Source organism: Sorex araneus, chromosome X (genome assembly GCF_027595985.1).
Source record: "Sorex araneus isolate mSorAra2 chromosome X, mSorAra2.pri, whole genome shotgun sequence".
Lineage (NCBI taxonomy): Eukaryota > Metazoa > Chordata > Mammalia > Eulipotyphla > Soricidae > Sorex > Sorex araneus.
In genome coordinates this window covers 56,995,141-57,139,319 of record NC_073313.1, presented here as the reverse complement: position 1 = coordinate 57,139,319, position 144,179 = coordinate 56,995,141, and the positions used below count along the sequence as shown (strand labels likewise).

Sequence of the window (144,179 nt, the reverse complement as noted above, 5' to 3'; positions counted from 1 at the left end):
CCAAACTGTGTGCTCGGAGCTACTGGCCGAGGCGCCGCCAGCGAGTGATGCAATTACCAAAAGATTTTTCCCTGGACTTCATATAGAAATCCAAAACCGTGCGGCTGCTATCGTAGCCGCGCGACCTAAAATCTCTTGATTGTCAGCAACGTGTAAATGTTCCTTTTTAGCAGGGCTTACCGTGCGGGGAAACTCCAAACAATAATACTGAGTTTTTTGTTGAAGGGTAAAAGATTGTAGCGATAGAATTTTAGGCAGAATTTTCCCTGGACTTTATATAGAAACCCAAAACTGCGCAGCCGCTGCCGCAGCCATGCGACCTAATGTCATCTAATCATCAGCAATATGAAATGGTTCCTTTGTAACGGGTTGGACTTTGGGGGTACCATAATAGGGTTAAAGTTTGTAGAGACGTGTAATTTCTGGCTGTACTTTCCCTGGACTTTATACAGAAATTCAAAGTCGCGAGGCCGCTGCCATGGCCGCACGACCTAATGTTATTTAATCATCACCAATATGAAATGGTTCCTTTTTAACGGGTCGGACTTTGGTGGGAAATCCTAACAAGAATAGTAAGTCTTTTGCTGAAATATTGAAGGCAATCAAAGTGGTAGCCATCTCTATAGACTGAACTAAGCCATATCCCCACGCCAGCTGAGAAGAAATATCCTTCTTTCTCGGGAAGAAATGCGGCGTGGCGTTAACCATAGTATGATGTCCACTAAGCTGACACGGACCTGGTGGCGTGGGAATGGGATACAAGGGAATAAATTATTATGTACTTGGAACAGCGGGACGCTGTTGGAATCTCGAGCCGGGGCTGATACCAGCGTATTACTTTTGGTTCCAGAAACTGCTTGCAGACATTCTACCAGACTATCAACTAAGCCAGAGCCTCAAGCCGGCTGATGACGGGAAATAACCATCTTTTTCGGGTTTTTTTCCCTTTGTCAGGCAGCGTGGTGATTACTAAACAGGCGTGAACTCGGTGGCGCAGGACGAGGGGGGAAAAATAGAAAAGTTATGTAACAGACAGCGGGACTTAATATCTCTATATTCTCAGCAATGGAGAGCTATCAAATGCTTCCTTGACAGTAGGACTGTCTTTTCTTTTTTGGGGGGAAACCCTAGCAACAATAGTGAGTTATGTGTTGAAACATGGAATGTAACCAAGATAAAGCGTAAACGAAGTGAAACTTATCACTTACAAGGGCGGGGACTGGGGGGGCGGGAGGGGGCGGGAGGTATAATGGGGTGGTTGGTGATGGAATATGGGCACGGGTGAAGGGAAGGGTGTTTGAGTATTGTATAACTGACATAATCCTGAGAACTATGTAACCCTCCACATGGTGATTCAATAAAATTTAAATAAAAAAAAAAGAAAGAATCAAACCCGGGTTGGCCGCATGCAAAGCAAACACCCTACCCACTGTGCTATCACTCCAGCCCATATATGTATATATATATATGTACCTGCATCTTATATATATATACATATATATCACTGTATCACTGTCATCCTGTTGTTCATTGATTTGCTCGAGTGGGTGCCAGTAACATCACCATTTGTCCCTGTCACATGCTACTGTAGCCCAATGGTATATTGGGGGCTCTTTTAGGATCAGGGGAATGAGGACCGTTGTTGTTAGTGTTTTAGGCTTATCAAGTACACCACAGGTAGCTTGGCAGGCTTTGCCGTGTGGGCGGGATACTCTCTGTAGCTTATATATAAGCATATGTATGTGATCATATATTTGAGGATCGGTGTATATAAGCACCAAGGCTCGACCTTTAACATCATGTTAGTGATCTCTTATAGAAAGGCTTAATGGCCCCTGAGTGAAATACGACAATCTTCACACTCTTTCCTCTAAGGAAACTTTTTTTGAAGCATTTTCAGCTGGTTTTTATAACAAACAATAAAAAATAAATTATTTAAGTTCTGCTTTGGGGCAGGAATTGGTGTTCGGGATGGAAACATCCGAAATATGGTGGTGGAAAGGTGTAATGGTGGTGGGATTGGTGTTCAAATATTAAATGTAATTAAATATTGTGAACTACTTACTTTATAAAATAAAAATGCATCTTGTTCTCACATATATATAGGTTTACTTCTCTGGGATCAATATTTCATACCAGAGAGGTACTTTTGTTATAATTAATAAACCTACAATGCACCAACGTTAGCTTGCATTATTTTGCATTTGGGCTCACTTTTAGTTTTGATTTTCTTGCACATGGCCAACCTGGGTTCAATCACCAGTATTCCATTTGGTCCCTGGAACATCTTTAGGCACAATTTCTGAGTGCAGAGTCAGGAGTAACCCCTGAGTATTGGTGAGTGTGGCCCAAAAAATAAAAAAAGAGAATTATGCGTGCTCTGTCTATTCACCTCCAGTTCTCCTTTAACTCTGGGCAAGCAACCATTGGTGATAATTTACTGTCTCTATAGTTTTGCCTTTTTGGAAAATCATAGAGCTTATAGCCTTTAAAGATAACCCTGTTGCACTTAAAAATATGCATTTTTTGTAATTTTATTTTAGGTGCCAGAATGTGTGCTTGCTTTCCATGCAGTCGACCTGGGTTCTATCCCTGACACCCGATATAGTCACCTGAGACACCTTCCAGGAGTGATTACTGATCACAGAACCAGAAGTAAGTCCTGAACACTCCTAGGTGTGACCCAAAACCAAAAGTAAATTAATTAAAAATTATTTTAGGTGCTCCTTTCAGCAGCATATATACTAAAATTGGAACATACAGCGATTACCATGGCTCCTGCACAAGGATAACACGCAAATTCATGAAAAGTTCCATATTTTTGAAGATGGGATGCATCATCTTCCCCAACTACAAAGAGGGAGTAATTAAAGCAGCATGTTATTGGAATAAAGACAGGCCCGCAGACCAATGGAACAGAGTCAAATATCCTAACACCGACCCTCAAATATATGATCACCTAATCTTTAATAAAGAAGCAAAAATATGAAGTGGAGCAAGGAAACCTCTTCAACAAGTGGTGCTGGAAAAACTAGGGAGCTACATGCAAAAAAAATCAACTCAGACCTCTTTCTAACACAAGGCACAAAAGATAGATCAAAATGGAATAATGAACTTGATATCAGATTTAAATCCTAAGATGCATGGAGGAAAACCTGTACAGAAGCCTCCATGACATTTAAGCTAAAGGAATCTTCAAATATGAAACACCACTCACCAAGGAAGTGTAAGCAAAGATAAAAAAAAATGGGACTACATTAAACTAAAAAGCTTCTTCACCTCAAATGAAACAGTGACCAAGATCCAAAGACAGCCCACAGATTGGGAAAAAATATTTACCAATACCCATCTGATAAAGGGCTAATATTCAAGAATAGGGACTGGTAGAACTTTACAAGAAAAAAATCATCCAACCCCATCAAAAAATGGGGAGAAGATATAAACAGAAACTTTCTCAAAGAAGAAATCTAAATGGCCAAAAGACACATGGGAAAATGCTCTATATCAATAATCATCAAGGAAAGGCAAATCAAAACAACAATGAGATATCATCTCACACCAAAGATACAGGCACGCATCAAAAAGATCAAGACCGGGGCTGGAGCAATAGGACAGCGGGTAGGGCGTTTGCCTTGCACGCGGCCGACCCGGGTTCGATTCCCAGCATCCCATATGGTCCCCTGAGCAGCGCCAGGTGTAATTCCTGAGTGCAGAGCCAGGAGTAACCCCTGTGCATTGCCGGGTGTGACCTAAAAAGCAAAAAATTAAAAAAAAAAAAGATCAAGACCAATCAATGCTGGCGTGGATTCGGGAGAAAGGGACTCTCCTTCATTGTTAGTGGGAATGCCAATTGGTCCAGCCTTTTTGGAAAACAATACGGGTGTTCCCAAAAATGCTAGAAATTGAGCTTCCATACCACCCAGCAACACTGTTTCTGGGAATATACCTGGGACCCAAAAACACGCCTCAGAAATGCTATCTGCACCTCTATGTTCATTGCAGCACTATTCACTATAGCCAGAATCTGGAAATAATGGTACATGTACACAATGGAATATTACGCAGCTATTAGGAAAAATGAGGTCATGAAATGTGCTTATAAATGGATGGACATTGAGAGTAACATACTGAGTGAGATGAGTCAGAAGGATAAGGACATATTTACAGTGGATGCATTCAATTTTGTGATATAATATATAATATATTATGAAACTAATATCCAAGACCAAGATAAATAGGGGCCAGGAGACCAGTCAATGGATGAAACTTGCTGAAAGAGTGTGTAGGGGTTGAAAAGAAGTTAGGATAGAGAAAGGACCAACATTACAATAAAATTTGGAAATGATCATTTTGAACAGGAACGGAGTAGGTAAGCGATATACCTAATAACCCTTCATTATCTGTATTGCAAACCATAAGGCTGAAAAGGAAGTAGAGAGGAGAAAGTGAGAGAGAAACAGAGAGAGAGAGAGAGAAGAAAGGTGCTCGCCATAGAGGCATAAGGTGGGGAGGAACCTGGGACCAATGGTGTTAGAAAATGTATACTGTTGAAGGGATGGGATGTTGGGACATTGCATGACTAAAACCCCATCATAAAAAACATTGTAATTGTGTATATCACTGTGATTCAATAACAAAATATAGAAAATAAAACGTGTCCATACTGACACATTGAACACCACCAAGAGAAAACCCTTATTTCAACTATGCATTTTGGGTGTCAATTATGTGCCAATGTATCAACTATAAATACGTCTCATTCTTTTTTTTTAATTTTTTTTATTGAGTCACCATGTGAAAAGTTACAAAGTTTTCAGGTTTAAGTCTCATTTATACAATGCTCGAACACCCATCCCTTCACCAGTGCACATATTCTACCACCAAGAATCACAGTATAGCTCCACCCCGTCCCCCCACACCCCTAGCAACCCCCACCACCCCTAGCCTGTGTAACTGATAAATCTCACTTTACTTTCACTTTGATTGCATTCAATATTTCAACAAAACTCACTATTATAGTTTGGAGAGTCTCCCCCCCTAAAGTCAGATCTGCTGAAAAGGAAGCATTTGGCAATTTGTTTTCCATTGCTGAGAATGGAGAGGTATGAGGTTGAGTGACCGCACCTAGTGGCCTCAAGTTTTGGGTTTTTGTATTTTAGTATTTTAGTAACTAAGTCCAGAGAAATATCTGCCAGAAGTTGCATCACTGCAAACTTGCACTTCTCAATTATATTATATTCCACATATGAGTGCAATCTTTCTATGTCTATCTCTTTCTTTCTGATTCATTTCACTCAACATGATACTTTACATGTTGATCCATTTATATGCAAATTTCATGACTTCGTGTTTTCTGACAGCTACATAGTATTCCATTGTGTATATGTACCAGAGTTTCTTTAACCAGTCATCTGTTTTGGGGCACTTTGGTTTCATTCTTGTGAGAGATATTGATAAAGCAGACAGAAGCATGGGGGGAATAACTTTGCCATGTATCCAAAGGTCCTCTATAAAATAAACTATTTTTGGAAAAAAAAACAATTATTTTAGGTACCATGATATACAATATTGAGAATGTCAGGGTTTTATGCATAAAACATTCTGACACAAAACTCTCCATCAAACTGTCAGCTTCCCTTCATCATTGTCCCAGTGTCTCATCCACCTCATCCTCCACTCTCCAGCTTCTCTACAGTGATATGCTTCCTACTGGAATGTGTTTTTCCTTCTATGTTTCTTTCCATACCACATTTGACAGACTCAGTCTGTATCTGTCCCTCTCCAAACTTCACTCAGCATAATGCTTTCCAGATACATCCATATATCAGCAAAGTGCATGATTTTGCCTTTTCTTATAGCCTAGTAGTATGACATTGTGTGTATGTACCATACATTTTTTTATCCAGTCATCTGTTCTTGAATTTTTTTATTAAATCACCATGGGATAGACCATTACAAAGCTATTCATGCTTGGGTTTCAATCATACAATATTCCAACACCCACTAGTGTACATTTTCCACCCCCAATGTCCTCAGTTTCCCTCTCACCACCTGTCTCTATGGCAGGTACTTTTTTTCTTTCTCTCTGTCCTTTTGTGCATTATGATTTGCAATACAACTACTAAGATGTCATTGTGTTTGTTAAGGGTATTCAGTATTTTTATCTGGAAGACACAGATAGAGTACGTTTTTTTTTATTTTTAACTCGGTGGTGGCTTTGGGGTGTGGATATGACTGCTGGGCTTCCGAAACTACAGGAAGGTCGGGGGAGGTAGCCCATCCTGACCCTGAGAAACCCTGGAGATTTCAGTCACAAAACCCGCATACCTAAATCTTCAATAGATTAATATTGCAGTGAAGTGCCTCAGAGAGAGTTCAGTGCAACTGGGGACATGTCATTGATTTTGGATTGTGGGAGCAAGTGGCTGCCAGAGTCTCTGTTTGGGTGGGCACAAATATAACCCATGCCCCTCTGATCTACCCTGTCTTTTCAGTCTTGTGAAGCCTGAGATTACCTATGGCTCTTGATCTCTTGAGATTTATTTATGAGTCTCTGAAGCAAGGCCTATAAGTCAGTTTGTTATGACTGAGCTGGAGGAGGTTTGTGGGTCCCAAATACCTAACTTTTGGAGGTTTGATTTCTCAGGAAACTCGATCCTTAGTTTTTGGAATCTGTCCAGAGGTGCAGCGGTGAATTTTGGGTATCAGGAAATCTCAAGGAACATAACTTCAGGCTGCTCACTTCACAGGTCCAGGTTGATGCTGGTGACATAGCACCCCCTGGGCCCCAGTGGCCACAGTAGCAGTGGCCCTGGCAAGGACTAAAACCAGAGCCAGGGTTGCTACCATTCCTATCTGGGCACTGTGGGCAGGCTGTAGTCACCAGTCCAGCAGAGTCAAACAAGGTCACACACGCCCCCATCATGGGTCTCTAGACAGTTGGTGCTCAGGGAGGTTTTCCTTCATAATACCTTCAGGGGGCACTTGCGGACTAGTGGCAATGAGGGGCTTGCCAATGAAATGGCAGGAGGGGCTTCCATGCGGGCAGCTGAGCTACAAGGGTGGCAGTATTTTTCAATGTAGTTGTAGCTTCTGGGCTCAGAGCAGACACCCCACTGGCCGCCAAGACATTCTGGAGTCACTCAGCCACCCAAGTCAGCTGTCATGTAGGGTACTTGTGGTCCCAGTGCAGCTTTCAGCCTTCATCCTTAACTACGTGGGTGGCAGGGGAGGATTTTTGGTCTTGGTGCAGCTTCTGGGCCCACAGCAGAGGCTGAGCTGTCCGCTGGTTCCTAGAGCCACTCAACCACCCAAGCCAGTCATTTGTGGAGGAAACCTGGGCTGCCACAGCAGTTCCAGGCACCATTCTGGCCTTTAAAAGTGTCTGTTTCAAAGAATTGACACTTATCTTCATTCCCGAGAAATTATGGAGAGCTTCTGTGCCATCGTGTTCTGCAATTCAGTGTTCCGAGAGCCATCATCATTCCACCAGTCTCGGCATCTGCATTCGGTTCACTGCCATCTTGGCTCTCCCCATAACAGCTTACATGTGTGAGGCTCCTCTTGTGTTGATACCCCCATGCATCAAAATAAATAAATAAAAGGAAATTTGTGAAACACAATATTCTCCAGTTACATCCAAATTGTAGTGAATTACATCATTTCATATTTTCTTTGACAGCATAGTATTCCATTGAGTATATTTACCACAACATTTTTATACATTCATATGTCTTTGAACACTTAGTTTCTTTTCCTATTTTGGCTGTACTCAGTGCAAACAATTGTACTAACAATCACGACGATGATGATGACTCCTGTTGTATATGCACTAAGTATGGGATCATCTCTCCACTTCGTACTTCAGACTATGAAAGAGCATCTTTGCTTCATGGAAGAATTGGTTTCAAGCTGCATTCTTTTTTCTCTTTTGTGTACTGGCGAGCTTTTCTTATGGAAATAAACTGGGCTGGCTATCCCTTCAATCCCTCTGTGCTATTTTATCTCATTTATCAAGCTTTGGCACCTGATACTTGTGCTTCCATTTGCTTGTGCTTCTGAATATAATTTAATATGTTTTCATTTGGTTTATAAAGTGTCCTTTTTAGCCTCTAGCTTTTACAAGACACCATCTGACTTATAAACCCTGAAACAATTCAAAAGAAACAACATAGATAGAATCTATGGCATTATTTTCTTACCATCCCTGTGAATCTCAGGTACATTTGTTGGGGCACTTTTTTAAAAAAAAAATTATTTTATTGAATCACCATGTGGAAAATTACAATGCTTTCAGGCTTAAGTATTAGTCATAAAATGCTGAAACAACCATCCCTTCACCAGTGCCCATATCCCACCACCGAAGACAAAAAAAAAAAAAAACACAGTACACCTCCCATCCCGCCCACCCTCGCACCCCCCCGCCTTGTAACTGATAAATTTCACTTTACTTTCTATTTACTTTGGTTACATTCAATATTTCAACACAAACCTCACCATTATTATTAGGAGCACCCCACTAGAGTCAGACCTGTTGTGAAGAGAAATGAGGTCGCGCGGTTTTGTATTTCTGTACTTTAACAACTAAGTCCAGGGAGATTTCTTCCGGATCATTGCAAGCTTGTAAACCCCATCTGTGGTCGTCATAATATGGTGGTCCCCACGCCCTTCATCCCCGGGAAGGGACAGGCGAGAGAGAGAAATACCTTTCCCGTCCTGGGCAGGCATGGGGCCGCGGCTGAGTTCTCTGGCTGGAGACAATCTGCAAGGAGCAGTCCATGTTGAAGTTGGTTCAGCTGGGTCTGGATTACACTCGTGCAGCTGTGGAGGAGCCGCACACACGTGCGGCCCCCGGGGTCACATCTCAGCAGCGGTGGGAGGGGCCGGTGCCTCCCACCTTCTGTTGGGGCACTTTTGATGGAATCCAGTCCAGAAGCAAGGAAGTTAACTGCATTGATGTCTTGTGGTTCCTTCCAGCTTGATGATTCTATACATCACTACATCTATACCCCATACATTTGGTAATCCATTCAAATAACCATCATTGTTAGAACCCATAATTTCTTCACAATTGATGGACTAGGGCCGCTGGAGCTCTGCACGTCTCAGAATGGATTACAGAAAGGTACAGAATCTGTTTTTACACTCTAGGTGCTGTCTAGTGGCCCATGTGGAATGACTTAATAGTCTGTTCTGTTCCATGTGAACAGTTGCCCACATCACCATGTTGTAATTTCGAATGAGAAGCCAAGGAGTCAATTGTTATAGAGTTCAATTCTCCTCACCCAGAGAGGTGGTGTCCTTCAGATCAGAGTGGAGGGCATTGAAAGCAGTATGTGAATTTGGCCCAATCTCCTTTATCATTTTCCCGGTCATCAATCCATCTTGCTTTGTAATCACCTTTGCTGTAGTTTTAACCATATGAACTATTGTTTCAAGAGTCTTCTTTTCTATAAAAGCTGGCTCATTATTATCTCAAATAGTCTTATTTAAAATGGCCTTATCATTAATTGTAAATGTCTGAGTCACAGTCCGGCAGTGATGGTGATCCACCGGTGCATTTGGGGTTGATACTGTTATTGGATATTTTGTTTCCAGATTTTGACTATTGTGAATAATGCTACAATTAACGTAAGAGTATCAGTTGTATCACTTGTCATCCGTTGATCTTCGATTTGCTCAAGCGGTTGCCAGTAAAGTCTCCATTCAACCCTGTCACGTGCTAGTGTAGCCCAATGATATCTGCTCGCTCCAGGAATACGAAGAGCCTCAAACCATTCGTTCAGGGTTTTGACGAAGTCTGACCATCTCGTTAGTGGGCAGCCACCTGGTCTTTTGACGGCCCGTGCAGTCCACTCGGTAACAGCTCTAGTCCAGCGGTCATCTCTAAATTGCATTACGTGTCTGGCCCATCTGATTTTTGAAGCCTTGGCAAATGAGACAGCGTCCCTGATTCTTGATCATTGATGGAGATAAGAACTCCGGATTCCTTCTCTCACCTGAGTGAAATGTGATATTCCAAGCATAGCTCTTTTGATTCCTCTTTGGGAAAACCGAATGGCATTCTCATCCTGTTTTCGTAGGGTCCATGTCTCTGAGCCATATGTTAGTGCAGGAAGAACGGTGAAGTCGAAAAGATGTGCCTGGAGTCAGAGGTTCTCTGTCCTCTTAACAACTTCTTCCACGTTTTTGAAGGCGTTCCATGCTGCTCTCTTCCTCCTGTGCAGTTCTGGCGCCAAGTCATTCCTCATGTTGAGATCCTGACCCAGGTACACATAACTGCTGCATTCAGAGATGTTCGTTCCGTGGAGAGCAAATGGAATGTCAGGGACTAGATTGTTTTTCATGAACATTGTCTTGGTGAGATTCAGCTGCAGTCCGAGCTTTCCACACTCACGGAGGAAGTCAGCTAGAATTTGTGCCACGTGGCTAACATTTGGTGTTATTAGAACAATGTCATCATGGAAGCGGAGGTGGTGTAGTTGCCGACCATCTATCTTCACTCCCATTCCTTCCCATTCCAGTCATTGCATGACGTTCTCAAGGGTGGTAATGAAGAGTTTCGGTGAAATGGTATCACCCTGACGAACCCTTCTCTTTACGTTGATGATCACTTCTTTGTAGAATGGTGAGATCCAGTGGTGAATCTGTGATACAGCTCACGAAGGATCCTGATATATTGAGTTTGATTGCTCTGTGTGGCTAGGGCTTGGTTGACTGCTTCAACTCAACAGAATCAAAGGCCTTCTTTAAATCGATGAACGTGAGACAGAGCGGCATCTTGAACTCTCACAAAACCTCAATGATCTTGGTCACCATGTGAAAATGGTCGATCATGCTGAATCCTTTTCGTAACCTGGCTTGCTCACATGGTTGTTCTTTGTCTAGTGTTCTGCCTATTCTATTCAGGATGACCCGAGTGAAAAACTTGTAGACAACAGGCAACAGGCAGATCGGGCGATAGTTGCCGTAGTTATGGATCTCTCCCTTCTTGTACAACAGAATGGTTTTCCATTAGGACGGAACCTTGCATTCGGACAGGTAGCGTGTGATGAACTGAGCCAGTGTATTGACGAGTACTGGCGGCAGATTCTTCCGGGGGTTCGGGTCTGACCTTTTCTGGACCGGGTGCTGTACACGTCTTTACCGATGAAATGGCATGTCGGATTTCAGAAGGGAGGACGTTTGAAAAGATATATCCATCCTGCAGAATTTGGTATGTGGGCAGGTGGACGTGGCTGTCGAAGAGATCAGAGTTAGAAGTCGTGAATAATCCTCTCCATTCCCCTTCTTGTAGATGTGATAGATCCATCAGGACGTCGGAGGGCAGTCATCTTGGTCTTGTAGTTGGCAAAGGACAGGCAAGCATTGCAAATATTTTTCTGGCTTCTGCCGCATTGGCCAACACTGCTGCTCTTCTCTCTTTGAAGTCTTTCTTTATCACTTCTCTGCTTAACTTTGTGACCTTGGATGTTAGCTTGTGATTGCCTGAGGCTCACACCAAACCACATTGGCGAATGAAATTGAGAGTTTCTGAAGACAGGTTTCTGTTTGTGGCTTTCCTACTCTAGGCATTCCTCGCGCAGTCATGGAGGTGCTGAATCAGTCAATAATATTCCTTGTCGATGTTGTCAAGGACAGCATATTCCCATGTTGCCATAATAGTGCCAAAGAGCTCCCAGTTGGTGGTCATTCTGGGAATTCTCTTCTTTTTTTATTTTTTTAAACTTTTTATTAAATCACCATGTGGAAAGTTACATAGTTCTCAGATTTATATGTCAGTTATACAATATTCAAACACCCATCCCTTCACCAGTGCCCATATTCCACCACCAGAAACCCCAGTATACCCCCCGCCCCCACCCCCTACCCCCTACTGTATAACTAATGAATTTCACTTCATTTTTTCTTTACCTTGATTACATTCCATAATTCAACACAAAACTCACTATAGTTGTTGGAGTTTCCAACCAAGAGAGACAGACCTACTACATTTGATAATTAGTTTTTCATTGCTGGAAATGGAGAGATATGTAGCCCCACTGCTACAAGTACATAACTCTCTCTCTTTTTTTTTTCCTTTTTCCTTTTCCCTTTTTTTTTCTTTTTCCCCCTCATCCCCCTTCCTGCGCCTCATATTATGGTGTACGCCACGCCACGTCGGCCAGCGTGGGGCTTTTGCTTAGTTCACAGTCCAGAGAGGTGGCTGCTACATTAAAAACCTTCAATATTTCAACAAAAACTTACTGTTATTATTTGGAGTTTCACCCCCAAGTCAGACCTGTTCAAATGGAACCGTTTCACATTGCTGACAATTATAAGTGTTAAGTCAGCGTGGTTTTGGATTTCTGTATAAAGTCTAAGGAAAATTCTGCCAGAAATTACATAGCCCAGCTCACAGTCCCAGTGCATTGCTGTAAGAAGTCTCTGAATTCAAAGTCTTTAGGCGCAGAGGGTCCGATTCGCGCTCAGCGGCTCCGGATTTATCTGGGCCGAGGGCATGCCGGTTACGCCCCCTTCCCATGAGTTCCTGGGAGCCCCAAAAGTAAAAACCGAATACCTGTGGGTTTGGAGTCACAGAAGATGGCGTCTGCCACGTGGGTGCCGCCAGCCCGCTGCTTTCCATGCAGGAAGACAGGGTGGGGAGGAAAAAAATCCACCCCCGGCAGCACAGAGTTGTAGCCCAGTTCAATGTCCCAGTGCATCGCTATCGAATGCTGCGCTGGATGCCCGAATGTGTTACATCTCTGGAATCAAAGTCTTTAGGCACAGAGGGTCCGAGGGAATTCTCTTCTTAAACTTAAACTTTGCAGCCCTTTCTCTCCGGTCTGTGAAGTAGAATTTTGCACGAAGGATATGGTGGTCTGATCCACTTTGGAATTTTGGGACATCAGCGACATCAGTCAGGCAAAACCTTCGATTGAATATGATGTGGTCAATTTTGTTGTGGAACTGTCCACCAGGAGACTCACATGTCCAAGTTTAGATTCGGCCTTCTTGGTCGACATGATGAACTCAGTCTCTCACCCTGATCATTCCATTCTAAGCCATGGGTCCCGATGTGCAGTTCTTTGGGCGACCTTCTCAGTTCTATGTTGGCATTAAAATCACCAACAATGATCTTGTAGAAAGTGTGGTCTTCTTTATAGAACTTCTCCAGCTCCATGTAGAACTTCTCAACTTCTTCTTCATTGCATTTGGATGTTGGAGCGTAGACAACGAAGATGGAAACTACTGGCAGTAAGCCACATCTATTCAAGCGTAATCATCTGATTTGGGTTGTTAGGCATTCGAGTGGATCAATGCTCATGGCCAAGTTCATGTTGACAAGAACACTGACACCACTGTCGCTTCTATTGTCGCATGTTCCGAGGAGCAGTTTGTCTCCAGTGTCGAAAATGGCGTGATGTGATCGATGCCTTCTCGTCTCGGTCAAACAAATGTCATACTTGAGCTTCTGTGCTTGCACTATCAGTTTCTCGATGGATGCTTTCGATGCCAGCGTATGTGCGTTGAAAGTACAGACAATCATTTTAGTCCTTCTTCAGTCTAGTTTATCCCTGAGATTTTATCAGCTTCTCCTTGCTCATCCTTCTTAACGCTGCCACATTGGGTGCTCGTTCAGTGTCAGGGGAATAAGGTCCATTGTTGTTACTGTTTTTGGCATATTGAATACACCATGGGTAGCTTGCCAGGCTCTGCCGTGTGGGTGGGATACTCTTGGTAGCTTGTCAGGCTCTTTGAGAGGGATAGAGGCTTTTAGGGTGACCTGTAATCACCCTTACAGGTGTTTCCACGGTTCACACCATATTTGAACGCCATCAAATACGATGCAGTAATTATGGAAAATGGGTATTAAGTGTCTTATGATTTGTCTAAGAGTACAAATGTCTTCTTTTTTTTTTAATTTTTATTAAATCACCATGTGGAAAGTTACAAAGTTCTCAGGTTTATATGTCAGTTATACAATATTCAAACACCCATCCCTTCACCAGTGCCCATATTCCACCACCAGAAACCCCAGTATACCCCCGTCCCCACCCCCTACCCCCTACTGTATAACTAATGAATTTCACTTCATTTTTTCTTTACCTTGATTACATTCCATAATTCAACACAAAACTCACTATAATTGACATAACTCTCTCTCTCTCTTTTTTTCTCTTTTTCCTTTTCCCTTTTTTTTTTCTTTTTCCCCCTCATCCCCCTTCCTGCGCCTCATAGTATGGTGTACGCCACGCCACGTCGGCCAGCGTGGGGCTTTTGCTTAGTTCACAGTCCAGAGGTGGCTGCTACATTAAAAACCTTCAATATTTTCAACAAAAACTTACTGTTATTATTTGGAGTTTCCCCCCCAAGTCAGACCTGTTCAAATGGAACCAATTCACATTGCTGAACAATTAGAAATGTTAAGTCGCGCGGACGCGGCAGCGTCTGCGCGGTTTTGGATTTCTGTATAAAGTCCAGGGAGAATTCTGCCAGAAATTACATAGCCCAGCTCACAGTCCCAGTGCATTGCTGTAAGAAGTCTCTGAATTCAAAGTCTTTAGGCGCAGAGGGTCCGATTCGCGCTCAGCGGCTCCGGGTTTATCTGGGCCGAGGGCGTGCCGGTTACGCCCCCTTCCCATGAGTTCCTGGGAGCCCCCAAAGTAAAATCCGAATACCTGTGGGTCTGGAATCAGAAGATGGCGCCTGCCACATGGTGCCGCCAGCCCGCCGCTTTCCATGCAGGAAGACAGGGTGGGGAGGAAAAAAAAAATCCACCCCCAGCAGCACCGAGTTGTAGCCCAGTTTGGTGTCCCAATGCATTGCTCTCGGGTGCTGCGCTGGATTCTTTTTTTCTTTAATATTCACTTAATTCATAATTTAGTTTAAGAACCTCTAATTTAAAAAAAATTATGGATCACCATGAGGTACACATTTACAAAGTTGTTCATAATTTGATTTCTGTCATACAATGTTCCAACACTCGTCCCATCTCCTCAGATTCCCTTCCACCTAGCCTGCCTCTATGGCAGGAAATTTTCTTCTTCCTCTCTCTCTTGCTTTCCTTTGGGCATTCTGGATTGCAATACAGGTACTGAAAGGTAATCATGTTTGCTTCCTTTCAGCACACCGTTCTTATCCAGAGTGATCATTTCCGACTATCATGGTCAAAGTGGTCCCTTCTCTCTGCTAACTGCTCTCTCCCCCATCACTTGTGGTAAGCTTCCAATCATGGACCAGTCCTCTTGGCCATTACTTCTATTCTCTTCGTATATTAGTCTCACACTTTTTTTCTTATATACCACAAATGAATGCAATCATTCTGTCTGTCCCTCTCCCTCGGATTCATTTCATTCAGCTTGATACTCTCCATTTCAATCCATTTAAACCAAACTTCATGACTTCATTTTTTTCTGATAGTTATGCATTTCATTGTGTAGATCTACCATAGTTTCTTAACCCATTTATTTGTTCTCAGGAACTCAGGTTATTTACATATTCTGGCTCTTGGGAACAATGCTCCAATTAACATAAAAGTACAGATTGCTTTTCTGCAGTGTGTTTTGACCCTCCAGGATATGTTCCCAGAAGTGGTATTGCTGGGTCAATTGCTAGCTCAATTTCTAGAATTTTTCTTTAGTGACTAATGCCCATATTATTTTCCAAAAAGGCTAGACCAGTTAGCGTTCCTACCCACAATCAATGAGTGTCCCTTTCTCCCTGCATCCGCGTCAGCACTGGTTGCTATTGTTCTTTTTTGATGTGTGCCAGACTCTGTGATGTGGGATGATATCTTATTGTTGTTTTGATTTGCATCTCCCTGATGATTAGTGATTTAAAGAATTTACGCCTTTTGTCCATTTGTATTTTTGTCTAGGAGTAAGTTTTGATTAATTTATTCTCCCAATTTTTTGATGGAATTGGATGTTTTTTCTTGTAAATTTCTACCAGTGCCTTATATTTCTTTGATATTAACTCTTTATAAGATGGGTATTGGGTAGATAATTTTTCCATTTTGTGGGCTGTCTTTGTATCTTGGTCACTGTTTCTTTTGAAGTGCAGAAGCTTCTTAGATTAATGTAGTCCCATTTGTTTATCTTTGCTTCCACTTGCTTGGTGTTTCATCTTTGAAGGTATCTTTAGCTTCAATGTCATGGAGGATTCTGCCTACCTTTTTCTTCATTTTCCTATGTTTTTTCCTTATGGTTTCAGGTCTGATATTGAGGTCTTCAATTCATTTTGATTTTACTTTTGAGCCTGGGGTTAGAAACAGGGGTTTTTTTTTCTAATTTTTTCCCTCCTGTACCACTCGTTGAAGAGGATTTCCTTGTTCTACATCATATATCTCACTCTTAAGTGATCATATATTTGAGAGCCCATGTCAGGATATTCAACTCTATTCCATTGATTTGCAGGTCTGTATTTATTTCAGTGTTATGCTGTTTTAATTACATGACACTTTGTAGTATAATTTGAAGTTGGGGATGATGATGCTTTTTCCCAAGGGTTTCTTTAGCTAGTAGTGGGGGGTTATTGTTCCAAACGATTTTCAGGAGTATTTGATATATATTTATTTTATTTTATTTTATTATTTTGTTTTTGCTTTTTTGGGTCACACCTGGCAATGCACAGGGGTTACTCCTGGCTCTGCACTCAGGAATTACCCCTGGCTGTGCTCAGGGGACCATATGGGATGCTGGGATTTGAACCCGGGTCGGCCGCGTGCAAGGCAAACGCCCTACCCGCTGTGCTATCTCTCCAGCCCTCAATTTTATTTTAAAACTGTCAGGGAGATCTCTGGGGACTGCATTGAATTTGTATGATGCTTTGGGGCATATTGCCATTTTGCAAATATTAATCCAATGACACTGAGTCATTAAACATGCCTCAAACTTCAATGTCATGCACGGTCTACCTATGTTTTCCTCATTACAACTTAAGCATTCCGATCCAATATCAAGCAAGCTTTTAATCCATTTCCTATTTAACTTTTGTGCATGATACTAGAGAGGAGTTTGTGTTCATATTTTAGCATGTCACCAACAAGTTTTCAGTGAACCATTTTTAGATTTTTTCCTTGTTTCTTCGTCAAAGGTTAAATATCCATAAATCTGAGCCTCTATCTCTGTACTTTTAATTCTATTAAATTTTAATTCTATTAAATTAAATTCTGTCCTTATTCCTGTTCCACACTATTTTTATTACTATAACTTTATAGTATAATTTTAATTGGGGAAGGAGAAATTTCCCATATATCTTCTTTGTCACTAAGATCGATTTGGATATTCTGAGAATTGAATTATTTAGATAAATTTCAAGAGTGCCTGATCTATATCTGTATGTCATTTTGTTATTTTTATTGGGACTGCTTTGAATCTGTATGATATTTGGGGGAAAACTGTCATTTTGACACTACTGATTCTTCAAATCTATGAACAATGGATGTGTTCCCATTTCCTTGTGTCCTCTGTTATTTCTTATAACAGTGATGTAAAGTTTTCTTTGCGTGTCTTTCACTTCCTTGATTAAACTTATTTCCAGATACTTGACTTTTGAACCATAGTATTGAGTTTTGAATTTATCTCTCTTTTATCTCAATATTTTTCGTGAACATATGTAGTAATTTAGGTCAGATGATCATTTTGACAATATTCTTCCAATCCAAGCACAAAAAATATTTTTCCATTTCCTATGGTCTTCTATTTCTTTTTTAAGTGTTTTGAAATTTTCATGGCTATAGATATTCATATCTTTTATTACATTGATTCCAGGTACTTGATATTTGGGGACACAACTTTGAATTGAATAGACTTTTTGATCTCTTTCTCTGATTAATTTTTTATATAGTAATGTGAGCAATTTATATGTATTGAATTTGTAGCGGGTCATTTTCTTTATTGTTTCTAGGAGCTTTCTTGTAGACCTTTTAGAGTCTTCTATATATATCTTCATGTCATCTGCAAATAGAAATCATTTTACTTCCTCTTTTCCAAAATGGACCCCTTTTTTGCCTGACTGCTGCTGCTAGGATTTCTAATACAATGTTGAATTAAGAGTTGTGAGAATCCTTGTACATAATATTAGTGGGAATGCTTTCAATTTTCCACCATTAAGAATAATATTGGGGAAAGTCAGCTTCATAAAGTGGGCTGGTCCTTCAAACATGCCCTGATACCGCCTGGAAGAATACCAGACAGGCCCACCAAACACCAAGCAGGTGTACTGCAAAACCTGGCTCTACCAAAGTTAAGCCAGCCCTGTGGTTTTCAGAATCACTAGCCTCTAACACAGCTGTGAGATAATATCCTTCCCTCAAGAGAGCTCCCCCAGAGATCTTCCTGGCAATGACGGGGATACTGAGAGTGAAATAGAAAAGATGCACTCTCAGACGACAAAAGCAACCATGGTAAAGCAGCGCAAACCTGCACAACTGGTAGTGGGTGGAGATTGTAATTCTAAGAACTCAATCTGTAATAAACCTCTAGATACTCTCTCTGAAAAGGAATTTAAACAGGAAATGCTTAGAATGTTTAACAAGATAAATGAAACAATGAAATGGACTAAAAACATGCAAAAGAGAATATTTAAGCAGAAATGAGAAAACTGCAAACAGAAATGACAGAACTGAAAAACTTCGTAGGTGAAACGATAAAAAGAACTGGAAGGCCTCACCAGCTGAGTAAGAGCTGCTAAGAACGAAATAAGCAAGCTCCAAAATAAGGTGCAGAAAACTTCCAGATGAGGACAGAGGATGGCAGAAAACTTCCAGATGACCACAGAGGATGGAGAAGGGCCTCAAAATAAACCAACAAATGACTAGAGAAAATTGGGATGAATTCAAGGGGAGCAACATAAGAATAATTGGGGTCCCAGAGCACCAGGATGGCAACTCTGATGAAGAAATCATTGCTAAGAAGTTCCCAGAACTGGGAATGGAGCAATACTACAGCAGGTAGGGTGTTTGCTTTGCACGTGGCCAATCCAGGTTCAATTCTCAGCATCCCATATGATTCCACAAACACTACCAGGAGTACTTCCTGAGAGCAGAGCCAGGAGTAACCCATAAGTATTGCCGGGTGTGATCCAAAAAGCCAAAAAAAAAAAAAAAGAAGAAGTTCCCAGAGCTATAGAGCACATGCACCGAGACCAGGCATAAAGGGTACCAGCTAAAAGAAATCTAAATAAAACTACTCCACGACACATTCTAATAAGAATGACGAAAACTGAACACAGAGGCAGAATAGAGAAAGCAGCATCTAAAGAAGTTCATGAAGAAGAAGAGGAAGAAGAGAAAAGAAGAAGAAGAAGAAGAAGAAGAAGAAGAAGAAGAAGAAGAAGAAGAAGAAGAAGAAGAAGAAGAAGAAGAAGAAGAAGAAGAAGAAGAAGAAGAAGAAGAAGAAGAAGAAGAAGAAGAAGAAGAAGAAGAAGAAGAAGAAGAAGAAGAAGAAGAAGAAGAAGAAGAAGAAGAAGAAGAAGAAGAAGAAGAAGAAGAATGAGGAGAGGAGGAAGAGGAGGAGGAGCAAGACGTTGCAGGAGGGAAATTGGGGACATTGGTGGTGGGAAATCCCTGGTGGACTGATGAGTGTTGGAAAATTATATGACTGATATCTGATCACGAACATCTTTGTAACTGTGAATCTCACGGTGTTTCAATTTTTTTTAAAAAATAAACACAAAAAAGAAAGTTCTACAATCAAATCTATCTATACAAGAATTCAAGGGGCAGGCTGGAGCTGTGGCACAGCGGGTAGAGCATTTGCCTTGCATGCGGCAGACCTGGGTTTGATTCCCAGCACCCCGTATGGTCTCCCGAGCACCGCCAGGAGTAATTCCTGAATGCAGAGCCAGGAGTAACCCCTGTGCCTCACAGGGTGTGACCCAAAAAGAAAAAAAAAGAATTCAAGGCTCTGCTCTAAGACAAGATGAATCCCAAAAACACATCAAACTCCTGCCAAAAGATGAAACGAAATTTTATGACTAGAATCTCTCTCAATGTCAACAAGATAATGCACTAATTAAGAGACACAGGGTGCAGGGTGGATTAGAAAATTGAACCCACCATTCTACTGCCTTCACATAATGAAATACCAGCAAAATACTTTAAAAAAAACTGCTAATAGACTTGAAGAAAGAAATTGTAGCAACAGAACAATAGTCAAAGTTTACAACACTGCTCCACCACTCTGTCACCTCTCAGCAGGTCAACTAGACTAAAGCTCAGTAAGGATATACTTACTTTGAAGGAAGAAATGGAAGAGGCTATTATATACATATATATGCATATACACATATATACATAATATATATAAGTTCAAGAGGATAGAGATTGTATCCACTATCTTCTCAGACCATAATGAACTGAAAATAGAAATGAATCAGAAAGAGAGAATGAACTCAAACAACTGAAAATTAACCAACTTGCTACTAAACAACCAGTGGGTCAGACAGGAAATCTAAAGATTCCTGGAAACAAATAAGAATGAGGACATGACCTACCGGAACTTGTGGGACACTGCAAATGTGGTGTTAAGAGGAAAGTTTTTAGCTATGGAATCATTCATCAGGAAGGAAGGACCCACATAAGTAACTTGACTGCACAACAAAAATAACTGGAAAATGATCAAAGAAGGCAGATGGGAGGAAATAATAAAGTTAGCGAAGAAATTAATGAAATAGAATTTGAAAAATTCAAAATATCAATGAAACCAAGCGCTGTTTCCTTCAAACAATAATAAGATTGATAAACTAATAGCAAGATTCACAAAGAAAGATATAGAAAACCCTAATAAACTGAATCAGAAATGAAAGGAGGGACATCATGACAGAACCTATAAAAATTGAAAGGATCATGAGAGAATACTTTGAGAATCTTCATGCCATAAGCGAATCTTGAAAAAATGGATAAATTCTTGGACTCCTATAACCTTCAAAAAATATGTGGAACACCTGAACAGACCTGTCACGTTCGAAGAAATCGAAACAATAATTAAAAGTCTACCCACATCACATTCAATCGAAGGTTTTGCCTAACTGATGTCACTGTTGTTCCAAAATTCCAAAAGGGATCGGACCACCGTCTCCTTCGTGCAAAATCCTACTTCACAGAGAGGGGAGAAAGGACTCCAAAGTTTAAGCTTAAGAAGAGAACTTCCAGAATGACCACCAACTGGGAGCTCTTTGGAACTATTGCGGCAACGTGGGAAGATGCCGTCGTTGACAACATTGACGAGGAATACAATCGACTGGTTCAGAAAGGTATAATACCGTTGAAATTCTATTTTATTAACAACTGATAATTTAAAATAACACAAAATAAAAATTTATACATTAAATATATCAACAGAATGAAAAGACACAGCAGAAAGGGAGAAAAAAATGCACATCATTTATCTCATAAAAGTTTAATACCCAGAATATATTAAAATAAACCTTTACAATTCAACAAAATAAGTTTTGTTTAGGGGGGTAAGGATTGGAGTAGGGGTTTGGGCCATACCTATGGTGTTTAGAGGCTATTCCTAGCTGTGCTCAGGAATGACCTCCGGTGGTGCTCAGGACTGTATGTGGTGCTGGGAATCAAGCGTTTGGCAGTATTGCAGGGCAAGCAACTTAACCTCTGTACTATCTTACTGGCCTAAACAAAGTAATTTTTTGTTTTTAAGCCAACACTGGCAGTGTTCGGTGCTTACTCCTAGCTTACTCCTTACTCAGGGCTCCTGGTGGGGCTTGGGGGACCATAAGGTATGCTGGGGTTCAATTCAAACCCCGGTTGGCCACATGCAAGACAAGCACCCTACCCATTGTACAAAATAACTGTAAATGGGCAAAGAAGACATTACTCAAGATATACAGATGGTCAATAAGTGCATGAAAATATGTCCAACATCACTAGTTACTAAGGAAGTATAAATTAAAATTATTATGAGTTATCACCTCACACCCATTCGGATGGCTATTATAAAAAAAAAGAAGGAGGGGCCGGAGTGATAGCACAGCGGGTAGGGCGGTTGCCTTGCACGCAGCCGACCTGGGTTCGATCCCCGGCATCCCATATGGTCCCCCAAGCACCGCCAGGAGTAATTCCTGAGTGCAAAGCCAGGAGTAACCCCTGAGCATCGCCAGGTGTGACCCAAAAAGCAAAAAAAAAAAAAAAAAAAAAAGAAGGAAAAAAACAAGTGTTGGCAAATATGTGGAGAAACAGGAAACCGTGCAACATTGGTGGAAACATAAAATGTTACATTTACTATAGCCAACAGTATTGTAATTCTGAAAAGTTAATAATGGAAGCTAAGGATTGTAGGATAACATTGGTTTGTCCTTCCTCCCTGGCAGCAGGGAACTAGGGTTTGTTGATCGGTCCCCCAACCTGTCAATTACCTTTGTCTTCTGATCAGACTCTGCTGACTTGTAAATAGTTTTTCTCTCCTCTTTAATGTCCTTTGCACGGTTAGCTACTTCAGAGCAATAACTTTTTGTATGACTCCGGAAGACAGTTAAAAAGACATGCTTTTGTAACTTGGGAGTAATTGACTCCAGATAATATTACCTCCTGGACATCTGATCTCTTGACTTAAGCCTCAGTTTCCCTTACTTCCTATATCCCCAAAAGCAGGGTCCGACGACGGACTGGATGGACCCAGGGCAAGCTGTGAGCTACCCTGGCATCAAAATGGGCCAGGCCAAAGTGCCATAATACTTAACTACAAGTTAAGAGCATGGTCATGGACAAATTCTGTCATGATCCAAAAAGTAGTAACTAGATTCGGACCCTGCTAGGGTTAGGAATGACTAATCTGGCCTGAGCACTGTAGTCTGAGCCTGTGGTGAGATGTCCCCAGGAAAGTCACCCTACAAGCCAAAATGTGTCTATTACTGTGTCCATACAGAATGGCAAATATTAAGAACTAGAATTAAGATGTTTATTGTTACTGGACTAAGGAAAGGAGAAACACATCATAAATAAGTGCTGTTTTGCCCTCTTGGGCTGCAGGTGGTCAGAAAGGCTTGAAAAACATGTTGATTGCGCTTGGGGTCGGGGGGGAGGTGTGGTCTGGGAGGCATGGTTAGAGAGTTGCTGCGAGGTGGTTGAGGTGGTTAAGGTGGTTAAGGTGGTGGTTGCGGAGAGTTGAGGAGTAGAGAGGCAGAGTGAGAGAGACATTTTATGAGAAAGAGAGAGTTGGAGAGAGAGACAGAGTTGCTGTGGAGAGTTGGGGAGATCTGAGAGAGAGAGCATTGTGGAGCGAGTTAGAGAGAAGTTTGGAGAGAGCTGGGTGAGAATTGGAGAGTTGGGGGCAAGTTGGGGACACAGTTTGGGAGAGACCAGGGATGGAATAAACGGCAACTGATCATCAACAAACTTGGCCCTCGTTCCTCCTTTGTCAGCCATGGGTGGGGAAGCAGTTTAAGAGTTGTGCGGAGAGCCCACGAACATCCTTACCGTGTGATCACTCAGCCTCACCCAAGCTAAAGGTGTTTACACAATAGATCAAAAGGCTGGACTGGGCTAGGCCTCAAGTTCAATCCCCTGTAACACATAACACTTCCAGGTATAGCCCTGATGGACACCATCACTTATGCTTTAGAAATGTAGTTCAGCAGCAAAGCACATCTTGTATGCTTTAGGTCTGATCTAGCACCACAGAAAAACAAAAGAATAAGGCTTACTTTGAGGGGTACCCATACCCAGTGGTACTCCAGGACCACTCCTCTTTGCTCAGGACCAGACCTGTCTCAGGCAACCATACGTGGCATTGGTGATTTGAATCAGATGCAGCCATTTGCTAAAGAAGCACCTAAACAATTGCACCTGGTACAGTCTCTCCAGCCCCACTCCATGTCATTTTTTGGGGGGGCCAAGAATATAGCTCAGTAGTAATTAATTTCCTTGCCTATGTAAAGTTCTAGGTTCAATACCTGACACCACAAAAAAAGTCTTATAATGCTAGCTCATTTTTGTGTACATTAGTCTAAACTCACTGAACTTTAAAAGGGTAAAATTTATTGTACATTAATTTAAAAATTTTCCTCTCTATACTCTTTAAAATTTATATTTGTAGAATTTACCAATTTCATGTAATTTTAAAAATACATATGAATTGGATTATTCACACAACTGTCACTGTCACTGTCATCCTGTTGCTCATCAATTTGCTCAAGCGGGCACCAGTAACATCTCCATTGTGACTTGTTACTGTTTTTGGCATATTGAATATGCCATGGGTAGCTTGCCAGGCTCTGCCGTATGGGCGAGATACTCTCGGTAACTTGCCAGGGTCTCTGAGAGGGGCGAAGGAATCGAACCCCAGTCAGTTGCATGCAAGGAAAATGCCCTACCGCTGTGCTCATTCCAGCCCATTCACACAACTAATTTCATAATTTATATACCTGTGAAACAAGAAATATATATTTTTGAAAATTACCAACTTATCAGTGATTTAAAATTTTTTGTAATCTCAAAGGCATTTAGCTTTATTCAATCTATAATGTACACATCAAAAAAGTCTCTAATATGTAGGATATAAAAAAAACATAAGGGACTAATAAATGGCCAAAGGCATCAGGACTGCAAATTTTGTCCATAAAACTGACATTACTTGGAGGGAAGGAGTTGGGAGGGACCCGTGAAACATGGCTGGAGGAAAGAGGGCACTCTGATGATGGGTTTGTTGTTGAAACAATCTGCTTATACAAGATAAGCATAATTGGCAGTATTGTAAATCAGGGTACCATAATAAAAATGGTAAAAAATAAAAAGGCAATATAGCTTTTTTGATTTTGTTATTTTGGGCCACACCCAGTGGTTCTAGGTCATTATTCCTAACGTTGTGCTCAGGGCTCCTCCTGGCATTGCTCTGAGACCACATGCTAATTCAGTCCTGTTTGGGTCAGGGTATATTCCAAGACTGCTTCTTATACATTGAGATATCTCTTATTTCTAGTACCTACTTAGTTAACAGTATCTCCTAAGAATCCTAGAAAACATTTTGCTCAGAGACCACATGCTAATTTAGACCTGTTTGGGTCAAGGTATACTCCAAGACTGCTTCTTATTCATTGAGATACCACTTATGTCTAGTATATCTACTTAGTTAACAATATCTCTTAAAAATCCTAAAAACATTTTAAATGTGAGATTATGAAATGCCATGACTTTTTAAAAAATTTTTATTAGTGAATCACCATGAAGTACAGTTACAAACTTATAAACTTCCATGTTTGCCTTTCGTTTACATCCCTCCACCAGTGCCCATTCTCCTCCACTAATGTCCCCAGTATCCCTCCCACCACCCCCACCCCAACCCCCACCACTCCACCCTGCCTCTGCAGCAGGGCATTCCCGTTTGTTCTCTCTCCTGTTGGATGTTGTAGTTTGCAATAGAGGTATTGAGTGGCCATCGTGTTTGGTCTATAGTCTACTTTCGGCACACAGCTTTCAACCTGAGCGGGTCCTCCCAACATTCTCTACTAGATGTTCCCTTCTCTGTCTCAGCTGCCTTTTCCCCCAGCATGTGAGGCCAGTTTCCAAGCTATGGGGCAGAGCTCCTGGTTCTTATCTCTATTACTCTTGGGTGTTAGTCTCCCATTCTGCTACTTTATATTCCACAGATGAGTGCAATCTTTCTATGTCTGTCTTTTTCTTTCTGACTCATTTCACTCAACATGATACTTTTCATGTTGATCCACTTATATGCAAATTTCATGACTTCATGTTTTCTAACAGTTGCATAGTATTCCATTGTGTAGATATACCAAAGTTTCTTTAACCATTCATCTGTTTTTGGGCACTCCGTTTTTTCCCAGATTTTGGCTATTGCAAATAGCGCTGCAATGAACATATACAAGTGCAGATGTCATTTCTACTATACCTTTTTGCCTCTCTGGTATATATTCCCAGGAGTGGTATTGCTAGGTCAAATGGGAGCTCAATTTCCAATTTTTTGAGAATCGTCCATATTGTTTTCCAAAAGGGCTGAACCAGTCGGCATTCCCACCAGCAGTGAAGGAGAGTCCCTTTCTCCCCACATTCGTGCCAACACCGGTTGCTTTTGTCAAAGGCACATTAGAAAATGCTCTACATCACTAATCATCAGGGAAATGCCATGACTTTTAACTGGCTTAGTTGCCTTGATAAGTTTTTCACTGTAACAATATTTTGATTTTGGAGTCACTCCTGGTGACACTCAGAGCTCACTCCTAAAGTTGTTCATGCACTATATGTGGTACCAGGATTCAAACCAAGATTGGCAGCATGTAAGGAAAGCAATTTATCCCCTGAACTATCTCTCTGGTCTTCATTCTAACACACTGCTTGGGCCTACTGTCTTTTTCAAATATTGAAGGTGCTCCCAGATAAGGTATCTAATTGCATTTTAATAGGGTATGTGGAGTATTGATACTGTAGAGGAGTTGGCATGTATGGTCTCTAATAAAACAGTGACTCATTAAAAAAAATAATAAAAAATAAAAATTTACCACTGAAAAAAATTTTAAAAATTAAAATTCAAGGATATTTCTAAAAGAAAAAATAAAACAGTTCTCGAGACATAGTTTGTAAATGAATAATACCAAAACCTTTCTAAATTATGAAATTCAAATACTGATACTGAAAGAGATCTGGTTACATAAGAGTGGAGCCCAAACAGAGCTCTTCAGTCAAAGGAATTGCCCCAAGTCAGGGTTTGGCCCTTACACATCTAACCACCCACTCCACTAAAAAGTGCCTTGTTTACATAAGAGCAAAATGCCTACACTACACAGCAGCAACCAGGCTTGAGTTCTCTTCTCTGTAAGACCTTTCCAGAAGGACAGAAGAGTGATCACTTTCCTGACTTATAGCCCTCTGCTGGAATGTCTTGCCTCTGGGTTATAATCCATCACCTCCCATGAATCTCAAGGTCCACCAACGGCCATGGTACTACATGCATGTTTAGCTCTCCAGGAGAGCTTTGTGAGGTCTGAAGCATTTCATTCAGCCTAATCCACAGAGTGGAGATAAATCACAAGTATCATGGATCTACTGATCATTTATTTCTCTGTTAGAGTAGAGCAAGGGTTAAATAAAGGGCATTGGGGTTGCCAATTACTACAAGTGGGACTCTCTTTAGACAATGGAGAAAAGCAGGAGGGTAGTTTTCTTTTAATATTTCTCAGGGAAAGGAATAAGCAAATAAGTTCCTTCAGGGAGATGCAAACCATTTAATTTCATCTGTATTTCCCCATCCTCTCTGGAACTGGTACTGAGAGTGGAGGAGTGAGACAGTCAATCAGTTGATCAGTCACCAGCACTGTCATCTGCGTTGCCAGAGAGGTCGAGAGCAGACATCATGGAATCCGACAGCTTGCTGGCGAGTTTATCTACAGATGGAGAAACAGGTAGTCATTTGGTGGCTGGCTTGTCAACAGAAAGACTGCAAAAGCTGGCTGACACCATTGGTTCACTCCATACTGACTCATTCAAACCCCAACACTAAAAACAACTGATGAGTTATTGGCAGACACTCTTCGTGAAATGATGACTTCAACATAGAGTCTATCTCAGTATCAAGCTTACTGGGCTCCAGGTATTTTTGTCACTTCCTACTATTAAAATAAAATACAATTTTCTTCTACTATGTGCAACTTATTAACATTACCCTCATGGGGCCGGAGCGATAGCACAGCGGGTAGGGCGTTTGCCTTGCACGCGGCCGACCCGGGTTCGATCCCCGGCATCCCATATGGTCCCCCAAGCACTGCCAGGAGCAATTCCTGAGTGCAGAGCCAGGAGTAACCCCTGAGCATCGCTGGGTGTGACTCAAAAAGAAAAAAAAAACAACATTACCCTAAAAGACTCATAGGGCTTTGTATCTGGAGGCAGCCACATCCTACCGATTTCAGGACTTCCTTGAGACATTGCCTCTTTCAAAAGACTTTCTCTGATCACCATTTCCTCCCTACCATATTCAGGCTTCTCTATGATTCCTCATTGTGCTTTCTATGTCTTCACAGTAATCAGTCTGTATCGCCAGTATCTATTTCTCATTTTCTCCCCACAGGAGTATAAGGGTAATTCAACTCTACATAATCAGGACTCAGTGTGGGGCCAGAACAAGAAGAATTGTTATGAATGTCACCAAATTCAAAGAACAAGGCTTCATGGAAAGTTTTTCACTTGGCCTGCATATAATACTAGTTGTCTTAAAAGTGTGTTGTAACGTTTCTTTTTTTTTTTTTTTTTTTTTTTTTTGCTTTTTGGGTCACACCCGGCGATGCACAGGAGTTACTCCTGGTTCTACACTCAGGAATTACTTCTGGCAGTGCTCAGGGGACCATATGGGATGCTGGGATTCGAACCCGGGTCGGCCGAGTGCGAGGCAAACGCCCTACCTGCTGTGCTATCACTCCAGCCCCTGTTGTAACGTTTCTGAGCCTCAGCTGCCTCAAATGAAAAAGACTTTTGCAATGAATTAATGAAGATCAATAGATCATGAACACCTAAATAAACCAGCCACAAAATTGTGAGCCAGAAAACTATTAAAATGAAGTAGTTTTACATATATGAGGTCCAGGATTTAATCTTGGCACCATCAAAAATTTTTAAGCTAAAAAAAATTTAATGAAGTGATTTTGTAAACTGATATGAAAATAGTTCCTAATGTATATTAAATAAGAAAATGATGTGGGCAGGGCTAGCATTTGTATTTAAAACTGACAAAACTGACAAAACGTATAGATATTTGCCAGTGTACCTCTTAGGTTTGAGAAGAAACTAATCATTTACCTGAAAAGCAGGGCTGGATGACTAGAGAATTGGAAGGAAAAAAACATTTTATGGTGTATCAATCTGTACCTTTTGGAGTACTGATCAAGTAGAGATTGCATATAGCCCGTAAATTTCCCAATACATAAACGACAGCTATTTGATATACAAGAACATGGTAGCTCACCAAGTTTGGTCCCCAGAGGATCAGCATCAGATGAAAACCAGTTGAAAAAAAAATTCTCACAGCTCACAAGTGACCCACAGTCACTGAGAAATTCTGAGGGTAGGTTCAAAAATCTCTATTTTAACAAGTCCTCTGAGTTATTCTAAAATACTGTTCTAACCCACCTTGGCCTGGAGCTGGACACATGGAGATACTCATTTAGGAAGCACTAAACAAGATCCAATGTAGGCCCAAGATCCCATTTTGAAGGCTTATAGGTCCCCACCTGAACGCTTTTGCATCTTCTTCTTATTCTTTAAAGCAGATGCCAGGGCCTGGCCCTGCTGCAGGGGATCTGTATCCATGATCCTCTGCAGCACTGGGCGGCGATCCACCGTGCAGACATTCACTGTGTCATTGTTCCCAGAGTAGTAGTCCACGTTGCGCTTAGGCCACCCCTTCTGATGATTCGAACTGGTACAATATCCAGTGAGCTCTCCAATCTGGATAGAAAGGAAGCAGTGAGCTACCTCCAAAGGAGGCATCATAGGAGGCAGGAACAGGCTTAGGTAAGAACAGAGCCTGACATCAGGCAGAATGGAACTCCAAATCTGGCTCTCCCATAGACTAGCAAATGATTAATAAACTTCTTAGCTTCAATTTATTTACCTCTCAAATGGGATGGATAATAAGTAGATTGCATAGGTTTTATAATAAAATTAAAACGTGGGGCAGGGGTACACATAGCAAACCTGAATTTGATACCTGGTACTACAAATGGTTCCCTGAGCCTGCAGGAATAATCCCTGAGCACCACTGAAATGGCCCAAAAACAAAGAATAAAATGAAAACCCAGATACTGCAGTCTTCACTCAAGTGACCTTTTAGGTCTTACTGAATTTAACAAATGTGTTTAGACATCTATTCTGTGCCCAGGTTTTGTGTAAAAATACTGGAAAAATAAATCAGATGCAGTCTTATTTCTGGAGGGATTAAAGCAAGAAGATACAATACAACCATCAAGAACTCAGAATGTGGTTAAGTGCCTGTCAAAGAGATGCAATGTAGGTGACAGCAGTTGAGAGTATGATATTGATTAACACAAATCTATTGACTGAGGGTTTATTCTGACTGAGACTACCTCAATAGTAAAAGGGTATCTATTTGGCTGGGACAGAAAACGTGTAGGGAATAAAAGGTAATACTCGCAGAAAGCTCACTATGTGCCAGGTACCATTCTGAGCATATATGTATGTGTATGTATATATATATATTTCTATATGTACACATGTATACACATATGTACTAGCACATTTAATCCTTTAAAATATTATTAAAAATCAAGCACCTAAGGTCACAAAGCTAATAAGCAGTACAGTAAATACAAACATACTTCAAAAATTATGTATATGACCAATTACCCAATATATTATAGTGAGGGTTTGCATACAATTCTGGGGGTACAGAGGCCATATTCACAATTTACATACCTAAATTACATTGTTTAGGAGTTACTACTAGAGTTAAAAAAATGGAGTGACCCTGCACAGGGTCCCTAACTTAAAGTCTAAAACTTGTGATATGGAGTAGAAAACTGGTCTAGAGAGACAGGGCATAGGTTAAAACACACCGCCTTGCATGCAGCCAACAATCCTGGTTCTCTACCAAGCACCACCAGGAGTGTTGCTGAGTAGAGACGAGTGTAGCTCCAAGCACCGCTGGGTATGACCCAAAACAACCCCCACCCCCGAAAAAATAGGACAGATGTCAGGAGAAAGAGAACTCAAAGCTTACACTAAGGTTATAGGAACAGCAGCATAGAGAGACTCCATAATCTTCTCCAGAGGTATAGGAGAAAAAAAGTCAGAGAACTTGACTGTTTGAGATTCCAGACAATATTTAAGGGGAAGAGTCAGATATCTAGGTTTATCATTTTAACAACAGGGTGATTAGACAGGAACACGAGTTCTCTAAGTCAGAGTCAAGGCTGATAAAGCTGCTTGGAAGAAAACACCTCTTCCTTGGACCTGCCATACTTTTGTCAAGGAACAAAGGAACCCAGGGGGAACAACCAACATCTCTAAGCCCTGACAATTACAGGAAGCCCTCACAGGAACCAGACAGAAAGACCGGACCAGATCACAGAATTCTAGATAAAGGAAGGGGTTGCTATCAAGAATGGGAACAAGTACCTTATACATGTTGGTTTTATTTTCTGCACCACCTGCCAGAGGCGAATGGAGCCACTTGATATCCATTTCGAGCGGGTCAATGTCATCCAACAGTTCATCAGACTCTCCAGTGGCTAAGCCTTTAATACAATCAATACCAAGGTTAGAGTACAGGCTCCTCCATGCTGCCAATCCCCTTGGTCAAGAATCAGTGGAAAAGATAAGTAAATACTACTCAGGAAAGTCCTAAAGGGTCAGAAGGAAGGGCTCTTTCATTACTGCTGAGACAGTCACATAAACGGTAAACAGCATGGGTTTTATATACAGGAAGGAACTCTGGAAAAGGGCCTCTTAGAGTATTCCTCATCTGCAAAATGAGAATGCCATAGCCCTATGACTATGTGTTCCTATGAGTCACACAGATGTCTATATTGCACTGGCCTGGGATACTAACCTATAAATGGCAAGACTCTGGGAGTCTCCACTCCAACTCTCAAGTCTCGAATTCAAGTCTCTTGGCTGGAGATGGGCTCCACTGCAAGCCACAAATGTGCCATTTACCAACTGTATGCCCATACTACTTTCCTCTCTGCTTTTAAACTTTTCCTCAATCGATCCCCTTCCCTAAACCTCTAATTTCATTTACTCTTCAAAATCTAGGGCTAACTCCCCTAAGAAACATTTACCATTGATATCTCCCTCACCCTACTCTCAAGTTCCCAGAACTTAATTAACTTTGCCAGAGGCATTCTCAATGATGGAGTCCCCTATTGTCCTCACAAGAAACCAGAATGAAGAATCATCATAAAAATATGAGCTTGAATTCCTTCCCAACTACCCATTTCATAAAGTTCAGAATGGGGCTATCTTTCCCCAAGACACATGCAGAAAAAAACTGAAAGCAGGTATGTATTGTTCTCATCTGTAATCCAATGATAGTAAAGGACTCAGAGAAGGAAAGCTATAGGCCCTCAAGAGAAATAAAGGAATTAGAAGTCAGTAAAAGCTTTCTTCACTATCCTATACAGTCTACAAACTAGCTCAGAGAGCACCAAGACAAGACATGCCTTTCTTGACTAGCATAAAGGAAAAAGAAGCCATAAGCCACACAGATAGCAACAGAAATGTTCCACTAAAGTTTTTGAAAGTCACATCTCAGTATCCCAGAAAAGAATCCTCTTAATATTCACTAATATTTATCAAGCATGTACTATATTTTTTTAATTTTATTGAATCACTGTGAGATAGTTACAAGCTTTCATGTTTGGGATACAATCTCACAATGATCAAGCACCCATCCCTCCACCAGTGCACATTCCCCACCACCAATATCCCGGGTATACCCCTCCCTTTCCCACCCTCCCCCTGCCTCTATGGCAGACAATATTCCCCATACTCTCTCTCCACTTTTGGGCTTTATAGTCAAGCGTGTACTATATATGCTAAATACTATTTTAGGTATTTTTACTTACTAAATAATAAAAGTGAATGACTATACATGCAAAGGCCTAAAGACATTATGAAGGAGTTTTTGTTAGGAATGTCTCAGTCCACTCCAAATCCCAACAAGTGGAAACCTTGCATTTCCTAAGCTACTCACCATGCAATCAGGATTTTGCTATATCTTTCTATATACAAAGAGCCCACAACTATACACCTTGGCTCAGGTTAGGGTTTTCAATCTTGAGGGAAAGATAATAAGCTTAGGGCTGGTTAAATAATTTTCCCAAAGCAAGAATAGTGCCAGAAATGGGAAGTCAAACACGGAAGCTGTTTTTTGGTCTGTGTGGTTCTACAAGTACTAAGCAAATTGGTCCTCTTGTACCACTTACATTCCATGGTGTCTTCATTGGCCTGTTCAGTATCCTCAATGTCAAAGACTTCAGTCATCTCCTTAACAATCTCAGCACTGAGATGGGAGGGCAGAGTGTGGGTGGCAGGTGGAGGTGTGTAGAAGCTGATCTTCCCACTGGGAGATGGAAGAAATTGGTGGTGATGTCATTAAGAGACCAAATGACCAAAAAGATGATCAGTTCCAAAGTCAGAAACAGCCAAGGAGATGTCTCAAAGGGTTGGAATGCATATGAGGATGCAGGTTCAATCTCTGGCACTGTATAGTTCCCCCAAGCACTACCAGGAGTGACCCCCAAGCATCACAAAATCAATAGCCCCTGAATATTGCCTGCTATTGCCCCATTCTCCAACCCCACATGAAAAAGCAGAAGGAAGGAAGGAAGGAAGGGAGGGAGGGAGGGAGGGAGGGAGGGAGGGAGGGAGGGAGGGAACAGGAGGGGAAAGGAGGGGAGGGAAAGAGAGGAGGAGAGGGACACAGTAAGGACAAGAAAACCCAGATAGTGGCTTGTGAATAAGAGGTTAAGTTGATAGATAATCATAGCATACATTTCCAAGCAGAATATGACCTGTTGCCTTCACCTTTTCCTATCCTGGGACCCAATAAATCAGGCTGCTCTGCCACTCAAACATAGATTATGGAGCCTGACTCCCTTTGTGGAGCCTGACTCCCAGAGGCCTCACCTCACCCAGTCAGCCAAAACAGCTTTGGCTGCCTGTTCCAAACTGTATATGCCTCCCTTCTTCTTCTTCCCCAAGCGGTGGGCCACTGCAGTCAGAAAGTGCTCAGTGGTGTGGAACCCAGAGATGCCATAGTAGTTGGAAATCTAAAGATAGGAGGAAGAAAGACATAATCAGGAATAATGAAGGATCCATGAGACAGGGTAGGTAGCAAAAGTCTGTGTACCTCCTCCAGGTTGCAGCGCTGCAAGATGGTCTCTACTGGGGTCACAGGGTCTGCAAGATTCTGCACTTGGACGCAATTGCGCAGGATCGTGCCCACCTCTGAACTGGGTCCTGGAACAATGCCTGGGGCATCTAGTAGCCTGATGAACTTGTCCAGATAGACCTCCTGCATAAACCTGAGGTGGGAGGGAGGAGAAAGTACAGAGGAAAAAGCCCAAATGTGTCTAGCATCCTTTTGGCCTAGCACACAACTGACAGAAGTCAGGAATACATAGTGTGCAGACGAAGGTGGAGATGTGGGGCTAGGGACTCTAGGTCTATAGACCTGGGAGGCTACAGTCTAGCCTCTTTGATTATAGTCTGAGCCGTAGTACTCTGGGCCAGCTTCTTATTCTGAGTCTCACTTGCTTTGTCTGCTTATTTGTAGCCCAACCTTACATGGCAGTTAGGAAGCTTTAAGGAATTAACAGGGGAAGGAAGCACCCAGCCTGGGACCTGGCCCACATCTAGGGGAGGCCAGGTAAACATAGGCTGTAACTGACCAGAGAAGAATCAAAGGATGACTTAAAAGAACTCAAGGAACAGAGCCTAAAGGTGCGGGATTAATGGGTATGGTAGGGCCAAACTGTGGAGTTAGGGAACAAGCAGGTACTTACTTGGTAACCCCAGGAACAGCTCCCACGCTGCATGCACGACTGCGTTTCAAACTATTGATCAGGCTACTCTTCCCAACATTGGGAAGCCCTACAAGGAAGCAAACAGTATTTCAGGGCAGCAGAGGTCCTCAAGAACATTTGGCAAAGAATAGGAATGGATCTGGCAATGTAAGGGAAGGGAGGTCAAGGCAGAGGTAGTGACCAGGTCAGGAGAAGCCAAAAACAGAGTCTGTCTCCTGGTCTTGGCCTCCCAACACCAGACACTGACTGAACCCTTACATGTACTTTCTACCCCACTCTCCTTTTTCACTTGTGAGGTATCAGGGTAGATGTGTTCCTCTCTTTAGATGTAACACTTACCTCCCATCTACAAGCAGTTTAGGAAAGGTTCTCAGTGTAAGGCCTCTGTGACAAAATCCAACAGCAGGTAGACATAAGGAAGTGCCCATAACACAAAAACCTGTTTTTCGCAGAGTATAATTCCCTTAGCAGAGAAGGGACTCATCCCTGAGCAGCTGTTGGCCTGGTGTGGTTTTTCATTTGGGCAGTTGCCAAGACGCTCTTGGCCTATGGCTGTCTTTGTGGACTTCTTGAACCTCACCAAGCCTCTTATTCCCATTCTCACCATTCTTCTTTCAAATACTAAAATTTACCCATGAACTGCTCTCACAAATGTTTGTGCTATGTATATCACTTGTGAGTGGAAACTATACATCTTTCTATGTCTCTGATCTTTTGATTCTCCTTCTACTAAAAGTCACTGCTATTCATTCCATTTGTTTGCTTCTCTCACACTCAGTCCTTTGCTCCACATACTATTCTGGGTGTCTCCCTATACTTAAGCAGTCATGCCCTCTAAATTTGTCTAAAGGTCTCTTGTCTAAAGAAAGGTCTGCATTGGGAGTGCCTACCTTGCTGCACCATGCCCCAAGTTCGATTCCCAGCACCACATGAGTCCCCATAACTCTGCCCCCACCCAAATAAATAAATAAATAAAGGTCTGCATTGTCCTTTCTCTCTGATTCTGTCCACCTCAACTGTTCTGCTTCTCTAAGTTATCCTCTCTATGCCAACTCCAATAAGTTCCTTCTACATCTGTTCCTCCTCTTTCTCCTCTCTCCCTCCAATCTCTCTCCTTCTCTCTCTGTGTCTCTATCTCTCCCCCCTCCATCCCCCACCCTGTCCCTCTTTATATAATTCAGTCTCATTTTTTTCTCTCCATCTGTGTCCCCCTAACCCTCTTTCTTTGTATCTCCATTTCTCCTTCTACATGTGTGTCTCAACACAGCCACATATGTGTATTTGGTTCTCTCTGTGGTCCTGAGGGTGAAGTGAATCTGGGCACATTTGTATCTCACTGTGGCTAGAATTACTTAGGAAAAGCAAAGCTGGGGTGTACAGGAATGGTTTGGTCTGCACGTGTTTTGCCTTGGAGTCTCCTGTATGTGCCTCCTCTGGATCTAGACAGGACTTTACATGTGCACACAGATACATGTCTATAGATCTGTATGTACACATAGATGTCTAAGTTTCTGTATCTCTACACCTCATTCCTGCCTGTTTCTATAATCCTTTCTCTCTGGAATGTCTGTTTGTTTATATTTTTTCCTTTGTTCTTTGGGTATGTATACCTATCTGCATACATATCTAGAGGCATCTCTAGCCCTGTAATGAACCTCTCTGAAGATTTCTGTGAACTATGTCTATCTCTAGGTCTCTTTTGATGGAATCTCACTCACTCCACATGCCTCTATTACCTTCCATTTCTACTCCTTACCATACCATTTGGCATCCCAGTTCTTTTTCTATACATATACAGATATGTACATCTCTCCTTTCTCTCAGTATCCCACCTTCTCTTCAAAGTCTTTCTCCCTTGGCTTCGTTTTTTCTCTCTCCTGTTCTAATTCTGCCATTCCAAATCCTCTATTCTTTCTGTGCTGGCCTTCTCACAGTGCTCTGGGATGTAGACAGGCCCAGCTTTGAGCCTCTTTTCTGCCTTGTCTTTCCCAGGAAAACTCCTTATGTCCTTTTCCCCCTCTTTGGATTGCAGTATTCTTAACTCTGAAAGAAAGTTACTCCTCCCTCCTATAACAAAATGAGATGGCTTCAGCTTCAAGACCAGTCCCAAGCATTTGATCCATAGTTGTAACACTCAAAGCACAGGGCGATTCTGGTACTCAACATGCCCACCTAGTGAGATAAATCACAAACTTTTCCTGAAGGACTCCTCTCTGCCCCACAAAGGAAATATAAGGTTCAAAGGATCCTTTCCCTTAATGAAGCCCTGCTCAATGAAGAAACCTGGGTCCCATGACCTCCCCCACAGGTCTTACCAACAACACCCACACGGATATGGGTGCGCACTTCCCCAAGACGGCAATAGTTCCCCAGGACCCTCATGAGATTTTCAGCTCCAAAGCAAGCTTTGCTTTTCAGCAGTGACTCGGAGGCCTGCTCCACAGGTACACTGCAACGATTCTGAAAAATGAAGGGTATCACAGAAAAGGCGTCAAGTGGGAAGAGGTGGTCTGAGTCTAGCTTTCAAACTTTCAAGAAAACTTTCAGGGCTTCCCTGTGATCATCAATACCTCAACCTAAAGTGGAGAGCTTCTCACATAAGCCCTGAAAACCTCCACTTCCCTGATCCCCTCAAAAAACCATATTGCCTTTACATCTTCAGTCCTCTTTGTACCTCTGACTAGCAACACATCCCCTACCTCCAGTGGAAGGGAAAGGACGCCATTCTAGTCTCCACAGAGATTGTTGTTGAGTACTGGCTCTGTCTTTCATAGATATGTGCCAGTCAATTCTTATTTCCCTTCTCTCCACTTTGGCGTCCACATATGCACACTGGAGACATAATAACATTCCTACCAGTGGAGGGACTAGATGGTGTCTGGCCCTGAGTCTTCTTTTTCTTGATTCCTCATGCCCATTCTACTATTCCTCTTTCCTTACCCACCAACACAATGCAAATAGAATATAACTTAAATATTTAACAGTAAGAATCAGAGTAGAGAGAGATAGCCTTAAAGTGGAATACAAATGAGAGATAGCTATTCAGAAAGAACACTTAACACATTTTTGTCACCAAAAGGATAATACACTATAAATGAGATATCATGTGTCATTTGATAGTATCAAAAGATATAGGGGAAAAGTCCTCCCCATACATTCATTTACCCCACCAATGAGAATATAAAACAGATACATTGACTGGGGAGGAGGTAGTAATTTGTCAATGTATACAAAAAATGTAGAATCTATGACTTCTTGGTACCCAATTTACACAAACACTTACCAACTGGACAAGAAGACATATGCAAGGATACGTGGTGAAATACTGTTTATGTTTTTTTAGTGGAAACTAATTTTTAGCATAAGAAGGTAAACATAGAAAGACGTCCAAGGAAATTAACAAGATATAAGATGACACATAATACCCCCAAGCAGCATCTATTCTTTATATACACCCATAAATTTATAAAGCACAGAAAAATACTAACAATGGTGTCTACCTCCGAGTATGGATAAAGGAGACTAGAGTTAAAGTTACTGGTATAGAGGAATTTAAGCCTTATCTATTATAGCTTTTGCTTTTCCTACTTTATTGTTTAATAAGTACTAAATTTTATACATGATACAATTTTTTTAAATGGCCCTCAAAACCAATGTCTCGAGGAGAAGATGGCGGTCTCCACAGGAGTTAAGGTTCCTTGTAATTTTCGCTTGTTGGAAGAAATTGAAGAAGGACAAAAAGGAGTAGGCAATTACGGTTAGTTGGGGAAGATATGACACTTACAAGGTGGACAGGCATGATTACTGGGCCACCAAGGACGAATTATGAAAACAGAATATATAGCCTGGAAGTAGAATGTGGACCTAAATACCCAGAAGCTTCTCCATCAGTAAGATTTGTAATCAAAATTAATATGAATGGAATAAATAATTCCAGTGGAATGGTGGATGCACGGAGCATACCAGTGTTAGCGAAATGGCAAAATTCATATAGCATTAAAGTTGTACTTCAAGAGCTAAGACGTCTAATGATGTCCAAAGAAAATATGAAGCTTCCACAGCCACCAGAAGGACAAACATACAACAATTAATTTTAATGGATCTCAAATGTCTTAAATCAACAACCTTCTACTCATGTTAATGTCTTGATTAAATATCATGATGCAAAATACCCACACATTAAGTAAAAGAATTCCAGCTGACAAAACAAGACCTGGACATTTATAAGAATGTATGTACACCCATTATGTTTTCAGGCAACAGGAGGAAAGATGCAGCACAATCTTTTTCTCTTGTTAAGGCACTGTCAGTACTGGAGTACTCAAAATAGAATCCAGGTTTGCATGGTGAGAAGGGTCAGGTGGCTGTGGCAGCATGTATGTTTCTGAAATGCTGGTCTCGCCAGAAGGAAAACCAGAAATGGCAGGCTTTATCCATCCTAGTGAAGCCTACCGTTCCAATTGTCAAAAGTAGCAGGTAAAATGAATATTGTCACAAATTGTGTTAAGTGTTAAAGCAATGTGGGTGCTGATTAGTAGTAGTATCAAAAGTAAGTTCAGGATTGTTTCGATACCTGTATTTATAATTAAAAAAAAATGTCGTGGGGAGGTCAATGAATTTCTGTTAAAAGCCGTTCCTGTGTGTTACATGTAACAGACATGGTAAATATTACAGTCTTTGACAAACCATGCTATAAGTTTAAGTAAAATCAACAAAAAGGAAATAGGTGTATGGCTATGTGATTTTGAGATTAAAGTTAGTCTTGAAATGTAAATAAAATGTGAAATATGTCCTCAAAAAAACAATGTCTCTGTGTGCTTTAATATTTTACAATGAAGGCTAGAGAGACAGTACAGGGGTTAAGGCACTTGCCTTGCATGCAGCCAGTCTTGGTAAGATTCCCAGAACCAAATGATCCCCTGTTGGGAGATCCCACACCAGCACAAGCCTGGTGTAGCCCCCAAGCACCAACAAATATGGCCCAAAAACTCCTCCCCAAACTCTTCCTAACTCAGGAATCATTCCTAGCAGATCTCAGGGGGCAATTTGGGGGTGTCATGGATCGAACCTGGGCCTGCCATACACAAGGCAAATGTCCTACCCATTGTACTATCACTTGGGACCCCAAAGCATCTATTTTTAAATTAACAAAAGGGTAATTATATCTTCCAACTTGTCTGTAGACAGCATTTATTTCTCTGACATCTGAAAACTGTTCCCTGAAAGCAAAAATGCAGGAACAAATGAGGTGAAATAGCAAGAAGTCATCCAGTGAAGCAAAAAGCTCAAAATTGAAGCTAAAAAACCTCAATTACCACAGGGCTGGAGGCCTGATCCAAACCATAAACCCTCAATACTCGATCAAGGCTATCTTCAAAGAAGCTAATGGCCCCTAGCAGCAACTTACCAGGTTTTTGACCTGATGCTGGGTACTGGCCTTGAAGGCCACAGTTGGTAGCTCATTCCGAAGGTATTCTAGCCACTTTTCCACAACTTCCTTGGGCACCAAATCTGATTTAAAAAAAAAGGAACAGATAGGGCTGGTAAACAGAACATCACCTGAGGGTTCACTCCAAGGACAAACCCAACCCTCCTCAACTCTACCCTTTCCAATAAATATCTCCCTGGCCATGCCAATCTCTATCCAGCAACCAAGTTAAGGGTTTGAAAGACCAGCCTAGCCTAGGCACCAGTAGGCCCCTTGGGGAGAAATGGCAAACTGACTATTGGGTCCCAAATGCCTTCCTTCCAAGTTACAATGGCCAGAAGCTCCCTCAGACCATGTTCCCCATCACCTCTCTGGACAATTCTAGGCTAGGTCAAATGTCAAGAATTACCCTGAGAAGAATGGTCACCACGTATAAAGTATTGACCATGTGCTAAGCATTTAATCATTATTTCTCACAACCTGTGAGGCTAGGACAATCAGATCATTGTACAACTAGAGAAGAGGTAACATAAGAAAATAGTACAAGGTTCCAGAGAAAAGACAGTACCAGAAAGAGACATAGACCAGAATGATTCCTAAATCTTTGGGCTTTTCTACCTTCATCTTTGGGTTCTAGCTTGGGGGAAACAGGAACTCCATAATGTTTATCAGTTATAGATATGGGTCAAAATGGAAGAACAGGGAACTAAAAAGCAAAAAGATTAAATTCTATTTCCAAATTTGGCAACACTATGTTGGGTGTATGGGTGCCCACACCTGAGCTCATGTGCACATGTTTAGACAAGTGACTTCGCTTCTTGGATTCTTGATTTTTGTTCTAAAAGAAGAATTCCTATCTTGGCGCATATGCTGCTCAAGCCCATGTGCTGCTTGTGCCAAAGTGGTTGAGCACATGTGGCTCCTGAACACATATAGTGCCTCCATCTCCCCTCTTGAGATGTGTACTTTAAGGCTTTCGTGTCTAGTGCTAGGATGTGTGTAGGGGCTCTCTCCGCCGCTGGAGAAGCCCATGTTCTTTCTTGAGTGCATTACTCTCTCCCCCTCAACACCTTAAAAATCCTCCAAATAAAATCTATTTACTTCACTACTTGTCTACTCCTGAAATTCCTTTCTGCGAGGCGAGACAAGAACCCAGTAACCCTGGGTCCCGGGTGGCAGACTCGGATCAGGAGAAAGTGACCATCTTTCTCCTCCCTGCTTCACATAAGTCACCTGTGGGGCCCAACGACATCATATGGCGACCACAAAGGGACATGCAGTGAAGAAATCCTCGAGGATGGAGGTAATCTGTGGAAAATCTGCTATGGAGGTATGCTGCCTTGGAAATCTCTAGGGGGGATGACGTAGGAATGTGATAACCTCTATGTGAATGTGTGTGTGCAGGAGCACCCTGACAGGTCCTCTTATCGGGCGTGATTTTATGGCTTCACGACCTGGCACTCTTATTATTATTTTTTTTTTAATTAGTGAATCACCGTGAGGGTACAGTAACAGATTTACACATTTTCGTACTTGTGTTTCCCTCATACAATGTTCGAGCACCCATCCTTCCACAGTGCACCCAGTACCCCTCCCACCCCCAATCCCATCCCCCTCCCATGCCCCCCGCGTCTGTGGCAGGGCATTCCCTTTTGTTCTCTCTCTCTCTCTCCTTTTGGGTGTTGTGGTATGTAATAGGGGTATTGAATGGCCATTGTGTTCAATCTATAGTCTACTTTCAGCACACATCTCCCCTCCCGAGCAGGTCCTCCAACCACAGTATACTTGATGTTCCCTTCTCTATCTGAACTGTCTTTTCCCCCCAGCATGTGAGGCCAACTTCCAAGCCATGGAGCCAACCTCCTGGTACTTATTTCTACTATTCTTGGGTGTTAGTCTCCTACTGTTATTTTATATTCCACAAATGAGTGCAATATTTCTATGTCTGTCTCTCTCTTTCTGACTCATTTCACTTAGCATGATACTTTCCATGTTGATCCACTTATATGCAAAATTCATGACTTCATCTTTTCTAATAGCTGCATAGTATTCCATTGTATAGATGTACCAAAGTTTCTTTAACCAGTCATCTGCTCTCTGGCACTTGGGTTTTTCCAGGTTCTGGCTATTGTAAACAGTACTGCGATGAACATATAAGTACAGATCTCGTTTCGACATACTTTTGCTTCTCTAGGATATATTCCCAGAAGTGGCATTGCTGGGTCAAATGGAAGCTCATTTCTAATTTTTTAAGGAGCGTCCATATTGTTTTCCAGAAGGGCTAAACAAGTCAGCATTCCCACCAACAGTGTAGAAGGGTCCCTTTCTCCCCACATCCCCTCCAACATCGGTTGCTTTTGTTCTTTTGGATGTGTGCCATTCTCTGTGGTGTGAGGTGATATCTCATAGATGTTTTGATCTGCATCTCCCTGATGATTAGTGACCAGAAGCACAGGGAAGTAACCCCAAAGAAAAAAAAACACAGTAAAAGACATCATTGCTAAGAAATTTCCAGAGCTGGAGAAAGCAGGCATCCAGATCTAAGGAGTCCGAATAGTACCAGCAAAAAGAGACCCGAATAAAAAGATTCCAAGGCATCTCATAGTCAGAATGACAAATGCTGTGGATAGAGACACAATTCTGCAAGCAGCAAGGTCAAAGAAGGAAATCACATACAAAGGAGCACCCCTCAGAGTTACAGCAGACCTATGTGCCCTCTGAGCCTGAAGACAATGGTGGGACATAGTGGAAAAAACTCAATGAAATGAACGCCTCACCAAGAATACTTTATCGGACTAAATTCTCACTCAAACTTGAAGGAACCATACACTATTTCTCGGATAAGCAACACCTCAGGAACTTCATAGACTCAAAACCAAACTTAAAAGGACTAAAGGGGCTATTGTAAGACAAGGAAGAACCCTTAAGAACAACAAACCCCACAGAAAAATGACACAAGACCTGGCACTCTTAAAGTTCCTCTAAGTCACGGAGCTGGAGTGGGCTGCCTGCGATTCCACGGAGAATATACAGTCAAGGGTGGCAATGGTATAGATGCCGGTCGCAAGTCACAATGCTGAGCCACTAAGGCCAAGTTCTCCACCGGCCAGGCAAGAGTCTGAGTGGTCTCTGCAAGGAGGCACCCTTCCTTTGTCTGTCTCATGTCACCATTCACTACTGGAGGAATGGGAAAAAAACCCACTTGTAGGAAGGTTCAGCAGAAGATCAGCTAGAGGTCAATTCAAATGCTAATGGACGCAGCCATCAGGCTTAGCTCTAGGCAAAGCTAGGCAGAAGAAGAAAAAGAAAAAGGTAAAACAGGTTAGAAGCCCAAGGAAGGCAGCAAGCCAGCAAAAGGCATGGAAGATGTAGCATGCTAAGAAAGGCAAAACATTTTTCAAGGAACAGGGTTCTTTTTAGACCACAGAACTAGGTTCGGCTCAGACACACAGCTGTGGGTCTGCCTGATGCCAGGCCTGCCCAGGGATGCCTGCGGTGGAAACGTCCAAATCCAATGAGCCTCTGAGTAAAGGCCAAAATGGGGCGGGGCGGCATTTAGAGTCCCCTCGGGAGAGGCCAAAGTAAAGGCCAATATAAGGGGGGAGGGTTAGAGTCCCCCCAGGAGAGGCCAAAGTAAAGCCCTGGAGAGGAGTTTTGCTCAAGAACCATCCTGTCTACGGTTTTTCTCTTCCCTAGGTGGTGGGCAACTCAACTTTGATAACTAAAAAATTCTCCTTTGGGTTACTTACTGAAACACTGGAAGAGCTCGAGCTAGATAGTTTAAATAGGGAACAACTTGTTGACCTCTGTAACATCATGTGGCCTGAGTATAAGTTAGAGCACAGGGAAAGATAGCCAGTGAATGGTAGTTTGCATTACCAGACCACTTTGCAATCAGATCTTTGCAGGTAAGGAAAGAAGTAGGATTATCAAAGGAGAGGAGGCAGGAAAATGCAAGATCATATGATTAACTGTTTAACATCAGGAACTAAGAAGTGTGTCACTAAAGCAGTCTATCCCCATGTTGGATGAGAATATACAAACTCCCTGCCTCAGAACTAGTCTTGACCTTAAAATGGTAACATTTGACAACCTTAGGTTTCAACAACTTTGTTATAGTTTGTTTTGCCCGCTTATATCAACAAAAGCGCTTTCTTGACACATTTTTAACAAGCAGGAAACTGGCTGGTCAGGCAGGGAAGCAATGGGAAACGGGGAAATGGGGAGCAATGTTTCCAATTGGCTGACAGGGCTTAACGTTGCCCTGGGGACTGCTCCTTCCTTTCTCAGTCTATCAGTTTTCTCCCTGCCATTTTTGAAGGGTCAGATTGATCGAACAACTGTAGACGTGTGCACATGTAGTGGTGTTTTTAGTCAGTTCATTGTCTGTCTGTCTGTCTGTCTGTCTATGTGGAACACTCGAGTGTTGGAGCCAGAGTGAAAATCAGTCATAAAAATTACACCTGGGGTAGCAGGATCACCACAAGAGATCAAAGTGATATGCAGTCCAGCAATTTAAAGGGCCTAGGTGCTTTTGAAACTTAGACCGGGTTTAAACAAAGACTTATCAGAATGTTGTATCTACAGAGAAAGCAAAATTCTCAATCTAAATTTCTTATTGGAAGAACATTAATGGCTATTAACAGTTGTAATTCTTCTGAAATTCAGAATCTGTACTATCTAGGAAGAGCTATGGAAGTAGTGCCTAAAACTAAAGTGAAATAAGAGTTCAGAGGATGAAAGGCTTTATCTTACAAGCCTCAGCCAATATTAATGAGGAATTTAGCTGTTTTACAAGCAACAGAGGTACAGAAGCTATCAAAATTAACAAAGTTTTCTTATGTTTTCATAAACATTGACAGTCTAAGTGTTTTTTCCTATGCTAATATCAAAGTTTGGTAAAAAAACCTAAAGGGCTCTTTCTGTGTCTGAAAGCATGTTTGTATTCTTGTGGAGTTGTTAGAAGTATCTAGTGTAGCTCATGATTTGAAATAACTACAAGAACTATTAAAATTAAGCCAAAGAAGGTTTTTATCGTGTTTCATAAAAGTTGATGGTTCAAAGATCTTATGCTACTATGTCTATGTTCATATTTGTATCTACACTGGATTATAAGAATGTGAGTTAAAATAATTGTGGTACATGAAAACAGTTTCAAAGAGTAATGGTTAAGCTTAAAACATGAGTTTCATGAGTTGTAAAAATTGGTTGCAAAACTTACCCTACCAGGGCTGGAGCAATAGCACAGCGGGTAGGGTATTTGCCTTGCACGTGGCCGACCCAGGTCGATTCCCAGCATCCCATTTGGTCCCCTGAGCACCGCCAGGGGTGATTCCTGAGTGCAGAGCCAGGAGTAACCCCTGTGCATTGCCAGGTGTGACCCAAAAAGAAAAAATAAATAAATAAATAAATAAAACAAAACAAAAACTTGCCCTACCAGTGTTTTATTTGATCTGAGACTTTTTGGTAACTAAAATTTCTAGAGCTACTTAGCAAAGAGTTATAATGGATTAAGCTCAGATGTCAGCCTGATAGTCTGAAGACACAACAATGTGCCTTGGTAAAAGTTTGAGATAAAAATGGAGAATTTAACGGAAAACATGGGAAATTTTACTGACTATTGTTAATCAGTCTGTCCAGTATGTGAAAATGCATGCTATTATTTTGATAACTTTATTTTATGCAAAGCTTTGTCACCAGGTATCATACCTAGCTCTGACCTTCAGAGAACTTTATACACAAGTGTGAAATCCTTTCTGTCTCATGGTAATCTATGAGTGCTTTAATCTTTTTGTATTTGTGTTTTCCTAGAAATCAGAATCCTAAGGATGTCTCCTGGTTAATTTCTAATGTGAAGTGAACTTTTACCCAGAGAATATATGTTGTAAGGATTTAGTTGTGAGCATCTTTAAAGTTTTTTGAATATCTATAGAAATGACGCAATGGTTTTGAAATGGCACTGCAAGTAGTTTTGTCATATTGGATGAGATGATTGGTAATTTGTGTCCAAACTTGGGAGATCATATTGTACTAAATTCAGTGAGTTTAAACCTGTGGGATAACTATAAGGAATATAGATGTAAGTATTAAGTCAGAAAGATAATGGATGGAGATATCATCAGTGGGGAAAAGGAAGGGAATCCTGTTAAAGTGAAGTTGATTTTGAAATGGGTTGAAGGAAAGTTACAGAACAGGATGAATATAAAGGAATGTGTAGAAGGTTTGAGGTGTGTTTGAAGGAAAGAAACTGATCAAACTGTTTTGTTATAAGAAACTCTTTAAATGACATGCAGAATTATTCTAGTACTTTTTGGTAAGATCTATGGGAGAGATATTGGATGGGTTATTTGGACTCCTGTCACAGTGCTCTCAGATAATGGAATTCTTAAAAGATTGCAGGAAATCAAGGGTTTCTCAACATAGGATTAAATGAATTAGACATGTTTAAGTGTACACTGGACTTCTAGTCAGTGCTCTTATTAATGAAAAGTTAAGGTTTTCAATATGGGATTGAATGAATTAACCATGATGTTAAACTGTATGCTTTACCTCTACAGATTTTAGCTTCTTTTGGCTAGGACCCACAACAAATAGGTGTATCACATCTCATTGTGAGTAGTGAAATGTTTGCTTTTCTCTTCTTTTGTACCTTCAGTATGTTTTTGATGTTTCATGACACTATGTTGTTTTGCATAAATCCAGGAGAAGGTCTTTCCTCTCTGTAATAGGGTCTACCCCTCATGCAGACAGGAAAAAACAGCTATGGGACCCCAAAGCCCTCTTCCAGGGAAACAGTCAAGGGATCAGTCTAAATGAAAGGAGCAGGTATTTAACAGGAACTGTTTCAAGTACCCTACAAACCTCAGGGAGACCCTAGAGGCAGGCAGGCTCAAGGAAAGACTGGAAATCATCACTGCTATGCACAATGAGGAATCTGGAAATCTGTAATGACTGACACAGCCTGGGCCTATTCTCATTGTCCAGAAAAACCCTGGAAACCAGGATCTCTCCCAGCCCTGAAGAAGGGATGGGATGGACTCTTTTTCTGCCAGGACGCCTCTATGGAAAATAAGGCCCAAGGCCACCTCAAGTTCAACCTGAAGGCTTGAGGCCATCCAGTTCATCATGGGACATTTTATGGCCAGGCCTGGATAACTCTGGCATGCCACACAAGATGAATGCCGTCCTGTCTTTAGCCAACCCCAGGACTTCTCAGTGAATAACAGGGCACCCCAAATGGAGAGTTCTCTAATCTTGCTGTATTTATGCAAAAGAACAAGTCAGATTTGTTAAGCCATCTGGCAAAATTTAAAATGAAGGTGGAAAGAAAACCATGTTTCTGTAACTTGCTTTTTGTAAGAATCAGATTCTAATTCTATTCTGATCTTGATCTAAAAGGTATCCCCTTTGGGTAATTTAGATAAAACTTGGTTTGCTGGCTGTAGTTAGGAAGCCTGGTCTATAAAGGAACTCAATGTTGAACATGCTGTCACTAGTCTGACCAGGGTATTGGAAGCCAGAGCTTTACTAGGGGGAACCTCAGCTCAAAGTGCAGAATTAATTGCTTTCCCCCAACCTATCAATTGGTTACAGTGCCAAGAGTAGACATCTAAACTGGTTCTAAGTATTCACTTTTAGTTATATGAGCACAGTCATTTAGAGAGAACAAGAATTTTTAATAGCTCTTAATTCTTGTTTTAGCATGGGATTAATACCCCATCCAGAGAATACTCATCTAAGCCAGAATACTCTGCAAAAGAGGAACAACAGGCATTGGAACAAGGTTTTCAAAAGGAAATTTATAGTTAGAGGGTTACATGAAGCTTCCAACATGGGAAGAGATTGCTTTAATAACACTAGTGAAAACCACCTTCCATTGGAAGGGACTGAAGAGGAAAGTAAGACAATTTCTCAGAACTGTGCTTTCTGTGCCATTAATGAACCTAGAGGAAATCTTGGGCCTCCTCTCCTAACACCTGTTCAGCAACAAAGAATTTACCCGGGAAAGGATTGGCAGCATGACTTCATGCAAATGATCAAGTGCTCAAATTTTCAAGGTATAAATATCTATTGGTTCTTACTGATAGCTTCAGTGGATGGGCAAAAGCTTTTCCAATCTGAGAAGTGGCTTAGTGCTTCTATGCCATTAGAAAAATCTGGACATAAGAAGTCATTTTCTATCAACCGTGGATAAAGCAGTTATTCCTTACCATTGTTTTTATGATAGAAATGGGTATGGCATTATGTTGCCTTGGTTTCTGTTGCTTTAACTCTTCTGTTTTCTAAGACAGCAAACTATTCTGTCCTTACTAAGTCAGAAAGGACCTTCCACATCTCTAGGGTCTAATCACTTCAAAGTGCCATCCCTCAGTCTAATTGATCTTTTCTTTAAGATAACTTCAGGAACCCAACCAATTCATTGTCTGGGCCCACTACAACTAAGGTAGCATGAGATTTTACCCCTTGTGCAGGCAGGGTCAGCGCCCCTCTGTCAGCATGAAGCAGCTTCAGAAAATGGACCACGGACCATTTTTCCCTTAAAGATTTAAGATGGTGAAATCTCTACAGGGGATACATCGTAGGCAGGTAGATAGGGAAAGGCCCTCAGCAATGAAACTTAGGTCAACAGAACTTCTGGGAGGAAAATCCTAAGACTGCTCCACCCTGTGGATACAGAACACAGACCTGCTAAGACCTTCAGTGGATCCTGAGGAGGTTGGACCCCTCTCCATGAAGGAAATTCCTTGAATTCCCTTGGACCTTTCCTTCAATCTGAGTAATTCAGCCCAAAGAAGACCATCACCACTCCCAACCTCCCTGATAACCTCCTTAGCAATGGACTTTTACCTGGGAAGAAGCCCCACGCAGGGGGGCAAGTTGGAGAAACCCTAAAAGACCGCCTTGAACAAAGGAAGCACGCCCATATGCTGCCCGAGCCCATGTGCTGCTTGTGCCAACGTGGCCGAGCACATGTGGTGCCTGAGCACATGTGTCGCCCGCATCTCCCCTCTTGAGATGTGTACTTCCATGCTTTCGTGTCTAGTGCTAGGATGTGTGTAGGGGCTCTCTCCGCCCCTGGAGAAGCCCGTGTTCTCTCCTGAGTGCATTACTCTCTCTCTCTATTACTCTCTCCCCCTCCACACCTTAAAAAACCTCCAAATAAAATCTATTTACTTCAAAAAAAAAGAATTCCTATCTTTCACAGCTTTTACAAATACTACTGAATTGCAAAGTCTCAGTGCATGCTCCAAGATAGAATTTCAAGGCATAGCCCATTTTCTGCCTTATTAAATACTGCCCAATACCTACCAATCTTGTTCAAGACCAGGACCAGTTTTTTGTTGCCTTCTGCCTGTAACACAGCTTCCTCCATTTGAAAACATCGGCAACCTAATGGGTCTCTGGCATCCAGGACTTCCAGAATCACATCAGAGTATGACACCACCTACAGAGGTAGGGATGGAGGTAAAGTCAGGAAAAGAATTAGATAGCAGCCACACTGGCCAATTTCCCAATCTGAATAATGAAAATTGAAAATAAATAAAACATGAGACTAGATTGGTGCATTCACAAAGGATCTTAAGTGGATTCCCCCTTATACGTAACATTTCAGTATCTATATTGCAAACTGTAATGCCCAAGAGAAGAGAGGGAGTGTGAGAGACAGAGAGAGAGAGAAGAAAGTGCCTGCCATCGAGGCAGGCAGGGAGGCAGGATGTGGGAAAGTAAATGGTACATTGGTGACAGGAAATGTACACTGGTGAAGGGACTGGTGTGGAACACTGTATGACTAAAATCCAACCATGAGCAACTCTGCAACTGTGTATCTCATGGTGATTCAAATAAAAAACAAAAAAGATATTAAAAAAAATAGATACCCCCCAAAAGAAACTTACAAAGGGGCTGGAGAGGGAGAGAGAAAAATGGATTTCCATACTTTACGGAACTCCTTGTAATATGCCTTCCTTGTGGCCTCATCATCCAACTGAGGAAACATATTTAATTCCTGCATAACTTCCTCCTAAAAGAAAAAAAAATGGTGCAGGAGAGATGAGACAGGGCTGTGGAAACAAGTGGTCAGTGGAGTCATGTGAGTCCCAATCCATTGAAAAGTAATTCTAACCTGTCAACAAAGCTGGGAATTAAAATATAGAGAGACTTATATGGAGCATGTGCATGTGCATAAGTGTGGGTTCAAGTAGCAGCTGGAAACTGGAGTATACACATGTGTAAGAGAAGAATGTGAATAAGTGGATCAACATGGAAAGTATCTTGTTAAGTGGAATGACTCACAAAGTGAGGGACAGACATAGAAAGATTGCACTCATCTGTGGAATATAAAATAACAGAGTGGGAGACTAGCACCCAAGAATAGTAGGGATAAGTACCAGGAGGTTTGCTGAAGAAAGGGACCCTTCTTCACTGCTGGTGGGAATGCCGACTGGTTCAGCCCTTCTGGAAAACAATTTGGACGACTCTCAAAAAATTAGATATTGAATTCCCATTTGACCCAGCAATACCACTGCTGGGAATATATCCCAGAGAGGCAAAAAAGTACAATCGAAACAACATCTGCACATGTATGTTCATCGCAGCACTGTTTACAATAGCCAGAATCTGGAAAAAACCCGAATGCCCCAGAACGGATGACTGGTTGAGGAAACTTTGGTACATCTATACAATGGAATACTATGCAGCTGTTAGAAAAAAGGAGGTCAAGAATTTTGTAGTCAAGTGGATGGGCATGAAAAGTTTCATGCTGAGTGAAATGAGTCAGAAAGAGAGAGACAGACATAGAAAGATTGCACTCATCTATGGTATATAGAATAACAGAGTGGGAGACTAACACTCAAGAACTGTAGAAATAAGTACCAGGAGGTTGACTCCATGGCTTCGAGGCTGGCCTCACGTTCCGGGGAAAGGTCAACTCAGAGAAGCGATCACCAACTACATTGTAGTCGAAGGCCATGTGGGGGAAGGGAGTTGCGGGCTGAATGAGGGCTAGAGACTGAGCACAGCGGCCACTCAACACCTTTATTGCAAACCACAACAGCTAATTAGAGAGAGAAAACAGAAGGGAATGCCTTGCCACAGTGGCAGGGTGGGGTGGGGGGGAGATGGGATTGGGGAGGGTGGGAGGGACACTGGGTTTACGGGTGGTGGAGAATGGGCACTGGTGAAGGGATGGGTTCCAAACTTTGTATGAGGGAAGTATAAGCACAAAAGTGTATAAATCTGTAACTGTACCCTCACGGTGATTCTCTAATTAAAAATAAATAAATTAAAAAAAAAAATAACAGAGTGGGAGACTAGCACCCAAGAATAGTAGGGATAAGTACCAGGAGGTTTGCTCCACGGCTTGGAAGCTGGAGTCACATGCTGGGGAAAAAGGCAACTCAGATAGAGAAGGGAACACCAAGTAAAGAGTCTTTGGAGGACCCACTATAGATTGGAGATGCATGCTGAAAGTAGACTACAGATTGAACACGATGGCTACTCAATACCTCTACTGCATACCATAGCACCCAAAAGGAGAGAGAGAGAGTAAAAGGGAATGCCCTGCCACAGAAGCAGGGTGGGATGGGGGGGATGGGGTGGAGGTGGTGGGAGGGACACTGGGATCATTGGTGGTGGAGAATTGGCACTGGTGAAGGGATGTGTACTCGATCATTGTATGACTGAAAAGCAAGCATGAAAATCTGTAAGTCTGTAACTGTATCTCACAGTGATTCACTAATGAAAAATTTAAAAATTAAAAAATAGTAAAAAATAAAAAAGAGAAGAATGTGAAAGGGAAGTATAAGAGAGAAAAGAAGTTTATGTAAGAATAAAAAGTTTAGAGCTGCATGGTATTCCATTATGTATACATACCACAACTTCTTGATGTTTATGTATACATACAACAACTTCATGAATGACCTCTCCCAAACGTGGGACTTAAAGATTGTTGCAAGGTAGCAACAAAGGCCCAAAGGCAATATACTGGGAAAAGTGATCTACACAACTGAGTTGGAGAGAGGCAGGTTTAGAGGAGAGTCATTGAGGTCCTTGGGGGAGGCATGTGGGTGCACTGATAATGGGTGTGGTATTGGAATTATGTGTTTATGAAATCATTAACAGTCTTGTAAGCCACAGAATCTCAATAAATAAAATTTTAAAGAAAAAGAATGAATAAACTGAAAAGTACATGTCTTGTACAATTAGACTATATGCCAGGAAAACAGAAGCCCTAAAAGGAAGATATCAATCCCCCTCATATATACTGTGTTCTCAATTCTCTCCTAATAATCACTCTCTCCCTGTCTTCTAGTTCTGTATCTTCAATTCCCACACCCAACCCCTAGTCATTGTGGTCCCATTAAGAGAGATTATCTATACAGGATTGTATAGATAGTATATTGTATATTGTATTATCAATATTATTAATATTGTAATCTGATTGATAGTCACCTATCTGTGGCTACAGATAGACCTCAGAATAGTGCTACACCTCCCTGTCATCCTCCCTGTCTCCATGGTTTCCCACCTTCTCTTTACTGGTTTCCCACTTCCCCTCAAACAATCTAGCATCCTTCTTCTTTCCTTCTCATAGAACAATGGCAAAACATGCATTTGACCTAATACACTATTTTACTTACCTTGCGTTCAAACTCCTCCTGGCGTCTCATGACATCCTGGCAGTAACTCTCAAGGGTCCTGCGTCGGTATGTCTCTTGTTCCCGGGCAGCCTGCTGCTTTACCCTCATCTCTTCAACCTGACAGGTGAACACACACTATGACACAGGTAACTAAGTCTATAGCCTGAGGGATACATCTCTTCAACCTGACAAGTGAACTGAGACTGTGATAAAGGTAATTAAGTCTGCAGCCTGAGGGATGCATGGGAGACCAAGAGTAACAGAGAGCAGGGAGGAGACAAGAAAAAGGAAAAAGTGTAAAGCAAGGATACAGAGATTGGATATGACAGCAGCAGATTACAGAGAATGAATAGAGATTAAGAATACAAAGAGGGGCTGGAGTGACAGCATAGCGGGTAGGGCGTTTGCCTTGCACGCAGCCGACCCGGGTTTGATTCCCAGCATCCCATATGGTCCCCTGAGCACCGTCAGGAATAATTTCTGAGTGCATGAGCCAGGAGTAACCCTGTGCATCACCGGGTGTGACCCAAAAAGAAAAAAAAAAGTGAATAAAACAACAGAAGGGCAAGGATACAGAGTGGGTATGACAGCAGCAGTTTAAGGAGTCTGAGAGGAAAAATGGCAGAGATATGAATAGCAGAGAACAATAAAGTTTGGAGCTGAGAAGATATATTTTAAGCTGAGGAAACCACTGAGAACCAAAGAAAAGAAAATACAGTTTTAGTATGATCCATCATTTAAAGAGGAATGAACAGAAAGAGACTATAAAAGAGACAGGAGAGAGATAAAAGACAGAAAGAGGCTTAATGAAAGCATAGCCTCAAATGTTGAGAATTTGAGTAAGATGAGGGAAGTACTATTCATGTATGCGATGTCCAAGAATAGGCTAATGAGACAGGAAGAAGTTGTTGGAGGAACAGTGGGAACATGAGCTGAACATCAATGAACTGGAAGGTGAGAGAAGGTGAGGTGAGCAAAGAGAAACACAAACTACCCAAAGTAATGGCCCTCTCCCCCTTCCACAAACAGTCTCAGCAAACCTCAATGCTACATCTTCAATATTCTGCAGAATTGGCAATCCAGCAAGGCATGCTCCCCTCTCCCAGAGCGATAAGCTTACCCTCTTCTTCTTAAGTTCAGCCTCCCGACTGGCATGATCATTGCAATGAACAAACTGGGGAGCAGAGGTCACTTTGGAGGCAGCTTTCTTCCCATTCTGCACTGCAGGCTAGTCAGCACAAGGGGGAAAAATCAGACAGCTAATGAACCCATGGAAATCAGCCTTCCCAGAGAGTTAAAGCTGCACAATATATTTGTAGAAAGAAAGAGGAAGAGAAGTGACAAAGAAAAGGGCTCTGTATCCCTCCAGAAAGCAATTCTCCATTTCCAAATCAGGCTGGACTAAAGAACACCAGGAAAAGAGAAGGGGGAGGACAGAGAATATTTTCCAAGTAAAGGCCAAGGGAAAAACATTCTACACAAGCAGCTCTCCATGTTTGGTCCCTGAACCAGCAACAACAGCATCACCTGAGAACTCGTTACAAATATAAATCACCCAATGCCATGACAGACCTCTTAATTCAGAATCTTGGAGGTGAGGCCCACAATGCTATTTTTTTTACTTTTTTTTTTGGACAATGTTATTTTTAACCAGTCCTCCAGGTAATTCTAAAATTTGAGAACTGAGGCCAGATAGATACAATAGTAGATAAAACACTGGCCTTGAACAATAGCTGACCTGGATTTTATCCTGGCATCCCAAACAATTCCTGGAACCCTGCCAGAAGTGATCCCTGAGCTCAGAGCCAGGAGAAAACCCAAAGTATAGCTGGAAGTGACAAAAAAAAAACTAAAACAGAATGTGCTCTAGTCCAAGCCTTACTTGCCCATACCTCACCTAGCAGGACATCTAAAAGCTTGAGCCAAAGAATTTTCAGTCACTCCCAAACAGATCTAGTCCCAGCTGGGCTACCTTAAGTCTATGAAATTTTTTAATAAAAGTTCAGTTTCATCATCTAAAATATCGAGATGATGACTATCCCTGTCAAAGAAAATGAAGATCAGGACTGTAGCGATATATAATACAGCAAGCAGAGCACCTGTCTTGCATGTGGCCGATTGGGATCAATCCCTGGCACTATTTGGGGGCCCCTGAGCCCACCAGGACCAACCCCTGACTGCAGAGCCAGGAGTAAGCTCTAAGCATCACTGGGTGTGGCAAAAAAAATAAAATAAAAATAAGGAAATCAAGCCCAAAGATGTTGTAAGTTTGCTGATTTTATGCTCTAGGAACTCAGAAAGGGAAGAAATCCAGATCTGCTGATTTCAAAGTGGTGCTCTATCCAGTCACTCAATACCTATTGAATTTCCAGGCCTCTTATTAGGACAGGCCACCTGTTTCTGACCTTACTCCCAATAATCAGCACACCTTACCTGAAAATGGAGCCAACTTACCTTCTTGCAACCTTTGGAAACTTTAACTGGATTTTTATTTTCTACAAGAGAAAAAAAAAAAGTGGCTTTATCCACCTACCTACCATTTTACTCACACCTTAATCAAGGTTAGGCCACACTGGAAACCTAAAAAAAAACCCACAGTTCAGCACATCTATATAGGCCCAGTTGACAGCAACAACAGTGTTAAAGGACGGATTGTATACTCTTTGGGGCATTATTTCAACATTGAATCCCAAACAGTTCTTTTTTTTTAAATGAAGGCCTATTTATTTCTCCAAGCCAATGGGAACACAAACACTTGAGTGTGAAAATCAGGGGCATCTATAGAGACAATAAGGCAGGCTTCCAAACAGTTCTTATGGAATCTTGTGAAGTGAGTGACTTGAAAGTGTGCTAGTGACTTGTTTCTCTCCCCCAGCATCCTGCTGAGGGCAACTCAAGAATTCTGGTCCCAAGTCAAGTGGGGAAGTTAATAGCAGGGGAAGGTGATCTGAGGTCTCCTAGCCAACCAAGCCATGGCAGATATCCTCAACATGTGTAAGAAAGATTAGCCCTTCCTGCAGACCTTCCTCAGGAATGAGACACAAAGGAACTTGACCTTTTCAGCTCAACTGCAGTCTCCCCTACATTTAAAAAGAGATCTCACATTCTCCAACCAAGACTTTACAAAGTCCAGGGACTTAAAAGACTTTTTACCCACTGAAAGTCCCAGCTGTCATGCCCTTTACAGCTGGCTTTTCAGGGATTAGAATGGCCTCCCTTAAATCTCACCTCCTGCAAGGGGACTGAAGGAATTACTTGAGAGGGAGGGTCTGAAAAGTTAGGATATATACAAACAAATATAAAAGAGACCAAAATTACCAAGCAGAAAATAGTCTACACTGTCACTTTAAATGAGTCACACCAAAGCAGAATTCATGTAGGTAACAGAGAACTTTTATGTTTTACTGATTGATTCTGTGGTTTACAGTATTATTAATATTGGTTTCCCATGCACATAATTTCAATACCATATCCTTCACCACTGTACCCACCTCCCTCCCCTAGGGCCCCAATACTCTTCCTTCTCAACACCCCTCCTCCAACTCTCAGTTGTGTTGATCAGTTCTCCCGTTATGTTGTCTTTGGACCTTTTTTGCTACCTTGCTGCATATCTTTAAGTCCCACATGTATCTCTGTACCTATCCCTTCTATGACTGACTTCACTTAATGTGATATCCTTTAATTCCATCCATGTTGCTGAAAATTGCAACAAAATAAAAAAAAATTTGTTCTTTCTTAGAGCTAAATTGTAACTTCTTAATCCATTCGTCCCTAGTTAGGTATTTGGATAGTTTTCATATCTTGGTTATTGCACTAAGCTGTGCAATGAACATAGGTGTGCATATGTCCCTTCAAATGAATGCTTTTGTGTTTGGGGGATAGATGCCAAGAAGTGGTGTTGCTGGGTCATATGGTAGTTCTATTCTTCTTTTTCTGATAGATCTCCATATAACTTTCCATAAAGCTGAACCAGACATTTCTGCCAGCAGTGTATGAGGCTCGGTAGCAGAGAATTTATATTAAAATATTACTTCTAAGTCTTAAAGGATCAATAAGATTCAAGGAATTGTGAGGGGGAACCCCAAAAACGTGATAATTAAATAAAAATTCAATAGGCAGGGGCTGGTAAGACAGTACAGTGGGTATGGGCACTTGCCTTGCATGTGGCTGACCTGGGTTCAATCCCTGGCATCCCATATGGTCCCTTGAGCACCACAAGAAGTAATTCCAGGGGCTGGAGTGATAGCACAGCAGGTAGGGCATTTGCCTTGCACACAGCTGACCCGGGTTCAAATCCCAGCATCCCATATGGTCCCCTGAGCACTGCCAGGAGTAATTCCTGAGTGCAGAGCCAGGAGTAACCCGTAAGCATCACCAGGTGTGGCCCCCAAACCAGAAAAAAAGTCAAATCATGAATACATGCTACAGATATCCCTTTTGAAAACAAGATTAAAAAGTTATTTAATTTTGATAAAGTGATAAAGAAATCAGAACTTAATTATCTTTGTTACTCATAAACCAATTACCAACATAATAGATTACTAGCTGCCAATATTTTTTAAATTTTATTTTTGTAATGAGAGGAGGAATTAGACCAACAAGTTACCATATTGAATGTAAATGTTAAATTTTCCTCTATAAGAAGGCACTTGAGTCTTCTTTCCTTCAAAGTACACAGGTTGTGCCCGTATCCCCGTCTCTGGCAACTAAGCAGTCACGCCCACAAGCCACCTCAGGCTGGCGCCAGATAATCTTGTCACTGGCCACCATCCAGATCGTATGTCTGCTTGCCTTAACCATGCAGCTGGACCCCACGCCAGGCTGTTCCACTCGGGGTGCCCCAGAGGGGGGACAAGTGACACCCCTCCCCGCCCCAAGGGACCCAGCCCAGACAGCCGAAAACCTCCAGAACTCAACCACCGCCATGCTCACAGCCGCTATCCACACGCTCTGGCCGAGCCTCACCCATGAGTGAAAATATTCCTGGACCCCGAGGCCACAGATGTGAGTGAACCTATTCCTGGACCCCGCAGCCGCAGACACTTTATAGGACACACCCTACCCATACTTCAAGAGTACCACACCACATTTGATAGGGTTCAAAGTAAGAAGAAACCAATCTTAGAGGGAAATGTTTTTTTTCTACTATATATATATATACACACATATATATGTATGTATATATATGTATATATACGTACATATATATGTATATATATATGTAAAGCACAGAAGGCTCAATCTTTAACATGCTAATGATCTCTTATAGAAGGGCTTAATGCCCCTCGGTGAAATACAACTATCTTCAACTCTTTCCTCTAAGGATCCTTTTTGGGGAGCATTCAGCGGTTTTTCTATAACAAACAATACAAAATATATTATTTTCATTCTGCTTTGGGGTAGGGATTGGGGTTCAGGATGGAAACATCCAAAATATGATGGTGGGAAGATGTAATAGTGGTGGGATTGGTGTTTGAATATTAAATGTAATCAAATACTGTGAACTACTTTATAAAATTAAAAAATTAATTTAAGAAGGACGCATGTTGCAATTAAAAGAATGGGATGTGTGCATGTGTGAGAGAGATAAAGGGGAAACTTTTCTGCCTACAGGCAGACTGGGGATGGGGGCGGGGTGGAAGGAGGGAAACTGGGGATATTGGAAGTGGGAAATGTACACTGGTGAAGGGACCAGTGTTGGAATTTTGTATGACCAAAATGAAATCATGAACAACTTTGTAACTGTATTTCTCATGGTGATTTAATTAAAGAAAAGGGATGTTTGGAATGCAACAGGTCTGGACATTTTACTGCATAATTCAACCTGCCTAACTGCACTGGAAACTGAGACCTACCGTAGATGAAGGAAAATTCATCATCCAGAGGGGAAGTCATCTTATGGGGAAAATATGTGCTTCAGAGAGAAAGAAAAGGAAGAAGGGCGGGATCCAGTCATCAGTCAACACCGCAGCACCAACAGGCACTAGTAATCATTCAATAGCTTTCAAGAGAAAACAGCAATACAGGACCATACAGCCGTGTGCAAGAAAACAGCAGGGATCATACCCAAGACAGCCGTGTGCAAGAAAGCAGCAGTCCCAAGCTGCAGCTCCTCTAGCCAGCCAGACCTAAGTTCTTACTTTGGCTCACTAACTACCCATGATTTTAAACTATGTCCTTAGAAAGACCGAGTGATACAACTCAGAGTTTTCATGTTATGAACCTGCTATGAACATGTGAGACCTTGTATTCAACCACTGGCACATAAAAAGAAATCAACAAAACAAAGCAAAACAACACAACCCAATAAAATAAAATTTAATTTAAAAAATAATCCTAAAAAATCATCTTAAATATCTTATGTCTCAACAACATATAGGCCAAGCTTACACATTCTGATGTCAGTATTCAAAGGCAGATCTTTTCACATACCAATCATATCCCAAATTCTGGTCTCATCTCACCCCTATACATCCTCAAACTCTGTGTCTGTCCAACACTGAAATTCCAATCACGCTCTCTGAAATCCACATTTTGCCCATCAGCAATTCTCTATAATTTTTCCTTCTCATGTTGGGTATAATTCTCCAAACTCCTGCCATATGGAAGACACAGCACTCTTCCAACAACACTGCCTCACCTACAGGTCTTTGGAAAAGTGGTCTTCTCTAACACAATAGTGCCTTGAGATTTTGTCCTAAAAATTGGACAAGAGATGCTCTCTGTCTCACCATTGCCAAACCAAAACTAGTTTCCCTTTTGTTAAAAAAAGAGGATGATTAGGGGCTGGAGAAATAGTATAGTGGGTAGGGTGCTGGCCTTGCACAGGGTCAATCTGGATTCGATTCCCATTACTGAGCATGCCAGTATTGATCTCTGAGAGCAGAATTAGAAGTAAGCCCTGAGCACAGCTGAGTGTAACCCAAAATCCACCCAAAAAAAGGATTAACAAAACAGTAAACTGAGGTTGCAAATGGCACAGGAAGGAAACCTTGGGACTTCTACCGAGGGGTGTGGTATAGAAGCAAGAATAAAACAATAATTGGTATAGACGCATGAATAAAACAATAATAGGTAAACGGTTGTAAATCACATTGCATAAATTAGAATAACTGAGGAGGGGGCCAGATAAATAGTATAGAGGTTAAGGCACTTGCCTTGCATACAGTCATCCTGAGTTCAATTCTCAACAACACATTATTATCCACTGAGCACTGCTAGGAGTGATCCCTGACAAAAGAGCCAGGAGTAAGCCCTGAGGTACAGCTGGGTAAGGCCCCTCAAATAAATATATAAATGTGTGTATATGCATATATATTTATATGCACATATAGATACATAGATGTAGATCTATCTATCTATCTAGATACATTAACTGTTTTATACTAGCCAAAAAACAAAAGGGGAAATTTAAATTCTTTCTCCTGTTTTTGAGAATGTTTATGTCTATGTCGGTCACCAATGAGTCTCTTTTCCCCACTTATTAAAGTACCTGGCTTAAAACATTAATTTTGTGGCATCAGGAGGACCAGATCTAGCAGTAGATGGAGACCCATGGTACAGTCCCAGCAAACTAGGTCCAGTTATGCAGGAATTCAGTGTTCAGAAACAGTGATGAGGTGTTGCTCAGACCTGAAGGTATTAGAGAACCCAGCAGTTGGGTGAGGGACATACAGTTCTAAGGATAGAACTCAGGGCCTCGCACATCCAAGGCATGTGCTCCAACCATTTGCGCTACTCTTTGGCTCCTTATAGCTTTATTTAACTACAACTCCACTCATCATTAACATGAGTAACAGTTTCCAACACCGTTTTTCACTTCTACACTCACCTCCACAAACCTCCACTCCACCTATAATTATCATCTCTGCTTGACCTTTAGTAACCAGTCTCAGACTCCCACTTTCAACTATCTTCAAGTACATTTGTCAACATTCTAAACACTTCCAAATCACTGAAACCTCTACTCTGGTACCCCCACCCCATTCCCTTCCCCTTCCTCATTAAGCTTGCACTAGTCTGTCATTACCAACTGACTACATACCTATGCTACCAATCGCTGACAGATGCAGATCTTTTAAGTGATAAAACACCCATCTTTTTAATAACCATTCAAAAATGTACAACTGTATTTCATCACTCTCTGAAAGACACCTCAATAACTTCCCAGCTTTAGTCACCCTTAGAATTTAGGTCCAAGACATCTTTAGCTTAGAGTACCAGTAACTGCACCACACACAATGCACATGTCCCATCTTCAAATGAAATCATCATCCAAAGTAGTTTGATCATCAATTTTCCTGCAACTTACCAAAAGAATCTGTTTTCTGTGCACATATAAAGCTTTGTTTGGGGGTTGTTTTTCCTTTACTTGGGGTCCACAGTTAGCAATGCTAAACTTCTGGCTCTGCACTCAGAAACCACTCCTGCTGGGCTCAGGGATGTACAATGTTGAGGATCAAACCAAGGTCAGCCACATGAAAGGTAAGCACAATATTTGCTGTGCCCCTAAAGGACTTTTTTGGCTTTTCGAACCCAGTGATTCTCAGAGGTTACTCCTGGTTCTGCACTCAGTACTTACGCCTGGCGGTGCTCAGGGGAACCATACAGGATGCTGGGGATTGAAACCAGGTTAGTCATGGGCAAGGCAAACACCCTACCCGTTATACTGTCACTCGAGCCCTTGCCCCTTAAAGTTTTATTTCACTCTCTAGCCCCTAAGGTTTTTATTTCATTCAATGTTCACCTTTGTTCTCACTATCATCAATGCATAGGAATCTTTTATAATTGGTAATAAAGACAGTTTATAAATTTATTCCAAATTCTAAATTCCATCTAGCAGTTTTTCCAAGTATAGTCTTTCCATAAAATATATCTTTATTTTTTAATTGTCAGGATTTTTTAGTATGTATATTCTACTTTATTTAAACAGATAATTGTCTTTCTCATCACTAATCAATAATTTTGGATTCAACTGATTTGGAAATTTCTCACATGCAGTATAAGTAATTCTGTTCATTTTTTGAGTTACTTGAGAAAGATGACTATTGTTTTTAGTATTAACATAACCATCTGATTCTTCATGAACTGGAGGATTATAAATGAAGGCACAGCAGATGGTGCTAAGGGACCACATAAGATGCTCAGGGTTTGAACCAGGCCCAGCTATGTGCAAAGGCAAATACCTTAACCCCTGTACTAACTCTCTGGCCCATTTTTATTTTTTGGCCTTTTGGGTCACAAAACCCAGCAATGCTCAAGGGCTATTCCTAGATCTGCACTTAGGAATTACTCCTGGTGGTGTTCAGGGAACCATATGGGATGCTGAAGATCAAAGCTGGGTCAGTCGCATGCAAGACAAATGCCCAATCCGCTGTACTATCACTCTGGCTCCTTGGCCCCTTCTTAAAAGAAAGTCTTATTTGGATACCACAATTTACATTATGGTTAATAATGAAGTTTCAGACATACAATGTTCCAACTCCACCTTCCCCAAACTATCAGCATCCCTCCACCAATGACTCAAGGTCCCCTCCCAACCACCTCATTCTACCCTCTTAACAAATTCAGTTCGATAGGCTGATGACTCTCACTGACCATTTGTTATTCCCTTACTATGGTACTTTATATTCAACATATGACAGATCATTCTATATTTGTCTCTCTCCCCCTGACTTAGAATGATTTTACCCTCTTTGATGAGAAAAAATTTTTTCAGCATTTGAACCAAACCCAGCTGTACTTAGAACTTATTCCTGAATCTGTGCTCAGAGACCATCCTGGCAAGGCTCAGGAGTCCATATGCAGTACAGAGGACTGAAGCTGCATGCCAGGCAAGTGGCCTACCTCCTGTACTATATTTCTGGCCCTGATGAAATTTTTTTTATGACTAAAGTAAATGTATTCAGGGCCAGTGTAATACTATAGTGGGTAGGGTGCTAGTCTTGTCCGCAACCAACAGGGTTCAATTCCTGGTTTCTCATATGGTTCCAGCAATGCCAGGAGTAATTCCTGATCACAGCGCCAGTAGTAACTCCTGAGCATCTCTGGGCATGACCCAAAAACCAAAAATAAATAACTTCATTAATTTAAAAAATCAAATAAATGTACTGATTTTTTTCACCAAACAACAGACTAGGCAGGACCACTACTCACAGAAGACATAGCCCACCTGATTGCATAATTCCCATCCAATCAACCCAGTGTGCTACCAACTGCTATCATTTTCTATGTGGACTATGGCAGGATAAAGGTAAAGAAATAGAAAACTTTATTGGTCGTGATATCTTTGCCTTCCCTTTTAAAGAAGTTGTAATATAAAGTGTATTACATTAATCTACTCTTTCTAGGCTATAAGGATCATGGTAGGAAGGGGATAACTGTGCTAGTAACTACAGACAGACGTCTTAGTGATTGGCATAAAAAAGCTGTTTGGCCATGCTAGACCACTGACCGACAAAGAACCAGATGTGCATGAGAAGTAAATAGTGTAATGATGGAGAAAGATCTAATTGTAAGTATCAATACTCCCAAGTTCCTGAGGGTGCAGACAAGTAGAAACCGAGGAAGGAGTTTAACAGATTTCTGGAGGGAGCGATGTTTAAGTTGGAAGCTGAAAAACAAGAGTTTTCTTTTATACACTGATTAAAATCATAGAGCAATCAACATCACAAATAGACTTTTATTGATTTATTTTCTGATAATTCCATCTGCTATTCTTTAAGTTTTGTTTAAGCAAGCAATATGAAGTAAATATGTTATGTACCTGTCAAGGGGGCAGGCTTGGGGTGAGGGCATGGGATGGAAATTGGTGTAGGGAGCTCATACCAGTTGTGAAATTGGTGTTGAAATGTATGCCTAAGACAACTGTATTATGAACAACTTAGTAAACCGTGGTGTTTTAATAAAAAAGAAAACAAAAGTTATCCTGTTGAAAAATGAGATTCCTAATTCAGAGAGAACAATAAATTCAATTAAACCGACTGTCTCTATGGCTGAAACTTTTAAGTCAATACTTATATCGAGGTACTAACCACATACCAGATAATATTGCATTTTACCATTGGGGAGGGAGTTTCCCAAATAATTCTCAGGAGGCCCAGGGCCTCTCCCAGAGATTCTCAGGCAATTACATCAGTGGTTCAATGGCCCCAGGATGTATTGCTGCTCGGGGCCTTCAATGCCAGGTATTACCCACATCACTCTAGCAGTGCTCCGCTCCAAGAACTGCTCCCAGAAACTCTCAAGGGACCATGAAGTAACAGGTATGAACTGTGTCTGGCCAGTGCAAGACAAGTACCCTAACCCTTGCACTACATCTCCACCCATTTTACCTAATTAATTGTATTTATTTTTCATTTGGAGGCAATACTCAGCTGTGCTTAGGACTAACTCCTGGTTCTATACTAGGGATCACTCCTGGCAGGCTCAGGATACCATATGGCACGCCAGAGATCAAATCCAGGTCAATTGTGTGCAAGGTAAATGCCCTACCTGCTGTAACCCAGTTTCACCTATTAACTCATTAGATCTTCACGATAACACTATCAGATAAATGCTATTATTACCACTGTTTTGTATATAAGGTGACTTAAATTAAGTAATTTGCCAAATGCCACACAGCTAATAAGTTGAAGAATTGAAATTCAAACCAATCTGGCTCCTAAGTCTTAAGTACCAGTTCAAATAGGTCCTTTATATATTTTTAATTGTTTTTAAGAGATTCTGTAGTTTATAATGCTATTAACAATGGTTTCTCATGCAAGTAGTCTCAACAGCAGACCCATAAACCACTGTACTCCATCCTCCTCTCAAGGACCCTTTTAGCCCTTACTCCCAAAACCCCCCCAACTCAATTATGTGGGTCAATTCTCCCATTATGTTGCCTTTGGACCTTTGTTATTACCTTGCCATGTATCCTTATGATACAGATATGATAGAGATCATTCTGTATCTAGCCCTTTCCTTCTGACTGACTTTACTCAGTTTGATACTGATAGTTCCATGCATGTTGATGCAAACTGCATGATTTTGTTCTTATTCAAAGCTGTGCAGTTTTCCATTGGGTATACATACCACATCATCTTGATTAGTTCATCCAAAGATGGACATTTGGGTTGTTTCCATATCTCGGCTATTATACTATGTGTGGCAATGAATATAGGTATGAATATATCCTTTCAAATGAATGTTTTTGTGTTTGAGGGATAGATGCCAAGGAGTGTATTGCTGGATCGTATAGTAGTCCTACTCCTATTTTCTTGTATAGATTGCCATACAGATTTCCAAAAAGCTGAACTAGACAATATTCTCACCAACAGTGAATGAAGGTTCCTTTCTCCCCACAATCCCAACACTGGCTGTTGTTAGACTTTTGGATGCATAAGATGATAACTCACTGTTGTTTTGATTTGTATTTCCCTAACCATGAGTGATAATGAGCACTTTTTTTAAAAAGTGTGTCATACGCAGTGGTGCTCATGCTTCTGGTGGGCTAAGGGGCCTATGGGGTGACAGGGATCAAGTCTAGGTAAGCCGAATGCAAATCAAGCACCCTCCTTGCTGCACTCAGGCTCCTCAATGAGCACTTTTTCATATGTCAGGCTACCAATTTAAAGGTACAATTTATAAAAGAATATTAGAGCTTGGGCCCAGCACAATAGTACAGTGGGTAGGATGTTATAATATCATTTTATATTATATATTAGGGCTTGCAACCTAAGCACTTAACTTTTTATCAGTTTCTCCACCTGTTAAATGGAAATGCTAATTAAAGGGAAGATTCTTCACATGGAAGTGGGGAAGACGACAATGATCTCATGTGTGTTAGGGGCTTGTACCCGTACGGGGCTGACCTACGTTGGGTTCAATCCCTAATATCCCAAATGGTCCCTTAAGCACTGCCAGGAGTGATTCCTGAGTGCAGGGCCAGGAGTAATCCCTGAGCATTCTCAAGTGTGGCCCAAGAATAACAACAACAAAAAAAAATCCACAGTGATATCATGTATAAAAGATAGGCAGGATCTCATGCATATTCAACAATATGGCTCAGTGTTAGAATACCTGCTTACATGTGTTAAATCCCCTGCACCACACAAAAAGAAACTCACTGTGTTTAAGTTTCATCATAACTGCTTTAGAGCACGTAGGTTCAAATCTTTAGGCTTTCTTCTTATCCGGATAGGGTTAGAACTAATTTAAACAAAGAAGGGAGAAAAATTATGTAAATGCCTTAAAGACAATATAAAATATTAAAGAGTATGGTAAAGAAGTCATTAACAATTAAAAGAACTGGGAGAAGGGGCTATATTGGAACTCAGTCTGGTATGGCTGAATGAACTACCCAGGGAAGACAGCATCATACTACCCAAAAGAAGATTAAGTCTAAACTTCTTGTTCTTGACAGACTCAGTGTGCCTCAATATAGAATATGCGGTCTCTGGTACTCTATATCCCATCCTGAAGGGTAAACATACTTAGCTAAGGGATTAGCACTAAACCCCTGTATTTTGAGGGGAGGAGGAAAAATGAGTAAGGAAGCAAGGAAAAATAAGTAAGGAAGCAAGGACAATAGTTCTACACAAAATGTTAATAGTACTTCTTTTTCTAGGTAGGGAATTACATAATCCTTGAAAAGGGCAGGGGAGACAGATTCTAGGAGTATACATGGGGAAAAGGGAGCCCGAGAACAGGGATTTTTACCTGTCTGTGAACTAAGGTCACTGCAAAAATCTTGAAGAGAAGGGAAAAAAATTTTTGTTTCCATGTGTGGTTGCATGGAGAAAATAATGGATCTGTAAATTTCAAAGTTGTACAGAGGGTGATCCTGGGTTGCTTTATCCTGGAGAAGGCTATAGGGTGAAACTGAGACATACACACACACACACACACACACACACACACACACATATGCTTGTGTCTACTAAAAGGTAACTTTAAACCCACACTAAGAAAGGGGGAACTATGCGTCTGTACTTGAGTGGGATCTGCACCTTTCTTGCAATAGGCTAGTCCCCTTCTACAGGAGGTGGAATTAAAGAAATCTGTTTATTTTTATATGGGTTAAACTCATCAGTGAGCTATTACTGAGGAGAACAGGACCACTGGTTCCCTTCAAGGAGGTCAGGCAATACAGTGATAAATTAAATGCATTAGTCCCTCAGAGAAAAGACTGCACTGTACCGCAGTCTGTATGGCTGAATCTACACAGGAAAGACAGCATCACATTACCCAAAGAGGGAAAAAGAGTAGTTAGTCTGTGTGGAAAGAGATCTGAGTTCCTCCATGTTGGTTAAGAGGAAGCCAATATACATATACCATGTATATGTATATTGACCAGTGATATCACAGCCTCTCTATACTAAAGGAGGGAAAGATGATCTGTATCTACCACAAAAGAACAAATCTGTGTCCCTCCACCTTGCGGATGCCTTTAGGGGCAGATGCAAACCTCTTAGGTGTCTGCCCCTTTTGGCTGCTGGCCATTTGGCCATCAGGGCTTGACAAATTCAGTAAACCCATGCTTCTACAGAAATGGAATAATGTCTGTTCTTTCACAATAGGGATTCATTCTAGCAGAAGAGGGGGAAATATCTGCATGGTTCTCCGTGGGCTGATATTCGTGTCTCCAACCACTTTGGGGAAGGGTACTGGACTGTCTCTGCAGGGCTTATGGGTGGGCCTTATGTCAGCCACTGAGGACAACGCAAAGATTTGTCTGAAATATTCTTAAGATTAACCCCTTAATCTCTTTTAGTGTCTGAAAAAAGGAGAGGAAAAGGGTGACAGGTGTCAGGGAATACATCAAAGCCTCTGTCTGAAGGGAAATGCTGCATTGCCCTTCAGAACACTGAACACTGAAGGGAAATCAGTGTTCTTCACCGCGAATCTTTATCCGGCACTGCTCAGTCCATGTGGGGAGAGAAATGACTATATGCATAAGGCTCAAGTCATCACAGGTTTGGTGCGAGTGCCAAATGGAATCCCCGATGCAAGGAAGACAACTGACACTCTTTCCACTGCTAGTCTGTATCTCTACAGTGTGTATCCGGGGGGTCTACATCGGTCTGAATGTGATGGGGCAATGTCCCTTCACCTCGCAAGAGGACATCTGGGCGCATCTCCACGTGGAGAGCTACCCCGGGCTCTCCTGCCCTGAAATGGAGCTGGCTCTTTTCCTCTCCGTTCCAGGGTGAAAGACGCCTCTGGTTTCGCCTCACTATCGTATCGTACCGCCAGCTAGCTGAGCGCTCAGCACAAAAAAAGAGAAGAGTTGTCCTTACCTCTACTTCCGGCGGGGATCTGAGAGGTGAAAACATGAAGACTGCAAGACACTACAAGACATTCAGGCACGCGCTGCGCCGGCGCTGTTAGGTTTCCACTTCCGGATTCCAGCCTCTGGGCAAGCCGCTCCGCCGTCAGCGCCTCCCCCGGGGGCGGGGCTTCTGATTGACGGTTCCGGCCCGCCCGTCTCTTCGTGACTGCAGCGCTAGCCCCGCCCCCAGGCTGCCGAGTGAGGTAATTTCCGAGGGAGGCGCATGTGCGGGAGCCGAAGTCGGTGCTGTAGCCGTGAGACCTATTTGTAAAGCAGCATCTCGTCTGCACGTTTCCGCCTGGTACTAAATATGTGCGTTTTCGCATCTTAGCGGTCACCGGGACCGAACAGACAAATGTGTTCGTGGGCGGGGGTCGGTGCCTTTGTCTATAAGGGAAGATGGCGACGGGCACGGTCTGAGAAAATGGCCGCCAGGGTCACATGTCTTGCCCAGGATCCCCCCACCTGAACTGACTTGGTTAGCTGTGCCTAACAGACTTCCCGGCTTGTGAGGCGCCAACCAAACCCTAAGGCCAAATGCCAGCTCTTGGTGCAGAAGCTCAGACTCCCAACTAGGCCCAGGAGTCTGAATGTAAGCCTCTCCCATCTGCTCTTTTCCCCTCCTCCACTCGACTACCCACAATCCCCTGAGTGACATCTGCATAATGGACTGAAAGTTACCAATTGAGTCGCAGCAAGCTAGTTAAGGATTTCTTTAGAAACCGTCTTGAAAGAGCTCCTTTCCCAGTCTGAAAAGTGTCCTGGGGCGGGGGCTATTGGGATCCCTGCTGGAGGAATGTGGGTACACTGGTGGTGCGTGTGGTGTTGAAGTATGTGCGTGAGAAACCACCATATCGGTATTGTAAATCACTGAAATCAATTAAAATACTTTTAATGATTGGACCCTTTAGATGGCATAAGGAGCTGGATCCAGCTCATGGTTTGAATGCAGGACCTAGACTTGGTTTCCCCAACACCACAGGGTGTAGCAAAAAAAAAAAAGCTACAAACACAAAAATCGGGGCCAGAGACATAGTACAGTTGATAAGCAGCTTATTTTGTTTTTGTTTTTTAGTATTTGGGCCACACTCAGTTGTGCTCAGGGCTTACACTCCTGGCTCTTTGGTTCAGGAGTCATTCCTGGCAGGCTCAGGGGACCATATGGGGTGCCTGAGATAGGAGCCAAGTGTGTGTGGGGGGGGGGGGGGTGCAGAGATATTACAGTGAGTAAAGCGTTTGCCTTTTGCATGCAGCTGACAGGAGAAGAAAATAATAAACTTGTATGTATTTGTGACCTATGACTATGGAAGGACATTTTAGTATATGTGCTGCATATGCAACGAAAGAACTTTTTTGTAACAAAGTCCCAAGTGCACAAATATGCGGGGAGATTATAATGAAAACTTGGATTGGAGTTAAAGTTGGTATTACTACTTTGGAAAGAAATTGAAAAATACTCAGAGTAGTCGAAGATGCCCCTGAGACCCAGCAATTTCAGCTACTGGTAGATAGGAAAGGAGAAAGAAAAATCTCTCTTGAGTGATAAAGGCACACGCATGCACAAGGAGGCATATACAAGAATATTGCAACAAGAAAATCAATAAATACCGGCGCAGTCATTTAACAGAACACTACATGACAGGGAAAAAAATCTACCAGACTTGATCACAGCTGAGATAAATTTCAGAATTATATTACTGAGATAAAATTTAAGTTGTAGATGAAGTATGAAAACATTTATATGTAGCACTGTCGTCCCGTTGTTCATCGATTTGCTGGAGCAAGCACCAGTAACATCTCCATTGTGAGACTTGTTACTGTTTTTGGCATATCGAATACTCCACGGATAGCTTGCCAGGCTCTGCCATACGGGCAGGATACTCTCGGGAGCTTGCCAGGCTCTCCGAGAGGATCAGAGGAATCAAACCCAGGTTGGCCTCGTGCAAGGCAAATGCCCTACCCGCTGTGCTATTGCTCTAGTCCTGAAAACATTTATATAGATTTTTTTTAATCTAGAAATTAATGCACTATATTATATATACATTATCTGGTATATAATTTTTTGGTGAAGAAAGATAGGTTTATTGAGACTTATTTAGAAAGATGTGAGGGGAGAGAGATGGAGAAGTACATATTGGAGAGAACACAGACCTCTAGAGTGGAAATAAGCAAGGAAAGAAAACATCAAGACAAACAAGTGAGATATGTGTCCAAGGGAGAACTCAGGCTTGAAGGGCAAGCCAATAATAATTTTTTAAACAAAGGAATTAATATCTGACGTAGTGTGGTGATTAGCTCTAGGGAAAAAACAGAGGAACAGGCAGATACACATGGGACTTCAACTGTTTGTTATTTTTATCTGTGTGCTAGATATATGGGTGTGTTATTTTAGTTCTTGTAACATATTCGTATGCCTGAAATATTTTTTTAGGAAAGGCTACAGAGGCTACCAAAAAATTTAAAGACAGTTCAATCTTTATCAGTGGCCCTAAAACTTTTTTTTTTTGCTTTTTTGGGTCACACCCAGCGATGCATGGGGTTACTCCTGGCTTTGCACTCAGGAATCACCCCTGGCGTTGCTCAGGGGACCATATGGGATGCTGGGAATCGAACCCGGGTCAGCCACGTGCAAGGCAAACGTCCTACCCGCTGTGCTATCACTCCAGCCCCAGTGGCCCTAAAACATTGAAGAGCATCAGAATCACTGGAAGAGTTTCTTAAAATGCTCTTGTTGGGGGTGGAGAGATAGTATAGCAGGTTAGATGATTCCTCAAAAATGGCTCAACCCAGTTTTGAACCTTGGTACAACATGTAAACCACCACCACCATTGGAGCACTGCTACAGGGAGCCAGGAGTAAGCCCTGAGAAAAATAAACAACAAAAATATTGATTGTTAGACTCCAAACCTGAAGCTGTTATACTAAGTTTGATGTAAGGCCAGGAATTAGAATTATAACAAGTTCCCAATTGATGATGAAGAAGTCCAGGTACCACATTTTGAGAACTACTGTCAATAAATAGGGTGATCTGTGATTTTATTTTTCTTTACTGTTTTTTTTTCCCTGTCTTTCCCATATTCAGTTTTTGTGTATTACTTTAGGGAAACATTTTTGTTGTTGTTTTAAATTTGCTTTTGGGCCAGAAACAGACTGAATGCATGTTTTGCTTGTGAGAGGCCCAGATTAAATCCTTGGCACTGCATGGTCTCCTGAGCATCACCGCATGTGGACCCAAAACCAAAAATAATAAATAAAACTGCTTTTATTTCTACATTCCACTCTTACTTTCCTCCAGTATGCAACTATTCCAAGGTGTTTTGTGCATATCTTTTTCATATGTTTTGGCAAAAATATATATTGTTTTGTATCCTCCGTGCTCAGGAATCTTTCCTGGTGGGGCTTGAGGACCAAAATGGGGTGCTGGGGATCTAACCTTGCACGCAGCCTACCTGCTTTGTTATCTCTCCAGTCCTGTATATATTTGATTTCTTGATGAAATATTTGAAAGTTGCAAGCAGGAACTGGAGAGATTCTACAGTAGGTGCATGCAGGAACTGGAGACATGTAGAGTGGGTGCATGCAGATAACCTGGCTTCGATATCCAGCACCCTATATGGTCCTCTGAGCTTGCCAGGAGTGATCTCTGAGCACAGAGGCAGGAGTAAACCCTGGGAATAACCAGGTATGACCCAAAGACCAAAAAAGCTGGCAAGCAGGATACCACTTCACCTCTGAATACTTCGCAACGTCTATTAAGAGTATTCTTCAAAACTTTTATTACACCTAAGAGAATCTAATGATCATTTAGTAATTAGCACCACATATCCTTTATATTCAAAGTTTCCAACTGTGCACAAAATGTTTTTGGATACACTCATTTTTATTGCATTACATTTGTTTGGTAAGTCATTTTAACCTAGAACTGTTATCCTATACGATTTAGGCACTTTAAATTACGTTTACATTTTTGAAAAGCCTGGGCTAGTTGCTTATTAGGATACCCCAGATTCTGGATTCATCTGCTCTTTCCACATGATTAGATTCAGGTTATTTTCAGTATTAACAGTACATAAGGATATAATTTACTTTATCACCTCAATATGAGAAGGCATATAATAATCAGCTTGTCCCATTATGAAGTATACAGTGATAACTCATTTTGTTTCTTTTTCTTTGAGCCTTCTGTTAAGTTCTATCATACATATAATTCATTGGTTCTATTATAGTGGTCACAGTGTGTCTTCACATTTTCCCTTAATACTCTCCCACAGCAGGTTTGTCTCTAGCTCCCAGATAACACAAATAATACTGCAACATTCTTTTGTTTGTACTAATATGGGCCTATATGGTGATTTCTTTTGGAATATACACCCAGGAGCAAATGTTTAGTTTGACTAAAACATATGTAAATACTTAGTTAGACTAAAAACACTGATACCAGAGCTGTAGCAATAGTACATTGCAGCAGGTAAGTCATTTACTTTGCATACAGCTGACCCAGGTTCTATCCCCAGAGGTACATGTGGTCCCCTCAGCACCTGCAGGAGTGATCCCGAGTGGACAGTTAGGAGTAAGCCCTGAGCACCACTGGATATGGCCCCCAAAACAAAAATAAATAAAATAAAATCACCGATGCCCCTAGATGCTTCTTTAGGATAGCTATAACAATTTTATACACTCTTAGCATCAGCTTTTGAGGATTCCTGTATCCCTACATAGTAACACTTGACATTTTCCAGCCTTCTAATTTTTGCCAATCTAACAGTTATCAAGATAATATTCTGTTTTAGTTTGCATTTCTGTTTGCTAATACATATTTTATCATATCTTCAAATGTGTATTAAATGCTTCTGTAATTTTGCTTGTATAGTTTGTTGTTTTATTTATGTAAAGATTATTCGTAACTTTTGGGGCTGGAGTGATAGCACAGCAGGTAGGGAGTTTGCCTTGCACGCGGCCGACCCGGGTTCAAATCCCAGCATCCCATATGGTCCCCTGAGCACCGCCGGGAGTGATTCCTGAGTGCAGAACCAGGAGTGATCCCTGTGCATCTCCGGGTGTGACCCAAAAAGAAAAAAAAAAAGATTATTCGTAACTTTCCTTGGTGATTTGATGGAATTTATTGTAGATTCTAGCTATCATTACTTTCTTAGATCCAGATCTTGGGAACATTCTCTCTCTACATTGCCTACAATAGAAATTTGCACAGAAATTGCAAATCTTGATGTAATCAAATTGATAAATTTTTTTGCTTTATTTTTGTATTTGGAAGTCATATTTTAAAAGTAATTCCCTGTACACTGGTGAAGGGATGGGTATTGGAGAACCTATGACTGAAACCCAATCATAAACAATTTTGTAACTGTGTATCTCACGGTGATCCAATTAAAATTTTTTGATGAAATTAAATTTTTTTGAAATTAATTTTTTTAATTAAAGTAATTTACCATGGTCCCCAAGCAGCTCTAGGCATTATTTGGTCAGAATATCCAAGTCCCACCATGAATCCCCCTGTACCACCACCACCATCACAACAAATAAATAACTTTTGTTTGCCTTGGAGGTCATATCCAGCAGCGCTCAAGGGCTGTTCCTGACTCTATGCTCAGGAGTTGTCATTGTTCCTGGTTGTGCTCAGGGGACCTCAGATAGTGCCTAAAAGTTTTTGGTTTTGTTTTATTTGGGGGTCACACCCTGTGGTGCTCAGGGTTTGCTCCTAGCTCTGCACTGAGGGATCACTCTTCCTGGGCTCGGGAGAACATATATGGTGCTGAGGATTGAACCTATGTTGGCTGCATGCAAGGCAAGCACCCTGTGTGCTGTACTATCACTACAGCCCCTCTACATAATTTTTTGTGGAATTTTATCAAGTTCTTCAAACTTCTGGGGATAGAACCCAGGTTGACCACATGCAAGGCAAGCACTCTCCCTGCTATGCTCTCTCAAGCCCCAAACATATTTTTATATGTTTAGAGGTTATACTTGTATCTTTTTCTGTGAATTATCTGTTTTTATCCTCTGTCCATTTTCCCTTGGGTTGTTGGCCTTTCCTTGATTTCTAAAATATGGTTAAATAAATAAGATCTCTGTGAATGATAGCAGCTGTCAATTCTTTTTCTCATTTTAACTATTCTTTTACCTTTGCTAATGAATTTTTCCAAGCATGTTTAATCTTTTGTAGAAAAATTATTTTTATTACTTTTTATTTTATTATATTTTATTGATTCTACATTTTGAATTGTACTTTCCTGATAAATTGGGTTAACAGTGTTTCATCTGTCTATTTCCACTCCTTGTTAGTATCCTCATACAATATATGACTTACTTTAACCAACAGAAAAGTGGCAAACTTGATATAAGCAAACTTGATATAAACAGTGACTTTAAAAAGTTTTATTAATAGTACTTTAATAAAATATTATTTTTTTAAAGAACTGACAACATACCCAGGGTATCTTGCTATAAGAATGTGAAAGACTAGTAGAAATGAACCTGGTTGTCCCAAGTAAGTCATCTTGTAGCACCCAACCTCCAACCTAATCCAGATCAATGCCAGTTGACCCATCAATCAGTCTGTTTTGGTACATAAATAGTTGATATGCCAAAAACAGTAACAACAAGTTTCACAATGGAGATGTTACTGGTGCCCGCTCAAGCAAATCGATGACAGTACTACAGTGCAGTTTATATATATGGTTTTGAGTCTCTGTTTAAGAGTATTAGTTGTCTTTCCATTTCCTCCTTCAGAGTGTTGTTTTCTCATAAAGCTTTATTTTTTTTCTCTCACTCTCCTTTCTGTTCATGTTTTGTCTTGAACTCTTGTTATAATCAATTCCCTATTGATGTGATATCTTGAACTGGACCTCAGTGCTCAGAAGAAGTCACATTCCTTTGTTTGCTGTGCTTGATACATGCTCACTGGTGAGTTGAAGTTTTTAGTTGTGGTGCTTATACATGTTTACTGTGGGGGGGTGTCACAAAATGCTCACATATCTTTGTGAAGCTCTTTGGAGGCTTTGTTACAGTGTTCACACACTCCTGGATGAAATGTGACATGAAATTACTTTTTTACTGCTGGGATCACAGATATCAGAGTTAGGCACAAACAACAGAGCTACTAGGATCACAGAGCATGCTGGGAAGCACTGGGGATTGAATGTATGGCCTCATACTTGTGAAGCAGGTTATTTAGCTACAAAGCCATCTCCCAGACCTTTATAAAAGTTTTAAACATTTCTTGTCAAGTTTGTTTCTAATGATTTTCTATAGATTGTGTGGTCCCAAGATTAATATGTTGAAATATAATGCCTAATGTGATGGTATTTGTAGGCAGAGCTTTGGGAGATGTTTTGTTCATAAGAATAGAGCCCCCATTGGGACTGGAGCGATAGCACAGCAGGTAGGGCATTTGCCTTGCGCGCGGCCAATCCGGGTTCATTTTCCAGCAACCCGTATGGTCCTCCAAGCATCGCCAGGAGTAATTCCTGAGTGCATGAGCCAGGAATAACTCCTGTGCAATGCCGGGTGTGACCCAAAAAGCCAAAAAAAAAACCAAATAGAGCCCCCAGAATGAAACTTCAGAGAACTCCCTAGTTCTTGCGCATGTGAAGTCATAGCTAAAAGATGGACATCTATGAACGAGCAAATGGGTGGTTGCTAGACACAAATCTGCCAGAGCTTTGATATTGAATTTCCTAGTCTCTCAAACTGTGAAAAATAAGTTTATATTGCTTACAAGCTAGCCAATCTATAAATATTCTGTCATAGAAACCCCAGTGTACTCAGACAATATTGTATCATTTTTGTTGATCGTGGGTCTGTGCTCAGGGATAACTCCTAGCAGAGCTATGGAATCATATGTGCTGACGGGGGTCGAACCCAGATTTGTTGCATATAAGACAAGGACCCTAATCATTGTATTATAGTTCTGTCCCCATAATCATTCAGATATTTTCTAACTAAACAGTTTCATATCCAACTACCTTACTTAGTTCATTTGTGTATAATAGTTTTTGTGTTGGTTTTATTAGGGTTTTTTTCAGTTACACATTGAGGGGGGTAGTGTGGGTAACACCCCGAAGTGCTCAGGATCTATTCTTGGCTCTGTGCTCAGGAGTGACCCTTGGCTGTGCGCAGAGGACCATATGTGGGGCCTGGGATCCAGCTGGCCACACTGCATACAAAGTAAGTGCCTTACCTCCTGTACTATGTCTCTGGCCCTAGTTATATATCCTTATCTGTAAATAAGTATAGGCTTTTGTTTTATTTTGTTTGGGGCCCATGCGCGGCAATGCACAAGGGTTACTCCTTGCTCTGTACTCAGGAATTACACCTGGAAGTGCTGGGGACCATATGGGATGCCAGGGATGGAACCTGGGTCGACCATGTGCGAGGCAGGCACCCTACCTCCTGTACTATCTCTCCAGACCAAAGAATTACAGATTTTAGCTTCTCCATTCCAACTATATTCGACATATATTTCTCTTTTCTAATTACAATACTTGCTACTTCTAACACAGTATTAAATTGTAATGGAGATAGTAGACTCCCCTACATGTTTTTATTATATAAGTACCACTAATATCTCCTGATTAGAAGGACTATTTGATCAGGATATATGTATATGCATAAATATATCAAGAAACAAAAGTTTTAGTTTTCTTATTTGAATTTTTATAAATAGGTGTTGTAGGAGCCTGAAAAGATAGTACAGTGGATATAGCACTTGCCTTGCATGTACCTGATTCAGGTTCAATTCTCAGCATCCCATATAGTCCCCAGAGCACCTCCAGGAGTAATTCCTTAATGTAGATCCAGGCATAGCCCCTAAAAAATGCTGGATATGACCAAACACTGAAAGAAAACTAAAACAAAGAAAATCTCCTTAGTTCACAAATAGGTATTGTAGGTATTGAGGAGTTGGGGGTATAGCTTAACAATAGAACACTTACTTGTGTGAGACCCTGACTTTGATCCCTAACTTTACAAAATAGATAGATGAAAAGAAATGGATCTTGAATTATATTATTGACTATTCTTTCTTTATTGTTTTCATTGTTGTTGTGTTGTTCTGGGCCATACCCAGCGATGCTCACAGGTTATTCCTGGCTCTGAACTCAGAAATCACTCCTGGCAATGTTTTGGGGACCATATGTGATGCTCTACCCACTGTACTGTCATTCCAGCCCCTATGTTATTGACTTTTATAATACTAAATAATTTTCTATTTCTGGAAAAATCCCCACAGATCTTGAATTCTGCATTCATTATTGTATATTGGTATTCATAAGTGAAGTTATTATATAACTTTCATCTTACTCATTTTTGTCAGATATTGATATCAGTATTATATTCATTTCATGAAAAGTTTGGAGATTTTCTTCTTTATCTAGTCTTCTGCATGACAGAGCCTGGCAAGCTACCCGTAGCATACTTGATATGCCAAAAACAGTAACAACGACGGTCCTCATTTCCCTGATCCTGAAAGAGCCCCCAATACACCATCGAGCTACACTAGCACGCAACAGGGATGAATGGAGACATTCCTGGCACCCACTTGAGCAAATCGATGAACAACAGGATGACAGTGATACAGTGATACAGTGATCTAGTCTCCAAAAAGTAAAGACAGGATTCAAAATATCTGCTTTAGTTGACTTTCCTGGTGAAAGCATGCTAGCTTGATGCTCTTTGTAACTTTGTAATTTCATACAAATTGGTATTTTTATAATTTTCTAAATAATTTGTACAGAGTTGTGTGAGGAAATATTTTATGATGTTTAAAATACCTTCTTGGGCCTAAGCGATATTACAGTGAGTAGAGCATTTGCCTTGTCTGCGGCCGACCTGGGTTTGGTTCCCGGTGTCCCATATGATCCCCCAAGCACCACCAGGAGTAATTCCTGAGTACAGAACCAGGAGTAACCTCTGAGCATTGCTGGGTGTGACCCAAAAGCAAAAAATAATAATAAAATAAAATAAAATACCTTCTTTGGGGCCAGAGAGATACTGCATTGGATAGGGAACTTGCCTTGCACAAGGTCAACCCAGGTTTTATCCCTGGTAACATATATGCTTCTTTGAACCCTACCAGGAATGATACCTGAATGCAGAGTCAGGAGTAAGCCCTGTGTACCCCCAGGTGTGATCCCAAAACCAAAATAAAATAAATAAAAAAGAAATAAAATGTCGTCTTTTGTTATGTGCAACTCTTAACTTCCTATTTTGTGTGTTTTATCCTTTTATTATTTTATTTACTGACTTATGTATCCATGTATACTATTATTATTTACTGACTTATGTATCCATCTATTACTATTATTATTGATATTAGTTGGGAGGGCTACACCCAGCTGCACTCAGAGCTACTCCTGGCTCTATGCTCAGAGATCACTCCTGGCAGAGTTTAGGAGGTTTAGGGGGTTGTATGTGGTGCCAGGAATTGAGTCCCAGGTCAACTTCATGCAAGGCAAACATGTTACTTGCTGTACTATCTCTCCAGCCCCTGTATTCATTATATAGAATAGGATTATTTCTTAATTAATTCTAATGCTTCTTTTTTATTTTAAAAAAATTTATTTATGCTCTTTAAAGAACTGTGAATTACAAAGTTATTTATAGTTGGGTTGTAGGCATATAATATTTTGACAACAATCCCAGCATCAGTGTCAACTTCTCTCCACCACTGTTTCTATACTCCATCCCCACCCCACCATTCTTGCCTGCCACTTTGATAGGCACATTACAAGGTTCAGTGGCTGCAGCTTAGATTTCTTGTTTTCCATGTTGTTTAATCTGTGATTTGGATATATAGTTATCTCCCATCATCAGTATAACCAATGCCCCTGACAAAAATATGGAATGCTTCACAAATTTGCATGTCATCCTTGTAAAGGGCCATGCTAATCTTCTATGTATAGTTCCAATTTTAGTATATGTGCTGCTCATGCAAGCACTCCTATGCTTCTTCTTTTTTTTTTTTTTTTTTTTTTTTTAAATTTTTTTTTTTTTTTAAGAAATATTTTATTGAACCACCGTGAAAACAAAAAAAATACAAAGCTTTCAGGTTTAAGTCACAGTCAAATACTGATTAAACCACCATCCCTTCACCAGTGCACCCGTTCCACCACCAAGAACCCCAATACACCCCCCTCCCACCCCTCCCCCCATCTAAGTAGCTGATGATATTCCCATTATTCTCTCTACATATTGAGTACATTTCATATTTCCATACAGAACTCACTATTGTTGATTGGAAATTTTCCCCAACAATATGCTTCTTCTAATGCCTATTTTTGAACTTGTGTCATTTGTCCTCTGTTTCCCTTAAATTTGCTTTGAACTTTTTGAGTTAGATGCTCATTAATGTAATTTTCCTATCTTTTTAAATACAAGTTAAAAATTATCACTGGAGCACTAGCACAGCAGGTAGGGCATTTGCCTTGCACGTGGCCAACTGGGTTTGATTCCTCCATCCCTTTAGGAGAGCCCGGCAAGCTACTGAGAGTATCTCGCCCGCATGGCAGAGCCTGGCAAGCTACCTGGGGCGTATTCAATATGCCAAAAACAGTAACAAGTCTCACAATGGAGATGTTACTGGTGCCAGCTTGAGCAAATCACTGAACAATGGGAGGACAGTGGACAGGACAGACAGTGCTTTTAAATAAAAGTATTATAAATAAAAGTATTTTAAAGCCATAAACTTTTCTCTGACCATTAATTTTACTGTATCCATAGATTTTAATATATATTATCTTCATTACTATCCTTACTGTCTAGAAATTCAACAGATTGCATTTTACATTTTCCTTTAGCTCAAGAGTTGTTTGATAGAAAGTATTACAGATTCATATGTATGATCTATTTTACATTGAATTATATTTTTATCCAGTTGTGACTAAAGGCATTGTATTAGTTCTACTTTTTTTAATTTATTGAAAATTTTCCTTTTGGTGTACATGTTGTTGGTCTAAGAGTCTATCCTTATTCCAGTACTATAATGCCATAGTAATCAAAACAGCATAGAATTGGAATAAAGATAAACTCTTAGACCAATGGGCCAGAAAAGAATATACAAGTATAACCCCCAAAATATATGGCCAGCTAATTTTTGACAAAGGTGCTGAGAGCATGAAATGAAGTAAAGACAGTCTCTTCAACAAATGATGTTGGCAAAACTGGATCACCACATGTGAAAAATTAAAATTGGATCCATATCTGACAATTTACACCAAAGTCAGTTAGAAGTGAATCGAAGACTTAAGATCGGATCAGAATATATAAAATGCATTGAAGACAATATAGGCAGAACACTCCAAGATCTGGACTTCAAAGGTGTCTTCAGTGATATAATGTTGCTGGCAATGGTGACAGAACCATAAATAAACAAATGATTCTACATCAAATTAAAGAGTTTCTGCATGGCAAAAGAAACACAGACTAAAAAAACCCAGCAAACTGAATGAGAGAAAATATTTGCAGTCATTGCATCAAATAAAGGGCTGATATCTAGGATACATAAATTACTAAGAAAGATCAGCAACAAAAAAATTTTAAAACTTCTTCAAAAATGGGGAAAGGAAATGAGTAGAAACTACCCTAAGGAAGACCAACGGATGGCCAACAGGCACATGAAAAAAACGATCGTGACTTATTGTTAGGGAAATTCAAATCAAATCAAAATTCAAAATAATAAGGTACTACCTTATGCCAGTGAGAATGACACATATCAAAAATAATGGGAATAATCTATGTTGGTGGGGTTTGTGGAGTAAAAAGAACACTCAACCACTACTGGTGGCAATGTTATCTGGTTCAAAACCTATAGAAAACAGTATTGAGGGTTCTCAGTAAACTTGAAATTGAGCTGCCCTATGACCCAGCAATTCCCCCTTTGGGATCTGCCTCCAGGACAAAAAAAATTCATTCAAAAGGACATGTGTACACCATTATTCATTGCAGCCCTCAGTACAATATCTAAGATTTGAAATTTACCTATATGTCCAACAACAGGTTAGTGGATCATAAAGATGTGGAATACAATGTATCTGTAAGGAACGATGAAATCATGCAATTTTCTACAATGTAGATGGAACTGGGAGATATCATGTTAATAAGCCAGATTAAGCACAGGATGATATCATTTATATGTGGGTGTTTAGATTAACTTGATGAGGAAATCCAGTGATTTAAAGGGGGATGCTGAGATCACCTTTGGTCCCAAAGCATAAGGAGGAGAAGGAAAAAGAGCGAGTGTGGGGGAGGGTGGAATGGGGGGAGAAGAGACAGAGAAGCAACAGGCGCAAGCATCAAGGTACATCTGTGTTGTTAAGGAATGATAGAGCTAAATATCCAAACTACAGCATAAACAACACTGAAATCATGAGACCCAGAATTCAATAGCCAAACTTTAAAAGATGTTTGTGGAGATGGCAGGTTGGGATGGTGTTGGAGGGGGCAGGGGTAGAACAAGGAATCTGGGAATACTGGTAGAGGGAAGTTGACACTGGTAGCAGTATTGGTAACGGAGAATTATATGCCTAGAACCCAGCCACAAATATCATTGTAAATCAAGGTGCTTTGATAAAATAAAATTTGGGAACAAAATGAATAAGAAAATTTGAGATCTAAGCTGCAACTACTGAACTTTGTAATGTGCCTATCTAGGTGGCAGGTGTGTGGAGGGGGTTGAGGTGGCAGGTTGGGAGGGAGAGGGATAGAGCATGGGAACACTGGTGGAAGGAAGTTGACACTGGTGGTAGGATGGTGTTGAAATACTTATGACTAAAACTAAACTATCAGTAACTTTGTAAATCATGATTAAAAAGAATTAAAAAATAAAATTTCTGTATTCATACTGGTTTTATTGGTGCTGTTTTATCTGTCCTAAAATGCATTAAATATTTCATTTTAATGTATTTTATTTATCTAGTTTTCTTTGTATCTCATCATTTCAGCTTTATGTAAGTTGCTATCTTATTGCAACTTATAAAAATAGTCACTCTTTTTTTTTCATTTTTTTGGGGGAGGTCACACCTGGCAGTCCTTAGAGCTTACTCCTGGCTATTCAATCAAGGGTCACTCTTAGTGGGCTCAGGGAACCATATAAATTGCTGAGAATTGAACCCAGGCAGGCTGCATGCAAGACAAGCACCCCCGGGTCTCAAAATAGTCATAACCTTTGGACAGAGATATAACAACAAAAGGTTCATTTCCTGGCACCACATGTGGTCCCACAAAGCCCTGCAAGGGTGATCCCTGAACACAGAGCCAAGAGTAAGCCATGAACATAGCTGGAAGTAGTGCAACTCCCCCCAACCCCAACCATAACCTTCATTGTGAATTGTAGTCATTTTGTCTCAGTTAATGACTTTTTGTCATAATCTATTCTGAAATACTTTAGATATACAGAAAACTTGAAAAGATTTTTTATATACCCTACTAGCTACCTCCCATGGTAATATTTTTATTACATTTCTCAAAACTAATAGGTCAGTACTACTACGTTGATTTCCCTCATGTGTGGTTTATAAAGAAACAAAGTAAGGAAATAACAAATACTCAAGGTTAACAAACTGAGAATTGTTTTTTTTTTCTTTTTGGGTTACACCCGGCAATGCTCAGGGGTTACTTCTAGCTTTGCACTCAGGAATTACTCCTGGCGATGGTCAGGGGACCATATGGGATGCTGGGAATCGAATCTGGGTTGGCTGTGTGCAAGGCAAATGCCCTACCCGCTGTGCTATCTCTCTAGCCTGAGAATTGGTCTTTAATAGGAAACATATCACTGTAGGGTGGACAGGGGATACTGATACAATGGGGGATAGAAAGAGACAGGGGAATCTGGGACAATGGTGGAGGGAAGCTGGTTTGGGTGGAAAGTGTGATATTGAGAGTTTTATGCATGAATGCCTGCCATTATCAATATTGTAAATCTGGGTACCTAAAATAAAAAATTTGAAAACTAAAATTAAAAGCATTAAACTTTTCCTGTAATGACAAAAAATAGTATATATGTTGTGTCTGTTGGTTTTATCACTCCTTTCCATTTTTACACCTTTCATTGGTTTTCTCTTTTTACAGTGTTGCAAAGTCTTTTAGTTTTTGTGTCAAACATTAGTGAGAGTATCAATATTCAGGGAAATGCATTTTAGTTTTCCATTTAGTATAAAATATGACATAAATTTGGTATGTAGCCTTCATTAATTTAATAAATTTGTAAATTTGTGTTCTATTCCTACTTTGCTAAATTTTATAAGCTGTCATATAATATATTCTTTATTTATTAATTGAAATAATCATATTGGTAGATTTCCTAGGTATAATTACTATTCTTTGAATTCTTGGAATCAACTCCATGATGTATTTTAATGGATTTGATTAATGTTTTTTGTTTGTTTGTTTTGTTTTGTTTTTGCTTTTTGGGTCACACCTGGCAATGCATAGGGGTTACTACTGGCTCTGCACTCAGGAATTACTACTGGTGGTGCTCTGGGGATCATATGGGATGCTGGGGATTAAACCCGGGTCAGCTGCATGCAGGGCAAACACACTGCCCGCTGTGCTATCACTCCAGCCCCCAGATTTGATTAATGTTTTATCTAAAATTTTTGTATCTATATTGTAAGTGAAGTGAGCCCTTTTCTTTTATTACCCTTATCTAATTGTAGAATCAATATTTCAAGATAATAATTGATGAATAAAGTGAGCTGGGAAGTTTTTGCCTTTTTTATATCTTTTAGAATAACTTGTGAAATTCCCTGGGAGTCTGGCATACTGAATTTATAAAACTGTGTAGGTTTGGATGAGGTCATTGCCTCCAACCATTACCATTTTGGTTTCATTAATACGTAGTGGCCTGTTCTACTTCTTCTTATAAAATTTTTATCTTCTTATGGCTTTCTAGGAAAATAACTTATCTAAGTTTTCCAAATATTTCTGTGCAGTTCCTAATAGTTAGGTTTCTGGCATGAATACCTAGTGATACTGTCACAAAAAGGAGGGTCAGAGGAAGTTTCGCTACCTTTGTACTTCCTACAAAGCAGTGTCTACAGTGTCTATGTATTACTTTGTTATGTATATAGTTATTTATTTTTCACAAATTTTTTTTATTGAATCACCATGTGGAAAGTTACAAAGCTTTCAGGCTTAAGTATCAGTTATACAATGCTCGAACATCCATCCCTTTACCAGTGCACATATTCCACCACCAAGACCCACAGTAAACCTCCCCCCACCCCACCTGTGTAGCTGATAAATTTCACTTTACTTTCTCTTTACTTAATACTTCATAGGTTACATAAGTGTTATTTTTATAGGCACTACACTGAGCAGTCCTGGGAACTAAGTGGTGCTGGGAATCAAACTTAGGGCCTCATACATTCTAGTTACTTACTCTACCTTTTGAGCTATATTTCAGCTCCTCTTTTGTCACCTTGTATATTTTTAATTATTTATGTGCGTACTTCTATAAATGTGCTGTGTTTTTATATTTGACCATTTATTTATTTTTGTTAATAGGAATTGGGTGGGGAGGAGTAAGGAGTTAGTGTGTTTTTTATTTTTGTCTGTTTGCTTTGTGTACCAATAATTGAACCTAGGGGGGCTAGAGCAATAGCACAGCGGGTAGGGCGTTTGCCTTGCACGCGGCCGACCTGGGTTCTAATCCCAGCATCCCATATGGTCCCCTGAGCACCGCCAGGGGTAATTCCTGAGTGAAGAGCCAGGAGTAACCCCTGTGCATAGCCGGGTGTGACCCAAAAACCAAAAAAAAAATAATAAATAAATAAAAAATAATTGAACCTAGGGCCTCATAGATCAAGGCATGCACACTATCAATCAGCTACATATCTGGCTCCCCAGTGTTTGTGTTTTTATAAAATTTAAGACTAAAAAAAGACAAATTTTTCAAAGGAAAATTAGTTGGGTGATTTTTTTCCCTTATCTATTCATAACTTTCTGAGCTACAAGACTTTCTCAATACCCTCTTGTGTATGTGTCCATCTCTGCCAGTAGCCAATTCATTCGATCTGCTTTAGCATGTTTTTTCAACGTATTTACAACTGTGAGGGGCTGTGATTTTATGTGTATCTTTATGTCTCTTCAAATGTATGAATCTTTAAGTGTGAGGGGTTCTATATGCTATATGCATCCCTGTGTTTTCACTGTAGAAATATATGCATGGAGTACAAGTGCTATGTGGCAAGTTCAGACGCTCCATGTCTGGAAGAAACATTACAACAGGAAATACTCTGGATTCCAGCTTCCGGATGGAATTTCACTCAGAAAAACACCCCTTCCTCGTCCTCCCAATAACTGCAGTATTCTTTTTCTTTCTTCAGGAGACTGAGTTGAGGGGGTTTATACTAACCTTGACCTTAGAGACCACATCTTTCAGGAGGGATTGGCAGAGTGATGAAATTCCACACCCTGCCATTCTCTTGCCAGGCCTACCTCTTGCTCTTAAACACTTTAATAGTTCTACTTTATCCGCCAGACCAATTCCAATCTAAATTTTCCGAAGTCCAGAGAAAGAACCAGGGAAATGAAGATAAAGAAATAGTAAGATTTTTAAAAATTTTATTGAACACCATGAGGTATAGTTACAAAGCTTTCTTCATGTTTGAGATTCAGCCATATAATGATCGAACACCCATCCTCCACCAGTGCACATTTTCTACCACCAATGTCCCCAGTATCCCCCTCCTCCATCCCAGTCCTCACCCTGCCTCTATGGCAGACAATTCCCCCAATACTCTCTTTCTAGTTATTGGGCATTATGTTTTGCCCGAATTTTCCCACCACCATCCAAGCCTGCCTGCCAGGGGCAGATGCTAGATAATTTATTTTCCATTTCTCATTTTGAATCTGGAATCCTACATTGTAAATGGTGGAGTCCAGAGACATCTCTGTAAGGCACTAATCTATTTGGGTATTCAATTGAGTCTCTGGACCAGGGCTGTAGGTACGCTAAGATGATGCCCCTTGGAAGCTTGTGGGCATGACAGCTAGGCTGAGGAGCAGGCGGGGAACTGGGGAGGAACCGCCCATCACTTCTGCCTCCATGTCACTTGGAGATTTTAGTTCTGGAACCCACATACCTGAGCCTTGCTTGTGGAAGCTCTTGTTCGCCCATGTTCCATCTGGAGTAGGCGGGGAGACTGCACCTGCTCCATCTGGGGTGCCCTGGTGAAATTGGCTCGGTATGGGGCCCGGAGGAATCTCCAGTTCTGTGGTGACTCCAGGACTCGCTTCTACGTAGTAAGATTATTTTTAAGAAATAGATTAACATAGATATGGGGGAAAAAAGAGATACAGAGAAAAAAGACAGAGGCCAAGAAATAGGGAATAATAGTAGGAATAGATGGTCAGAAATGGGTATGAAGGATGAGGGCAGAGATATATAGAGAGATGAAACAGACAGGATGAAAAAGGAACCAAGTGAAATGAGACAGAAATATAAGGATAATGGAGAAAGAGACAGCGATTGGGGTCAGAGAGGCAGTTACATAAAAGGTGAGGACAGAGAGATAGTGATAATAACAGTAAGGTAGACAAATCATGACTAGAATTAGATAAACAGTGTGGTGGGGAAGAAAGAAAGATGGTATTAGAGCTAATATTATGGAGCGCTGTGGTTAGAATCACACATAGCAGTGCTCAGGGGCTATTCCTGGGTCTATGTTCAAGAGTAACCTCCGGTTGTGCTCAGGGGACCATATACTGTGTTGGGGATGGAATCAGGCCTATGGTTGAAGTGCTGGTTGCAAGGCAGGTGTGTTACAGCTGGTTCTATCTCTCCTGCTCACAATAATATTGTGAAGCTATTACCATCCTGATTTTACAGATTAGTATACTCAGGCACAGCTAGTGAATTTACTATCTAGTACCAGAAACCATACACTTGACTATTTCTGTGACAGAAAGAGACACATAAACAAAGAGCTGATGACAAGATAACAGATGAAACACATATGGGGAGAGAGAGATTGAAGCAAGAAATAATCATGTGAGGAGAACAACCCAACAAAGAGAGATGGTAACAGAGGTAGGAAAGAGGTGACAGATTACGAGAAGTCAAAAAGGGAAGTTGGGACAAGACCAACACAGGACTGTGTGTGTATGGGAGAGAGAAACAGAGATAAAGAATGTAAATGTTAAGAAGGAGAGATGAAATCACAGGTTGGAATAAAAATATTAGAACAGGAAAAATATGTGAATACTGAAATAATACAAACAGAAAGACAAGTAGTAAGTGACCGCCAGAGATAAAATAAATATGGACAGTGATGAGGACAGAAGGTCAGACAGAGAAGTCAATGACTCAAAATAAACTGAAACCAAAGATAAAACACAGGAATCCTGACACACATAAATTCAGGAAAAAGAGGTAATATGATATTAGATATTTGAGAATTCAGGCAGACTTTATGAAAACCATCAGAGATGGGTTAGAAATCAGGTGTACCACACACAGACAATACAGAAGGAGGGGAGAAAAATCAAGAAGAGAAACAAATAAGAATAAAAAAGACAAAAAGGAGAAACTACCAGAGAGATGTAAACAGAAATATGAGAAAGAAAAATAGAGATGAGGAAATGTCTGAGAGGTGCTAACAGTGATAATGAAGTGAGGATAAGAGGAAATAAGAAGAGAGATAGAGATTTTTGAAAGGGTGAAGTCATTTTAATCCAACAAACGTTTACAATTTTCGCAAATATATCAGGGCTGGTACTGGGCTGCATGGTGCCCATAGGTTATGTGGTCAGGAAGTGGGGCCTTTGTTATTCCAAAATATATATACATATATATAATTATATACAGTACCCTATATCCATGATCCTATATATACAGAGGGATATCATATATTTATATCAGGTAGCAAGGACTATGCATGCACATGCATGCATTATGTAATCAAATCCTCACAAAATCTGATATGGTAGGAATTATTACCATCATCTCTAGTTAACATATGAAGAAACAGAATGACAAGTAACTTTCACAAGGTAGGAGTGAAGCCCCCACCTCAGCCAATGGTAATAGTATATTATAAATTATTGATTAGGATTGATCCTTTTCTGTACATCCAAACTGAAAAAAGCCCAGTCTTCCTAACTCCAAGTCTTACATGTACAACCACAATTCCACACTGATCTAATGAAGCCTTGCTGACAGACTGATGGAAGATTAACTCTGTACACTCCTGAACTACTGAAGCTCCTTCCGTCTTCTGAAGGAGACTTACCTTAATGAGGTCTTGGTCTTGGAATGTATCCTCTGCAGATGGAGATATTGTTTAGTATCTCCCATATTCTTGACCCTCTTCCTTCTGTCACCCTATCTTTCTGGGCTCTATTCTCATTTAAAGCCAATTTAAGAGAATTTTTTATACACTTGCTCCACTACAGTGGGGTATAGGGAGGCTCTGATCTTCTGAGCTCAGGGAGGGTCCTATACAATCTGAATTACCATCAGGACTCAGTGTGAAAATTCCTACAGTTTTTTTGTTTGTTTTATCTCTGGGCTAAACCTGGTTGTGTTCAGGGCTTATCCCTGGCTCTTCACTCAGGGATTTCTCCTGGCAGAACTTGGAAAATCATATGAAATGCCAGCCCTGCACTCTGTACTGTCTCTCTGGTCCTACATTCCTAGTTTTTAAATTTTATTTATGTTCATGTTACAATAAATAATAGAATATACTCTATACTCTGGGCTGGAGCTATAGCACAGCGGTTGGGCGTTTGCCTTTCACGCAGCCGACCCGTGTTCAATTCCTCCGCCCCTCTCGGAGAGTCCGGCAAGCTACTGAGAGTATCGAGCCCACGCGGCAGAGCCTGGCAAGCTACCCGTGCGTATTGGATATGCCAAAAACAGTAACAATAAGTCTCTCAATGAGAGACGTTACTGGTGCCCGCTCGAACAAATCGATGAGCAACGGGATGACAGTGACAGTGACTCTATACTCTATGTTTTGAATAATAAAACAACTGTCTGTTACCTATCACCAGATTCAATAACAGATCATTTCCAGGGCTGGAGAGATAGTGTGGCACAGAGGGTGCTTGCCTTGTATGTGATTAACATAAGTTCCATTTCCAGAACCCAATAAAGATGGTCTCCCCAGCACTGCCAGAAGTGATCCCTGAGCATGGAGTCAGGAGTAAGCCCTAACTTCTGCTGGGCGTGGCCCCCAAACCAAAACAAGCCAAAACCAGATCATTTCCAAATGGCAAAACCTCTAGTGTAGTCTTCCTGCTCATTTATCCTTCCCCTGCCTGAGGTAGCCACTGTTCTGAATTTTCAGATTTTTATTCCCTCATTTTCTGTATGGTTTAACAACATATGGCTGTATTGTTTGATTTTGCTTGGATTTAAACTTTATATAAACACTTATCCATAAGTTTTGTTTGTTTGGGGGCCACACTCAGCAAAAATCAGGGGATACTTCCTGACTTAGTGTTTGGGGGGTTTTCCTGCAGTGCTCAGGGGACCACATTTGCTACTGGGGGTCAAACATAGGCCTCCAATATGTGAAGCATGAGTCAGTCCATTAAGCCATTTCTCAAACCCTTCATGACTCTTCTTTAGCCACATCTGTTGGTGTTCAGGGGTCACACCTGACTCTATGCTGAAGGGCCACATCTGGTGATGCTCAGAATCATATGTGGTACCAAGATTTGAACTATTGTCACAAGTAAGCAAATGCTAAATTATCCCTCTGACCTTCCTCCTTGACTTTTTAAAGTCAACTTTAGATTTCCTGACTTTCATCCATGTTCATATATAGCTATATTTCTTTCATTGTTTACTTCCTTATAGTATTTTTCATATAAATATGTCCCAATTTATTCACTTCCATATTATTATTTCCATTGCTTGCTGGTATAAAGGTCTTTTGTGAACATTCTTATAGTGTCTTTCATTAACATATGTCTAAAGGTATCTTAGGAGAGTGACTATAAAACTTTTTGGTCTTAGAACGTACATTCCTTGAACTTGTTGCAGATTCCAAATAGCAATGCTCCAAATAGTTTTGATGGATATGGATTATATCTATTCTCTATTGATACTTGCTGCATTCAAAATTAAAACTGAGAAATATTAACATATAGATTAAATACCAATAACACATCATTAATGCAAATAACATGTTCATGAAAAATAACTAATTTCCTTGACAAAAAAGATTTAGTGAGAAAGGTGTCATTGTTTATACATTTTTAAATATCTTCACTGTATGGCTTAAAAGATGACAGCTGGATTCTCATATCTGCTTCTGCACTCAGCCTGTTGTGATATCACATACCATGTAGTCTCTGGAAAATACTTTCTAAAATAATTAAAGTAAAAGAATCAAATAACATCTTGATAGTAGTATGGCTTTGGCCCTCCTACCCCTGATCTCATAATCCCCAGATCACAATATGGGAACCCCTGCTTTAGGATATATACTTAAACATAAATGTGTTGTGTTATGGAGTATGTGCATCTTTCAGTTTTAAAGAAAATGCAAAGCTTCTTCAAGAGTGGTTGCATCAATTTACACTACCACCAGTGGCATGTCTACTCTGCCTATTTTGATGTCAATCTCTCCATTTCTTTATAACTGCTTCTATCAAGGTCACTACCAATATTCATGTCATATCCAGTGGATCTTTTTCATTCCTCTTCTTTTCCTTTTTCAGTTTTTTAGGTTACACCCAATGGTGCTCAGAGATTTCTCCTGGCTCTGTGATCAGGGTTCACTCCTGGCAGACTCTGGGGACTATACCGGTGCCAGGCATCAAACAAGGGTCCACTGCATGGAAGGAAAAAGCCCTAGCCACTATATTATAACTCTGGCCCTTCTGGCCCTTAGCACTGTAGCACTGTCTTCCCATTGTTCATCAATTTGTTCGAGCGGGCACCACTAACGTCTTCATTGTGAGACTTGTTACTACTGTTTTGCATATTGAATAGGCCACGGGTAGCTTGCCAGGCTCTGCTGTGCGGGTGGGATACTCTCAGTAGCTTGCCGGGCTCTCTGAAAGGGACAGAGGAATCGAACCCGGGTCGACCGTGTGCAAAGCAAACGCCCTACCCGCTGTGCTATTGCTCCAGTCTGGTTCTTAACTTATTGAAATATACCCAACAGAATGCTGGTTCTGTCTCTATCTCTTTTCCTCTTTCTCAGTGTCTTTGCCACTTCCTACTCCTTTATACAGCTTCTAAAGTTGAAATTTCTCAGAGCACAGTTCTCTTTCTCTTTCTCTTTGCTATTTCAGATTCTTTTCAGAGTCTTGCTTTGTAATGTCATCTATATATTAATAATTCTAGTTTAAATCTGAATGCCAGAGCCAGGAAGACAGCTGAAATGCAAGCTTTGTATTTGGTAACACTAGGTTTGATCCCCATGTCCACATGATTCCTAAGCATTGTCAGGAGTGTTCCCCACCCCCAAATACACTAAATCTGAAACCCAGACCTCTCCCTGTGATGTATATGTATCACCTGCTTGATTTCTCCACTTGATTTCCTCAAGGGCAAATAGAACTGGATTCTAAATCTTTGCTTGTAAACCTTTTGCCTGTCTCATTCTCACATTCCCTGTCCTTCCAGTAAATACTGTAGCCCACATCCGATACCTAGGAGGCATCATTGATACCTTCCTCTCCCTCCCACCCTAAGGCCACTACCAAGAATCAGAAATTGTAAATCTCTCAAATCTCCATTTTCTCCACTGTGACCACCATAATCCACTCAGTATATCTCTGGCTTCCGTAAGATCCTAATCTTATCCACCTTCAATTCAACCCAAAGCAGCCAATCTTTTTAAAAGTATTAATCTTGTCAATCCTAAATTTAAAATCTTTCGATATAGTATAACTCAATATATGGGGGTGTGAAATAAATTAAAAATAGATACTGCTGGGGCTGGAGTGATAGCACAGCAGGTAGGGCGTTTGCCTTGCACACGGCAGACCAGGGTTCAATTCCCAGCATCCCATATGGTCCCCTGAGCACCGCCAGGGGTAATTCCTGAGTGTATGAGCCAGGAATGACCCCTGTGCATCGCCAGGTGTGACCCAAAAAACAAACAAAAAAAATAGATACTGCTTCATCAGATCTAGTTCACATAAAAAATGAATTGAGGGCCAGAGAGATAGAACATTGGGTAGGGTGTTTCCCTTGCATGCTTCTGACTTGGGTTCAACCAGACACCAAATATGTCCCCAGAGACCCTGTAGGAATGATCCCAGAACAGAAAGCCAAGAGTAAGTCCCCAACACTGCCAGATGTGACCCCAAAACAAAATTGGAAAGGAATTAAAACAAAATTTTCATGAAACATACTTTTCTACATGATCCTATGATGCAGTCTAATAATTTCTACTTTTTTCTCAAATTGATTTTAGTACCTTCTATAGTTTGACCCACATTTAGAAAGCATAACTTCAGAGCCAGGGAAATTGTACATGGGGCTAAAGTGCTTGCTCTACATTCAGTGGACTTGGTTTTGATCCCTGGCACCATGTATGAGCCCTGAGCATCACCAGGAGTGATCCCTGAGCACAGCTAGGTATGGCTTCAAATTATACAGTAATAATGGTGCTTGCCCTTCATGTGGCTGACACTAATTAAAACCATTGCATTCACATGGTCCCCTGAACACCACCATGTGTGACACATCCCCAGAGCAGAGCCAGGAGAATACTCTTGCCCCAAGCACCACCAGGTGTGGCCCAACTCCACCCATCCAAAGTATTGTTTCAATACCTTTCCATTGTTGATAGAATAAGAGAGTTTCCTTTCCAAGGCCTATAAATCCCTCTATAAATTTGTTCCTGCTTACCTTTACTACTTCATGTTCCATTCTTCTTTCTCTCAGCTCAGTATGCTTCAGTTACACTAACTTTTCTGTATTTCTATGCACACTATTTTTACTCTCCAGTACTTTCCCATTTGCTGTGTCTTTTGACTGAAAACACTTTTTTCAGTTTCTATGTTTTAAATTTTTTAATTGAATCACTGTGAGATAGACTCTTACAAAGCTGCTCATGATTAGATTTCAGTCATACAGTATTCCAACACCCATCCCCCCACCAGTGTACATTTCCGAGCACCAGTGTCCCCAGGTTCCTTCCCATCACCCCCACCCCCTACCCCCTGCCTGCCTCTATGGCACTATGGCAGGTGCTTTTCTTCGCTCGCTCTCTCTCTGCCTCCTTTTGGACATTGTGATTTGCAATATAAATATTGAAAATATTCCTTTACCTACATTTAGCACTCAGTTCTTGTCCATCATGACCATTTGACTCAGAAAACTTTTACTTCCACTCATCAACTAACTCCAACTCAATCATATCTCAGTTTAAATATCTGTCCTTTCTTTACTTCCCAAACTATATTGCCCCACTTCATTATTCTCTTATCCCCTTCAGCTCATTCTGTCCCTTTATTCTGTAATGCCATAGGCCTTATAACAATTTGTGAATATGTGTGTGTTTTATGCGTTTATTTTACATTCTTTCCAATATCAGGCCATAAAATATGAAAACCAAGTCTTAATCATGCCTGTCTTATTCACTAGTACCTCACATGATGTGTGTTCGAAAGATATACCTTAAATAAACTGAGAATTAAAGAACAAATAAAGAGAAGCAGAAGAGATAGTACAGCAAGTAGAGCTTCTTTTCTTTTTTTTTCTTAATTTTTTCTGCCAATCATCACAACCGAGCTTCTTTTTTGAGTCAAGGAAACTAATTGAAGGAAACTAAAAATTAGAGTGATATTTCACCATTTTAAATATTATGCTGCCTACAGCATAGAGAATAGAGGCCAGGGAACAAGATTGAAACAGTAATACTTTGCCAAGCTAAAAATAGTACTGCCCTAGACTAGAGGAGTGGTAGTAGAAATGAAGATACTACCTAAATAAGTATGGGAGATATGCAGGAGATTTTTAAAAAATGGTAGGACTGGGGCTGGAGCGATAGTACAGCAGGGAGGGCGCTTGACTTGCACTCAGTGGGCTCAGAATCCCATATGGTCCTCTGAGCACCATCAGGAGTGATTCTTGATTGTAGAGTCAGTAGTAATCCCTAAACATCACTATGTATGGCCCCAAAGCTTTTTTTTTTAAAAAAAGACACTCTAAAATATCAGAAATCCAAAACTGCGTGGCCACTGTCACAGCTGTGCAACCTCATATGCTCTTCATTCTCAGCAATGGAAAACAAATTATCAAATGATGACTTTTCGGCAGTTCTGAATGTTGGGGGGAAATTTCAAATAATAATAGTGAGTCTTCTGTTGAAATATTGATGTAATCAAAGTTAAGGGAGAGTAAAGTGAAAATCATCAGCCACACAGAGGTGGGTGGTGGGTGGGATGGGATGTATACTGGGGTTCTTGGTGGTGGAACATGTGCACTGGTGAAGGGATGGGTGTTTGATCATCGTGTTACTGAGACTTAAACCTGAAAGCTTTGTAATTTTTCCCATGGTGATTCAATAATTTTAAAAAATCTGGAAAAAAAGACACGTTCGTAAAAAACAAATTACCAAAGAAGTTGGAGAAAACTGAGGGTTTCCCTTCCATAGAAATGACTGAAGAATGAAGAAATGGTCGCTAGCACCAAGTGCTATCAATGAGTCCCATAGAATATTTTTTTAAAAGATTCGAAAAATTTAGTGATATGGGTCATGGTAGACCTTGATGACAGCAGTATCAGGCAACATGTGGAGGCGGACTGTAATGGATTGAAAGGTAAGTGGGAAGTAGGGGGAATTAAGATGGTTAAGTGTAGGCGACTCTTTTGAGACATTTATAGAAAAGAAAAAGAGGGGGAGGTGTTTAACAAGGGAAAGTGTTGGGTACTTTGCTTCATTTTTAAAAGAAAAAGATCTGAGTGCTTTGCGATGGTAAAGAGCAAGTGAGGAACTCTGCAAATTTTGTGGAAGTCACAAACTCCCTTTTTGGTGACTTGTTTCCTTTCTGAAGCAGTGAGGTTATCTGCCTGACAGTTAGGTTTTCGAAAGATAAAGAGATGAAGTTGGAGGTTTGAAGAAAAGAAAAGGTCGGAAATAGCTGCTGTGGAGAAAGGAAGAGAGTGTAAGAGCTGCCTAGGAACACATAGGGTGTGGGTCATTGATGACTGCTTGGTAGAAGCTGGGAGCCTGAGGGGGCCAGAGAGATATAGCATTTTGGGTAGGGTGCTTGCCTTGCATGTGGCCAACTGGGGCTCAATCCCCAGTTGAAGAAAGAAGAAGAAGGAGAGGAGGAGGAGAGGGAGGAGAAGAAGAAGGAGAGGAGGAGGAGAGGGAGGAGAAGGAGAGGAGGAGGAAAAGAAGAAGAAGAAGAAGAAGAAGAAGAAGAAGAAGAAGAAGAAGAAGAAGAAGAAGAAGAAGAAGAAGAAGGAGGAGGAGGAGGAGGAGGAGGAGGAGGAGGAGGAGGAGGAGGAGAAGGGGAAGAGGAGGAGGAGAAGGAGGAGAAGGGGAGGAGGAGGAGGAGGAGAAGAAGAAGGAGGAGGAGGAGAAGGAAAGGAAGGGGAAGGAGAAGGAGGAGGAGAATGGGAGGAGGAGAGAAGGAGAGGAAGGAGGAGAATGGGAGGAGGAGAAGGAGAGAAGGAGAAGAAGGGGAAAGAGAAGGAGGAGGAGGAGAATGGGAGGAGGAGAAGATGATGAAGAAGAAGACGGAGAAGAAGAAGAAGAAGAAGAAGAAGAAGAAGAAGAAGAAGAAGAAGAAGAAGAAGAAGAAGAAGAAGAAGAAGAAGAAGAAGAAGAAGAAGAAGAAGAAGAAGAAGAAGAAGAAGAAGAAGAAAAGAAGGAGGAGGAGGAGGAGGAGGAGAGGATGGGGAAGGAGAAGGAGAAGGGGAGGAGGAGGAGAAGAAGGAGGAGGAGGAGAAGGAGAGGAAGGGGAAGGAGAAGGAGGAGGAGGAGAATGGGAGGAGGAGAAGAAGGAGAGGAAGGGGGAGGAGAAGGAGGAGGAGGAAAATGGGAGGAGGAGGAGGAGGAGAGAAGGAGAGGAAGGGGAAGGAGAAGGAGGAGGAGGAGAATGGGAGGCGGAGGAGGAGATGAAGAAGAAGATGGAGGAGAAGAAGAAGAAGAAGAAGAAGAAGAAGAAGAAGAAGAAGAAGAAGAAGAAGAAGAAGAAGAAGAAGAAGGAGGAGGAGGAGGAGGAGGAGGAGGAGGAGGAGGAGGAGGAGGAGGAGGAGGAGGAGGAGGAGGAGGAGGAGGAGAGGGAAGGAGGAGAGGGAAGGAGGAGAGGGAAGGGGAAGGAGAAGGAGTAGGAGAAGGGGAGGAGGAGAAGGAGAAGAAGACAATGAAGAAGACGGAGACGAAGAAGAAGAAGGAGGAGGAGGAAAAAGAAGGAGGGGGAGGGGAGGACGAGGAGAAAGAAGGAAGAAACAACTAAACTGGGGGACAATCCTGAAAACTGAGGCTGTTGGCCAGACAGTGAGGGGTGTCCGAGAGACAGTACAGTGGGGAAGTCGCTTGCCTTGCAAGCAGCACACCCGGCTTCAGGTTTGATCACCCGGCTCACTGGGTTCCCTAAGCACAGCCAGGAGTGATTCCTGAGTACACACACCAGCAGTAAGCCTGGGCACCGCCAGATGCGCCCCCCTCCCTCCGCAAAATAAAAGAAAATAAAACGAAAAACACGATGAATTCTGGTAAGAGTACAGAACGAATAGCAAAGACACATGCTCCCTTTGCCAAGCCCTGGGACTCTGGAAGTGGCGGAAAGGTTTCTGGAAAGGGGCGGAGGTCGGGTTAATGGGAGAAACAAAACTGAGAAGGGGCGCGAGCCGGCGGAGTTGGAGCGGGGAGACGCGGTGCGGGACGCGGGGGGCTAGGAGGGCGGGCAGCGGGGAAGCGGAGAGGGGCGCGGGCCGGGCGCGGGCCGGGAGCAGCCCGGCGGCCAGGAGGAGGAGGCGTGGCCAGCGCGGCGCCCGGCCGGGGGGCGGGGCCGGGAGCCGGGTCTCCGCGCCGCCGGGGCTGGGGCTGCCTGGGCAGAGGCTCCCGGCCGCTCGCCCCCACTCCCCTGGCCTCCTTCCCGCCGGCGCTGCGGAGCCCCGAGCCGGCGCTGGAGGGGACCGCGCGGCCCGGCCCCCGCGGCTGGAGCATCGGGGCGGATTGGCTGGGCGCGAGCCCCGCAGTCCGCGCGCGCGGCACACACGCTCGCCCCCCACCAGCTCGCGTCTCTCCTCCCCCCTCCCTTCCTCTGCCCTCCCCTCTTCTCCGCCCCTCAGCCTCCGCTGCGGCGGGAGGAAGAACCCTTTCCGACCGGGAGAGCTGCGATCAGTTCTCCTTGGGAGAGAAAGAAGAGACCCCGAATTCCACCCGGACGCGCGCAAGCCCGGAGGCCTTCCCGGGGCCCGGCGCCGGCGGGGCAGCTCGCGCCGAGCGTGGCCCCTCCGCTCGCCCCCCGCCGCTGCCGCCCCGACAGCGCTCCCCAGCAGGCCCCCGAGCGCGGCCCGTCCAGTCCTCGCGCGGGGCCCGGGCCGGCGATGCCTGGCAGGGCAGCGGCGGTGGCCGCGGCTGCTGTTGGTCCCACCACCGTTGCCACGGCTGCTGGCCGGGGTCCGGGCCGGGGGCTCGAGGCTCCGCAGTGGGGCTGAGCCCGCAGCCCCGCCCCCCGAGCCCGAGGCCGCTGCTCCGCCGGGTGCCGGGCCTCCTCCGCCCGCGCCTCCGCCCCAGGAGCTGGAGCCAAGCGGGGAGCCCGGGCCCCGCGCCCAGGCCCGGACCATGCAGGGCCACCGTGCCCCGGGGGGCGCTGGGCCTTCGGAGCCTGAACCCCCGGGAGGCAGCAGCCCAGGCGCCGCTCTACGGGCCTGTGCCGACTCGGACCCTGGAACCCCGGAGCCGGGACTGCCGGTGCCCAGGGGCTCAGGTTCGGCTCTCAGCGGCCCGGCAGATCCTCAGTTTGTCGGACCCGCGGACGCCTGCTCGGGCGCTTCTCCGGGGCCCCGGCTCTTGTTCTGCGGTCCCAGTTCCCAGCACCACCGGACCCTGCGCTTCTCCTACCACCTGGAGGGCTCGCAGCCCCGGCTTGGTGAGTGATCCCGAGAGCTTGCGGAGCCGGGCCTGGGGCTGGGAAACGGTTCTTCTCTTCCTCTCCGTCCCCCTGCCTAGCCCGGCCGACTCGCCGTGGCTCCTAGGAGCTCCTCGAATCCCCAACCCCTTGGCTCAGTTTTCAGCGTTCAGTTATTTCAACCTCTGACCCCTATTTCTTCTCTGTCTCCTGTACCCCCCACCCCCCACCCCCAACCCCTCGGACCCACCCTCTTACCGATCTGCTGAGGCTAATGGGAGAGGAAGCACTCTGAGCAAAAATCGGGCAGGATTACAAGACAAAAAAAGGAGGATTTACTTGGAGGAACTGGGATTTAGGGGAATAAAGGAAAGATGGAATCTTCCATTTGCCAAGGGCCTACACCGGGTCAGCCCCTGGACTGGGCGCTTTACCTGGGTTTCATTTCATTTCCTGTGAGGTGGGTATCCTTAGCCTCATTTTGTACAGGAGGAAATTGTGGATCAGACAAGTTAAGTAACTTGCCCAAGGTCACACAGCTAGTGTGGAACCAGTATTTCAAACTAGGTCTACTTGAGTCCAAAGTCTGTCTTTCCACTTACCCAAACAAACTTAGGTTGGAGACCATGAAAGTAATGCCAAGCCTTCTGCTTATGTGATTTTCTCCTGTACTGTTCAACTACTCTGGAGTATGAGTGGAAAAAGAAGAGGGATGGTGGATTGATCCACTATTGGGGTTTTTGCCAGTTGTGTATTGTGGGAGGACAGGGGAAGGAGGGAGCAAAGGTGCTGGTTAGAGAGAGGTGGGCCTGAGGAGTGTCTCGCTGAAGCTCCAGAGGTCTAGAGGGAGTGCTAGCTAGCAAGGGAGTAGAAAAGTTCTGGAGTGGGGACACAAGCCAGTTGGAACAAAGCTGGAGAGCTGTATAGGGCTGCAAGGTTGTTTGTGAAAAGAAATCATACTTAAATTTCGATTTGCAGAAGCCAAGCCACTTTAGACCAGGCTGGGGCCACAGACCACTGCCTGAAGAAGCCTTTGTGCTGCAAAGTCCTAAGTACCTGACAGTGCAACAGGGCCTCTGGCCCGGGGACCTCCCCATACAGACCTGAGCCTAGGGGCCTTGGAGGAAAAGCTGTGAATGTTTGTTTTCCCTGCTACTGGGCAATACTGGGCAAAAGTTCCACATGTCAATACAAAGCTGTTGTGCCTCTTAGGGCACTCCACAAGTCACATCCCCAGGCCCCACACGTCTTTCGAACTGTAACCCAGCAGTCGTTTGGCATACATTGCAAATAAGTTGTGGCTCTTGTTGCTCTTATGACCTTGAGCTAGTCATGGAACTCTGGAATTTTGGGGGCTCTCTCTGACAACAGGCCTTAATGCTCTGCTCTGCATGGTCCTTCTGCTGGCTTTCTAAGCATTCCTTGAGAGACATTGTGGAGCAGGCTACTCACCAGCTTAACAAAAGCAGTTTCTTTCACACCAAAACCTGCTTACAACAAACATTCCAATGTCAGGGTCTTTGCATTTGCCTTTAAAAAGAATCTACCTAGCAGCCCTTCCCCCTGCTCTCCACCTGGCTTGTTCCTCATCTTTCAGGTAGCAGCTCATATATCCCCACCTTGAGGCTTTAGGTAGGACCACTTGTGTGAGTCTCCATCACAGTTGCCATTATTCTTTCAAGTTGGCACTTAATACAGTCTGCAATCTTATTGTATGTGTCTCTGTATGTGCCCATTTCGCACCACTAGAATGTGAGCTCCACAAGGGTAAGGGAATTGTATGTTTTGTTCACTGTTGTATTGCTAGCTAACTAGCACAGTGCCTGGCATAAATAGGTGCTCAATAAATCCTTGTTTGAACAACTGCCTGAACAACTATTAAAGGAACACATAGCAGGCCCCTCAGTAACTGTTGTCTGAAACAGTGTTTCCCAAAGTGAGAAATGCTACCCCATGAGGCAACGAGCACAGAAACACCCACAGGGGCAATAATAACTTCAGTTGCAATTGGGGGTGTATTTTCAGCTTATTTGAATTTAGCTCTATGCTTAAGGGTCATTCCTGGTAGTCAAATCTACCTTTCAGAAGGTAGATTTCCAGGTAGCTGTGTGATATTTTTTCTAAAAAGGAGGCAGCAGGCCAAATAAGTGTGGGAACCTCTGGGCTGATAAAAAGTGCAATTGAATTCCTACCCTCTGGATATTCAATCTTAGAGTCTGTAACTAACTGAAAGACTTCTAGACCCCTGGTCTCTGGCCTATCTGATCAATACTAAAAGTGATTCTGAGTTGTCTTCCACTCCACCAGTCCTTCCAAATTAGAATTAGAATCCCTCTCTATGACTCCCCTCCTTTCTTCCCTTCCCCCCATTAAAATAACCACAAAGATTCCGGGATTCTTTACCCCAATGACATTCCTTCTCTTAATAATACTGATTATTTTTGTTTCATTTTTTTCTTTTTCATTTTTTTCTTCCAGTACTTTTAGTTTTGTCTTCTGTAGTTTTTCAAATTCAAGATGAAGACTGGGAATATGAAGGGTTTTAGGGAAGATGTGCCCTCCCATCCACCCATTCTTAACTGACTCAGTGTGACATTGGATGAGTGACTTTCCTTATCTGAGCTTCAGTATTTTCATCTAAAGAATGTCTCGAGGAATCTATGAAATACTTGTTGTAAAGCCTGCAAAATGAAATATATTTTTAAATGAGTGAAAAGAGGAGGCAGAGAAATTACTCAGGCTCTGTCAAGGCAGGCATGAGCCATGTGATTCACAGAAGCAAAGGGTGTGAGAAGCCAGCCTCCCACTGACCTACAGCCAAGGGATAGGCCTCTCTATCCACGGTACTCACCTATAATTGACTCCAAGATGGCTGAGTTGGTGGCTGTAGGTGTATGTGTGTGTTTAGAGTGTGGCTGTAGGGTGTATATGTGTCAGAGAGAGAGATCTTAACCTGAGAGACCTGAACTTGGGTGGCAAATGGGGTTGAGGGAGAGACAAACAGAACTGAACTCGAGAGGGACCTGAACTGAACGTTGGTGGGGATGAGGTGAGAGAGGGGAGGAAGGAGTTCATATGTTAAGATTCCCAAATACTTTGTGATTACCTCCCTCAAACTGCTGAGGACTATTCAGCTGCCATCCTTGAGAGTTCAGTGACCCACAAGGGAGACTTTTAAAAATAATAGTTATATTTTATCCATGTGTAAAGCTTTGAGTTGCTTCAAGTGCTTTCTCTCTTAGTTATCCTTTCTGAATTCCTAGGAAGGATTGTTGTTTTTATGCCCATTTCCAAGGTTGTTAAAGCCTAAGGCTTTGTTTAATCATGGAAATAATTCATTTTATGGGGGTTGAAGGCCAGAGACAGCATAGAGAAAGATGAAAAGGAGTTCTCATGGGGCTGGAGTGATAGCACAGCGGGTAGGGCGTTTGCCTTGCATGCGGCCGACCCGGGTTTGAATCCCATATGGTCCCCTGAGCACCGCCAGGGGTAATTCCTGAGTGCATGAGCCAGGAGTAACCCCTGTGCATCGCTGGGTGTGACCCAAAAAGCAAAAAAAAAAAAAAAAAGAAAAGGAGTTCTCAGGTATAATAGGTTTGCTCACCGAGATTTGGGGAAACCTTCAGGATTGGGATCCTTCCAGATTCTGGATGGAGGTCACTTTGGGCTAGATTACCAGCTTACTTGAAAGAGCCTGAGATATCTTAGATACACCAGACATTAGATTTGGAGCAGGAAAGACCCCTCAACACCCTCTGGTTCTGAGTTTCCCAAATTGGGTGGACATAGAATCCCTAGTTATCATTGACAAAATAAAATGTGAGGGGCTAGAGAGTAGTGTGGGGGTGGGGAGAAGGTTAAGGCACTTGCATGTAGCTGACCCCAATTCAATACCCAGAACTACCAGGAACCACCAGATGTGGCCCATCCCCACCTTAAGTAAATGTGGAACCTAGGAAAAGTTGAAACTTAGGAATCTATCTTCAGAGCTCTTCAGATGATTCTGATATCCTCAGCTTAGATTGGGAACCACTGGCCAAATCCATTTTCTATTTGGGGCAGAGGAAGCTAAGAGAAGCAATTTATCCATGTTCTTGTGGTGAGCTGAAGTCATGTAGAAGAATGCCTACCTTCTTGGCACTCTCTCCCTAGGTCCCTATTGTGGGTCTCCCCACTCCAAACCCCAAAGAGAAACATGGGGTCTTTGCTAAAGAGTGTGATTTCCACCAACCTACTGCACACAGATACTAGCTGCTTCAGTTTATCCTCTGTGCATAGTCCTCTATACCTCTCTGAGGTGCTCTTTTGTATTTAAAACTATAATGTACTTGAACTGTGGAGCCCTGCACATAGGAAACGGTCATAAGTAGCACCCACTTGTAGGGCCCACCCTAAAGAAATGGCCTGATAGATGTCAGCGAGATTTGCAGAAATAGGAGGAATATAGATGGAAATCCAGAGGAGAAGTTTGGTGAGAGCAAAAAAACACAGATTTGAGGCATCCTCAGAGTTGGGGTGGATTTGTATTAGTACTGGGAAGAATAAAAAGTGAAGAATGAAGAAAGTGACTATCTCGAGGTCAAAAAAGAAGCATTGAAGGGTTTCTTATGCATTGCTCAGATAAAAGTGTTTGAGAGATGCCCAGAGCTGTAACTGCATTTGCACAGAAGCAAGAAAACAGGTAGTTGGGGTTTGCAGTCATTCCAAGAAGAGGCGATACTAGCTTGGGTTCAATCTGTAGCAGTTAAAGGAGGACAAGATTAGAGAGATATCTAGTTTGAATGTGGACAGAGCATGAAGGTGGAGAGGCCAAGGAAGATGAAAAAGTATTTTCTGAAACCAAATTAGGTGACCTGGTGGACAGTGGTGGGGTACCTCCATGCAAGAGAAAAGGCAGGTCTGGGGAAGGATAATGAGTTATACTTGAGACATTGGTTCATGACCCTGGGGAAATAGTTATTGCCAGGGAACATTTAGGTATAGGGTTGGAAAGCTCAGAAGAGAGCTCTGGGCCAGAGATACTTAGGAATTTTTACCAACAATGCATATCATGGATCACAAAGCAACTCATAGGGAGGGTGTACATGACTCTAAAGGAAAGGTACATCCTTGAAAATGGAAAGTGAAGTCAGTAGACTCGAACTTGGGAAGTATTATTCATTACCTGCCCAAATGTTGCCTTAAAATGCCTATTGGGGCCAGAGAGAGTACAGTGGACAGGGCATATTGCCTTGCATACAGCTGACCCAGATTTCATACCCACCTTCCCCATATGGTCCCCCGAGCACTGCCATGAATAATTCCTGAGTGGAGAGCCAGTATTAACCCCTAGGCAATGCTGGGTGTGGCCCCAAAACAAAAAAATGCCTATGTTGATGGATTGGTATGGGTGAGCAGAACAATTTTTAATGTCTTTTTGCACGAAGCTGAGACCCATTTTAGGGATACCCAATGTTGGTGGTTGTTGCAAAGAACTGAAGAAGTACTTCTGAAGAGTGAATCAGACACTGGTGTAGTAAATTCCTGGGGTTCCTTTCCTGATGATGGCATCCTGAAAGGTCCTAGAGAGAAGTCAGTGGAAAGGAGAATACAAAACTTGGAGATAAGAAGGAGTGGTAGGCTCTGTTGAGATTTCAGTGAGTATCTGGGAAAAGACTCAGGTTGGGCTTTCCAAGCCACAACAAGAGAATGTAAAGACTGAAGATCATGGTGCAGGGAGTGGGGATGGAAGAGAAGGTTGGAGGTGGAGGGAAGACTTCCCCAGACAAGACTAAAAGAATTGAAGTTTTCAGGTTGTAGATGGTTGGAATCCCTATTCCTTGACCCTTTTGGGAGAGGATCCAGCTGGGGGCAAACTGCTCCCTCAAGGTGCGTGGCAGCTAAGTGCCCCTAAAGACACAAGCCATGGCTTTTTGGGTGCCAGTTATCATATATTAGCATATAATCTTAGGCATATATGGAGGCCAGATACTGGCTGGGTGGGACCAGGACCTGCATGGAATTAGAACAGCCTGCCATTGACCTGCCCAACACAGTTAAGCTCCATCATCAGGAGAGAGATTTCTTTGGTAAAGTGATTTCAGCCTTTCGGGGCTGGAGTACTCAGTTTCTTGGGCCTGGGAGGTGTGACATCTCCAAAAAGTCATCAAAACACATAAAGGACTGGACACAAGGCTCCGGGGCAGCAGCATAAGGATCCTTAGCAGTCTTGGTTCTTTTATTGAATTTCTTGGTCCCCAGACTGCCGTTGCCATCTCAGTGCAACAGTTTACTCATTTACTCATTTAAAATATCCAGGACCTGGTCATTTCCATTGTCTGACATCTAATAGGGTATAATAAACACCTCATAAACAGATAAGGAAGAGTAAAAGAGGAGAAGAAATTGGGCATTTCTAAATTTAATAGATATTTATTAAGAACCTAATGCGAGGTTGGCCTGCTTTAGGTGCTGGATGGGCAAGAGGGCACCCACAATTGTAGCCTTTATGAAGCTCCTTTATTTTTTTTTCTTTTTATTTATTTTTTACTGAATCACCATGAGAAACAGTTACAAAGCTTTCATGTTTGAGTTTCAGTCATACAATGATCGAACACCCATCCCTCCACCAGCGCACATTTTCTGCCACCAATGTCCCCAGTATTTCCACTCCCCCCTCCCTCTGCCTCTGTGGCAGACAATTTCCCCCATACTCTCTCTCTACTTTGGGGCTTTATGGTTTACATACAGATACTGAGAGGCTATCACGTTTGGTCCTTTATCTACTTTCAGCACACATCTCCCATCCGGAACTCTCCCTTCAACCATCATTGACTTAGTGATCCCTTCTCTACTCCAGCTGCCTTCTCCCCCAGCTCATGAGGACAGTAGGTACAGGGCCAGGAATATTGCTCCATGGTTGGCAGCCTGCCTCATGAAGCTCCTTTCTAGCAGGCAAGACTTAAATCCAAGTACAGAGGCTACAGAAACATATGAAGAGAGGCAGGCAGGAAGAAGAGGACACTTATGTTAGGACCTGAAGAATAAATAGCTCAGAGGTAAGGAGAAGCAGAAAAGCCATTCAGGCCATGGGAGCAACATGTGCCAAGGCCCCAGGCGGAAGCCAGCACTTTCGAGGAACAGACAAGAGACCATTGTGACTGGATGGTGGGGGCAGGGAAGTGTTCACCAGCTGGGCCCTACTTGTTCCCTGATGGTAGTTTGTAGCTTACCCTCAAGGCAAGGGGGAGCCCTTCACTGCAGCAATTGAAACAGACTCCTTTCTAAAAGCTGCTTTTAGTGTGGAGAATGCCCTGTGCAAGGCCCTGAGGAAGGAGAGAAGGATGCTAGTTAGAAGGCTAGATTTAGTAGAAAAGTATAAGGACTCCAGAGCCATCAAGAAGTCAAGTCGGCAGGACTTGGGATTTTGCTGGATGTATATGGATGGAAGGAAAGGTTCTGGTTTGGGGTACTGGGTGGATGGAGGTGCTATTGCTGGGATGGGGAAGGCAGGAGGAAGAGCTAGTTAGGTGCTGGAGTGGAGATGTTTAGTATCACTGAGTCTGAGGAACCTGAAGAATGGGCTTTTAGATAGGTGACATTGCCCCAACAGCTATACCTCAGAGTAAGTGTAGGAGAATGAGGGATTCAGGTATCTGACCGAGGCCTAGAGGGAAAGGTAGGCTCTTTTGGGGAACTGGAAGCTTTCGTTTAGTCTCGAGAGCTCTTTGTGGTCCCTGCCTTGAAATTTGGGAGCTAAATTTGGGAGAGAAGGTGCCAGTAGAAAACTTGGGAAAAGTGACTGGCAGGACTGGCCTCAAGTAACGTGAGCCTGGCATAGATGTCCTTCCATCCAAGTCTGGGCCTTTGGGCCTTCTGCCTTCTTCGCTCCTCCTCCTGCTTCTTCCCTGCTTCCCTAGGCCTGGCCTCCCTGCCTAATGCATTCCAGGTGTAGACAAGGCCCCTCCCCCATCCTGCAGCAGCTGGGAAAAGAAGGTGTGGGTCTCTTTCAGTTTGTATCTCTTAGGAGCTCCAGTCTCCAGGTCTGAAGGACTGCTCCGGAGAATTCCTTCAGATTCCTTATGGCCTGTGTCTCCGGAAAGGCCAGGTAATGCTGAGAGTCTCCTCCCAACACAGTGCTGCCACTTTCTTAGCTTTAGAAGACCTTGAGCAAATCACCTCACTGCTCTGAGCCTCATTTTTCTCATCTATAAAAATAGGATTATTCCCACCTCCCAGGGCTGTTCTGAAGGCTTCCTTGCTAGAATTAAAGTCCATAGCACTTGCCATAGCACATTGTTTTGGTCTGCTCTTTGTCCCTGCCTCTCTGGCTCGCTGAGCTGGCATCATTTACTCTCTTAACTCCTTCCTGACTTACCCCCACCCCTTGTCTACTCTTCTACTTGTTGGCTTTCTGTAGTTTCCTCTCTTCTTGTCTTTGGTACCGGCTCTCTTTTTCTCTCACAATCTTTGTGTCACCAGCTTTCCTACTTGACCAGGCTTTTGCTGGTAAGGCGAGACAATAGATGAGTGTTATGGTCCCTTGTAAAGAACTAAAGCATGCCGAGGGGCATGAGCACTTGCGGGCTCTCCGGGTGGCTGTCTCACCACCCGAGTTTGGTGCTCTGGAACCGCTGTGTATGGGCTGGATCGGGACGGCCTGTTGGCCAAGGACAGGCGAAGGAAGAATGAGGACCAAGCTGGTTGCTGATTAGTTACCATTTATTCAATCTTCCATCTTTCTCATCTCCCACACTCCCAGCTAATTCCTCTCTCTGGATCTGCTGCAGCCTGGATTCTCCTCTCTCTCCTCCAGTTTTTTCCTCTCTCGCCCTTGCCCTAGGTTACACACTGCCAGGTAGCAAAATCAACATAATAAAGCCCTTCCTGAGGGCTGACAGGTTTAAAGGGAACACAACCTAGGGGCATTCCAAAGCCCTTCCTGACTGCCAGTAGGCAAAATACCTCTTAAGGGTTTTTTCTCCTCTCCTTATTCCAAACACTCATTAACATCTTAATACTAGTTATTTTTGTATGGACATAGCAAGAGATACATTGAGGCTTGCAAGGCAGCTCTCCTGGCAACATCTTGCCACAGACTCAGACCACAGCACTCAGGCCAGATGAATCATTCCTCACCCTAGCAGGGTCCAAATCTAGTTATCATTGTTTGGATCATGACATTTGTCCATGATCAAGCTCTTAACTTATAGTTAAGCATTAGGCACTTTGGCCAGGCCCATCTCGATGCCAGGGTAGCACACAACTCACTGCTTGCCCTGGATCTGTCCCGTCCCTCTTCGGGACCCTGCTTTTAGGGGTGCTAGGAAGTAAGGGCAGCTGAGGCTTAGGTCCAGAGAACAGATGCCCAGGAGGAAAATAACATGTCGAGTCAAATGTCTCCCAGGTTACAAAAGCATAGCATTTGCTAAGTCTTCCTGTGTCCATAAAAAAAAGGACATTGCTTTGAATAAACTATGCAAAGGACTCAAGGAGAAGAGAAAAAGAATATTTTACAAGTCAACAGAACACTAAGAAAGAAGCTACAGATAAACACAAAGGAATGAGAGCACTGTGATGGGAGTAACCCAATAAACCTAAACTATCTGAGGCTATGTTATCCTACAGTCCCTGGGGTCACAATTGGGATCAGAAGCGCCAACTCCTAGTGGCTTTGTTCTCACAAGGAAGGAAATCTCTGCCAGCGTGGCAGCCCCAGCACCTACCTGGTAATTACTGCCCCCAGAGCTCCCAGATGTAGCTTCACTCCCTTCCCTTCCCATCCTCTGAAGATCCCAGCCCCTCCAGGGGTGGAGCCACCACCCCAATCCTTCTCTGGCCCTAGGACCAGACCAGGAGGAGGGCCAGCCTTTCACACAATCAAGTGACTGGAAGAGTGATGATTGCCTATGCTCCATGTGTGTGATGTGTGTGTATGTGTGCTCGCGTGCATATACATACACATGCCTGCCTTTGTACCTTGCTATCTTTGCTTCATGAGCCTGTTTTGTTTAATAACTGTATATTATTATTATTACATTTTTTTTTGCTTTTTGGGTCATACCTGGCTCTGCACTCAGGCATTACCCCTGGCAGTGCTCAGGGGACCATATGGGATGCTGGGAATCGAACCTGGGTCGGCCACGTGCAAGGCAAACGCCCTACCTGCTATGCTATCGCTCCAGCCCCCTGTATATTATTTCTTTGTACACATTTGTATTTATGTTTGAATGTGTCTGTATATTCATATCTTTGGTTCTGTATATGTTGCTTGTATGCTTCTACATGCCTGCATGTGTGTCACCTTGGCTCTGTTTAGGCCCGTAAAGGTTTCTAAATGTTATAATTTTTTGTGTGGAGGTCTCTGTTATGCCTTTGTGTGTATATACACACATGCTATGGGTCTATCTCAGTGGCGGTGGTTGGTGCAACACCTGCCTGATTTTTGGACTTTCCTTGCTCCTTCCTCCTGCTCTCATACCTTTTTAGTAACCCCAGGAAGCTCTGTCATTCAAAAAAACTCTTTGGGGGCCAGAGCAGGTTGGGCATTTGCCTTGCATGGGGCCTACCCGGGTTCAATACTTGACATCCCATTTAGTTCCCTGAGCAATACCAGGAGTCATTCCTGAGCATTGCCGGGTGTGAACCCCCAAAAGAAAGCCCCCCAGAACCCTCTTTGTTTCCTATCCCTAGAATCTATGCCTTTGTTTTCTTTCATGCAGAACATTCCCCACTCCACATATGATTGAAAATGAATATCCATCCTAGATGGGAGAATTCAAAAACCATCTCCTTTATAAAATTCTCCCCACTTCGCCATATATATGCCCCACATCTGATTTCTTCTGTGGATCCACAAACATTGACTTGTGATGTGCTCTGTGACTCTGGATACAGGCACACTTGGGATTTTATCCCAGCTCAAACACTTTTTTTTTTGCAGTACTGGAGATCAAACCCAGGGCCTCACACATGCATGCCAAGTGCTCTATCGCTGAGCTATATCCTAGCCCTCAAACACCTGTGTGTCCTTAGGCAAGTTGTTTTTAACTTCTCTGTCCCTCAGTTTCTTCATTGGTAAAATAGAAATTAATGTACTCACAGAGTTGTTACAGGATGACATCTAAGAAATCATCAACATGTTGCCTATTCCAGAACAGATGCTCAACACATAGTCTTCTATTAAAAATGAATACCTTTCACTTTTAGTGAGTTCTGAAATTTAAATTCAAAGAGTTATGAAAATTCTTACAATTCTTTTCTTTTCTCCAGGCTTTCTCTATAGGAAAGCATATGAACTGGACCAGACAAAAGGCAGAATGCATTTCAGGGAATTCTCACAAGTATTGCCTGAGCCATCTCTCTGGGCCTTCTCATATCAGAGGAGACCGGGCTCTTCCAGAGAGTAGAAAAGGGGACCTCTAGGGCTGCCACTCAAAGGCCAGAGGATATAAAATAGGGTTGGAGGTAAATAGCAGAGGTGGAAGGGATCTTAAGGACCATCTAACTCAGATATTTCAAATGATGACCCACATTTTTTTTTGGTTTGTTTTCAGGTTATACTTGGTGGTGTTCAGGGTTTATGTCTGACTCAGGGATCACTCCTGATTTTACTTGAGGGGAAACATATGCAGTGCTGGGGATCAGACATTACATAGCAGCTTGCTTTTCAAGTCTCTGTTCTCCCTTGAACATGTATCTTGATTACTTGTCTCTATGATTCTTTACTTACTTATTTTCACTCTTCAGCTTTGCAGAAGCATGCGTACTCTCTTAAACATGTACTATACATCCATTAGTCAAAGCTTTTCTAGTTCTTCATTTAGGGCTCTTTTATTTACTGATATTCTGTCTAGTCTGTTTATCCAGTGGTGACAGTGGGGTGTTGAAGTCTCCCACTGCTATTATGTTTCCACCCATGTGTTTCTCTAGGTTTGTGAGCAAAAGTCATACAAACTTGGCTGACCCAACAGTTAGTGCACATGTGCTGATTAGAGTTAGTATTTCTCTGACTACTATTCCCTTGATCAATAAGCAGTGTCCATCACTGTCTCTAATTTTTGGATGCACATTGGTCCCAGTATGGTGGTCTCAGCATTTTTTGTTTTCTCTTGACTTGTATAATTGTTTTCAACTCTTTTACTCTGAATCTGTGTCTATCTTGTGATTTAGATGTGTTTCCTGTAAGCAGCAAATGGTTTTGTTTTCTGATCCAAACTGCAACTCTGTTCCTTTTGATGGGAGAGTTTAGTCCATTGACATTCAGAGATATTATTGATGTAAAGGGCTGTATTGCCATTTTACTGTGGTTTTCTATAGGTTATTTGGTTTTTATAAGTGGCTTTTCAGTAGTTTATTCAGGGTCTGTTTGATTATCACAAATGTCACCAGATCTTGTTTGTCTGAGAATGTCTTTATCCCTCCCTCCCTTATTCCCTCCCATCTAAATGAGAGCTTTGCTGGGTAGTGGACACTAGTTGAAATTTTATTTCACTCAGTAATTTGTATATGTCATTCCACCCTTTTTTCAACTGTATCATTGCATATGGGAGATCTATTTTGATTCTTATGTTATTTCCCTTTTATTTAAGATTTTTCTCCTCTCTCAGAACTGAAAGAGATGTTAAATGAAGAGGAATGATAGACACAGGATGATATCATTTACATGTAATATTTAGAATAACTGCATGAGATAATACAATGCTTTAAAGTAGGGGGTTTCCCTGATCAACCCTGCCCTAGAGTATAGGGAGGAGAAGGAATGAAAGTGAGGGGAGAGGGAAAAGAGACAGATAAGAAGCAATGAGGGCCAAGTCAGGGGAAATAGGTACAAAGGTAAGTGATAGAGCCAAATATCCATACAACAAATATCAAACAACACTAAAATCCAGAGATCCAAATTTACTGGGCCCGCACGAGCAAATCGTTGATCAATGGGATGACAGTGACACTGGCTATATATGTAACATAAAATGCTCACCACACGTGAGTTAAGGAATATATTCGTCATTTGAAAAAAAGAAAGATGTGAGGGGAGAGAAAGGAAGAAGTACATGTTTAAGAGAGAACACATGCTTCTCCAAAGTTGAAGAGTGAAAATAAGTAAGCAAAGAATCATAGAGACAAGTAAGCAACACACATGTTCAAGGAGAACATGGGCTTGAAGAGCAAGCTGCTATTTAATGTCTGAGGCTGTGACTGGGTTTTTCCAACACTGTGACCAAGCTTTCAGGTGTGTGATGGTATGTGATTAAGTGTTTGAATTTGTGTGGTTCCACAGTTGTGTATAACAGTGTTAACACTATATGGCTCTGAATAGTCATGTATGAAACTGTGCTAACAGGGTACCAGATGCTCTGTAGCTGTGACATCATGTACACTGGAATCTTCTGCCTGCTATTCTCTTACTCCTCTCTCTCTCTCTCTCTCTCTCTCTCTCTCTCTCTCTCTCTAGCTCTCTCTCCCTCTCTCTTCCTCTCATTCTCCCTCTTTTCCTCCTCTCCCTCCCTTTCTCTTTGTCCCCATCTCTCCTTCTTGCTTTGCATTTCTCTCTCCTTGCCTCTCATCTCACATCTGTTCACTTGTTTGTTTTCATTCTACTCTAAGTAGTGGCCTTTTTGCTCACTGCTCCTTAGCCTGGCATCCAGGACTCACCCTCTTTACTCTCCCATCGCATCTCTATCCTCTGAGACCATATACAACTCCCTACCCAACCAGGCCCACTTGCACCACACAATCTTTTACTTGGACATGGTATCCTTGATATTCCCTCTCTGCCTCCTAGATTGAATTTTCACTCCCAACTATTACCATTATCTTACTTAGGGCCAAAGACTTAGAAAGCTCACTTTAAAAGAAGAGGGTCAGTGTTAATAGGTCTTCCTTTATCTGAATTTATTGATGCTTTATTTTTATTTGTATTTTATTGTTAATTGTATAGCCCCTGATGGTATTCTTGGCTCAGTGATTGGGGTTCATTCCTTCAGTTCTGGGGGACCAGGCAGTGCTGATCACTGCACAGAGCCTCCTCCAGACGAAGCATGCGCTCAGCTCATTGAGTTATTTCTCCAGCCCCATTGCTTGTTGTTTTAAAGTGGTTCCTGTGACCTGCACTCTGAGAGCTGGGTGTTTATGGGTATGGGTGTGGAAGTACAGTATGGTAGTCTTGACTAAGTGAGGCTGGGATTTTAAGAAGTGAAACTTCACTCACAGCTTCATCAGTTTTTAGATACATGCAATTATATAAAATTGTAGACAAGAAAGTCGAGATATATTCAGGGCATTAAGAAATAGCAAAAAAGCATGGTAGAAAAGCAGTAACAATTAAAACAGCATGGTACTGGAACAAAGGCAGAGCCGTAGACCAATGGAACAGGGTGGAATATCCCTACACACAACCCCAAATGTATGACCATCTAATCTTTGATAAGGGAGCAAGAGATGTGAAGTGGAGCAAGGAAAGCCTCTTTAACAAATGGTGCTGGCACAACTGGACAACCACATGCAAAAAAATGGGTTTAGACCTTGACCTGACACCATGCACAAAAGTCAGATCAAAATGGATTAAAGACCTCAACATCAGACCACAAACCATAAGGTACATTGAAGACAAGGTCGGCGAAACCCTCCACGATATTGAAGATAAAGGTATCTTCAAAGGTGGCACGGAACTAAGCAATCTAGTAAAAACAGAGATCAACAAATGGGACTACATTAAACTAAAAAGCTTCTGCACCGCAAGAGATACATTGACCAGAATCCAAAGACTATCCACAGAATGGGAAAGGATATTTACACAATACCCATCAGATAAGGGGTTGATATCAATGGTATATAAAGCACTGGTTGAACTCTACAAGAAGAAAACATCCAACCCCATCAAAAAATGGGGCGAAGAAATGAACAGAAACTTTACCAAGGAAGAAATACGAATGGCCAAAAGGCACATGAAAAAGTGCTCTGCATCACTAATCATCAGAGAGATGCAGATCAAAACAACCATGAGATACCACCTCACACCACAGAGACTAGCACACATCCAAAAGAACAAAAGCAACCGCTGTTGGAGAGGATGTGGGGAGAAAGGGACCCTTCTTCACTGCTGGTGGGAATGCCGACTGGTTCAGCCCTTCTGGAAAACAATTTGGACGATTCTCAAAAAATTAGATATTGAATTCCCATTTGACCCAGCAATACCACTGCTGGGAATATATCCCAGAGAGGCAAAAAAGTACAATCGAAACAACATCTGCACATGTATGTTTATCGCAGCACTGTTTACAATAGCCAGAATCTGGAAAAAACCCGAATGCCCCAGAACGGATGACTGGTTGAGGAAACTTTGGTACATCTATACAATGGAATACTATGCAGCTGTTAGAAAAAAGGAGGTCAAGTATTTTGTAGTTAAGTGGATGGGCATGAAAAGTTTCATGCTGAGTGAAATGAGTCAGGAAGAGAGAGACAGACATAGAAAGATTGCACTCATCTATGGTATATAGAATAACAGAGTGGGAGACTATCACCCAAGAACTGTAGAAATAAGTACCAGGAGGTTGACTCCATGGCTTCGAGGCTGGCCTCACGTTCCGGGGAAAGGTCAACTCAGAGAAGCGATCACCAACTACATTGTAGTCGAAGGCCATGTGGGGGAAGGGAGTTGCGGGCTGAATGAGGGCTAGAGACTGAGCACAGCGGCCACTGAACACCTTTATTGCAAACCACAACAGCTAATTAGAGAGAGAGAACAGAAGGGAATGCCTTGCCACAGTGGCAGGGTGGGGTGGGGGGGAGATGGGATTGGGGAGGGTGGGAGGGAGGCTGGGTTTACGGGTGGTGGAGAATGGGCACTGGTGAAGGGATGGGTTCCCGAACTTTGTATGAGGGAAGTATAAGCACAAAAGTGTATAAATCTGTAACTGTACCCTCACGGTGACTCTCTAATTAAAAATAAATAAAATTAAAAAAAAAAAAGCATGGTAGAAATGACATCTGTACCTACATATTCATTGCAGCACTGTTCACCATAGCCAAAATCTGGAAACAACCCAAGTGCCCTAGAACAGATGACTGGTTAAAGAAACTTTGGTACATCTACACAGTGGAAGACTATGTAGCTGTTAGAAGAAATGAAGCCATGAAATTTGCTTATAAATGGATAGACATGGAGAGTATCATGCTAAGTGAAATGAGTCAGAAAGACATAGAAGAACAGACAGAGAAGGCTGCACTCATTTGTGGAGTATAGAATAACATCACATTAGGCTGACACCCAAGGACAGTAGATAGAAGGGCCAGGACGATTGCCCCATAGCTGGAAGACTGCTTTATGAGTGGAGGGGAGAAGGCAGATGGAATAGAGAAGAGATCATTAAGAAAATGATGGCTAGAGGAATCAGTCGGGATGGGAGATGCGTGCTGAAAGTAGATAATGGACCAAACATGATAACCTCTCAGTGTCTGCGTCGCAAGCCATAATGCCCAAAAGAAGAAAGAGAGTATGGGGAATATTGTCTGCCATGGAGACAGGGGGAGGGTGGGAAATAGGGGGGATATTAGTGGCAGAGAATGTGCACTGGTGGAAGATGGGTGTTTGATCATTGTGTGATTGTAATCCAAACATGAGAGCTTGTAACTATCTCACAGTAATTCAATAAAATTTTTAAAAAAGGAAATAAAGTTTAGGCTTACTGTATCCACTGGAGCCATAGAAACAAGAGCTGCAAAAACATCCACCAAATGTCTAATCCTAATCCCATTCTAGATTACTCACTTTCCCTAGTAATAATGCCTGATGACATGCACAGTATCAATGTTCTAATCAGAGAACTCTTGTCGTTGGTTAGAACAGTCAGCCACATTCCTGGTCCTGGATCTCCATCTAGGGTAGGGATTTCTCAGGTTAGTCTGACCACAAAAAGGGCTCAGGGAAATCTGAAACTATTTTTTTTTTCTTTTTGGGTCACACTCAGAGATGCTCAGGGGTTACTCCTGGCTCTGCACTTAGGAATTACTCTTGGTTGTGTTGGGGCCATATGGGGACCATATGAAATGTCAGGGATTGAACCCAGGTCAGCTGCATGCAAGGCAAATGCCCTACTCACTGTACTATGCTCCAGTCCCAAACCTGACACTCCAGATACTCTAAGACTTGCTGTTTCCCAGTCCCTTTGAGGGTAAAGTCAGTTGCTTCATACTCAGTTTTTCCCTTTCTGCAGGGTTGCACCAGGGAAACCGGATTCTGGTTAAAAGTTTGTCCTTGGACCCTGGTCAGAGCATTGAGCCTCATCCAGAAGGTCCCCAGCGCCTTCGCTCTGACCCAGGACCTCCCACTGAGACCCCTAGCCAGCGTCCTTCACCATTGAAGCGGGCGCCAGGCCCGAAGCCACAGGGTAAGTGTGAGCAGAAAGAAGCAGAAAAATGGCCAGAGAGGGGTTCCAGGGCACTGGCCAGGTAATGTGCACACACTAGAATCTCACCCCAGGCCTTTTCTTTACCTGCTTGGACAAAGGTGTAGACTGGGAAGTTGTGCAGAGACATATGGTCTAGTCCTGATAGCCACCTCCAGACACATCTCATTGGGATTCCCCCTTGTTCATCTTTTCAGTGCCCCCAAAGCCCAGCTACCTGCAGATGCCCCGGATGTCCCCTGCACCTGAGCCTATCCCCCCTCCACCATCACGCCCATTGCCTGCAGATCCCCGAGTGACCAAGGGTCTGGCCCCCAGAGCAGAGGTCAGCCCCAGTTCTGCAGCAGTATCCTCACTGATTGAGAAATTTGAAAGGTGAGTCTGGTCCCTGGAGGACCCTGTTGGGATGAGAGTGGGCTTGAAACAAGGAGAATGGTTATAAGACAGTCCTTCAAGTCAAGCTGATACCTTGTTTTCATGTGTGTTCATCACCCATCTCAGAGAACCTGTGATTGTTGCCTTGGATAGGCCAGCCCCTGGACCCAGCCCAGGTTCCACAGAACCAGCCATGTTGCCACAACCACCTCTACAACCACCAGTGCCCCAGCTCCCCGAGGGTGAGGCCTCCCGCTGCCTATTCCTGTTGGCTCCTGGGCCACGGGATGGTGAGAAGGTGCCCAACCGGGACAGCGGCATTGACAGCATCAGCTCGCCATCCAACAGTGAGGAGACCTGCTTTGTCAGTGATGACGGGCCCCCCAGCCACAGCCTCTGCCCTGGGCCCCCTGCCCTGGCCAGTGCCCCTGTTGCTTTAGCCGATCCCCACCGGCCCAGCTCCCAGGAGGTTGATAGTGACCTGGAGGAAGAGGACGATGAGGAGGAGGAGGAGGAGGAGGAGGAGGAGGAGAAGGACAGAGAAATCTCAGTGCCTCTGATGGAGAGACAGGAGTCTGTGGAGGTACTGATTCATGTATACCAAGAGGCAGGTCCATATGGAGAAACCAGGAGCCTGGCTTTTTATGCTTGGTTCTACCTCTAACCCAGTGTTTCTTGAAATGGGGTTTTGTTTCTATTTTGTGGATAACAATTTTATATATATGTTTAGGCTCTCTGGCGTCCTCATACTAAATATAAGTAGCAGTCCCCCACCTCACTCCCACCTGGCACCATCTCTGTGACTATCAGGATAATAGTGCACAATTCTACCAGGAAAGCTGTTCTTTCATCAGATATCCTTATGCTTTATTTCAGTTTTTCAAATCTTGAAGATAGACCCCACAATTAGGAATCTAATTTAAAGTCTTATTTCAGATAGAAAATCCCATTACTCCATAGCTCTGTGACATTGGACAATTTTCTTCCCACTCTTGTTTTAAGCATCTCAGTTTCCCACAAGTCTCAATTTCCTTATTTCCACATCCATAGAGATCTCCTGATGGCATGCCTCTGGAGAAGCATAGAAGCTAGTGACATCCAGGGACTTGAGACTGTGGAGATGAACACTTTGGCAGCAGAAACCTGTTTCTGTGCCCTGGTAGCAAAACACTGATTCCAATAGCATCCTTCCAACTTTTCAACCAGAATCCAGCACAAATACTGTGGCTCAGGCCAGGGACTCAACTAATATGTGTAATGAATATTAAACTACCAACAGTGATATGTTTATACATTTTTTTTTATGTTTTCTTCACAACCAAATCTTTGTTGACAATGAACTGAGTGGATGAATTAATACTTTTAACCTGTAGTCTGCTATGTTTTATTTATATCAAATTATTTGTCTCAATTACATGTGCCCTTAGGTCCTATTATTATCTATGCTTGTGAATTAGGAAACTTAAATATCGAGCTGTTACACAATGCACACAGACTAATGAATGGCAGAGCTCAGATCTGAGCCCAGGAAGTTTGACCTCCCTGCCCACACACATAACCATTATATTATACTGAGTGGTTGAGTGAATGAAGGCATGCATCAGAAGTGAGGTGTATCAAACAATGGGAAGTCAAGGGTGATTATAAAAGGGCTTATGAGTTTAGAAATGGAGATGTGGTTATCTCAAGCTAGAATTGGGCTACATAACGTTAAAGTTGCTTGAGAAATATGGGACCTGGGTGAGGGTTAGGGTATAATATGATGGGTTGGCGGTTGCCTCTTCTCCTTTCTAGTTGACCGTGCAACAGAAGGTGTTCCACATTGCCAATGAACTCCTGCAAACTGAGAAGGCCTATGTTTCTAGGCTCCATCTCCTGGATCAGGTGAATGACCTCTCAGGGGTTCTGGGGTCCTGGGACCTGGCATTTTACCTGGAACCTAGCATTTCACTATTGGGACTAAAGTCTAGAAGTGAAAAAACCCTTTTCTGACATTATCTATCCATGAGGCCAACTCTATGGTTGGTTTGATCTTTATCTTCTTTCCTAATCCTGGGAAAACCAAAGAGGTGTATACTAGTCCTGACTGCAACTCTTACTCAGATCCCGAATTTATGCCAAGCTAAGAACCAAAGCCTGAACCTCATTCTAATTCTATTCTTGGTCCCAAATTCACTAAAATACCTGAAGGTATTTGCCTGCTTAGTTCATGACTCTATCCTAGCCTTGGTGGCAGTGCCTGGCATATTATAGGCATGCTCAGAAAAGTCTGAAGTCATTTGGTTTAGTGCCTTCAACCTTCATCCAGTATGCATCAGTTGTAGAGAATGAGACAAACAAACATACAAGGAGACAAACACAAGGGTTTCCCAAGATTTAGGGTTGCTTGGTGAGCTCATGTCATGACACTTTTTCATACACTATTGCTCCCTCACCCCCATTCCTAACACAAGTTATTGTTTAAGTTGACAGAGACATAGAGAACAGTTAATAAGCAAATCAGAATTCAGTGGGTACCTGAAGAGCAGAGGGTAGAGTATTTCACATAGCCAATCAGCAGGCATCCTTAAAGTAAAGAGTAAAATACCAACAGTTTCATGTTCTATGTTTGCCTATATTACCCTGTACATCTAGAAGACCCTAAACTGTTTTGTTCTGTTCTTTCTTGGGTACATTTTTGCTTGCCCTGTAATCAAGTCTGTTCTTTTCTAGGCACATTTTACTTGCCTGATCATACTCTAAAAGACCTAAACTGTTTTTGCTAGAGGACTGTCCCAATCTTGGGGTTAGTGTTAGGGGGACAATTTCCTCACACAGAAATGTTTGTTAAAAGAATGCATCTAATTACAACCTTTCTGACCCTGAATCTAATTCTGTCCTTGAACTTGATCTTAACTTCTCATAGCTCTAATGCCTCTCCCAGGTCCTAACTTTTACAATGTATAGTCCAACCCCACATATAAGATTAAAAAAATAGAAACTTGTATTCCTTACCTATCTCCTCAGTCCCATGCCTAATGTTGACCCCAGGGTTCTACAGATCTATGCAGAAACACTTCCCTAACCTGCAAGCTGCTTTTTCTCCACCAAGGCCAAAGTTAACTTAGCACTCCTGCCCCTCTCTCACAGGTATTTTGTGCCCGGCTACTGGAAGAAGCTCGAAACCGCAGTTCCTTCCCAGCTGATGTTGTCCATGGCATCTTCTCTAACATCTGCTCCATCTATTGCTTCCACCAGCAATTCCTATTGCCTGAGCTAGAGAAGCGCATGGAAGAATGGTGAGAGGCTCCTGTCCACTTGCCTGCCAAGTTCAGGGCTGTGTGTGTACTAGGGTTCGTTTCTGCCCACCCTCCTCTACTGCCTTTAACAAAAGAATCAGCCTAAGTTTGAGGCTCTCCTCTTCCAGTTTATCCTCTCTTTGGCTTCTGGGCCACACCCAGAGGTGTTCAGGGGCTACTCCTGGATCCATGTGGTGGGGTGGAGTACTTATGCCTGGCAGTCACCCTTTTGAAGCTTGACAGAGTATGGTTCATTTGTGTCCACAGTACAGTGTCAGTAATCAACATATGAAGTGGCTTTTGCTGTAAAGGCAGGGCAGGGATTATAGAACTTGTCATTCCTGATGTCCAAACAAGGCAGAGTTGGGGTGAGTGGGACACCAGGTCATGCTGAGCCTCTTGGCCTAACTGGACTATAATTGAAACTAGATAGTATTTATGAAGGAGTAGACTAGCTGAGAAGTATATTCCAGGACTGAAATGAGAGACCAATGGGGTAAAGATACTGGGAGACAAGGATTGACAGAACCATGTCAACCATTGCTGTACACCAGGGACCGCTACCCACGCATTGGAGACATCTTGCAGAAGCTGGCACCCTTTCTCAAGATGTATGGCGAGTATGTGAAGAACTTTGACCGGGCTGTGGAGCTGGTGAATACCTGGACAGAGCGCTCCACACAGTTTAAAGTGATTATCCATGAGGTTCAGGTAAGCAGTGAAGTTGAATGGGCTGAACTGAGGAGTGAGGTTTCTAGAGATTCAGTAGGCATTCCTGAGCCAGATATGAACCCTGTGTTTCTTTCTGTCATAGAAGGAGGAAGCCTGTGGCAACCTGACATTGCAGCACCACATGCTGGAACCTGTGCAGCGCATCCCCCGCTATGAGCTGCTTCTCAAGGATTATCTGTTAAAGTTACCCCATGGCTCTCCAGACAGCAAGGATGCTCAAAGTAAGTGCACACATCTGGGCCCTGCCAAGAATTAACTCACTAGATCAACTTTCCATTGTCACATAATTGAGACACTGAATTACAAAATATCTCCATACTGACCACATTGATGTTCTGGAGTGAGACTTAAGGTGAACCTCCATGTTGATTTTTTTCCCCAGTTCCATGTTGCTATTTCTACCTGAGCACCCAGACTGAATATTCAGATGGAGTCTCCCAGTCGTTACTTATCAACTGGAACTCCAGAATATGAGGGAACTGCCAGAATGATTCCCCACAGGGAGATTCATTCCTCAGACTAAGACCTCAATGCAGTTATTCCCCCAACTTTTTTTATAATGAAATAAAATAGTTTTATTTAGGAAGTAGAGGAAAAGGGGGTAGGGAATGAGAATGTGCCTATTGGGCAAACTTGAAGTTGTTCTGCATCCAAAACGAAAATCAGCCTGAAGCCCTATTAAACCAGAACCACCAGGCTGAGAGCCCAGATTTCACCAGGCTCAATCCTCTCTACTGATATCCACAGTTGATCTCGCAGAAAGACTTGTCTAATAGAGCCCTGATTTCCCCTCTGCCATGTTTAGAGGTTTACTCATGTTTGCTAGCCACTACCCCACATGAACCTCCCAGAAGATTCTCAAGTCTGATCAGAATCACCTCTTCAGAACAGAGCACCCAAGGCCAGAGCAATACAGTGGGTAGGGCACTTGCCTTGCATGGTGGCCGACCAGAGTTCGAGCCCACCAGGTATGATCACTGAGCACAGAGCCAGGAGTAAGCCTTGAGCATAGCTGGGTGTGGTCCCCAAACAAAACAAACAAAAAAAAAATGAGCACCCAGACTGAGTCCCATATTATCTACCTCCTAGATTTGGATCTCTCTAGTCTGAGTCCTCTTATAATGAACCAGCAGAAGTGTTTTATTCTGATTTTTCCAGTATGAGTCAGAGAGAATTCTCTAGAGCCTCCCGAACTTTCCTCAGACTTTCATTTCCATTTATCTCTTAATTTTTATCACAGCTATGTCCTAGATACAGGGGATAGAGAGGTGAACAAGACAGATACGATTTTTAATCTGTGAAAGTGATTGAGTCTGGGAAGTTGACAATAAATAAAATTAATACATATACATTAGAACATTAGATAAGTGTTATTTATTATTCAGAGAATATGGAGTGTGAATATGACAGTGACTTTAGATTGGGCCGTCTCTCTGTATGGCAATATATTTAAGTAAAATATGAATAAAAAGGAGGAACACACATCCTTTTGGGGAGCACCTTTCAGGGAGGAAACCATAGGTATGGAATTCTTAATTTGAATGGGATGGTGACTGGAGTAACACCTTGCACATTTTTGTTTTTTTTACTTTTTGGCAGTGCTCGGGGTATTCCTGGCTCTTCACCCAGGGATCACTCCTGGCCAAGCTCAGGGTACACTATGTGGTGCTGGGGATTGAAACCAGGTTAGCCCGCATGCAAAGCAAGCGCCCTTCTCACTATACTATCTTTCTGGCCCCACTTCAGATAAAAATAAAAGTGTTGCTTCTTTCTCTTTAACCCTATCTGTAAAAAACTAAAGCACGCCGTTGGGCTCTCCGGGCGGCTTTGTCTCACCGCCTGTGTTCAGTGCTCTGGAACCGCTGTGTATGGGCTGGATCGGGATGGCCATTGACCAAGGACAGGCGAAGGAAGAACGAGGACCAAGCTGGTTGCTGATTAGTTACCGTTTATTCAATCTTCCATCTTTCTCATCTCCCGCACTCCCGGCTCCGTCCTCTCTCTCGATCTACAGCAGCCTCTCTCACTTCTCTCTTCTCTCCTCCTCTTGTCTCTCCCACCTTGCCCTCTAGGCTACACCCAGCCAGGTAGCAAAATCATCATAAGAAAGCCCTTCCTGAGGGCAGGGCATTCCAAAGCCCTTCCTGACTCTTAAGTTTTTTTTCCTTTCCTTAGTCCAAACACTTATTAACATCTTAATACTAGTTATTTTTGTATGGACATAGCAAGAGATACATTGAGGCTTGCAAGGCAGCTCTCCTGGCAACATCTTGCCACAGACTCAGACCACAGCACTCAGGCCAGATTAATCATTCCTCACCCTAGCAGGGTCCAAATCTAGTTATCACTGTTTGGATCATGACATTTGTCCATGATCAAGCTCTTAACTTACAGTTAAGCATTAGGCACTTTGGCCAGGCCCATCTCGATGCCAGGGTAGCACACAACTCACTGCTTGCCCTGGGTCCGTCTCGTCCCTCGTCAGGACCCTGCTTTTGGGGGTGCTAGGAAGTAAGGGCAGCTGAGGCTTAGGCTGAGAGAACAGATGCCCAGGAGGAAAATATCATGTCCAGTCAAATGATCTCCAGGTTATAAAAGCATAGCATTTGCTAAGTCTTCCTGTGTCCATACAAAAAGGACACTGCTCTGAATAAACTATGCAAAGGACTCAAGGAGAAGAGAAAAACAGTATTTACAAGTCAACAGAACACTAAGAAGCTACAAATAAACAAAGAGGAATGGGAGCACTGTAAAGGGAGTAACCCAATAAACCTAAACTACCTGAGGCTATGTTATCCTACACCTATCTACCATTCCACCATATTTAGGTTATGGTTAGGTAACAATAGATCTCTTGTTAATCTGACTTGCAGATTGGGGGCTGGTGGTTATGGTTACTGAGATGAACTTTGATTTTGGACATGTTTAAAGTAAGCTGCCAGATGGCTTGTTAGATCTTGAGTATTGTCAGGTTGTTTGAGTGTTCCCAAGCAACAAACTAGGAGTATTCCCTAAGTACTGCTGGGTAAGACCTCCCACAAAAAATAGAATCCCAGGAATGGAGATTTAGGTGTCACTGGCACATGGCATTCAAAGCCACAAACAGGGGAACAGGGTAATGCCCCTAGAGATAGTACTGCCCGTAGGGTGCTTGTCTTGCACTTGGCAACTGGGTTCTATTATTCCCAGCACTTCTGGGAATGATCCAGCATGCAAAGACAGGACTGAGCTTTGCCAGGTGTGGCCCCAAAACAAAAACAAACAGAACAAAAATGGAAGACAAGGAGCAGGCCACAACTACTGAGTATATAAGGTGTAAATGAAAAAGAAAAGGGGACAGGGGTAGAGCTAAGTGAGATGGAATTAGCAATGGAGACTTAAGAGGATAAGCCCTAAAGTAATGGGAGGAAAGCCAGAGAATGTGGGGTCTTGGAAATCACAAGAATCAGGATTGGACAGTTGTGTTCATTGTTGTGTTTACTTCCCAAAATGAGCGCTGTCCTTCCAATTAGATGGTGCTCTTTGCTACTAAGCCTCGACCTCTGGAAAGAAACAAAACCGTAGAAAGTTTCAGAGCTGAAAACAACTACAGAATAAGAACATTCCTTCCTCAAGGAATGCTCCTGCTCAGGTGTCAGGATGTGCTACATAGCCTAATTCTCTAGAAGCAGCCTCCATGCTGAGTCCCAGGGATGAGCCCCGTGGACTGACATCTCCAACCTGAAGCCTCAGACTGAACCACTCTGAGGTCTCATTCATAAGATTCCCCCACACTAGGGTTAAGAATGGTACAAAAAAGGGCCTGGAGCCATAGCACAGCAGGTAGGGCACTTGCCTTGCATGCAGCCAACCCGGGTTCGATTCCCAGCATCCCATATGGTCCCCTGATCACTGCCAGGAGTTAATTCCTTAGTGCATGAGCCAGGAGTAACCCCTGTGCATCTCTGGGTGTGACCCAAAAAGCCAAAAAAAAAAAAAGAATGGTACAAAAAAAGAACCCGAGCTTAGTAAATTCACTCGGGGCTGATTTTTTTTTATTGATTGTTTTGGGGTGATGCTCAGGAGTTACTCCTGGCTCTGCACTCAGGAATTATTCCTGGCGGTCCTCAGGGGACCAGCCCTGAGAACTACCCTCTCTCTAGCCCCCCCACACCAATTTTCTCGAATTAAATCACCAGAGTAACTCTCTAGAATGCTCTCCCTATTTTCAACTCTCAGTATCAAAGCATTCAACTTGAAGTCCCAGAAGGAAATTCCTCCAGTACAAACTCCTCGGCCACTGTTCTGTAGATGGGTATTAGCAAACTGAGTACCCAAAGTATCCTCATTTATTGTCCCCCAGACCAAGACTTCTTGCTTGAGCCCCCCTGGGGTAAGCCTAAACTTCGGGGAAAACCGGGACAAGCTACTTGTGGCAAGGAGGGAAAGGACAAAGTAATGTCATCCTACACATTGTGAAACCCAAAAATAGACTGAGATGCCTGGATTGAGCTTCAAATAGTCTCCAGATTATAGTTTTCTAGCCCAAGTCTCCCAGACTCAAGACCTATTTTCTCTACTACTCCCTGAATGCTAAGCCTAATAATGCCCTAATTTGTCCTCCAAACGTGAGACCTGACCCTTTCTCCAAACTGAGTTACCTATATCAAGATCTAAGTATGAAGAGTGAACCCAGGGTGTCATAGATGTAGTCTGCCACTGAGATATAGTCCCCAGTCCCTAAACTTCAAGTCTCATCTTCCCAGCCTCAACTTGCAGAAGGAATCCCACTGTCTGAGGTCACCCTCTTCTGCTTCCCAGATAGGAATTCACGTACTGAGATTCCCAGGCTGGGTTCATCAGAATGAAGACTGAGTCCATACTAAAATCTGAGGACATTTCACTGACACATTGATTGTCTAAACTTTGCGTCCTCTAATTGGAGTCCCCAGAATAAGCCTCTAGTCTCATTTCCCCATTTAGAGCACAGGAACTCCATTCTCCATACTCCATTACTAAATTTCCTGGCTAATACCCTCCACACTGACTGCCTCTAAAATCATCCCCAAGGGGTTGGAGTAGTAGCACAGCAGGTAGGGCATTTATCTTGAATGTAGCTCACCTGGATTTGATTCCTGGCATCACATATGGTCCCCCATGTCTGCAAGGAGTTATCCCTGAATTCAGTGCCAGAAATAAACCCTGAGTGCTGCCAGGTATGGCAAAAAAGTAAAATCAGCCCCAAATGAGTCTACTAAACCGGAGTTCTTTTTTTGTACCATAACTCCTAACCCTGAGTCTATAGAAATGAATGTTGTAGCCTAAGCGTAGCCAACTGAATTTACAGGTGAAACTTCCTTAATGGACTCCTCAGTATGATGTTCTGATATGCTGAGAATAAGAATCTCTGAATGAAAGCCAGCCAGAGCTCAGCATCTCCAGTTCAAGATCTTAAGCTGACTTCCCTTTTTTGTACCCTCTTAGAATAAAATCTCCCAGCAGAACCTCAGGAAGTACCTCTAGATCTGAGCCCCACTGTATCATCTCTTTGGTTTTTCAGACCAACTCCTCAGTACCTACTTCTTAAACTCAGTTATGGAGCATAGACATTAGACTGGCCACTTAAGCTGACCAAGTTTGGGTAATTCCTAGCCTGAATGCCTGCCCTGAGCCTAAGTTAAGCTCTGAGTTAAGATCCCACACTGCCAATTCCAAACCAGTGCCTCCAAAACATCTAAATTAAGCCTGATCACCAAACTTCCCAAATTATATTCCCAGTGTAAACTACTTTAACGAAAGCCTAGACTGAATTCCCAGGCAGAATCTTCACACACTGGACTTTTGGAAGTGCCAGTCTATACCCCACACAAGACAACTTTACATAGTCCCTTTTAGCTAGCAGAACTTCTGAACTCAGCCCTGCACCTGGGCAGCATAGCTTTTGTTTGTTTTTGCGCCACACTTTGCAATGCTCAGGGCTTACTCCTGGCTCTTTGCCCAGGGATCAGTCCAGTTAGGACTCGGGGGGACCATATGGAGTACTAGGGATTGAACTTGGGTTGACTACATGTAAAGCAAGCACCTTACCCACTATACTGCTCTGGTCTCTAAATATTTAGAGGCATATTTTCTAAGTGGGAAAGTCAGCATTATACAGAGTCAGGAACAGTACAGCTATAGCTGTGATTTGTTGGTGTATATAAATGTCGAGAGATTTATTTCTATTTTTACCTCCATGTGTTTTGATTCTGTTATTGTGGCATTGAAAGTTTTTTGTTTTAAGCGATACTGCTATGGACATCTATGAGACTTATGCTTTCTGGGCTGGGGAGGTAGTGGCCAACCAGGAAGTGGCATTCCGGAAGCAATGAAAGCCCTAAGAACCTCTTTTCTATCTCATTTGACTCCTCACTGTCTGTCTGTAGAGTCTCTGGAGCTGATAGCCACAGCAGCAGAACACTCTAACGCTGCCATCCGCAAAATGGTAAGTGGCCCTTTTAGCCCCTTGCCTTCTTTGACTGCCTACTCATCGTGATGTCTCTGTTCTGGGGGGAACTTATGACTCACACACATCTAAGAGGAGGCCAATACCACAACCCTGCCTTTTGCTGTCTCCTGCCAGGAACGGATGCACAAGCTGCTGAAAGTGTATGAGCTATTAGGGGGTGAGGAAGACATTGTTAGCCCTACCAAAGAGCTCATAAAAGAAGGCCATATCCTTAAGCTGTCAGCCAAGAATGGGACCACTCAAGACCGATACCTCATACTAGTAGGTGCCACGTGTGCGGTTGTGGGTAGACACTACTGACAAATTAATCTGATCATTATTTATAACTACCTCCTACTGGTCACTCCCATATAAACTCACTGTATTTTCACTACTACACAAAGAATTTGGGGTGGGGTAGGGTGAAGGAGTTGGGTCACACCCAGAGCTACTCAGGAGTTATCCCATCTCTGTTCCTAATTCACACCTGGTGGTGTTTAGGGAACTATTTGCAATGCAGGGGATTAAACCAGGGTTAACCACATGCTAACCTTAACCCCTGTACTTTCTCTCTGGCCCAACACTAGGAATTTTTTATCTGTTTAGGATGGAGCCAGGGGGTGAGGTGTTGGGGGGTGTGGTGATGAGGGTTTACTCCTGTCTGTGTTCAGGGATAACTCCTGGTGGGGGTTGGGAAACCATATGTGGTGTTGGGGATCGAAGCTGGATCAGCCCCATGCAAGTGCCTTACCTACTATAATAAATCTCTGACCCCTCTATAGTTGATTTAACTGAGAAAAAAACTACCCAACTCGGAAGTGATTCCCCATACCTTGTTGGGTTTTTTTTTGCAAACTTTGTGCTCAACATGGGCTATGTTATTTTGTGGAGTAGGGCCACACCTAGTGGTGCTCAGGAGTTACTCCTGGCTCTGTGCTCAGGGGTCACTCCTGGTGCTACTCCAGGGACTTTATGTAGTGCAGGAGATTGAATCAAAGTTGGCCATATACAAGACCAAGTGCCATGTCCTGTAGTATCCCTCTGGCTTTTGGCCTATGTTGTTTCCATATATTGAAGCGATGAAGATTCAAAGGGTAACCCCAACCATCCCATATCTTCCACACATATGTACCAAACCTTTTTCTTCCTAGTTCAACGACCGCCTCCTTTACTGCGTGCCCAGGCTGCGGCTCCTTGGCCAGAAGTTTAGCGTGCGGGCACGCATTGATGTAGATGGTATGGAGGTAAGCACCAGGAAGCGGGAAAGAGGGACCTGAAGTGGGACCTTGGTGATGAGGAACAAAGACATTCTTACTCTGACCCTGAGAGGGAAGGGTCCTTTTGAACTCAGTAGGCCTTACCATTCTACCTTATTTCTCCATTCAGCTAAAGGAAAGCTCCAACCTCAATCTGCCTCGGACCTTCCTGGTGTCAGGAAAACAGCGCTCCCTGGAGCTCCAGGCCAGGTATTTACCTCTACCTCCTTCTAGTCCTTCGCTGTATCTGAAAGAATACACTGAAGGATTGTAGGCTTAGCCTACCTCTCTAGGGAAGAATGGCTCCAAAGTTATGATAGACAAATTTCACCATAGATGAATACTTGCTTTTCTGATGGATTTTTTAGAGGAGATGAAAGAATGGAATATTAATATGAACATGAATAAAAGCAACACAAATGGTGTATAATTATAGATTTCAGAGATTTAAGAAAAATGCCAGCCAAAATCAATGCTTACTCATTGATGAGAGCCTAATTTGATAAAAATAACCCTAAAAGACGTTTATGAAACAGGGAAAACCTGAATGTAAACTGAGCCTTAAAGGTGAATTATTGCTTTTTTCAGCTGTGACAATAAGCAATACATGCCAAGCATTTAATATCACCATATCTAAAATTTATTTTTAAATTATTCACCAAAGGGAATATATGCATAGAAAACACAGATACATGTATATATATTAACATACATATAGAAGTAACTATGATAAAATGTTGCTTTGGGGCATCTATAAAGTAGTTCTATAGGTATTACATTTGTGCTATTCTGGTTGCTTTTCAAATAATGCCCAACAATTTAGCAAAGTGGATTTTAGAGCTAGCCTCTATTTGGATGATTATAATATCTAACATTTAATAAGTCTTGGTGCCAGAGAAACTGCAGGGATTAAGGCATTTGCCTTGCATGCAGTTGTCCATGGTTCAATCACAGGCACCACTGAGCACTGCCAGTAGTGATTCCTGAGCATAGAGCAAGAAGCCTGTGCCCAGAACAACAAAAAAAAGACTTGGTCTTGTGAAGCCACGTTTTTTGTTTGAGGCTACAGGGGGCAGTGCACAGAGCTTAGTCTTGGCTCTGGATAGTAACATGCTCTGAGCACCTGAGTGCCTTATAACTTTACTATGTTTCCAACCTCTGACAGTTACTGTTTTAAGCTATTTTATTCTGGTTTGGGGGCCACACTGGTAGTACTAAGGTGGTGCTCCTGGCTTGGTGTTTCAAGGTCACTCCCTGTGTTGGTCAGGGATATCATTGTGATATCAGGGATCAAAATCGGGCCTCTGCCATGCATATATACTAGCCCACTATCCCTTTGAACTTCTCCCTGGTCTCGTTTTAATTTTAAAAAAATTAATGCAACACAATATGTAGTAGTATTTTTTAGTTTGGTTTTGGTTTTGGTTTTTGTGCCACACCCAGCTATACTCAGGGCTTACTCCTCGATCTGTATTCGGGGATGACTCCTGGTGGGCTCTAGGGACCATATGTGGTGCCAGGGATGGAATCTGGGTCAGCTACATGCAAGGCAAGTGCCTTACTTACAGTACTATCTCTCCAGCCGTAGTACTATCAATGATAGTGTTTCAAGCATAAAATGTTCCAACACCACAGTGACCACTTAAGTTAATGTTAGATTAAGCAATTTGTATTTAAACTAATTGAAATCTTAAAACAACTTTTGAATAGCTAGTTACCAGCAATCTTATTTTACAGAGTAATCTGAGGCATAGAATTATGTTCCTTGCTCAAGATCTCCTAACTAGAAAGGAATAGAGAGCTGGGATTGAAGTTCTTGATGTCTTCTGAGGATTCACATGATAGGATATCAAGGTCAGGGCCAAAGAATGAATTCAGAGTATTAGATGATCTGTTTCTGATAGGCTGCAATGTACTGAGAAATAAATCAGAACCTTTATTCTGAGACTACATGGAGGCAGGAGAGAGACATGGTGGGCTAGAGGGTTCTCCTGGGAGACATTAGCTGAGCTGAGAGTTGGGTGTGAAAAATCCAAGAGACTCAGGCCATTTCTGAAGCCTGCAGCTGGAAAGAGGGAGAGGGAGGGAGATCAAGGACTGACTCTTAGAGGGACGGGCATATGTGGGGTCTAGCCAGGTTTCAGCAGAGCCGCCTGCTTGACAGTTGTCTGCTAGGAGGATGGGAAAGAGGACGCTGTAGAGAGCTAACTAATTTGAAGTCTCCTCCAAGTGGCAGAGGGGAGGGTTTGCTTTATACACATACACACACACACACACACACACACACACACACACACACACATATATATATACACACATATATATACACACATATATTACCTTAAAATAGTGAAAAATCTCAAATATCCAGAATAACAAAAATATAACAGACACCCATATGCCTGCCACTTAGCCAGCTGGTTCTTAATTAGTTGATAAGCAGCAATACATTGGAATAGGTTAGGGAGCTTTTTAAAAAATGGTGATGTCTAGGACCTATCCCAAGACTTTAATTTAGTTTGTCTGGGACACAGCCTGAACCTGAGGAGTGATTTTATTTGTGTACCATGGTTTAGAACCATTGACTTAGGAATCAACAATTATTGATAGTTTGCCACATTTAGCATTTGTTGAGCCATTTTAAAGTAAATTATGAATCGGATACTTTGTCCCTATGTAGTTTAGCATGCATTACTAAAGATACTATTATGACTTTTGAAAGTGAAAAGCATTGTTCACTGGAGAGAAATTAGAAAATACAAAAGAATTTTTAAAGAACTCAATCGGAGTAAAGAAAATTCCACCCAGAGATAACTAGTACTGACATGTTGGCAGAAACCCTCTCAGGACTTTTCTCTATCAGGTGTATGTGTATTATGTATATTTACTATGTATCATGTATACATGTACACACAAAACACACATTCTTCCCCATATTTTATTTTATTTTATTTTATTTTTTTTGCTTTTTGGGTCACACCCAGCGATGCTCAGGGGTTACTCCTGGCTTTGCACTCAGGAATTACTCCTGGCGGTGCTTGGGGGACCATATGGGATGCCGGGGATCGAACCCTGGTCGGCCGCATGCAAGGCAAACGCCCTACCCGCTGTGCTATCGCTCCGGCCCCAACTTCCCCATATTTTATTACAGAAAATACTGAAATACAGGGACTGTATTTTTTAATTGTAAAGATTAATTAATTGTAATTAATTAAATTAATTGTAAAGACTGTAAAGAATGTACAGTGGGTAGGTCATTTGCCATGTATGTGACTGACCTGTGTTCATTTCAGCATCCCATATGGTCCCCCAATCTCATCAGGAGTCATTCCTAAGTGCATATCCAGGACTAAGCCCACAATACTGCTGGGTGTGCCCCCAAACAAAAGAAAAAAAATTGTACAGTAAATACCCATAAACTCACCACATAGATACTACAAATGTTAACAATGCTATATATACTTTGTTACAAATCTATGCTTTTATCCATCATTTGATATTTTAATGATGTTTAAGTTGCATACATCCCTATACAAAATGATCTTTGTGGTTTTTTAAAATTCTATTTTTATAAGGTTCACAATAATTTAAAATTCAGTATTCCAACACCACAATTATATCTTACCCATCAACCTATTTTGAATTTTCCCAACCACCACCCAAGCCTGCCCCAAAAGCAGGCCCTAAATAATTTATTTTGTATTGCTTGTTATGAATAATTCTCTAAAAATTATCAAGAAAGTTTTCTGTAGAAGAAAGTGTGTGAAGACTGTTGCATCTCACCTGGAGACATAGAGTCCTTGTATGAGATTACTAACATGTTATAGGCTGAGCCTTGTGTGCTGATATTTTTAAATTGATATTGGTTGCCTTCTACCTTATGTCATATCCAATGTGTGCTACTCCTGGTACATCGGTAGTATAGAGTATGAGATGTCATACGGCTACATGCTCCAGGAATTCTAAAATTTTAAATAAGGTAATACAGCTGGGTTAAATATTTAACTGAATGGTGACTTTGGGGTCTGAGGCATCTCTGCAACTTGTTGATTTCTTCCAAGATTTATTTGTGAGTCTCTGGATCATGGCTGGTTAATGAGTTTATATGACGGTTAATGAGCTTCTATGGCACAAGAGGTAGTTCGTGGGCGTGACTGCCAGGGTCCTGGAAGAACAGGGGAATGTAGGGAGGCGCCCACCCCCAACTCCATGAGAGCCTGGAGATTTCGGTCACAAAACCCGCATATCTGAGTTTTTCAACAGACTCACTCATGGATGAGGCTTGTTCGAGCCCATGGAGATTGGCTGTGAGCATGACAGTGATTGGGTTCTGGATTTTTTTTAATTGAATGACTATGAGATATAGTTACAAAACTTTATGGTTGGGTTTCAGTCACCAAATGATCTTTGGCATGCATAGCATTACATAGAGTTCAATATTTATTGACTATTAGCCTGTTTTTTGTCTATTGAGGCATCTTATTTGCATGTTTGTATTACATTACTAAAAAAATAATCTTGGGATTTTCCCACTGGCTTGTTTTTATCTTGCCTCTTCATAGTTTGTGATGCCTGCTGAGATTGTCCATACAATAAAACTAACATGTTACATGTTAAAATTCAGATCTAACCGGATGGGAACAGGTTATTTCATTTTTTCTAGATATTTGTGTTGCTCATCAAATCTGGGGCTGATCACTCCATGCTCATTTAACCTGCCTTTGAGATTCAAAACAATTTCCCCATTTCTTTGATCATCAGTGATTTCAGATTCACCAATATCACCATGTTTCATCACCACAGTTACAAACTAAATAATGACTTTAGAACAACAAAACCTAATATAAATCTAATGTTTGCCTTTCTTTTTGGCATTGTCGGTTCTTGAAGCATCAACCAAGACATTCACACACACCATTATGATGGCACCAAATTTGTTGGGGGGAAGAAATCTTCCCTTTTTCTGGTTGTGGGGGTTCCCAAGCAGTACTTCAGCGACCATGTGGTGCCAGGAATTGACCAGAGGTCTCCACATGCAAAGCCTGTACTTCAGTTCTTTAAACTAAATCCAAGCTACCATTCTAGGAACATTTTTAACAGTGCCAGGGACCACCATCCTCCATTACTTGAGGTAAATTTTTTATTCAGTAAATGCACATGTGTTATGGGTACCTTAACTTTTTTTTTTCGGTCATACCTGGCACTACTCTGGACTTAAACCTGGTTCTATACTCAGGGATCACTCCTGGTGGGCTGTGGGGAGACCATAGTGGATGGCAGGGATCAAACCCAGTGTAAATCATATGCAGGGCCCTACCCACTGTACTATCTCTCCACCTGCAAGGGGTATCATGATTTTTGACAAATGTAAACACTTGAATCAGATTTATTTTTATATATGTTATTTTCACTTAACATAAGCATCTTTCTTCATCAGTAATGTTCTCTAGCAGTAATGTAGCATCATTTCCCTTTTTTTCATCTGCAGTTTCCACTTTTTCACTACGATAAAGAGCGTTGCAGTGGATATTCATGTAGCTAAATATTGACTCACATTCTTAAATTTTCATAAACTGTTTCCGAAACCTTCCTATTGAAAAAAAAGTACTTTTGCTATCAGGAACGTGGCTTTGAAGGGGGATTAGAAAAAGCCAGGTGGGAGTTCACTAAGCTGCTAGGTTCCATTTCTCAGTGCCAAGGCAGAGAGGCCCTGGAGACTTCAGGCAAACAGGGGAGTTGAGAACAAAGACCTGAACACTTAACACCTGATTGCTACTCAGAACAACCTAGATTAGTAATTGTTACCTTTATTTTACAAATAAAAACATAATAAATCAGCTTTTTTCCCCATCTAACTTAACACTGCAGCAACAGGGAACTGTTTCTGGTTTCTTATATGATTCATACTTACACATACTTTACCGATACTTCTCTGAGACCTAACACCTCCTTGAAGAAATTTTCTATAGCAGCTATCATACGAATTCCGGGCTGGGCAGGTCTCTTCTGAACTTGTCAGATATATTTTGACTCTGTGAAGCACTGATCCCCCTGGATTGTTCCTTCCACTAGATCATGAGCTCCTTGAGGGTAAGGTTTCCTCTGAAACTTAAGTTCCTCCAGGGTCTGGAAGGTATTGTTCCAGACAATATTGTTGAATAAATTAACTCAGACAGGTTAAATATCTTGCCTCTGGTCTTGTGAGTAATCCATGAAGGAGTAGAGGATCAGACTCCAAAACACCTGCTCTTTAGTCGTCCATTTGCTTTTGATTGCCCTGCCTAACCCAACATTTTTCTTTCTTCCCTCCTCCCCCAAGGACTGAGGAAGAGAAGAAAGACTGGGTCCAGGTAACATACAAGAAGGCTTTTGTGGTAGGGGTTGTGTTAGCAGGTTTAGGGCTTAGTGGAACCTCCTATAAAACCCACAACCAGAATGGGCCTATATATCTGCTTTTTAACAAACGTTTTCATCCTGTTTTACTACTAAGAAAATTGGGGTCCAGAGGTTAAGCAGATACATGTAATTCCTTTGGAAAGCTGGTTCCTCCGAGAGGTGATCCTAGTGAGCTAAGTCATGAAATCTTAAGCCTAGGCACTGTAGCACTGTCATCCTGTTGTTCATCGATTTGCTTGAGTGGGCACCAGGAACGTCTCCATTGTGATACTTGTTGTTACTGTTTTTGGCAGTTTTTGGCATATCGAATACGCCATGGGGAGCTTGCCAGGCTCTGCCATGAGGGATATTCGGTATTTTGCTGGGCTCTCTGAGAGGGACGGAAAAATGGAATCTGGGTCGGCAGCGTGCAAGGGAACCGCCCTACCTGCTGTGCTATTGCTCCAGCCCTAGGCCCAGGGAGTGGCCAGGAAAGCCTTCTGAGGTTTTCTGGTCACAACTTAGCCTCCTCTGTTCTACAAATAAAGGAACTGAACTTTTCTGACTCTAAGTTAGTTGTAGAAAGGTGAGGTAAGGGTGGAAATTGTGGCAGGTGGGACCGTCTAATCTCTCATTTCTCACACCTCCTCCCCAGGCAATCAACTCTACCCTCCTAAAGCATGAACAGACACTAGAAACATTCAAACTGTTGAACTCAACTAACAGAGAAGATGAAGATACACCCCCTAATTCTCCAGTAAGAGTCTACAAACTCTTCTGCCCTTCCATGCCTTGTCACCTTACTTGGGATGCTCCTCTCCTCTTCCCAGAGAATAAAGATAAGACAGACAGTGCATGACCTCAGAGAAGTCTTCTGTTGGTAGGGTGGCAGAGAAATCACCGGGGAAAGCAAGGTCCAGAGAGAACAGAGTTGTCTTCACTAGCACAGTGATCTAGGGCAGAGCCACAACTCAAAGGCAGGTTTTCTGAATGTCTCTGATATGTGGCCAATCCCCACCCCCATGATGATCCTGTCTTTTAGTTAGCTGTACTGGGCTGGGAAATAGTGGTTTCTTACATGAGACCTGATCCTTTCTCCAGAATGTGGATCTTGGAAAGCGGGCACCTACACCCATACGAGAAAAGGAAGTCACCATGTGCATGCGCTGCCAGGAGCCATTCAATTCCATCACCAAACGCAGGCACCACTGCAAAGCCTGTGGGCATGTGAGTATTGGGAGGCAGAAGTAGAACTCGGGAGGGGACAGATTGGCAGCTACTCTCCAGAGTGGGGGCTCGCTGTAAGAAGATTGTGGAAGCTGGTACTCTTTTGGGGGAGACCCACTGAAATCTGTTCTTGCCTATGTGCCACCCCAGGTAGTTTGTGGAAAGTGCTCTGAGTTCCGTGCCCGCCTCATCTATGACAACAACCGTTCTAACCGTGTGTGTACTGACTGCTACATAGCACTGCATGGGGTATCTGGGAGCAGTCCAGCCTGTAGTCAGCATACACCCCAAAGACGGAGGTCCATTCTGGAGGTAAGAACCAGGCCTGGGACTAACTGTTCTACACCAGTTCCGTGAGCCCCAGGCAGTCACAGAGTGTGACTGAGGGCTAGGCATCCCTGAAACAAGGTACCAAGTATATTCACTAAATCCAGGCGTAGAGTAAAATGAGTGTGAATAAAAAATAACACGTTTTATTTAAGCATATTTAGATGTTTAATCTACACAGTAACTGATCTATTACTTTTCCCATTTTACAAATAAGAAAACTAAGGCGAAGAGAATTTATTTGACTAAGTTACACAACCAATGAGTGCCAGACCTGGAATTAAAAAAAAATTCAAATTATAATTTTTAGGTGAGTTCCCAAACAGCACTCACGGGACCACTCCCAGCGACAGTTGGCCCAAGTATGTGGGCCTGACAGTTCAGTGCTCAGGTCTGGTGATATTAGATCAGGCCCAACATATTGGAGTTCAACAGGGCTATCCTACAGTGCTTGCAGTCCCCTAAAGCTACAAAAAGCATGCTCTGGAGACCCTAAAATGAAGTTGGGGACTCCACATGCCAGACAAGCTCTAGCAATTCATGCTATTTCCTAAGCTCCAATTAAGAAATTATCATTTTTACAAAGCAGAATACGTACAATGAAGAAAAGTAGAAATGAAAAACATAAGACCACAGTTCTTATATTGAGAGATTAGTCTTCATCCAAGCTAAATTTGGGGGATTTTTGAGAGGTGGGGGTTGGGAAACACCTGACAGTGCTTAGGGCTTATTTCTGGTTCTATGCTCACTCCTGTGATTAAAAGTGCCAACTTTTAACCACAATGCTACATTGCCTCTTATTCTGTGTACAGAATGATTTGTGATCAAATTTGGAAAAGGTGAGATATAAATGTATAATTGGCTTAAGAAACAGATTGATGGAAGAATTCTCCACTAGCATTTACTAAGAACTGCACATACTTTCTACCACCTCTTATAGGCAGGAGCCAGTCAAAGCCAACTTTGAATCTCAGCTGATTCACTGAGTGGCACTGGCAAAAATCACACCTGCCACCTGGGTTCCAGCATCATCTGAGAAACAGGAATGGCAATATATGCTGAGGACATGTTCAAGCCAAGAAAAGCCAGGCTGGGACTTCTACTAACATTGATGCCCCTCATATCTCTGCTACAGAAACAGGCCTCAGTAGCTGCGGAGAACAGCGTCATCTGCAGCTTCCTGCACTACATGGAGAAGGGCGGGAAAGGCTGGCACAAGGCCTGGTTTGTGGTCCCTGAGAATGAACCCTTGGTGCTGTACATCTATGGGGCCCCTCAGGTGTGCATCCTACTCCTTTGGGTCTGGCAAAACCAAGTGGCCCTCCTCCCCCTTCACCCCTACCTCGGACAGGGTGAGCCTAAATTATAAAACCCCCACACTTGTGAGCAAAGACCGGCTAGAGATATGGAGTAATTGTGTAATTGTGAGTTAACATATTAAAGTAGCCGGAATAAAAGGGAGGGCAAGTATCCAGTCTACTTGAATATGGGTACTACTAGATCCAGTCTGTAATGGGGAAGAATATACAAACAGGGGCAATTAGCTAAAAAGAAAGGGCTGAATACCTTTTTTGGTATAAGTTAAGAGACTAGCCGCTCAGTCATTTTTGGGTGTGTGAGAAATAGTTACTGAATTAGTCTTCATTCTAGCAGGCTGACATTTTCAGTTCATACATTTTCATAATAAGTGAGCCAGGGAAGGTTCTTGAAAATAGTGAAGAGAGGAAGAGATGCAAAATCATGAGAAGCCCAGACCTAAGGTAACACCAGTTGTCTGTTCTCTAGGATGTGAAAGCTCAGCGCAGCCTGCCCCTCATCGGCTTTGAAGTGGGGCCTCCTGAGGCAGGAGAGCGGCCTGACAGAAGGCATGTCTTCAAGATCACCCAGAGCCATTTAAGCTGGTACTTCAGTCCTGAGACAGAAGAGCTGCAGCGGCGCTGGATGGCAGTGTTGGGCCGGGCAGGCCGTGGAGATACGTTCTGCCCAGGGCCCACACTGTCTGAGGACAGGGAAATGGAGGAGGCATCAGTGGCAGCTTCAGGAGCCACTGTTGAACCCCCTGATGTCCCCCGAACCCGAGATAAAATCTAAAGGGCTTGGGGGTAACTTGGGCCCCCATACCCCACATTCTAACTGCCCATGTCCAACTGGGGGCCCCGACCCCTCACTCCCAACTCAGTCAATACTTGAATTCCCATCATGGGCACTTTCAATTCTGAATGCTGGGTCTGGGTTTTTTAACTCATCTTTTCACAAAATGTGGGCTTTTAAAAAAGTATTACTACAGTGATATTAATTTTTTTTAACTCACATATCCAGAAATGGTGGGAGCTATTACTAGACCTGCCTGAATTAGGCCATTTCCCCCTATCCTCAATACCCTACAGATTCCTGCTTCTAATTCCCCTCAAAGCAATGGAGGCCAGAAACCTGGATTCAAGTGCCAGCTTTTGCCATTGACCCATGGCCCTGGCCCATCCCTGCCCCTCCCATTGCTTACAGCTTCTATCCAGCCCCAAGGCTACCCAGTATTTTATCCTCCAAACCCATGGCAGGGCCAATGGGCAGGACAGGGGAACAAGGGTGGGGTGGGGGAGCACAATGGATACTTTTGTGTTTTTTTTTAAAGAAAAAATACAGTTTGTTTCAGGCTTATGGAAACTTTCAAAGTGCTTCTATGCTCCATTTGTCCATTTGTTTTATGTCCAAAGTACCAGACCCTATGGGTTGCCCAGAAACTGTTTCCTTACTGAACTCTGAAGCATAGCTCCCTGAAGGCTGATTCTAAGGCTACACAAAGGTCAGGTCACAGATGAAACCAGAGTGCATTATTTATTGAAATCTTAAGCCTTATCTCTAGAAACAGGTAGGATGAGATGAAGAGTTTGGAAATAGAGGGGAAGAAACAGACTTCCAACCGAGCTAAGGTCTTAGATGTCCTGAAGGAACTCATTACTGGATATTGGACTGAAGAAAAGGAGTGTTCAGCAGGTTACAAGTTCTGGGAAGGGATAATGAGTTGCTGTGTGGATATGTATGGGGGAAAGGATAAAATATAGAGATTCCACAGTTAATATCACATTCACATCCTTAACCAATCTGTTGCCGTGCTCGTGATATTGGTTCTCCTGCTAGTCCTCTTCCTTTGCAATTCCACACACCTGCCACCCAGCTTTGAGCTTTTCCAGTAATACCCTCTCCCACTTGACAATGATTATACCCAAGAGTTACTGTGCTGGAAAACCATGCCTCATGACCCTGAGACCACAATCCCAAGAACTCTCCTTCCCCTGGAGAGGGGTTAGATAGGGAAATGGGGAGACACTGTGAATAGAATAACAAGTTCAGAGAACTATTACCCTCCCCCAACTCTCACTATCCCAATACTACCAGAAAATAAGAGCCCAAACCATTTCCAGTTCCACTCATTTCTTTCTTCGTACAATAGTCCAGCCATCCTCCACTATATCTTCTTCCTTAATACTCTCAAAGTCTGGTCTGGAGGAGTCAGGCTGGGAACATAACCCATTTGTAGCTTCTCCATTACTGGTAGTTGTGACCTGGAGGAGAAATAGCAAAGAGAGAGAGAGAGCTAAACATAACACTTCTTAACTACAGACACTGGAGACCAATCTCCTCCCAGTATTTGGGGACTTTTTTGTTTTGGGGCCACAGCTAGCAGTGCTTAGTGCTATTTATGGCTCTGTGCTTTGGAGTGATCCCTGAAGGTGCTCAGTGGACCAATATACAATGCTGAGCATCGAATTGGAGTCTGCTGTGTGCAATACAAGTGCTTAACCCTTGTGCTATGGCTGGTTCATCTTCTCCCAGCTTCACCAGGATTAGTTGCTAGTTGTGTTAGTGTAGGAGTCACCTCTCTGTAATATAACCACCACCACCACCACCACCCATTACTTCTATATTAAACTAAAGAATCTCCCAGTACACTGAAAATACTGCCACCCATGGCCCAAGGGCACCCCCCTCACCTCCATCTCCTCCACGCTGTCCACGTCATTATCGTCGTCTTTGGCTGCTGTAAGTGTGGTGGCTCTGACCCTGCATTTTCTTTGGATGATGTGAGAGACCATGTCCCTCAGAGCAGCCCCATCACCCTTCTGGAAGTAATGGAACATTGTCTGCAGCTGCTGACTCACCTATTAAGAAAACCAGCTAAGATTTTCCAGAGAACCTTCATATTTGCAGCAAGAAGTTGGGAAGGGGGAACAAATGCTTACAGAAAGAGTTCACTAGTGAAGCGACCACTTAAGAAGGGCTCGGGTAAGAGCTTGAAGCACTTACATATAAATATCCCTCTAGAAGGGAAGGTAATAGAACTGAATTTTTAAATAAGGATGATATAAGTGGGAAGGCAATATCCAGAAGGGAGAGTAATCTTAACTGGGAGAGGGGTGGCAATGCATCAAACTCGACCTGTCATTGGATGGGAGTGTGGAACTGACCTACATGGTGAGAAGAGGTAAAGTTTGGAAAGGCCTGGGAAGACCATATTTTCCTGTAACTATGACTATAGAATGTTCTTTCACAGGACTCAGGGAAAGAATGATTAAAGTCAAGAGTCTTGATTCAGACCAGAGAAAAGAAAGACTACAGGCAAGGGGATGGCAGTTATAGCTCACCTGGGTCAGACTCCCATCTTCCACAATTGTATCAAATTCATTGGTCATAAGTTCCCCAATGAAGTCTTCCACTTCATCTAGCTCCAAGTCAGCTGAGCAGGGAAGAATAGGACCCTTTGAACCAAAAGCAGCTTCATCACACCTACCTGCTGCTCTTCAATATCACTTGTGGTGCACACACTTGTGATTGGTAGGAAAGGTCTAAACAGTGAGTATGTATTTGGTGAACTGCTCTGCATTACAGGCTTTAACATGATTTTAAAAAAACACTAGCTATACTTACTAATCTCCTGCATCCTACCAAGCCCTCTATTCCCACAACATACAGTGCCAGTCACCCTCTTATGTGGCCTATTTTTTTTTCCTTTTTGGGTCACACCTGGCGATGCACAGGGGTTACTCCTGGCTGTACACTCAGGAATTACTCCTGGCGGTGCTCAGGGGACTATATGGGATGCTGGGAATCCAACCCAGGTCGGCTGCGTGCAAGGCAAACACCCTACCCGCTGTGCTATCACTCCAACCCCTTGTGTGGCCTATCTTAACAGGACTTCTATGTGAACTTCAGCAACTTACTCATATCTGAGCCTCAGTCTCCTCATCTAGAAAGAGAGGCTAATGGTAGCTTCCTTGAAGGCCTGTTACAAGAAATCCAGCAAATGTTCAGCATAAGGCAAACCACAAATCTATGTTAATTTCCATTGCTCAAAGCTTTTAGAGACCCTTCACAATTGTAGCTTCACTTACTCAGGATGTCAAGACCAAAGGGATGTATTAAGAAATAGATACAAGTACTAGCAATAATGAAATAACTCATAGCCTTAATATCAACATCCAGTGGTGTAAACCATTGGCTGAACCCTCTCCACTGAACTTTAGTTACCTAATAGATTCATGATTTACATTTTCTGAATTATAGAATAACTCAAGCAAGTTCTCCATTTGTGCTTCATTTCTGCTCACTCATTAATCCCTTTCTCTTTTCCTCCCATTTGAACCAAGTGGCTTCCAAATCTGTTTTCAATCCAACTTCTCTCAGCTTGTTTAACACAAGTGCCTCAAACCACCACTTACATCCTCCATATACAAAGCCATACTCATCTGTGTATTGTCCAAACTCATTCAGTTTCTACCAATTCCTAAAAGGCACTTAATCTCAGCGACCTGAATCAGAAACCTAGCTCCGTTTCTCTTCTCACCCTCTTCAGACGATCTCCAAGATCCAAATCCATAACTTCCTTTGTATCACCATTGCCACTGCCCTACTTCATGTCTAATCATTTTCAAGAAAAAATAGTGTCCTCATCTTCATCTAGTCCATGCTCCATGCTGATTATGATCTTTCCAGCAAATTCCAAACTCTTGCTGACCTGAGAACCTGGCCGTGAATCATCACCCACTGCAGTGGGTGATACTGCATAGTCTTTTGAGAATAGTCCTACTGTTTTTTAGGGGGTGTGGGGTTTGGCCCACACCTGTTGGTGCTAAGGAGCTATTTCCACTTTGATGCTCACTCCTGGGGGGCCATGTAGTGCTAAGGATTGAATCTGGGGCTACTACTCACAAAACTATCCAAAAAGATAATGGGAACAAAGGTAGACAGGTCTCTTTTTAGTTTTTTTTAAATATATATATGTATATATATATGTGTACATATATATATATACACATATATATATATAATTTCCTCTCCTCTTCCCCTTTCCTTCACTCTTTTTGATGTGATGATGACCAGGAGTTGCAAACATGTCTGGTTGTGGTGCTCACCAGAAGATGCACATTAGATTGCACTGCTGGCACACTGGACTAAGGCTCATCAAGGATTACATTCCTTTCGTTGCACAGCTTGTACATGTGCTTGCCAGGAATCACAAAGTGCCATGGCGCTCACTGGGGATCATTATGGTGCTCACAGTGTTTGCCAGAATTCACACTTCCTGGCCAGGGTGTTTGCACATCTTTTTAAAACTGCAGTGCGCATTAGGGAGTCACTACAGTGATGTTTATCAAAACTTTTAATATATTAATAAATACCCTGACTCAAGTAGAAACAGAAGAAAAAGTTTTCTTGCATTGCTTGGCTAGAGAAACTTTTGCTTCACTGAACATCTAAATGGAATTAGTCTTCCTTAGCATGTATTTTGGCAAATACTAGCCTGAAGGGTAAAATCAAAGTTACTTAGAGCTGGGAATGTAGCTCAGTAGGAAAGCTTATGCTTCACATGCTTGATTCTTAGCATCACATACACATACATAGGCAAATAAGGCCTTTCCAGTCTTAACCTTTTCTAGAATCTCTCCACCCCTCAACTACAATCTTTACTACTCCTTCCACAAACCCAAAATCACTCACACATATCCTTCACTGAGTTCCTTATCATTTTCCACATATAACATTAATCTCTTACCGCAGAATTTACTTTGACTGTTACTCTTTTGGGGAGTAAACTCCTCAATCCTTAAACTCAATCCAGTCACACCTCTGAAACCATCTCCAAAAGCAGCAGCACTCTTTTACAAATTGTAACACCTGGGGCTGGAGAGAGAGAGTACAGCCAGTAGGGAACTTGCCTTGCATGAGGCCATCGGAGGTGTGATCACTAGCATCTCATATAGTCCCCTGAGTACCACCAGGAGTAATCTCTCAGTTCAAAGACAGGAGTAACACCGAGCATTTGCCATCCCCCCAAAAGAAAAAAAAAACTGTAACAGCTATTGCCCTGTGTGAAAATTCCAATTTATTTGTTTGAAGTCTTCACTAGAAAGTAAGCTTCCTTCAGTAAAAGAACTCTGCCAGTCATCTCCAAGACTCATACAATGCAAAAGGATCTCTCCAGCTCCCTTTATCCACTTACGAGCCTCAAGACAAGCCAAAGGAATGGATCTTTACCATCTACATAGCCAAATGTGGTTAAATGAAATACTTAAAATGTGGCTCGGCCAAACTGATATGTACTAAGACTTTGATACCCATTTTTGGGAATAGGAAACTGGATCTCAGGGAGGTAAAATAACTTGTCTAGAGTAATACCATGAACCAATGGCAGACTGAAAAGTCAAATTCTGACCTGAAACCTGGATTCCCGTCAAGCCCTCCTAGCTCGTAACTGCTCCCGAGGAAGTGCGGGCAATCCAGGACCCGGCCCCTTCTCCCGCCACCGCCCACAGACAGGTCACAGCAGCCCACGTTCACTTACCATTGCGCATAAAGTACTCCTCTATTGCATCCCCTAGCCACACGGCCTTCTCCTGGCTGTGCACACCCCCGAAGCCATTTTCCACGGCGATCTGCAAAGAGGCCCGAACCCCAGCACGTCATCCAGAGAACCAGCTCATGAAGGCACAGGGACACACCGCGTGGGCCGACCAGCCGAGCGCCGAGCGCCTTCCCCGGACAGGTGCTGTTCTGCACCAGGCCATCACCTTGGTCTCGGAAGGCTGCACTCACCTGCAAGGCCGGCCAGGTTTCCAGCGCCGCCCGAACGCCGGCTGCGAAGAGCGCTAGCGAGTCCTCCCCGGCGCCCGCCATCACGGCCCAGGCCACGTGACTCCCGGAGCGCCCAATCCCCCCGCAGCACGCGCCAGGCACGACGAGCCGAGAGCCGAGCCCAAGAGTGCGGATTCGCCGTTCCTCGGACGAGGCAGCAAGGCCAGAGCAATGGAAGCGTGTGACAGAGCAACGGAAACACCGCCGCATGATTACATACGACTCATATGTAATAATTTAATCAAAGTATGCCACAGTACTAATTTAGTCAAAGGGACCATGGCACAGTGAAAACACGATACAGGCAACTTAGTACTGATTGAAGAGGCGGAAACGGTAGGACGGAGGATAGGGCGCTTGCTTCGCACGCGGTCCACCTGGGTTCGGCCCCTGTATCTCTTACGTTCCGGGAGCCCGCCACAAGCGATCCCTGAGTGCAGAGCCAGGAGTACACCCCGAACACCGCCGGGCGTGACCCCCCACCCCTTAATAAACAAAGAAACCGATACCTGAACAAAGGAATCTACCTCCTTTACTGAGCATAACCTAGCCTTAAAGACCTACATTAAAAATCGTTTTAGGCCAGAAAGCTAGGAACAGCAAATAGTCACTTGCCTTGCATGTGACTTGACCCCTCGTGCCCCATAAGGTCCCCCAAATCCCTCAGGAGTAATCCCTGAGCACCTTCGGGTGTGGTTCCCAAAGCCAAAAGTAAATAATGCTTAACCGCTGTAGAACCCT

The 144,179-nt window shown here is 42.5% G+C and overlaps 3 protein-coding genes, 2 non-coding genes and 1 pseudogene across 8 annotated transcripts; 3 read left to right on the top strand and 3 right to left on the bottom strand.

Annotated features, from left to right (window-relative positions):
* Positions 1–2,720: 2,720 nt before the first annotated feature.
* On the top strand, positions 2,721–2,823 carry LOC129400490 (U6 spliceosomal RNA). The gene has a single exon (XR_008627723.1). It is a non-coding gene; the product is annotated as a U6 spliceosomal RNA (small nuclear RNA).
* Positions 2,824–26,990: 24,167 nt separating this feature from the next.
* GNL3L (G protein nucleolar 3 like) lies at positions 26,991–68,214 on the bottom strand. 2 transcript variants are annotated; one of them, XM_055122391.1, is made up of 16 exons: positions 67,842–67,980; positions 65,670–65,751; positions 55,015–55,055; positions 53,681–53,788; positions 52,561–52,677; positions 49,860–49,943; positions 49,232–49,367; positions 39,902–40,005; positions 36,810–36,954; positions 34,474–34,561; positions 33,819–33,993; positions 33,596–33,738; positions 32,893–33,029; positions 31,082–31,200; positions 29,176–29,392; positions 26,991–27,339 (listed from the first exon to the last, which is right to left on the bottom strand). In XM_055122391.1, the coding sequence occupies exons 2-16, from the start codon at positions 65,686–65,688 to the stop codon at positions 27,257–27,259; spliced, it is 1,716 nt and encodes a 571-aa protein (XP_054978366.1). In that variant the 5' UTR covers positions 65,689–65,751; positions 67,842–67,980; the 3' UTR covers positions 26,991–27,256. The 2 variants fall into 2 exon arrangements, with proteins under 2 accessions (XP_054978366.1, XP_054978365.1); XM_055122390.1 differs by lacking the exon at positions 65,670–65,751 and having other exon boundaries at positions 67,842–68,214.
* On the top strand, positions 38,164–38,759 carry LOC101556874 (ubiquitin-conjugating enzyme E2 variant 2-like; annotated as a pseudogene).
* A 10,508-nt stretch (positions 68,215–78,722) lies between the features above and the next one.
* LOC129400457 (U6 spliceosomal RNA) lies at positions 78,723–78,828 on the bottom strand. The gene has a single exon (XR_008627698.1). It is a non-coding gene; the product is annotated as a U6 spliceosomal RNA (small nuclear RNA).
* Positions 78,829–97,369: 18,541 nt separating this feature from the next.
* FGD1 (FYVE, RhoGEF and PH domain containing 1) lies at positions 97,370–137,985 on the top strand. 2 transcript variants are annotated; one of them, XM_004606578.2, is made up of 18 exons: positions 97,370–97,909; positions 115,084–115,257; positions 115,473–115,650; positions 115,777–116,233; positions 117,445–117,534; positions 118,780–118,928; positions 119,483–119,639; positions 119,743–119,881; positions 126,065–126,123; positions 126,262–126,408; positions 127,278–127,370; positions 127,513–127,592; positions 133,702–133,732; positions 134,413–134,514; positions 134,859–134,984; positions 135,135–135,296; positions 136,447–136,590; positions 137,097–137,985. In XM_004606578.2, exons 1-18 carry the CDS (start codon positions 97,603–97,605, stop codon positions 137,400–137,402), a joined length of 2,901 nt encoding a protein of 966 aa, XP_004606635.1. In that variant the 5' UTR covers positions 97,370–97,602; the 3' UTR covers positions 137,403–137,985. The 2 variants fall into 2 exon arrangements, with proteins under 2 accessions (XP_004606635.1, XP_054976184.1); XM_055120209.1 differs by lacking the exon at positions 117,445–117,534.
* Positions 137,986–138,129: 144 nt separating this feature from the next.
* On the bottom strand, positions 138,130–143,514 carry TSR2 (TSR2 ribosome maturation factor). Of its 2 annotated transcripts, none has more exons than XM_004606479.2 (5): positions 143,400–143,514; positions 143,149–143,239; positions 139,952–140,043; positions 139,301–139,468; positions 138,130–138,871 (listed from the first exon to the last, which is right to left on the bottom strand). In XM_004606479.2, the coding sequence occupies exons 1-5, from the start codon at positions 143,478–143,480 to the stop codon at positions 138,737–138,739; spliced, it is 567 nt and encodes a 188-aa protein (XP_004606536.1). In that variant the 5' UTR covers positions 143,481–143,514; the 3' UTR covers positions 138,130–138,736. The 2 variants fall into 2 exon arrangements, with proteins under 2 accessions (XP_004606536.1, XP_054976185.1); XM_055120210.1 differs by having other exon boundaries at positions 139,301–139,429.
* Between the last annotated feature and the right edge of the window lie 665 nt (positions 143,515–144,179).

Excerpts from the sequence above, each read along its gene's own strand:
- FGD1 (XM_004606578.2), top strand. The coding sequence starts at position 97,603 with ATGCAGGGCCACCGTGCCCCGGGGGGCGCTGGGCCTTCGGAGCCTGAA. Across the intron at positions 126,409-127,277 it reads AAGACCGATACCTCATACTA|TTCAACGACCGCCTCCTTTA; the intron begins GTAGGTGCCACG and ends TTTTCTTCCTAG. Across the intron at positions 127,593-133,701 it reads TCCCTGGAGCTCCAGGCCAG|GACTGAGGAAGAGAAGAAAG; the intron begins GTATTTACCTCT and ends TCCTCCCCCAAG.
- TSR2 (XM_004606479.2), bottom strand. The coding sequence starts at position 143,480 with ATGGCGGGCGCCGGGGAGGACTCGCTAGCGCTCTTCGCAGCCGGCGTT. Across the intron at positions 143,240-143,399 it reads AAACCTGGCCGGCCTTGCAG|ATCGCCGTGGAAAATGGCTT; the intron begins GTGAGTGCAGCC and ends GCCTCTTTGCAG. Across the intron at positions 139,469-139,951 it reads AAGATGGGAGTCTGACCCAG|GTGAGTCAGCAGCTGCAGAC; the intron begins GTGAGCTATAAC and ends TTTTCTTAATAG.
- GNL3L (XM_055122390.1), bottom strand. The coding sequence starts at position 68,199 with ATGCGAAAACGCACATATTTAGTACCAGGCGGAAACGTGCAGACGAGA. Across the intron at positions 52,678-53,680 it reads CTGAACTTAAGAAGAAGAGG|GTTGAAGAGATGAGGGTAAA; the intron begins GTAAGCTTATCG and ends TTCACCTGTCAG. Across the intron at positions 49,944-52,560 it reads AGGAGGAGTTTGAACGCAAG|GAGGAAGTTATGCAGGAATT; the intron begins GTAAGTAAAATA and ends TTTTTCTTTTAG.